This window comes from Dendrobates tinctorius, unplaced genomic scaffold (genome assembly GCF_039654945.1).
Source record: "Dendrobates tinctorius isolate UK_male_01 unplaced genomic scaffold, ASM3965494v1 ptg000151l, whole genome shotgun sequence".
NCBI lineage: Eukaryota > Metazoa > Chordata > Amphibia > Anura > Dendrobatidae > Dendrobates > Dendrobates tinctorius.
In genome coordinates this window covers 5,436,355-5,580,533 of record NW_027361818.1, presented here as the reverse complement: position 1 = coordinate 5,580,533, position 144,179 = coordinate 5,436,355, and the positions used below count along the sequence as shown (strand labels likewise).

The following is a 144,179-nucleotide window of genomic DNA, read 5'->3' as shown; positions in this document are numbered from 1 at the left end:
AACTGTGACCAACCACTTCCGGTAACCATCAATGAGTTTCTTACAATGCTCTGCTGGAATTTTAGACCATTCTTCTATGGCAAACTGCTCCAGGTCCCTGATATTTGAAGGGTGCCTTCTCCAAACTGCCATTTTTAGATCTCTCCACAGGTGTTCTATGGGATTCCGGTCTGGACTCATTTCTGGCCACCTTTGAAGTCTCCAGTGATTGCTCTCAAACCATTTTGTAGTGCTTTTTGAAGTGTGTTTTGGGTCATTGTCCTGCTGGAAGACCCATGACCTCTGAGGGAGACCCAGCTTTCTCACACTGGGCACTACATTATGCTGCAAAATTTGTTGGTAGTCTTCTGACTTCATAATGCCATGTACACGGTCAAGCAGTCCAGTGCCAGAGGCAGCAAAGCAACCCCAAAACATCAGGGAACCTCCGCCATGTTTGACTGTAGGGACCGTGTTCTTTTCTTTGAATGCCTCTTTTTTTCTCCTGTAAACTCTATGTTGATGCCTTTGCCCAAAAAGCTCTACTTTTGTCTCATCTGACCAGAGAACATTCTTCCAAAACGTTTTAGGCTTTTTCAGGTAAGTTTTGGGAAACTGCAGCCTGGCTTTTTTATGTCTCAGGGTAAGAAGTGGGGTCTTCCTGGGTCTCCTACCATACAGTCCTTTTTCATTCAGACGCCGACGGATAGTACGGGTTGACACTGTTGTACCCTCGGACTGCAGGGCAGCTTGAACTTGTTTGAATGTTAGTCGAGGTTCTTTATCCGACATCCGCACAATCTTACGTTGAAATCTCTTGTCAATTTTTCTTTTCCGTCCACATCTAGGGAGGTTAGCCACAGTGCCATGGGCTTTAAACTTCTTGATGACACTGCGCACGGTAGACTCAGGAACATTCAGGTCTTTGGAGATGGACTTGTAGCCTTGAGATTGCTCATGCTTCTTCACAATTTGGTTTCTCAAGTCCTCAGACAGTTCTTTGGTCTTCTTTCTTTTCTCCATGCTCAATGTGGTACACACAAGGACACAGGACAGAGGTTGAGTCAACTTTAAACCCTGTCAACTGGCTGCAAGTGTGATTTAGTAATTACCAACACCTGTTAGGTGCCACAGGTAAGTTACAGGTGCTGTTAATTACACAAATTAGAGAAGCATCACATGATTTTTCGAACAGTGCCAATACTTTTGTCCACCCTCTTTTTTTATGTTTGGTGTGGAATTATATCCAATTTGGCTTTAGGACAATTCTTTTTGTGTTTTTTCATTTAAGACAAATTAAATGAAGATAATAATACCAAAGAATTTGTGTTTGCAATCATTTTCAGGAAGAAACTGAGTATCATCTGACAGAATTGCAGGGGTGTCAATACTTTTGGCCACAACTGTAAATGATGGCTGGGTGAAGCACAGTGCCGAAAGTGCCAAGAAAGAAACAAGAAAAAGAAGCACAGGATGAAGCGCACTCACAGCTGAATATCACTGTGCAAAACGACTTTTATTGTTCCTACAGTGCCAAGAAAACCAAGTGCATAATAAAAACTGTTAAAAAACACCAATGAAAACAATGTGGGCAAGTAGATATGAGCATATATGTACATGCAAGGTATAGATGATATAGCAATCACAAATATTCAATAGCATAACTTAGCAGCATGGCTCTTTTTCTCCCAATGAATAATAAATAACAATTAATGTATATTCAATGTCTATATGTGATTTATTAGGTATCTCTTATCTCTTAAGAATATGAAAAAAAGAGGCTAAGACCTGACTAATCAATAGCTTGCTCTAAAAATAATGAATTTATATCAATTGTGCATGCATGTTCAAAAAAGGCTTGTGCCTCAAACAAATGAACAGGTGGAAAAAGCAATGCTAGTTCACATACTGGTCAAATACCCAGGGAAAGCCATGCAGGTCTCAGACACCATCCCATGCATATAAGAATATGAAAAAAGAAATAAGACCTAGCTAATAAATCTACTGAGTCTAATTAAAAACTAAATAAAAATCTAGAAAAAGAAGGCGGAGGTCCAAATGGAGGTGGAGTACATGGACATGTAGGTGAAAGAGGAGGAGAAGGAGATTGCCAACATTGTTGTTTTGCTTTTTATTGGAGCAGGACCCAAAATTAAATGAATGGCAAATAGAATTCAAAAATAGCTGGGTGCGGCTGGTATAGTTATCTAGTCAACCAAAGGTATGGACAAGTCCTGTGTGATCCACGTCCGATTCATTTTAATGAAAGTTAGCTTCTGCACGTTTGCTTTGGACAGGCGGATGTGTCACACCGCCTTTTGGAATGCAGGCCTAGTACCTCGGAGGGTGGTTCAGTCACGGTGACTCCGTTGTCTCTTACAATCCCTAGGTTAGGTGGCAATTTTAAAAGGTGGAGTTTACCGATATATGAGACTGAGGGTTATGTTGATGCCTGCTAGGTATGAGGCCGCGGAGGAAAGAAGCATACACCGAGGGTCCCATGCAAACTTGAAAGATGAATTTTACTGAAGGCTTGAAACAATTCTTATGTTTTTCCATAAAACAGTCATGGATAACAGATACAATTTTCCTTAAACATTGTGTTATTCAAAGCTTTTTCTCGGTCCCGGCCTTGGGAGGATGGCAGTGACTTTTCATATAACTCACTGTGCTGCGTACAGGGGGAGGATTAGCTGACCTTAATCAGATCGGAGTATCTGGATAATCTGCAGCTCCTTCACTTGTCTCAGCACTCTGTTGCTGTAAATGAGGGGCACTCCAAAAAAAAAGGTGCTTTGCATTACCTGCTTGTCCTAGACGAGGAGCCTCAATTTCCTGCCTCCTCACACCACCAAGACCGCACGTGACAAACGTTTTCAGTCTCCCACACCACCTCCAACTGCCACTTATTTTCCAATCAGAAAAACAAGTTGTAAAGGCAGAAGAGGGCAACATAGTACTACAAGTTGTAATACCAAAACAAGGCAGGAGAGGGCAGCATAATAAGTAATTTACCTCCTCCTAAGGCAAAACAGAAAACCGTTGACACAAATGCAATCATATATTAGTAATGGTTTTTCTGGTCACTACAGATGTACCTGTCTGCTATCACACCCCCTGCTGACAGTATACTTGCCGCTGGGAAAGCCAGAATCTCAAAGGCATACAAGTCAAACTCAGGCCATGTGTCCAATGTGGAGACTCAGATGTTAAATAGGGTAGACCCATCAGATAGTTCATGGAGACAGACATGTGGACATGTACACTTCAACAATTTTATTGTAATTCTACATCCTGCTAATACCGACCATATCAGATGGTGAAGCCGAATGTTGTGGCGTGCTGAGAAAGTGTTGCCACATTTCGGCCCTGCTAATCCTGCTTTCCGAAGTGGTGGTGGTGCCCCATCTGCATTTACAACTTCCTCCTCCTCTGCCTAGTTCATTCACTGAGCCCCTGCTGTCAGGTGGGAATGCGTCAGTAGTGCCTCTACCAGCGTGCACTTGTATTCCAACATTTTGTGATCTCTCTCCAGCAATGAAAGTAATGATGGTACATTGTCCTTGTAGCGGGGATCCAGCAGGGTGACTACCCAGTAATCAGCACCAGTATCAATACAGGCAACTCAGCGGTCATTGCGCAGGCACAGCAACATGTGCGACGCCCGCTAGGGCAGGGGGTACTCGGTACCGGGCAGGAAGGTTCTCCAAGGGGTTGTCACGGCAGCAATGACCCAGTCCATGGCCCTGGACATGCAATGAAATGAAGAAGGGAAAAGTTATAGGGGAAAGTTTGTGACGCCACCCGTGGTGTTCGGCAATAAGAAGATGGCCGAAGCTCTAATTCAGATCCACTGGGGCGGTTGGTGACGCAGCAGAGATTTAAAAGCTCTCCATGGATAGAGCTAGGCCCAAAGGCAGTGATAAGGTAGTTAATGATGGTCAGGGTTATAGTGCAGGGTAGATGATGCAGTAAAATAATTGGAGGACACAGCAGGGTGCAGTCTTCACACTTTTACTCACGGTCTTTCAGGTTACAGTCACCAGCTGGGGTGCTGTGTCCTCTGGGTTGGTGGTCCAGCCAGCTCTAATTTGAGGTACAATTTACCAGGACCCCCTTCTTATGTTCCATCCCTGGTCGTCTCTCAGTGCTGGCTCCCTCCTCTCCTGCCCAGCGCCTCACACACAGTTTCCCAAGCCAGCAGCCTCGGATCCTGTCAGGCGACGTACTCTTGGTCCCCTTGAACCTATATGGCTGCCTTTTCAGCAAATGTGTGTGGATTTGGCAGTCACACATACAGATACTACAGCCTCCGGTTAGCTAGCCGAGTCCTACAGTCTCTCCACTAGTCTGGGGCCAGTCCCCCACTGTGACCTGGTCCCTCCACCAGACTACGGTCGGCATGGATTTGGGTGCCACGGGTGGATTCTTCACTTTCCTGGCCCCTGGAGCTGCTCTCTGACTCCCACGTCACTCTTCTCTGCTCTCTAGTCCTGGGACCAACTCCTCACTCTTCCAGTCCCTTCCACCAACTGTCCTCTCTGTCCCAACTGTCACTGACTCTAACTCCTCCCCCTCTCCACCCACACCCTCTGCCCAGCTCCTCCCTGGGCTGGAGAGGTCTAGTGTTAGGTGCTAGTGTGTGGGTCCTAGGTAGTGCCCCCTCCTTACCCAAAAACGGAGTACCACACCTGTGGCTGAGGTGCAGTAATTCTGTGGTGACTGGACCACCAGGGGCACCACACATGTATTGGCTCATGTGTGCTGGGCTGCTCAGAGGCAATGACAATCTGTCTTTGGTGGGAGGTGTATCATCTTGGTCTTCTGTATCCTCACAGCTACGCTCCAGTGTTGCCCTTGAGCTGATTTGAGTGCCACCTTGCTGTGAACATGGTTCCACCTCCTCGTCATCCTCCAAAACTGTCCGTCCCATTTGGACAGTTGCGCACCTGGCCGCTGTTGGTACAGTTAGCCACCCTCCGAGCCATGTGTGGATGAAAGGCCTGATAATTTTGTGAGTGGCCACTGTTCCTCCTGCTCCATCAGAATTACTATACCACAGGAAGATCCTGTGCTAACACCTCATCCATCATCGCCAGAAGTGGTTTTTCATCAGGCATAGAAGTGGTATAGTAACGCTCATGATGGTGTCATCAGTGCTGGCCATGTTGGTGGAGTATTTGAAGCAATGGAATACAGCACATATGTCCCACATAGAGGTCCACTCATTAGTGGAGAAGTGGAGTTGTTCCGCAGAGAGACTCATCCAGGGGTGCTGCAGCTGAAACTCCACTATTGCTTGCTGCTGTCTGCACAGTCTCTCCAGCATATATCAGCTGGAGTTTCACCTTATTGGTATGTCACAAATGAGGCATTGAGCAGGAAGGCAGAAGTTTCACTGCAGCAGAGACAGGAGAGCACTGAGGTCAGAACGCCGAAAGCGCATACATACTGCCCGCACTTTCAGCAGCAGCTCTGAGATATGTGGGTAATTTTTAAGGAACTCTGCACCACCAAACTCAGCACATGAGCCAGGCAAGGAATGTGCTTCAAACTGGCTAGGCCCAAAGCTGCGACGAGATTTCGCCTGTTATTACACATCATTATGCTGGGCAGAAGGTTTACTGGCACCAATCACTCATCTGTCTGATGTTTCTTCCACTTAGACAGCTTCTGCGCATTGTCGGATTTGTCCCCCTAACAGACAAGTTCCAAAGCAGTCTACTCTCTTTTCCCCCTGGCTGTGCTGAAGTTGGTGGTGCAGGTCTTACTGTTACCAGATGAGGAGACGGTGGAGGCAGAGTAGGAGGAGTAGGCAAGCTGGACAGAAAAACAGTGCAATCCTCAGTGGTGGTAGGACAAGTGCTCGAATGCCTTTTGCCTCTGTCCCTGTTGCATTTGCACAGTAAGCAGTTAGGGAGGTGTAGCGTCCCTAGTCGTTCTTACTGGTCAACGTATGAACAGTTACCCCGAACTTAACACTTTGGGTTCACTCTTCCCTATTTAAATGTCCTTTCACCTATGAGTTCCACAAAGGTAATATAGAGTGCTTTTTAAGGCCCATACATAATTTACAATAATGTTAGCTGCACCTGCCAATGTGAACAAGTCAACCAACAACCGTCGCGTAGAGAACACAGGAGTGCTCAGCTAGACGAGTGTTCCTGTGTATGGGAGATACAGACGAGATGGCTGTTGGCTGAAAGATTGGCCAAAGCATCGTTCATCCGACAGCAATCTAATGTGTATGGGGAGCTTTAGGCTATGTGCACACGTATGCAGCAAATTTCTGCCTGAAAACTGGACTCCTTCCCAGAAAATGCGCGTTTTTTTCCACGCATTTTCTGCATGTTTTTTATACGTTTTTTTTCCCCGCGTCCCCAGTCACATAGAAAATAGCTAAAATTGCGGAATTTTCCTGGAAATTAATGAGCATGCTGCGTTTTTTTTGTGGAAAAAAACGCATCAATAGGCACAGAAAGAGCGGAATTCATTAAAATGAATGGGAAGCTTCTTTTAAATGTTTTTTAAGTGTTTTATTTGGTAAAAACACGAAAAATAACGCAATGTGTGAACACAGCCTTAGAGTACAAAATCCTAACAGCAGTAACCCTATGTGAACTATGTGATGACCTTTTCTGAATAACTCAGAACCAAGCTTACACACTGGCTGTAATTGCAGGAACACCAATTTTGCTTCAGATTTTAACGTATTTATTGTACATCCTGGTCAACAGCTGAAATTAGAGAAAATACCTGTGTGATTGGATATTTCTCCTTGTGGACAGGGAACACACTGAAAGCAGCAGACAGGTTGTCCGGTAATAGAGGCTTTCCAAAATCCTGGAGGACAACTTTCTGTACAAATAGACAAAGGTACCTGCAAAGATAGATATCCCAGTCATGATGGAATTGGATTACAAAATGTGTGCATGAATGTACAGTATATATATTATATATATATAGTATACTGTACATATATATATATATATACATACATGTGGTCTTTTCCACAGCTTTTCACGACATATTCACAGATTTAAATGTTTGTTTTTTTCATTGGGATTTTTTGTGATACCAATACCAAGTAGCACATAGTTGTGAAGTATAAAGGAAACAATACTTGGTTTTCTAAGTATTTTAAAAAATATAAGTCTGAAAATTGTGAAGTGCATTTTTAGTCAACCCTCCTCAGTAGAGTTGGGTGACTTTAGTCTGATCGGGTTTCATGAAACAAAATTTGTTCCAGATGAAACTGGTCCGACTAGGGCAAAAAAAGTTGGAGTTTCGTCCGAAACCCGACCCCAATGCAAGCCAATGGGAAATAAAAGTCGGCATTGAGCGGATGACATTCATTGATGACCTTCATCCACTCAATGCCGACTTTTATTCCCCATTGACTTGCATTGGGGTCGGGTTTCGGACGAAACTCCGACTTTTTTTTGCCCTAGTCGGACCAGTTTCATCTGAAACAAATTTTGTTTCATGAAACCTTATCCGACCAAAGTCGCTCAACTCTACTCCTGAGTGAATATTTTGTTTTTATGAAATTACTGCTGCAGTCTTTTGAAGTATGTCTCTACCAGCTTTGGGGGTCTGTCTCTACTAGCTTTGCACATCAAGAGGTGACATTTTTGCCCATTTTTCTTTGCACACTCGCTCTCGCTTAGTGAGATTGGATGGAGATGTCTGTGAACAGTAATTTTAAAGTCTTGCTGCAGATTCTCTATGGGATTTAGGTCTAGACTGGGTCTTTCCCACACATGAATGTAATTTGCTCTAAACCTTCCATTGTAGCTCTGGCAGGATGTTTAGTGTCAGTGTCCTGCTGGATGGTGAACTTTCGCACCCGTCTCCAGTCTTTTGCTGCCTCTAACAGGTTTTCCTACAGGATTGCCTTGTATTTAGCTCCATTCATCTTCAAATCAACTCTGAGCAGCTTGCCTGTCTTAGCTGAAGATAATTCTCCCCATAGCGTGATACTGCCACCATGTGTGACGGTGGGGATGGTGTTTTCACGGTAATGTGCAATGTTAGTTTTCCACCAGATGTAGCTTTTGCCCCAAAAATGCTACTTTGCTCTTATTTGACTACAGCATTTTCTTCCACATACTCTCTGTGATCCCTACATGACTTTTTGTGTACTGAAAAATGGACTTATGGTTTGCTTTCAAAAATGTCTTTATTTTTTCTGATCTTCCATAAAGGCCAGATTTGTGGAGTATATGACTATTAGTTGTGCTGTGGACAGACTTTCCCACCTGAGCTGTGGATCTCTGCAGCTCATTCAGTGACCATGGGCCTCTTGGCTGTTTCTCTAGTTAGTGCTCTCCTTGCTTGGAATTTAGGTCGACCACCATATCTTGATAGGTGTGCAGTTATTTCATACTCCTTTCACTTTTGTACAATAGATTGAACAGTGTTCCATGAGATATTCACAGCTTAGGCTATTTTTTTTATAACCTAACCCTGCTTTTCACTTCTCCGCAACTTTATCCCTGACCTGTCTGGTGGGCTCCTTGGTTTTCATGATGCTGTTTGATCCCTAATGTTCTCACACAAACCTCTGAGGTCTTCACAGAACAGCTGTACTTATACTGAGAATAAACTATACACAGATGGACTCAATTTGGTAATTATGAGACTTTTGGAGGCAATTGGTCACTCAGGATTTTATTTAGGGCTATCAGACTGCTGGAGACTGAATACAAATGTACCTTACAATTTTCAAATCAAAATTTAAAATAATTTTGAAAGCAATAAATCACTTCCTTTACATGTCACAAATGCTTGCTACTTTGTGCTGGTTTATTAAATAAAATACCAATAAAATACATTTAAGTTAGTGGGTGTTACTTGATAAAATGTGGAAAAGTTTGTATGAATACTTTTCTATACAGTATATATGTAACAGTAGGATTTTGTCAGAGCTTTGAGGCAACTCATTAATTCCATGAGCAGGCAAACATAACAAAACACTAAAAGAGATGTTGTAGGCTGTCACCATTTTCTGGACTATTTTTGGTGCATTGCAGGAAAAAAAAATCCATGATATCAATACAAAAAATGAAAAACCATCAAACTTCATTTGAAGTCAGCAAAAGATAAATGTTAAAGATATTGCACATCATACCTTACTGTCCTCAGTTGCCCAAAGCAGGAGACTTGAGTTAATGGCAAAAAGTTGCTCAACAAAAGGTGAGGTGTCATAACTGCCAACTTTGACATGACGTATGGCATTGCTTGAACTTAGTTGCCAATTAGCAATGTCGTAGGCTGCAGGCGGATCTCCATTTTCATCAAAAAATAGTTCTCTCTCATCACTTAAAGGGACTCTTACCTTTTTCATATAGTGCAAGATCTATAGTAAAGAAATAAAACATAATTCCAACTTGAACATTAAGTAGTATACTGTATTAAAATTATATAATCGCTTATTACTTTTTTTAAAAAAATCTTCCGTTATTCCTTTCCCATAAAAGCAGTAGAAAGAATTTTGGATTTTTAATGGTATTATGACATCTCTTTTATGCAGTGTCCTGTATTGTGGGAGATCGGCTCACTTGGCTGCACGCACAGGTAAACAAAAGAACACTATGTCTATAAGACTCTCACTGGTTTATTAGGGGGGCTGCATAAACCAGTGCAGAATTAGCAAAAATAAACAAGGCCTTTCTTGCCTAAGGAAAAGCAAAACATAAGATACAGCACACACAGGAAACATAACACACAATGGTTCAGTCTTCCTTATGAGGACACAAAGTCCTGGAGTCCCTATCTCCTGGCCTACCAAGCACTAAATGCCACAGAAGGATAACTACTTAAATCCCAGAACACACCCAGGGGTGGAGATAAGATGAACAACCTCCCAGCTGCTCTATGGCTGTCCACAAAAACCAAGCCCCTCACAATTCATAATGTGCTTGAGCAAACTTCTGGGTTTCAAATCACGGAAGCTAATAGCCTCAGTGAAAAATTTCTCCCCTCCAGCACCTGGCCAGGGAATTTGTCACATATTCCCCACCCTCTGCCCAAAGCCAAGGGGTTTGGCACCTTCACTCACTAAACAGGGAAGTCTGGACAGGGTATCTGCATTACCATGTAGTTTCTCAGGTCTGTGCTCCACATGAAAACTAAAGTCCTGGAGCGCTAGAAGCCACCTAGTCACCCTTTCATTCTTCCCCTCCTTTTCCCTCATCCATCTCAGGGGGACATGATCTCACACTAGCCTAAACTTCCAGCCTATCAGGTGGTAGATCAACATGTCAATTGACCATTTGATGGCTAAGCACTCTCTCTCTCTATGATGAAATAGTTCTTTTCACAGGAGGAGAGATTCCCACTTATAGGACTGGATGTTTGTCTCCATCTATTTCCTGGGACAACACAGCTCCCAAACAGAGGTCTCCATCTGGACCACAAACTAGGTGTGATCAAGATCGGCTATTTACACAGGGCAAGCTACAACTCCTAGAACACCATCTCCGCTTCATAGGACCATTTTGCCATCAACGACTTTGTGCCCTTAAAAAGATCAGTCAGTGGTGGCTATTAAGGCGAAATTCGGGATAAATCACTAATAGTATCCCACTATTTCCCGAAATGCCCAACTTTGGATTGCCTTCACCTTATTTACTTGCAGCTCTATTTGACATCTTGCAATAATGTAGCCCAAGTATTTTGCCTCTCTTGTTCCCTGCATGTACTTGATTGGATTTATGGTAAACCCTGCCTTCCTCAGTGCATCCAGTACCACCTGGACCTTCTGCAGACGACATCCCCAATCCGGACTGAACATCACGATGTTTTCCAGATAAGCTGCGGTGTACCTTTTGTGAGAGGCCAGGATCCATTTCATGGCCCTCTGGAAGGTAACTTTGTCTCCCTGCGGTGCGAACAGCATCCTCGTATACTGAAAGCACCTGTCAGGTGTGGAGAAGACCATCTTATCCTTGGCACTTTGGGAAAGGAGAATTTGCCAGTACCCTTTCTTTAGTTACAGGGTGGTAATATATCTGGCTGACCCTAGCCTCTCAATGAATTCATCAGTGAGGTGCATCGGGTATGCGTTGAATTTGGAAGCATCATTTAGCTTCCTGTAATTATTGCAAAATTGCCATTCCCCAAGGGGCTTTGGTAGCAGAATAATGGGGCTGGACCAGCTGCTCTTTGATTCCTTGATGATGCCTAGGGCTCAACATTCACCTAATCTCCTTGGAGATCACCGTGAAGCGGGCTTCAGTATCCGATATGGCTTTTAGTTCACCCACACATGCGGTTCCATCAGGATTTCATGCTCCACAACCTGTGTACATCCTGGGAACTCCAAAAACAGGTTCTATTCCGAAAACAGGCACTGTTGCTTCTGAGCCGGTAACAGTGTCTCTACCACTGTGACATCCTTGACTTTGCCTTCAGGATTGGCCTCCAGGCACGTATCTTCCACACGTTCCCTGTCTTGTCATGGTTTGAGTAGGTTAATGTGGTATACTTGGTATGGTTTTCTTCTCCCTGGCTGGTGGACCTTGTAGATTGCATCACTTTACTTTTCGTCCACCTTGTTTGGTCCTTGCAACTTGGTAACTTCCTTTCCACTATGGGGATCAACACCATCATGCAGTCTCCAGAGCTAAGCTGTATCAGTCTCGCCAACCAATAGTAGACTCTTGCCTGGGCCTCTTGTGCTTGAAGGAGGCATCACCTTCACCATCCTGTCCAGCATCTGGACCACATGTCTGATGATGCTTCGGTGAGGTGCTACCTCAGCTTCCCAGTTCTCCTTTGGAATGTCCAGAATTGCCAGAGGGTGCTGTTCATATAACAGCTTGAACATTGAGAACCATGTAGAGGCATGTGGGGGTTCCCTAATGGAAAACAGTAGGAACAGTAGTAGGCAATCCTAGTCTCGGCCATCCTTTCCCACAACCTTCTTTCTGCGAACCTGTCAGCAGGATTTTTCTCAGTAAACTACAGACACTGTCAGTTTGGCGCCATTATACTGATTAAAACAATACTTTTTTTGATGAAATCTTTCTATAATACTACAAATATGTACAAGAATATAACTACTACAATAGTGCTAATAATACTAGAATTCTAGATATTATGTAAAAGTTTATGACTCAAGATTGGAGAATCACATTGCTGCATTTCTCAAAACTCTGTATTTGCAAGATATCCACATTGTTTGTGATTGAATTTGCATGATTTATGCATTTCTCACCCGACTCACTATTTTGCTTCATTTTTATAGGGCTGAGATGGGGTTGAAAGATAAAGTAAAGCATCATAATCACCACTCCCCTCATCTGCCTAGGTACTAAAGATCCTCGCCTTGTGTCCTGTTTGGTAGACTTCATACAATATCCTAACATGCAACACATCTACTACAGTGTGAAGATAGAATAGTAGACAGCGCCAGAAGAGGGGTCGTTAGCCAATGGAGGAGTGGCCTGGAATGTGCGGCACAAGGGCGAGTGAGAGGCAAGGTGAGTAGAATTTTTATTTCACCCATACATTTCTTCTGCTTTGGCATCTGGAGAGACCTCAAATCATAATAAATGTCTTTTCCCAGCAATGTGATTTTCACCAAATACTGTAAAGTCTTATGTTATTTTGAGATAACCTGGCATATTTGAATAAAAGCACAGTACTTTATTCTTATGTTTATTTTTTTTACCTGCCATGGAGAGAAATTTTGAATTTGTGCACATTTCCCATAAATAAAAGGTCCTTCTCTCTCGCTGCATTTGTTAAGATCTTCCAAAGCTTTGGCGAGAACATGAACTGCAGTGTAGATATTGTATGCAACCCTTAAATTGGAGACATCGTTGTAAATATTCTGTATTCTGTCCAGCCTCTCTTCCCCTGTGCACGCCTTTCTTTGGGGACCCAAATACCCCACAGTTGAAAATGTACAATTGAAGGCTTCTTCCCAAAATGTAATCACTAAGTTGCCTGGTAAAGTCATGTTTGGATGGAGCTTGTTGAGGAATTCTTGAAATCCCGGTATTAACCCATTGTAGAAAGCGAAGCCAACTGTACCAAACAAGAGATGAGAAAAGCTGGCCATCTTTTGAAGATTAGTCACAGACCATCCTTCACTGGCCACAAACACTTTATCTCTGATATTCTCTCTCATCATTTCAGCCAAAATGGGGACTAACTCGGTGCCAGGAGTGAAGGCAATGATCACTCTTGCTGTCGAGCTTTTCATGACTTTAATTATTTGTGGAGCGTTCCGATCTTGTCTGCTTGTCAAAATATTCTCGATGAAGGCTACACAGGCCCCAGCCCTGACGATCTCTTGTTTGACCAACTGAATCCCCTGTTGCCCGTAGTCATTGTCCACTCCCAGTAGCCCAACCCATGTCCAATTAAAGTGTAGCACAAGCTGTGCAAGTCCTTTAGACTGGAAGGCATCACTGGGAACAGTCCTGACGAAGGAAGGAAACTTATTCCGGTCACTCAAGACAGAACTGGTGGAATAGTAGCCGACCTGATTTAAAAAAACAAAAATAAATGTAAACAAAAATTAGAAATGCATTTTCCAAATCATTCTAATAAAACATTATCGTTGTCAAATCAATTTTCCATTTTTCTTATGTACTATTTTACCGTTCAAAAAAATTTCTCAATTTGCTGTCAGTGGTAGTTTGCCAATATTTCATTGTTTCCTTTTTATTATTATAGAGCAGTTGCATTTATACCATATAAAATATTGAATTCTAAAATATCGATCCACTGAAATTATGTGCAAGTAATTCCCCCACTGATACTTATATACTGCCTGTACTATCTCCTCATGGTTGCATAGTTGCCCGACTGTTCTTTTTATAAAATGTGTTTACTGATATGCTAATACTTGAACTTGTTTTTTATTGCCCCAATTAAAGTTTTGCATTTTGTGATAATCAGGACATGTGATAATTTTCCTCAGTTCACTGAGTGTACTGTGGATTTTAAGCTCCTTATGCTCAACAAGCCCTTCCTTCTTTCCTCCTTCTTCCCTTTCTTCCTTTACTTGATTTCCTTTCTAACTTATTTCCTTTTAGAATTTCATTGCTTTTTTTCCTTCCTCCATGCCTTATCACCTTCCTTCCCTCCTTACCAACCTCTACCTTTCTTTACTTCCTTAGCTTATTGCTTCACTTTTCCTTTCATAGGTGTTTTATATCTCTTGACTTCTTTCTCCTTCCTTCCTGCCTGTTTTAATATTATTTTTTTCCTTCTTTACATCCATCACTTCCGTCTTTCAATTCTTGCTTATCTGTATTTCCTTCTTTTATTTGCTTTATTTGTTGCTTATTTTTTCTTCTTTCCTCTTAGTTCCTTTTATCCCTCCTCTTTTTTATTTTCTTCTTTTCCTGCCTCCTATTACTTCCTTTTTTCATTGCTTTCCTATCTGTTTTTCCTTCCTTTATTTGCTTTATTACTTTCATTTTTTTCTCTTCCTTCCTGTCTTGGTCCCTTATCTATTCCTGAGGAGTTTGCTACCCGCATTCGGCATGGGTTTAGAATGTATGCTTTGCAGGGCAGAGTCCTTTTAGCTAGAGGTGAATGAACCTTTCAATGTTCGGTTTGGTTCTGTTTAGCTAAGGTCCCAAAGTTCGTTCAAGAGTTTGGTTAACATACCCGAACCTTATTGAATTAAATAGGAGGCAAAACCAAATGCATAGATAACACCTTGGGGGGGGGTCAAAAAGCTGCCAAAACAGCTCAAATTATGAGCAGACACCTGGAAAAGTAGCTTCAATTGACTTAGAGTACAAATAGTATAAATGGATGCATGGGACGGGCCTGGGACAAGGCTTGGACCAGTATTTCTAGTTTAAACATTGATCATTAACAGGTGGATGAGTGACAGGTGTAGGCTTGATGCCCTGTGAGCCCTACAAAATTCAGATAATACACATGAAGGAGACCCAACTTGGAGAACAAACACTTACAAAAATTAGGGGCAGACACTAGGAAAATTGTCATCAATTGAAGCACAGTAGAAATTTGATAATGGCACAGAAGCAGTCAGCCATGGGCCATGCATGAGGTATCAGGGTCTGGGACAGCATTTGGAGCTAGATGAGGTGGGCGAGGGACCAATGTAAGCCTGCTTTGCTTTGAACCCTGATACCTCATGCAACAGCTCAAACTGTTTTTTTGTTCAACCACGCTCAGGTGGTGTAAATATCAGTTTGGTAGACAGCTATTGTTAGAAAAATTTAAGGATAATAACATGGGTAGTGAGTGAACAATTCACCCACAGTAGAAATTTGATAATGGCACAGCAGCAGTCAGCCATGGGCCATGCATGAGGCATCAGGGTCTGGGCCAACAATTAGAGCTTTGAATTTAAGATTAAATTAAGATAAGGTGAGTGAGGGACTGCTGTAAGTCTGCTGTGCAGTGAGCCCTGATACCTCATGCAACAGCTTTTCTGGTCAGCCACACTCAGGTAGCACAAACATTAGCTTTGTAGACTACTGATGTTAAAAAAAATTAAGGATAGCAATACAGGTAGTTGACTGAAAGTAACTGCAGGCCTTCCAGTCTGGGAGACCTACTGCTGTAGGCAACACACATGAAGGAGACCCAACTTGGAGTCTAAACATTTAAAAAAATACTGGCAGACATCAAGAAAGTGGCATCCAATCAGAAGTAGTATAATGGAGTTCTGACACCCTTTCCACTACAGGTAACCCATCAGATGGATGGTATGGATGATTGCATGAGCGCATGGACTGATGTTTTTGCAGACTCTTGATTAAGACATGTACAGATCTGGGAAATATTTTTGAGTTGTAGTCAGCAGGAAGTGGAAAGGGCATGGATATGTGTTTTGAAGGAGAGATCAGAGTCCAGGGTTACCCTGAGGCAGCAAGGGCCAGAAAGAGCATGTGCTCCAGTGGATTGCAAGTGCTGCATCAAGTGGCCCCCCCTCCACCTTAACATCACACACATTACAGTCCTCAGAGGTGGCACCCCAATTACCCTTGATTCCACCTGCATCAGAACACTCCAATTGACCAACTGACTGTTAGAAACAATAAATTGGGTGAGTCTGCTGTGCTGTTCACACATTCTATTCCATGAGCATCAGAGTTCTGCTCCAAAGATTTCCAGACTCAAGGTGGAGGAAAGCATCTATTCTGCACCAATGCCAAGAATTTTTTTTCAGCTGGATCTGGGGCTGGATGGAGTTGGGACCGAGCAGAATCCAGACCCTCATGACCAAATGTTAACCCCCGAGGTGGAGGTGATCCTGGTGAGACTTAGATACCTGAGGCGCACACGGACTGTATTGTGCTGTCAGGGCAGGAAGAGGAGGATGGTGACTCTCAGGGCAAGGAGTGGTAGAGCAGAGAGGATGAAGATGAGGTTGTAGATTCCACTTGATATGAACCCAGAGGCACACAGCTGAGCAGCTCAGCAAAGGAGATGGAGGAGGTTATGTTGCAGCTTGCCACACAGACAGAGGTCGTGGGTATGCAGTTCGCCGGGGCAGCAAAGGTTGCCTAGTCTGCACCTTTTTTTAGACTGAAAAGGATGACACAACTAACATCTTCCAACTTTGTAAAATAAGACTCACTCTAGAGGCAAAAAAGCGAATAATTTGACTACTACGTGTATGATCTGACAAATGGGCGATCGACATGCATTAGTATGGGAATCCCACTGCACTAAAATGTGGCCTAGTGGGCCTCGTTAACCACCATCAACCCGCATCTGCTTTTTCTTCCTTCTCCATCACAATGGCAAGTGTTCTCCAGCCTCAGAACCCCCACTTGGTTACCCGTTACAGTCGAGGTGAGTGAGAGCTTATCAGCTGGTACGGAAGTGGAAAAGTCTGCTGTTTTTGACCAATCTCAGACACCGAGCACATAACATCTTTCTCAATCCACAATAACATCTCCACCTGCATCTATTCACAGTCCAGCAGTTTGTCATCTTCACCCTTCTTCACCCTCTCTCAGTACAGCAGCCAGCCCTCGGTCCCAAAGTTGTGGTCAAGTTAAAGATTGTTTCCTCCCACACATGCAGAAGCTATGAACTTGAACTTCACCATCTCCAATCTGTTGGCCACCAAAATGCAGCCTTTCTACCTGGTGTGTGCAGATGCTTTCCAAAAGCTGGTCACCCATTACCAGTTGCGCAGTCACCATTACTTCTCTATAAAAGATGTGCCTGCGCTACACCAGCATGTCGCCGAAAACATCACCCGTTCTTTAAAAAAATCTATGTCTATGAAGGTGCTTTTCACTACTGTCAACTGGACAAGCAAGCATTGCCAGGGATGCTACATCTTGGTGACTGGGCACTGGGTGACTCTAGTGGCTGAGGAGCAGGTGGAGAAGGGTGTGCTCCAAAACTCTTGGAATCCCCAAGGCTTGCAGGGCACTTAGGGATGGAGAACTAAACAACTACACACCAGAGTATGGAGAACTAAACTACTAGACAACAGGGGTTGGAGAACTAAACCACTACACACAAAGGGTTAGTGAACTAAACCACTAGACACCAAATTTTTGAATCCCCAAGTCATGTGGGATTAACCTCTGTATCTATCACTTCCTTCACTGCTTCTGCCTCCTCCATCTCCTCTAGGGCCTCCACCTGCGCCCTCAACCTCTCCCTTAATGACACATTCCAACAGTGCAGAGACATTCTCCCCATCTCTGCACTGCGCAGCCAGGGCTCACCGCAATCAAGGAGTGTTTAAATGACTTTGCCTTGGAGATCACAGTCATAAAGCTCAAGAGTTGTGGACAGCTTTCCAGGCCAAGTTTGAGCAATGGCTGTATCCACTGAACCTAGAACCAGGGAAGGTCATGTGCGATAATGGTGCAAAGGTAGTGGTGGACCTACAGTAGGTCGAGGAAACCTCACACACGTGCTTTACATGACTCAGGTCCTCAACCTGGTGGTACAGTAAGTTCTACAACACTATGTTGGCCTGGATGTGCTGCTGCAGAAAGGATGGTTGCTGTGTGCTCACTTCCAGCATTCTTATTCTGCAGGTCATTGACTTGCATCGCCACAGAGGTCTTTTGGACTGCCGGTTAACCAGTTGATATGCGATGTGTTGACATGGTGGAATTCCTCTCCTTACATGTTGCAGCGACTGTGGCAGCAGGGACGAGCCCTAGTGCAGTATGTCATTTTGCAAAGCCTGGGCCAACGCAGTGCAGACATGGTGCTTGCGGAGTGGGCCCACATGAAGGACCTCTGCACCCCTATGCACAGTTTTACAATGGATATCATGATGGTTAGTGATGAGGATGCCATCATCAGCATCACAATTCTGGTCATCTTCATGCTGCAGCACACTTTGAATAATCTGCTGGAGGAGATGGTGGTCCCAGAAGAAAAGGAAGAAGCAGAGGAGCATGGGGAAGGGATAACAATATCTCTAAGTTCCATACTGCCACCGCAATGGCTCTTAGACAATCTAAGAGTGGTTTTCCCTAAGACAGCAGTGAGACACACAATGTGCATCCCAGTTATAGAAAATGGGAACGCCCAGTCGTCAATGCAAAAACATTAGCAGCAACAGTGTAAGTGGCAAAAGCAATTGCTGTGAGCAGTTTCATACATTTTTTACACCATCCAGAGCACCAGCAGAACAGAGTACAAGTTTGACACATAGTGAATGATTTCAGGAGAATCTCGCGCTCAGTATCAATGCTATCATGACAAAATGGCACCAAAGCAACTGTCCGCTTTTTATATGGTGAGGGACATGTGACTTTGGCAGCCAATGAGAGAAGCTCTTGTATCTGGATGTTATAAACACATAAATACAATGGAAAATAACTCTCTGTTAGAGGGAATGGTGCAGGAAAAGCCACCAAGAACCTGCTTGAGACTAGTCCTCCAAGACCCCAGCTAGCTTTTCAGAGTGTGTTTTCTCTTACATGGCTGTAGTAACAAAGCCGATGTCTAATTTAGGCTGGAATCACACAAGCATATAACATCTGATGTGAGAGCATAGGATGTGATATGCCAATGACACTGGACTCAAACTCTGCCATGAGCTTGATCCGAGTGTCAGTTCTTTGTGCTCCGATACTCTTGCGTTAGAGAATAATTGCTAATCTGTAATGCCCCATAGTAAACATTGGGCCGAGTGCTATGTGATAAAAGATTGAACATCACTCGGCCTTGTAATACATTCGTATGACCCCGGGCTTATGCTGCTTGTTGTTCAGGCCACATGAACTGTAACTTGGACATTAAGGGGTTTCTAATTATACAGAAATTGGAAAAATGTACCTTCCTTAAAATGATTTGTACTTACTTGTGGGAACTTGTAAATTCCAAAAATATGGGCAGCAGCTATAGAAAACGTGGATGAAGAAGAACCCACAAATCCATTTAGAGGAACAATGTGGAGACATTGATAATTGGGGATGACCGTCTTGTCTCCTGATAAGACTTGTAATACTGCAGCTATGTTTACAGACATCACCCCACAAGAATCGTACCAGTGTAATCCCACAGTTATGTTGGGGAAGATGTGTTCATTTTTGTTAATCTCTTCTATGGCAAATAAGAGAGCTTGGAGATGTTGAAGGTAACCAAAATGAAGCCTTGAGGAGAGATAAGATGTCTTACTCAATGATTACAGCAAACCTTATAGTTTTATTTCCTTTCTTAGCTAATCAATAACTTCAAGGTTGTGGGTAAGTCACACTGACCTTCAAAATCATGAAAGCCAAACAAATTGATCTTCACTTCAAGAAGGAAATGTCTCACTCAACCCAACAATGTCTAACTTAACAATCTCTACACTCAACCCTACTACATCTCTATGTGCCTAGCCGGTTCCTCTTTTCCAGGGCGTTAGGTACATGGAGGTGTCGCTCAAACAGGTATCACAAATGCTTAATCTATACTCCATCCTTTCCTTTCTCACTGTTTTCAGTAATCTGATATAAAAATCAAGAGAATCAAGATGTACGTAGACACAATACCTTGGAGACATCTTCACTTACATTGTACAAGTTGTTTGGGGGGGAATTTCAGTAAAAGACAGTTGCTGGAAACTATCTGCCAAACGGACTGGTATCACTGCCCCAATGATTATATCTGCAGGTTGTTGAATCCCCTCGAGACCTAAAACCTCAAGTTTACATTGCTTGTCTTCATTATAGGACATTGGTATTAGGGAGGTAAGGATGAAGATCCAGACCAGACTGTATAAAGGTAACATGATGGATGGATGCCTACACAAAAAAATAGGAGATAGCACATAAAACACATGGCAAACACCAACAATAAGGCCAAAAGCAAAAAAGAAACACAAAGCACACACAAGTTTAGGAAACTACAGGGGAATAATGGAATGTGTCAGAAGGCAAAGAAACTGTGAGAAAACAGACAGCTCTTTACAGAACAGGAAGTCTCGCTATCACACACTATTATGATACATGCTGACCAGAGTAAAAATTGCTAAATTTATGGATTTTTTTTTTATTGCATAGAGTGATATGAAAAGTTACATGCAAAATCATCCCAAAAAATTATTGAAGAGCTAAAACTTTTAAAGAAAAAAAGTAATTAAACATGATGCTAACTTTTTTGATGTTAACTTTTTTAAGGAATGTTCCCTTTATGGTGGCTGTGCACCTGCTCCTGCCTATATGAGAGTCTATAGTACTTTAAGCTCAACCACAGGGAATTGTCACCACAATATGAAGATTTCATTGTGTCTGCATGAGGTCTCGCTAGTTCTGGTGTATAGAGTTGAGCGACTTTTGGTTTTTTAGGGTCGCGTTTCGTTTCGTGAAACCCGACTTTTCCAAAAGTCGGGTCGAGCAAGATCGTCCGATTATAGGGAAAAGTCGGGGTCGTCCCGAAACACGAAACCCAATGTAAGTCAATGGGGAATAAAAGTCGGCAGTGAGAGGTTAACAAGCCACTCGTTGGCGACGGCCCTGGCACAGGGCCCCTGATAGTACGGTGGTGTGTCTGATGGCGGGTGGGCCGAACTTGCACTTTCATCTGCAGCTTCCTCTTTGTCACCGTGTAAGATGGAACTGTATATGGGAAAGGTAACCTGAGTTTCATCAGGGTCAGATTCAGGCCGTGTAGCGTGCGAGGGGAATGTAGTGGTCTGGGTCAATGTACCAGCAGATTCATCGAGCAGTGGCTGGGCATCAGTGCACTTGTGTCGCCCCCAGGAGTACGGTCGCCACAGTGGCATTACCTTCCTCCTAGGGAGTGTGATGTCATGCTTGGGAGCAACGAAGGATCTCTCTAGCAGGTTAACTGATTGGGCGGCGTTATTCCCATGAGTCATGACCCTCCAAACAGTGTTCATGAAGGCAAAGTGTTTGTTGACAGGAAACACACCAACAGTGCCCATTTGAATGCCAAAAGCATCAATTCTTCTTTCTTGAGCTTGTCAACCTTAATTAACTTCATAATACAAGTAACGCACTGAAAAATGGGGGTTATTTGGCTACAGTTGTGGGGGGGAGGGCTGGCTCCAGGTTTTCATGTGCCCTGGGCGAAAGAGTGCCCCTTTAACACATACCACAACTCATCATGCTCCGATACGGCAGAGAAATAGCGGTATAGTACAATGAAAAATACTTCACTTTTTACAGCTCATTACAAGGCCCATCTATTTCTCCATACAGAATCATTGGTCCCATATAATGTTTGAAACCGTATATGATGAGCTCCACATAATGCTACAGTATATGTTGGTCCCCATGGATGAAGCTCCACTGTCTTATGGGCCCAAATAATGCTCCAAACATAATGGGCCCCATTTCTAATGCTCTAGTGTATAATGGGCCCTGTAAATGCTGCTCCAGTGTCTGATGTTCACCTTTGGAATGTTCCAGTGTATGGTGGGCCCCATCTATCATTCTCCAGAGTATAGTGCTCCCCAAAAATTGCTGTCCCAACATTGAAAACAATGAAATAAGTCTCCTCGCTAGGAAATCCCTGTACTAGTCTGGACTCCTCGTCGTTCCCATCTTCCATCTCACTGCACAGTATTTCAACCTTGCAAGTGCTGTGATCCTGAGCAAGCAGGGGGGGCCCACTCGTTGGCGACGGCACTGGCACAGGGCCCCTGATAGTACGGTGGTGTGTCTGATGGCGGGTGGGCCGAACCTGCACTTTCATCTGCAGCTTCCTCTTTGTCACCGTGTAAGATGGAACTGTATATCGGAAGGGTAACCTGAGTTTCATCAGGGTCAGATTCAGGCCGTGTAGCGTGCGAGGGGAATGTAGTGGTCTGGGTCAATGTACCAGCAGATTCATCGAGCAGTGGCTGGGCATCAGTGCACTTGTGTCGCCCCCAGGAGTACGGTCGCCACAGTGGCATTACCTTCCTCCTAGGGAGTGTGATGTCATGCTTGGGAGCAACGAAGGATCTCTCTAGCAGGTTAACTGATTGGGCGGCATTATTCCCATGAGTCATGACCCTCCAAACAGCGTTCATGAAGGCAAAGTGTTTGTTTTACGTGGGCAGTATGGTTGCAAAGCTGAACCTTAAAGGAATGTCCAGAAGGGCACCACCAGGAGTGGAGCCTACAGTTTAATTCGACTCCACCTGGGAAACCTCAACCATGCCAGCTACAGAACAGATGCACACATTGCAAACTTAATTCCGTTAACGAACGAGACTCCGTCATGCCCCGCGGTCCGAGTCCGGCTTACTAGAGGGACACGTGAGGCTCTGGCACATGAGATTGGCCAATAACTGGTGTGTCATGCCCTTACATGTCCGTGGCTGCATGTGCGCTACACTGAAAAGGCCAGCGTTTGTCGCTTACAGGTGCAGATAACCCGCTGAACAACGTTAGTGATGGGGATCTGTGATTACAGTTATTACCCGCGAACGATGATTTCCCAGTAAGTGCAGGTCAACCGCAGTTCCGGAATTAGGCCTAACCGTCATTCCTGAAAAAATGAAAAACTTACGTGTGCAAACCACAGGTGCTGTAGCTTGCTTAACAGCTCGCCAGCCGTTCTCAGGCCCAGTATGGATTACACGTGATTGCACAAAGGTGAGAAAGGGTACCGTATCCCCGGATAACATGTATGGATAGCATAGTGTACACATTCAAAATATATGTCTATACATCAGGAGGCAGGCTCAGACGGTGTTAGGCCCAGTATGGATTGCACGTGATTGCACAAAGGTGAGAAAGGGTTCCGTATCCCCAGATAACATGTATGGATAGCGTACACATTCAAAATATATGTCTATACATCAGGAGGCAGGCTCAGACGGTGTTAGGCCCAGAATGGATTGCACGTGATTGCACAAAGGTGAGAAAGGGTTCCGTATCCCCAGATAACATGTATGGATAGCGTACACATTCAAAATATATGTCTATACATCAGGAGGCAGGCTCAGACGGTGTCAGGCCCAGTATGGATTGCACGTGATTGCACAAAGGTGAGAAAGGGTTCCGTATCCCCAGATAACATGTATGGATAGCGTACACATTCAAAATATATGTCTATACATCAGGAGGCAGGCTCAGATGGTGTCAGGCCCAGTATGGATTGCACGTGATTGCACAAAGGTGAGAAAGAGTTCCGTATCCCCAGATAACATGTATGGATAGCGTACACATTCAAAATATATGTCTATACATCAGGAGGCAGGCTCAGACGGTGTCAGGCCCAGTATGGATTGCACATGATTGCACAAAGGTGAGAAAGGGTTCCGTATCCCCAGATAACATGTATGGATAGCGCACACATTCAAAATATATGTCTATACATCAGGAGGCAGGCTCAGACGGTGTTAGGCCCAGTATGGATTGCACGTGATTGCACAAAGGTGAGAAAGGGTTCCATATCCCCAGATAACATGTATGGATAGCGTACACATTCAAAATATATGTCTATACATCAGGAGGCAGGCTCAGACGGTGTTAGGCCCAGTATGGATTGCACGTGATTGCATAAAGGTGAGAAAGGGTACCGTATCCCCAGATAACATGTATGGATAGCGTACACATTCAAAATATATGTCTATACATCAAGAGGCAGGCTCAGACGGTGTTAGGCCCAGTATGGATTTGACGGCCCAGACTACACAGCGGAGGATCAGGGAGAGGTAAAGATTGCAAATGCTGGGGCCCTGCCCAAGCAAGGGGGGCCCACTCGTGGGTGTCGGTACTGGCACTGGGCCCCTAAGAGTACGGCGGTGTGTCTGACGGCGGGTGTGCACCACCACCGTCAGAGACACTTGATTGCACTATGAGGGACCCTGTGCCAGTGCCCGCGCCCAAGAGTCGGCCTACCCACCTGTCCAGGGCAACGGCACTCGCACGGTATCGTGCGCTAGGTGGTGACGCCGGCCATGGGGGGGAGGCAGCACAGTTAGGGAGTTTTAGAAAGTGGCATATGTTGATGTTGGACATTCAGCTGATGCAAAAGGTGAAATAGGTCAAGTCCCAGGAAGAGGTGGACCAAAGCAAGCCATTTTTCTGTCACCCTATGTGTCATCAGGGGAAGGTGGGACAAAATCCTTGGAAACCCATGCGTGGTTCATTTTAATGAAGGTTAGATCATCCACTTTTTGGGTTGACAGACGGGTGCTTTTTTCTGTCAGGATTGATCCAGCTGCACTGAAGACTCTTTCCGATAGCACACTTGCAGCCCATATTGGGCCAATTCAGGCCAGGTGTCCAGCTTAGCGGCCCAATAGTCAAAGGGGAATGACCTGTGTGGGAGAACATCGATATCGGAGGAAAAGTAGTTTGTAACCATAGTTGACAACTGCTGTCTCCTGTCACTTTCCATCGATGCAGTATTACCAGTTGTGTGAGCGGTACTTGAAAAATCAGTCCACAACATTGTCATGAAACCCCTGTCTCCAACGCCACTTCTGCTGTGTGCACCACGAACACCTCTGCCAAGCTGACCCCGGCCCGTACGGCTCGTGTGAGAACCATCACCGCTGCTGTGTGCTGGGAATGCCTCAAGCAACCGATTTACCAGAGTTGATTGTTTATTAGCCAATATTAGGTCAAGGTTCTCCTGTGGCATGATGTTTTGTAATTTGGCTTTATAGCGTGGATCCAGGATGCTGGCCAACCAGTAGTCGTCATCGTTCATCATTTTGGCAATGCGGGGGTCCCTTTTTAGGATCTGCAAGGCATAATCTGACATGTGGGCCAATGTTCCCGGTGTCAATGATGCACTGCGAGTGCTGGGTGGAGGAGCACTTTCTGGCAAATCCACATCCCTCCAGTCACGCACAAACCCTGTACCAGACCTTGCCACGCCAACATTTTCACTTGCCCCACGAGATGCATCCTCCTCCCCTAAGTAATCATCCCCATCATCCTCCTCCTCCTCCTCCTCTTCTTCCTCCACCTCGTCCAGGAGAGGTCCCTGAGCAGACAATGGCTGAATGTCATCAAGGATTCCCTCCTCCTCTTCCTCCTCATCAACATTGGCTGCAGAGGCCTGCTCCTTAAGGTGCGTCAAAGTTTGCATGAGCAGACGCATAAGTGGGATGCTCATGCTTAGGATGGCGTCGTCTGCACTTACCAGCCGTGTGCATTCCTCAAAACACTGAAGGACTTTACAGAGGTCTTTCAGCTTCGACCACTGCACACCGGTCAACTCCATGTCTGCTCTCAAAGTGCCTGGCCGTGTATCCTCCCACAAATGCATTATGGCCTGCCTCTGCTCGCACAGCCGCTCCACCATGTGCAGGGTGGAGTTCCACCTTGTTGCAATGTCGATAATGAGGCGGTGGTTGGGAAGGTGGAGCAATCGCTGCAGCTTCTGCATACGAACGGAGTGTACAGGCGACCGGCGGATGTGCGCGCACAGTCTTCGCACCTTCTGGAGCAGGGCTGTTAACTCCGGATAATTTTTGAGGAAGCACTGCACCACCAGGTTCAAGGTGTGAGCCAAGCAAGGTATGTGGCTGAGTTTTGAAAGGGCTATGGCTGCCACAAAATTACACCCGCTATCACTAACAACCTTGCCTGCCTCAAGATGTACACTGCCCAGCCATGACTCAGTTTGTCGCTGAAAGTACTCGGCCAGGACCTCGGCGGTGTGTCTGTCGCCCAAACACATCATCTGCAACACAGCCTGCTGACGCTTTCCACTAGCTGCTCGATAGGGGGACATCTCGTGTGCAACAGTGGCAGCTGCAGAAGAGTGCTCGTACGACTGTGCTCTGTGGACGAGCTTTCGCTTCTGGAGGAGGAGGAGGGTCGAACGCCTACAGCCAACTGTTTCCTATACCGTGGGCTAGGCAGCACTGTCCCACCACCGCTGTCCCCTGTGGACCCTGCATCCACCACATTAACCCAGTGCGCAGTGATGGACACGTAACGGCCCAGGCCATGCGACTGGACCATGCATCAGTTGTGAGGTGCACCTTTCCGCTCACTGACTGCTTGAGTGCATGGAAAATGCGGTCTTTCACATGATGGTGGAGGGCTGGGATGGCTTTGTGAGAGAAGAAGTGGCGACTGCGTTGGTCATAGCGTGGTACTGCATAGGCCATGAGTTCGCGGAAAGCAGCGCTTTCCACCAACCGAAAGGGCATCATCTCAAACGAGATTAATATGGCAATGTGGGCGTTCCAACCCAGTGTACGCGGATGAGAGACTGAGTACTTTCTTGACCTACTCATAGTGTCTTGGAGGGTGAGCTGAACTTGAGAGCTGCATATGGTGGAAGTAGCGGTGGACAGGGCGGACTGAGAGAGGGTTGATGATGGTGATGGAGTTGGTGTTCTTTCTGATGGCCTAGAATCAGTCTTTCGTTGATATAACAGTGGGATTCCCTGACTGCTGTGGCCTTGCAACGACACCTCAACATTTGCTGCTGTGCTAACCGGTGGGCTTACAGTGGGGGAAACAATGTAGCATTACTGACTACCTTCGTTGTGATCAGTTGCACATATGGCACTTGAGGTTTGGTGTTGTGTCCACGCTTGCAAGTGCATGCTGGTTAAATGTCTAAGCATGCAACTGGTATTCAAATTTTTCAGATTTTTCCCTCGGCTAAAGGTCTTTGCGCACTTCTTACAGATAACCTTGGCCTGATCATGAGGATTTTGTTCAAAAAAGTGCCACACTGCACTCTTCCTACTTTGGCAGACATTTTGCGGCCTAGCACGCTGTGATTTTTTGACCCTCTGGACAAGCTGTCCAGCAACTCTTTTGATTTTTGGAACCTGTCTTTGGAGTGCTCCGGGCCTGCCGGATAACAGCTGTTGCGATGTCGATGTCTGCTGTGGATGCTCCTCATCTGAGCTATTGGAAGCAGCACCCTCTTCCCCCAATGGATGCCAATCTGGGTCAACAACTGGGTCATCCATCACCTCCTCTTCAATGTCATGTGCACCTTCCTCTGTGTCACCGTGTATGGTGGTATAGTGTGCGGGAAGGGGCACCTGAGTCTCATCAGGGTCAGAATCTGGCTCTGTACACTGCGAGGACAATGTAGTGCTCTGAGTGAATGTACCAGCAGAATCATCCATCAGCGGCTGTGCATCAGTGCACTCCATGTCAGATTCATCTTGGCCTGGGTAATTCACCATTTCACTTGATAATCCAGGCATGGAATGTGAAAACAGCTCCATGGAGTAATCAGTAGTATGGCCTGCGTCATCCTTCAATCTTGCTTGGGGTGAAGGACACAAGGAAAGGTGTGGTTCATGAACATGAGCCTCCAAAGACGACTCAGTGCTTTCACTTTTTACAACTGAAGAAGAGGAGGCGATAGAGCTGGAGGCTGAGTCAGCAATGTAAGACAAAACTTTTTCATGATGCTCTGGCTTTAAAAGCGGTTTGCCAACTCCTAGAAAACTAAGCCTTCGAAGCCTTATGGAGCCAGACGATGAAGCAGGCTCAACACCTCCTGCATTCGGTCCTATTTTGCTCTTGCCACTACCATCAGATCCACCACCAACACCATCATTACCAGCTGCCAACCCCCGCCCAATTCCACGGCCTCTTCCACCAGCCTTCCTCATTTTTGGTAAAAATGTAGACAAAATCCAACAAACTATATAGTAATGTAAAACAAGGTACAAGGTGTCTATAGGACAGGGGAGATTTTGAATTTCTGCTCACACTAGTGGACACTGGACACTTTTGGATTGTGTGAGGCCCAATGAATATCTGAGCGCTATGTGACAGGCTCGATGGCACAGCTGTGACCAAAGTGACTATAGGATAAGTGAGATTTTGAATTTCAGCAGACACTTGTGGACACTGGACACTTTTGGATTGTGTGAGGCCCACTGAATATCTGAGCGCTATGTGACAGGCTCGATGGCACAGCTGTGACCAAAGTGACTAGAGGATAAGTGAGATTTTGAATTTCAGCAGACACTTGTGGACATTGGACACTTTTGGATTGTGTGAGGCCCAATGAATATCTGAGCGCTATGTGACAGGCTCGATGGCACAGCTGTGACCAAAGTGACTAGAGGATAAGTGAGATTTTGAATTTCAGCAGACACTTGTGGACACTGGACACTTTTAGATTGTGTGAGGCCCAATGAATATCTGAGCGCTATGTGACAGGCTCAATGGCACAGCTGTGACCAAAGTGACTAGAGGATAAGTGAGATTTTGAATTTCAGCAGACACTTGTGGACACTGGACACTTTTGGATTGTGTGAGGCCCACTGAATATCTGAGCACTATGTGACAGGCTCGATGGCACAGCTGTGACCAAAGTGACTAGAGAATAAGTGAGATTTTGAATTTCAGCAGACACTTGTGGACACTGGACACTTTTGGATTGTGTGAGGCCCACTGAATATCTGAGCGCTATGTGACAGGCTCGATGGCACAGCTGTGACCAAAGTGACTAGAGGATAAGTGAGATTTTGAATTTCAGCAGACACTTGTGGACACTGGACACTTTTGGATTGTGTGAGGCCCTATGAATATCTGAGCGCTATGTGACAGGCTCGATGGCATAGCTGTGACCAAAGTGACTAGAGGATAAGTGAGATTTTGAATTTCAGCAGACACTTGTGGACACTGGACACTTTTGGATTGTGTGAGGCCCAATGAATATCTGAGCGCTATGTGACAGGCTCGATGGCACAGCTGTGACCAAAGTGACTAGAGGATAAGTGAGATTTTGAATTTCAGCAGACACTTGTGGACACTGGACACTTTTGGATTGTGTGAGGCCCAATGAATATCTGAGCGCTATGTGACAGGCTCGATGGCACAGCTGTAACCAAAGTGACTAGAGGATAAGTGAGATATTGAATTTCAGCAGACACTTGTGGACACTGGACACTTTTGGATTGTGTGAGGCCCACTGAATATCTGAGCGCTATGTGACAGGCTCGATGGCACAGCTGTGACCAAAGTGACTAGAGGATAAGTGAGATTTTGAATTTCAGCAGACACTTGTGGACACTGGATACTTTTGGATTGTGTGAGGCCCACTGAATATCTGAGCGTTATGTGACAGGCTCGATGGCACAGCTGTGACCAAAGTGATTAGAGGATAAGTGAGATTTTGAATTTCAGCAGACACTTGTGGACACTGGACTCTTTTGGATTGTGTGAGGCCCAATGAATATCTGAGCGCTATGTGACAGGCTCGATGGCACAGCTGTGACCAAAGTGACTAGAGGATAAGTGAGATTTTGAATTTCAGCAGACACTTGTGGACACTGGACACTTTTGGATTGTGTGAGGCCCAATGAATATCTGAGCGCTTTGTGACAGGCTCGATGGCACAGCTGTGACCAAAGTGACTAGAGGATAAGTGAGATTTTGAATTTCAGCAGACACTTGTGGACACTGGACACTTTTGGATTGTGTGAGGCCCAATGAATATCTGAGCGCTATGTGACAGGCTCGATGGCACAGCTGTGACCAAAGTGACTAGAGGATAAGTGAGATTTTGAATTTCAGCAGACACTTGTGGACACTGGACACTTTTGGATTGTGTGAGGCCCAATGGATATCTGAGCGCTATGTGACAGGCTCGATGGCACAGCTGTGACCAAAGTGACTAGAGGATAAGTGAGATTTTGAATTTCAGCAGACACTTGTGGACACTGGACACTTTTGGATTGTGTGAGGCCCAATGAATATCTGAGCGCTAAGTGACAGGCTCGATGGCACAGCTGTGACCAAAGTGACTAGAGGATAAGTGAGATTTTGAATTTCAGCAGACACTTGTGGACACTGGACACTTTTGGATTGTGTGAGGCCCAATGAATATCTGAGCGCTATGTGACAGGCTCGATGGCACAGCTGTGACCAAAGTGACTAGAGGATAAGTGAGATTTTGAATTTCAGCAGACACTTGTGGACACTGGACACTTTTGGATTGTGTGAGGCCCACTGAATATCTGAGCGCTATGTGACAGGCTCGATGGCACAGCTGTGACCAAAGTGACTAGAGGATAAGTGAGATTTTGAATTTCAGCAGACACTTGTGGACACTGGACACTTTTGGATTGTGTGAGGCCCAATGAATATCTGAGCACTAAGTGACAGGCTCGATGGCACAGCTGTGACCAAAGTGACTAGAGGATAAGTGAGATTTTGAATTTCAGCAGACACTTGTGGACACTGGACACTTTTGGATTGTGTGAGGCCCAATGAATATCTGAGCGCTATGTGACAGGCTTGATGGCACAGCTCTGACCAAAGTGACTAGAGGATAAGTGAGATTTTGAATTTCAGCAGACACTTGTGGACACTGGACACTTTTGGATTGTGTGAGGCCCAATGAATATCTGAGCGCTATGTGACAGGCTCGATGGCACAGCTGTGACCAAAGTGACTAGAGGATAAGTGAGATTTTGAATTTCAGCAGACACTTGTGGACACTGGACACTTTTGGATTGTGTGAGGCCCAATGAATATCTGAGCGCTATGTGACAGGCTCGATGGCACAGCTGTGACCAAAGTGACTAGAGGATAAGTGAGATTTTGAATTTCAGCAGACACTTGTGGACACTGGACACTTTTGGATTGTGTGAGGCCCAATAAATATCTGAGCGCTATGTGACAGGCTCAATGGCACAACTGTAACCAAAGTGACTAGAGGATAAGTGAGATTTTGAATTTCAGCAGACACTTGTGGACACTGGACACTTTTGGATTGTGTGAGGCCCAATGAATATCTGAGCGCTATGTGACAGGCTCGATGGCACAGCTGTGACCAAAGTGACTAGAGGATAAGTGAGATTTTGAATTTCAGCAGACACTTGTGGACACTGGACACTTTTGGATTGTGTGAGGCCCAATGACTATCTGAGCGCTATGTGACAGGCTCGATGGCACAGCTGTGACCAAAGTGACTAGAGGATAAGTGAGATTTTGAATTTCAGCAGACACTTGTGGACACTGGACACTTTTGGATTGTGTGAGGCCCAATGAATATCTGAGCGCTTTGTGACAGGCTCAATGGTACAGCTGTGACCAAAGTGACTAGAGGATAAGTGAGATTTTGAATTTCAGCAGACACTTGTGGACACTGGACACTTTTGGATTGTGTGAGGCCCAATGAATATCTGAGCGCTATGTGACAGGCTCGATGGCACAGCTGTGATCAAAGTGACTAGAGGATAAGTGAGATTTTGAATTTCAGCAGACACTTGTGGACACTGGACACTTTTGGATTGTGTTAGGCCCAATGAATATCTGAGGGCTATGTGACAGGCTGGACACTTTTGGATTGTGTGAGGCCCAATGAATATCTGAGCGCTATGTGACAGGCTCGATGGCACAGCTGTGACCAAAGTGACTAGAGGATAAGTGAGATTTTGAATTTCAGCAGACACCTGTTTACACTGGACATTTTTGGATTGTGTGAGGCCCAATGAATATCTGAGCGCTATGTGACAGGCTCGATGGCACAGCTGTGACCAAAGTGACTAGAGGATAAGTGAGATTTTGAATTTCAGCAGACACTTGTGGACACTGGACACTTTTGGATTGTGTGAGGCCCAATGAATATCTGAGCGCTATGTGACAGGCTCGATGCACAGCTGTGACCAAAGTGACTAGAGGATAAGTGAGATTTTGAATTTCAGCAGACACTTGTGGACACTGGACACTTTTGGATTGTGTTAGGCCCAATGAATATCTGAGCGCTATGTGACAGGCTGGACACTTTTGGATTGTGTGAGGCCCAATGAATATCTGAGCGCTATGTGGCAGGTTCGATGGCACAGCTGTGACCAAAGTGACTAGAGGATAAGTGAGATTTTGAATTTCAGCAGACACTTGTGGACACTGGACACTTTTGGATTGTGTGAGGCCCAATGAATATCTGAGCGCTATGTGACAGGCTCGATGGCATAGCTGTGACCAAAGTGACTAGAGGATAAGTGAGATTTTGAATTTCAGCAGACACTTGTGGACACTGGACACTTATGGATTGTGTGAGGCCCACTGAATATCTGAGCGCTATGTGACAGGCTCGATGGCACAGCTGTGACCAAAGTGACTAGAGGATAAGTGAGATTTTGAATTTCAGCAGACACTTGTGGACACTGGACACTTTTGGATTGTGTGAGGCCCAATGAATATCTGAGCGCTATGTGACAGGCTTGATGGCACAGCTGTGACCAAAGTGACTAGAGGATAAGTGAGATTTTGAATTTCAGCAGACACTTGTGGACACTGGACACTTTTGGATTGTGTGAGGCCCAATGAATATATGAGCGCTATGTGACAGGCTCGATGGCACAGCTGTGACCAAAGTGACTAGAGGATAAGTGAGATTTTGAATTTCAGCAGACACTTGTGGACACTGGACACTTTTGGATTTTGTGAGGCCCAGTGAATATCTGAGCGCTATGTGACAGGCTCGATGGCACAGCTGTGACCCAAGTGACTAGAGGATAAGTGAGATTTTGAATTTCAGCAGACACTTGTGGACACTGGACACTTTTGGATTGTGTGAGGCCCAATGAATATCTGAGCGCTATGTGACAGGCTCGATGGCACAGCTGTGACCAAAGTGACTAGAGGATAAGTGAGATTTTGAATTTCAGCAGACACTTGTGGACACTGGACACTTTTGGATTGTGTGAGGCCCACTGAATATCTGAGCGCTATGTGACAGGCTCGATGGCACAGCTGTGACCAAAGTGACTAGAGGATAAGTGAGATTTTGAATTTCAGCAGACACTTGTGGACACTGGACACTTTTGGATTGTGTGAGGCCCAATGAATATCTGAGCGCTATGTGACAGGCTCGATGGCACAGCTGTGACCAAAGTGACTAGAGGATAAGTGAGATTTTGAATTTCAGCAGACACTTGTGGACACTGGACACTTTTGGATTGTGTGAGGCCCAATGAATATATGAGCGCTATGTGACAGGCTCGATGGCACAGCTGTGACCAAAGTGACTAGAGGATAAGTGAGATTTTGAATTTCAGCAGACACTTGTGGACACTGGACACTTTTGGATTTTGTGAGGCCCAGTGAATATCTGAGCGCTATGTGACAGGCTCGATGGCACAGCTGTGACCAAAGTGACTAGAGGATAAGTGAGATTTTGAATTTCAGCAGACACTTGTGGACACTGGACACTTTTGGATTGTGTGAGGCCCAATGAATATCTGAGCGCTATGTGACAGGCTCGATGGCACAGCTGTGACCAAAGTGACTAGAGGATAAGTGAGATTTTGAATTTCAGCAGACACTTGTGGACACTGGACACTATTGGATTGTGTGAGGCCCACTGAATATCTGAGCGCTATGTGACAGGCTCGATGGCACAGCTGTGACCAAAGTGACTAGAGGATAAGTGAGATTTTGAATTTCAGCAGACACTTGTGGACACTGGACACTTTTGGATTGTGTGAGGCCCAATGAATATCTGAGCGCTATGTGACAGGCTCGATGACACAGCTGTGACCAAAGTGACTAGAGGATAAGTGAGATTTTGAATTTCAGCAGACACTTGTGGACACTGGACACTTTTGGATTGGGTGAGGCCCAATGAATATCTGAGCGCTAAGTGACAGGCTCGATGGCCCAGCTGTGACCAAAGTGACTAGAGGATAAGTGAGATTTTGAATTTCAGCAGACACTTGTGGACACTGGACACTTTTGGATTGTGTGAGGCCCAATGAATATCTGAGCGCTATGTGAAAGGCTCGATGGCACAGCTGTGACCAAAGTGACTAGAGGATAAGTGAGATTTTGAATTTCAGCAGACACTTGTGGACACTGGACACTTTTGGATTGTGTGAGGCCCAATGAATATCTGAGCACTATGTGACAGGCTCGATGGCACAGCTGTGACCAAAGTGACTAGAGGATAAGTGAGATTTTGAATTTCAGCAGACACTTGTGGACACTGGACACTTTTGGATTGTGTGAGGCCCAATGAATATCTGAGCGCTATGTGACAGGCTCGATGGCACAGCTCTGACCAAAGTGACTAGAGGATAAGTGAGATTTTGAATTTCTGCAGACACTTGTGGACACTGGACACTTTTGGATTGTGTGAGGCCCAATGAATATCTGAGCGCTATGTGACAGGCTCGATGGCACAGCTGTGACCAAAGTGACTAGAGGATAAGTGAGATTTTGAATTTCAGCAGACACTTGTGGACACTGGACACTTTTGGATTGTGTGAGGCCCAATGAATATCTGAGCGCTATGTGACAGGCTCGATGGCACAGCTGTGACCATAGTGACTAGAGGATAAGTCAGATTTTGAATTTCAGCAGACACTTGTGGACACTGGACACTTTTGGATTGTGTGAGGCCCAATGAATATCTGAGCGCTATGTGACAGGCTCAATGGCACAGTTGTGACCAAGGTGACTAGAGGATAAGTGAGATTTTGAATTTCAGCAGACACTTGTGGACACTGGACACTTTTGGATTGTGTGAGGCCCAATGAATATCTGAGCGCTATGTGACAGGCTCGATGGCACAGCTGTGACCAAAGTGACTAGAGGATAAGTGAGATTTTGAATTTCAGCAGACACTTGTGGACACTGGACACTTTTGGATTGTGTGAGGCCCAATGAATATCTGAGCGCTATGTGACAGGCTCGATGGCACAGCTGTGACCAAAGTGACTAGAGGATAAGTGAGATTTTGAATTTCAGCAGACACTTGTGGACACTGGACACTTTTGGATTGTGTGAGGCCCAATGAATATCTGAGCGCTATGTGACAGGCTCAATGATACAGCTGTGACCAAAGTGACTAGAGGATAAGTGAGATTTTGAATTTCAGCAGACACTTTTGGACACTGGACACTTTTGGATTGTGTGAGGCCCAATGAATATCTGAGCGCTATGTGACAGGCTCGATGGCACAGCTGTGACCAAAGTGACTAGAGGATAAGTGAGATTTTGAATTTCAGCAGACACTTGTGGACACTGGACACTTTTGGATTGTGTGAGGCCCAATGAATGTCTGAGCGCTATGTGACAGGCTCAATGGTACAGCTGTGTCCAAAGTGACTAGAGGATAAGTGAGATTTTGAATTTCAGCAGACACTTGTGGACACTGGACACTTTTGGATTGTGTTAGGCCCAATGAATATCTGAGCGCTATGTAACAGGCTGGACACTTTTGGATTGTGTGAGGCCCAATGAATATCTGAGCACTATGTGACAGGCTCGATGGCACAGCTGTGACCAAAGTGACTAGAGGATAAGTGAGATTTTGAATTTCAGCAGACACTTGTGGACACTGGACACTTTTGGATTGTGTGAGGCCCAATGAATATCTGAGCGCTATGTGACAGGCTCGATGGCATAGCTGTGACCAAAGTGACTAGAGGATAAGTGAGATTTTGAATTTCAGCAGACACTTGTGGACACTGGACACTTTTGGATTGTGTGAGGCCCACTGAATATCTGAGCGCTATGTGACAGGCTCGATGGCACAGCTGTGACCAAAGTGACTAGAGGATAAGTGAGATTTTGAATTTCAGCAGACACTTGTGGACACTGGACACTTTTGGATTGTGTGAGGCCCAATGAATATCTGAGCGCTATGTGACAGGCTCGATGGCACAGCTGTGACCAAAGTGACTAGAGGATAAGTGAGATTTTGAATTTCAGCAGACACTTGTGGACACTGGACACTTTTGGATTGTGTGAGGCCCAATGAATATATGAGCGCTATGTGACAGGCTCGATGGCACAGCTGTGACCAAAGTGACTAGAGGATAAGTGAGATTTTGAATTTCAGCAGACACTTGTGGACACTGGACACTTTTGGATTTTGTGAGGCCCAGTGAATATCTGAGCGCTATGTGACAGGCTCGATGGCACAGCTGTGACCAAAGTGACTAGAGGATAAGTGAGATTTTGAATTTCAGCAGACACTTGTGGACACTGGACACTTTTGGATTGTGTGAGGCCCAATGAATATCTGAGCGCTATGTGACAGGCTCGATGGCACAGCTGTGACCAAAGTGACTAGAGGATAAGTGAGATTTTGAATTTCAGCAGACACTTGTGGACACTTGACACTATTGGATTGTGTGAGGCCCAATGAATATCTGAGCGCTATGTGACAGGCTCGATGGCACAGCTGTGACCAAAGTGACTAGAGGATAAGTGAGATTTTGAATTTCAGCAGACACTTGTGGACACTGGACACTTTTGGATTGTGTGAGGCCCAATGAATATCTGAGCGCTATGTGACAGGCTCAATGATACAGCTGTGACCAAAGTGACTAGAGGATAAGTGAGATTTTGAATTTCAGCAGACACTTTTGGACACTGGACACTTTTGGATTGTGTGAGGCCCAATGAATATCTGAGCGCTATGTGACAGGCTCGATGGCACAGCTGTGACCAAAGTGACTAGAGGATAAGTGAGATTTTGAATTTCAGCAGACACTTGTGGACACTGGACACTTTTGGATTGTGTGAGGCCCAATGAATGTCTGAGCGCTATGTGACAGGCTCAATGGTACAGCTGTGACCAAAGTGACTAGAGGATAAGTGAGATTTTGAATTTCAGCAGACACTTGTGGACACTGGACACTTTTGGATTGTGTGAGGCCCAATGAATATCTGAGCGCTATGTGACAGGCTCGATGGCACAGCTGTGATCAAAGTGACTAGAGGATAAGTGAGATTTTGAATTTCAGCAGACACTTGTGGACACTGGACACTTTTGGATTGTGTTAGGCCCAATGAATATCTGAGCGCTATGTAACAGGCTGGACACTTTTGGATTGTGTGAGGCCCAATGAATATCTGAGCACTATGTGACAGGCTCGATGGCACAGCTGTGACCAAAGTGACTAGAGGATAAGTGAGATTTTGAATTTCAGCAGACACTTGTGGACACTGGACACTTTTGGATTGTGTGAGGCCCAATGAATATCTGAGCGCTATGTGACAGGCTCGATGGCATAGCTGTGACCAAAGTGACTAGAGGATAAGTGAGATTTTGAATTTCAGCAGACACTTGTGGACACTGGACACTTTTGGATTGTGTGAGGCCCACTGAATATCTGAGCGCTATGTGACAGGCTCGATGGCACAGCTGTGACCAAAGTGACTAGAGGATAAGTGAGATTTTGAATTTCAGAAGACACTTGTGGACACTGGACACTTTTGGATTGTGTGAGGCCCAATGAATATATGAGCGCTATATGACAGGCTCGATGGCACAGCTGTGACCAAAGTGACTAGAGGATAAGTGAGATTTTGAATTTCAGCAGACACTTGTGGACACTGGACACTTTTGGATTTTGTGAGGCCCATTGAATATCTGAGCGCTATGTGACAGGCTCGATGGCACAGCTGTGACCAAAGTGACTAGAGGATAAGTGAGATTTTGAATTTCAGCAGACACTTGTGGACACTGGACACTTTTGGATTGTGTGAGGCCCAATGAATATCTGAGCGCTATGTGACAGGCTCGATGGCACAGCTGTGACCAAAGTGACTAGAGGATAAGTGAGATTTTGAATTTCAGCAGACACTTGTGGACACTGGACACTATTGGATTGTGTGAGGCCCACTGAATATCTGAGCGCTATGTGACAGGCTCGATGGCACAGCTGTGACCAAAGTGACTAGAGGATAAGTGAGATTTTGAATTTCAGCAGACACTTGTGGACACTGGACACTTTTGGATTGTGTGAGGCCCAATGAATATCTGAGCGCTATGTGACAGGCTCGATGGCACAGCTGTGACCAAAGTGACTAGAGGATAAGTGAGATTTTGAATTTCAGCAGACACTTGTGGACACTGGACACTTTCGGATTGGGTGAGGCCCAATGAATATCTGAGCGCTAAGTGACAGGCTCGATGGCACAGCTGTGACCAAAGTGACTAGAGGATAAGTGAGATTTTGAATTTCAGCAGACACTTGTGTACACTGGACACTTTTGGATTGTGTGAGGCCCAATGAATATCTGAGCGCTATGTGACAGGCTCGATGGCACAGCTGTGATCAAAGTGACTAGAGGATAAGTGAGATTTTGAATTTCAGCAGACACTTGTGGACACTGGACACTTTTGGATTGGGTGAGGCCCAATGAATATCTGAGCGCTAAGTGACAGGCTCGATGGCCCAGCTGTGACCAAAGTGACTAGAGGATAAGTGAGATTTTGAATTTCAGCAGACACTTGTGGACACTGGACACTTTTGGATTGTGTGAGGCCCAATGAATATCTGAGCGCTATGTGACAGGCTCGATGGCACAGCTGTGACCAAAGTGACTAGAGGATAAGTGAGATTTTGAATTTCAGCAGACACTTGTGGACACTGGACACTTTTGGATTGTGTGAGGCCCAATGAATATCTGAGCACTATGTGACAGGCTCGATGGCACAGCTGTGACCAAAGTGACTAGAGGATAAGTGAGATTTTGAATTTTAGCAGACACTTGTGGACACTGGACACTTTTGGATTGTGTGAGGCCCAATGAATATCTGAGCGCTATGTGACAGGCTCGATGGCACAGCTCTGACCAAAGTGACTAGAGGATAAGTGAGATTTTGAATTTCTGCAGACACTTGTGGACACTGGACACTTTTGGATTGTGTGAGGCCCAATGAATATCTGAGCGCTATGTGACAGGCTCGATGGCACAGCTGTGACCAAAGTGACTAGAGGATAAGTGAGATTTTGAATTTCAGCAGACACTTGTGGACACTGGACACTTTTGGATTGTGTGAGGCCCAATGAATATCTGAGCGCTATGTGACAGGCTCGATGGCACAGCTGTGACCATAGTGACTAGAGGATAAGTGAGATTTTGAATTTCAGCAGACACTTGTGGACACTGGACACTTTTGGATTGTGTGAGGCCCAATGAATATCTGAGCGCTATGTGACAGGCTCAATGGCACAGTTGTGACCAAGGTGACTAGAGGATAAGTGAGATTTTGAATTTCAGCAGACACTTGTGGACACTGGACACTTTTGGATTGTGTGAGGCCCAATGAATATCTGAGCGCTATGTGACAGGCTCGATGGCACAGCTGTGACCAAAGTGACTAGAGGATAAGTGAGATTTTGAATTTCAGCAGACACTTGTGGACACTGGACACTTTTGGATTGTGTGAGGCCCAATGAATATCTGAGCGCTATGTGACAGGCTCGATGGCACAGCTGTGACCAAAGTGACTAGAGGATAAGTGAGATTTTGAATTTCAGCAGACACTTGTGGACACTGGACACTTTTGGATTGTGTGAGGCCCAATGAATATCTGAGCGCTATGTGACAGGCTCAATGATACAGCTGTGACCAAAGTGACTAGAGGATAAGTGAGATTTTGAATTTCAGCAGACACTTTTGGACACTGGACACTTTTGGATTGTGTGAGGCCCAATGAATATCTGAGCGCTATGTGACAGGCTCGATGGCACAGCTGTGACCAAAGTGACTAGAGGATAAGTGAGATTTTGAATTTCAGCAGACACTTGTGGACACTGGACACTTTTGGATTGTGTGAGGCCCAATGAATGTCTGAGCGCTATGTGACAGGCTCAATGGTACAGCTGTGACCAAAGTGACTAGAGGATAAGTGAGATTTTGAATTTCAGCAGACACTTGTGGACACTGGACACTTTTGGATTGTGTTAGGCCCAATGAATATCTGAGCGCTATGTAACAGGCTGGACACTTTTGGATTGTGTGAGGCCCAATGAATATCTGAGCACTATGTGACAGGCTCGATGGCACAGCTGTGACCAAAGTGACTAGAGGATAAGTGAGATTTTGAATTTCAGCAGACACTTGTGGACACTGGACACTTTTGGATTGTGTGAGGCCCAATGAATATCTGAGCGCTATGTGACAGGCTCGATGGCATAGCTGTGACCAAAGTGACTAGAGGATAAGTGAGATTTTGAATTTCAGCAGACACTTGTGGACACTGGACACTTTTGGATTGTGTGAGGCCCACTGAATATCTGAGCGCTATGTGACAGGCTCGATGGCACAGCTGTGACCAAAGTGACTAGAGGATAAGTGAGATTTTGAATTTCAGCAGACACTTGTGGACACTGGACACTTTTGGATTGTGTGAGGCCCAATGAATATCTGAGCGCTATGTGACAGGCTCGATGGCACAGCTGTGACCAAAGTGACTAGAGGATAAGTGAGATTTTGAATTTCAGCAGACACTTGTGGACACTGGACACTTTTGGATTGTGTGAGGCCCAATGAATATATGAGCGCTATGTGACAGGCTCGATGGCACAGCTGTGACCAAAGTGACTAGAGGATAAGTGAGATTTTGAATTTCAGCAGACACTTGTGGACACTGGACACTTTTGGATTTTGTGAGGCCCAGTGAATATCTGAGCGCTATGTGACAGGCTCGATGGCACAGCTGTGACCAAAGTGACTAGAGGATAAGTGAGATTTTGAATTTCAGCAGACACTTGTGGACACTGGACACTTTTGGATTGTGTGAGGCCCAATGAATATCTGAGCGCTATGTGACAGGCTCGATGACACAGCTGTGACCAAAGTGACTAGAGGATAAGTGAGATTTTGAATTTCAGCAGACACTTGTGGACACTGGACACTATTGGATTGTGTGAGGCCCAATGAATATCTGAGCGCTATGTGACAGGCTCGATGGCACAGCTGTGACCAAAGTGACTAGAGGATAAGTGAGATTTTGAATTTCAGCAGACACTTGTGGACACTGGACACTTTTGGATTGTGTGAGGCCCAATGAATATCTGAGCGCTATGTGACAGGCTCAATGATACAGCTGTGACCAAAGTGACTAGAGGATAAGTGAGATTTTGAATTTCAGCAGACACTTTTGGACACTGGACACTTTTGGATTGTGTGAGGCCCAATGAATATCTGAGCGCTATGTGACAGGCTCGATGGCACAGCTGTGACCAAAGTGACTAGAGGATAAGTGAGATTTTGAATTTCAGCAGACACTTGTGGACACTGGACACTTTTGGATTGTGTGAGGCCCAATGAATGTCTGAGCGCTATGTGACAGGCTCAATGGTACAGCTGTGACCAAAGTGACTAGAGGATAAGTGAGATTTTGAATTTCAGCAGACACTTGTGGACACTGGACACTTTTGGATTGTGTGAGGCCCAATGAATATCTGAGCGCTATGTGACAGGCTCGATGGCACAGCTGTGATCAAAGTGACTAGAGGATAAGTGAGATTTTGAATTTCAGCAGACACTTGTGGACACTGGACACTTTTGGATTGTGTTAGGCCCAATGAATATCTGAGCGCTATGTAACAGGCTGGACACTTTTGGATTGTGTGAGGCCCAATGAATATCTGAGCACTATGTGACAGGCTCGATGGCACAGCTGTGACCAAAGTGACTAGAGGATAAGTGAGATTTTGAATTTCAGCAGACACTTGTGGACACTGGACACTTTTGGATTGTGTGAGGCCCAATGAATATCTGAGCGCTATGTGACAGGCTCGATGGCATAGCTGTGACCAAAGTGACTAGAGGATAAGTGAGATTTTGAATTTCAGCAGACACTTGTGGACACTGGACACTTTTGGATTGTGTGAGGCCCACTGAATATCTGAGCGCTATGTGACAGGCTCGATGGCACAGCTGTGACCAAAGTGACTAGAGGATAAGTGAGATTTTGAATTTCAGCAGACACTTGTGGACACTGGACACTTTTGGATTGTGTGAGGCCCAATGAATATATGAGCGCTATGTGACAGGCTCGATGGCACAGCTGTGACCAAAGTGACTAGAGGATAAGTGAGATTTTGAATTTCAGCAGACACTTGTGGACACTGGACACTTTTGGATTTTGTGAGGCCCAGTGAATATCTGAGCACTATGTGACAGGCTCGATGGCACAGCTGTGACCAAAGTGACTAGAGGATAAGTGAGATTTTGAATTTCAGCAGACACTTGTGGACACTGGACACTTTTGGATTGTGTGAGGCCCAATGAATATCTGAGCGCTATGTGACAGGCTCGATGGCACAGCTGTGACCAAAGTGACTAGAGGATAAGTGAGATTTTGAATTTCAGCAGACACTTGTGGACACTGGACACTATTGGATTGTGTGAGGCCCACTGAATATCTGAGCGCTATGTGACAGGCTCGATGGCACAGCTGTGACCAAAGTGACTAGAGGATAAGTGAGATTTTGAATTTCAGCAGACACTTGTGGACACTGGACACTTTTGGATTGTGTGAGGCCCAATGAATATCTGAGCGCTATGTGACAGGCTCGATGGCACAGCTGTGACCAAAGTGACTAGAGGATAAGTGAGATTTTGAATTTCAGCAGACACTTGTGGACACTGGACACTTTCGGATTGGGTGAGGCCCAATGAATATCTGAGCGCTAAGTGACAGGCTCGATGGCACAGCTGTGACCAAAGTGACTAGAGGATAAGTGAGATTTTGAATTTCAGCAGACACTTGTGTACACTGGACACTTTTGGATTGTGTGAGGCCCAATGAATATCTGAGCGCTATGTGACAGGCTCGATGGCACAGCTGTGATCAAAGTGACTAGAGGATAAGTGAGATTTTGAATTTCAGCAGACACTTGTGGACACTGGACACTTTTGGATTGTGTGAGGCCCAATGAATATCTGAGCGCTATGTGACAGGCTCAATGGTACAGCTGTGACCAAAGTGACTAGAGGATAAGTGAGATTTTGAATTTCAGCAGACACTTGTGGACACTGGACACTTTTGGATTGTGTGAGGCCCAATGAATATCTGAGCTCTATGTGACAGGCTCGATGGCACAGCTGTGACCAAAGTGAATAGAGGATAAGTGAGATTTTGAATTTCAGCAGACACTTGTGGACACTGGACACTTTTGGATTGTGTGAGGCCCAATGAATATCTGAGCGCTATGTGACAGGCTCGATGGCACAGCTGTGACCAAAGTGACTAGAGGATAAGTGAGATTTTGAATTTCAGCAGACACTTGTGGACACTGGACACTTTTGGATTGTGTGAGGCCCAATGAATATCTGAGCGCTATGTGACAGGCTCGATGGCACAGCTGTGACCAAAGTAACAAGAGGATAAGTGAGATTTTGAATTTCAGCAGACACTTAAGTACACTGTACACTTTTGGATTGTGTTAGGCCCAATGAATATCTGAGCGCTATGTGACAGGCTGGACACTTTTGGATTGTGTGAGGCCCAATGAATATCTGAGCGCTATGTGACAGGCTCGATGGCACAGCTGTGACCAAAGTGACTAGAGGATAAGTGAGATTTTGAATTTCAGCAGACACTTGTGGACACTGGACACTTTTGGATTGTGTGAGGCACACTGAATATCTGAGCGCTATGTGACAGGCTCAATGGCACAGCTGTGACCAAAGTGACTAGAGGATAAGTGAGATTTTGAATTTCAGCAGACACTTGTGGACACTGGACACTTTTGGATTGTGTGAGGCCCAATGAATATCTGAGCGCTATGTGACAGGCTCGATGGCACAGCTGTGACCAAAGTGACTAGAGGATAAGTGAGATTTTGAATTTCAGCAGACACTTGTGGTCACTGGACACTTTTGGATTGTGTGAGGCCCAATGAATATCTGAGCGCTACGTGACAGGCTCGATGGCACAGCTGTGACCAAAGTGACTAGAGGATAAGTGAGATTTTGAATTTCAGCAGACACTTGTGGACACTGGACACTTTTGGATTTTGTGAGGCCCAATGAATATCTGAGCGCTATGTGACAGGCTCGATGGCACAGCTGTGACCAAAGTGACTAGAGGATAAGTGAGATTTTGAATTTCAGCAGACACTTGTGGAGACTGGACACTTTTGGATTGTGTGAGGCCCAATGAATATCTGAGCGCTATGTGACAGGCTCGATGGCACAGCTGTGACCAAAGTGACTAGAGGATAAGTGAGATTTTGAATTTCAGCAGACACTTGTGGACACTGGACACTATTGGATTGTGTGAGGCCCAATGAATATCTGAGCGCTATGTGACAGGCTTGATGGCACAGCTGTGACCAAAGTGACTTGAGGATAAGTGAGATTTTGAATTTCAGCAGACACTTGTGGACACTGGACACTTTTGGATTGTGTGAGGCCCAATGAATATCTGAGCGCTATGTGACAGGCTCGATGGCACAGCTGTGACCAAAGTGACTAGAGGATAAGTGAGATTTTGAATTTCAGCAGACACTTGTGGACACTGGACACTTTTGGATTGTGTGAGGCCCAATGAATATCTGAGCGCTATGTGACAGGCTCGATGGCACAGCTGTGACCAAAGTGACTAGAGGATAAGTGAGATTTTGAATTTCAGCAGACACTTGTGGACACTGGACACTTTTGGATTGTGTGAGGCCCAATGAATATCTGAGCGCTATGTGACAGGCTCAATGGCACAGCTGTGACCAAAGTGACTAGAGGATAAGTGAGATTTTGAATTTCAGCAGACACTTGTGGACACTGGACACTTTTGGATTGTGTGAGGCCCAATGAATATCTGAGCGCTATGTGACAGGCTCGATGGCACTGCTGTGACCAAAGTGACTAGAGGATAAGTGAGATTTTGAATTTCAGCAGACACTTGTGGACACTGGACACTTTTGGATTGTGTGAGGCCCAATGAATATCTGAGCGCTATGTGACAGGCTCGATGGCACAGCTGTGACCAAAGTGACTAGAGGATAAGTGAGATTTTGAATTTCAGCAGACACTTGTGGACACTGGACACTTTTGGATTGTGTGAGGCCCACTGATATCTGAGCGCTATGTCACAGGCTCGATGGCACAGCTGTGACAAAAGTGACTAGAGGGTAAGGGAGATTTTGAATTTCTGCAGACACTTGTGGACACTGGACACTTTTGGATTGTGTGAGGCCCACTGATATCTGAGCGCTATGTCACAGGCTCGATGGCACAGCTGTGACAAAAGTGACTAGAGGATAAGGGAGATTGGATTGCTTTTAAAAAAGCAGTTTGCGGAGCAGTGGGTAAACAGCAATGCAGGAATGTCAGGAAGCCTTAGAAGGCAGCCCAACAACCAACACCACTGATACACCACTATATAGCCTCCCCTTGCACTGCACACACAGTGACTGGTGTGTTGTACAGGCCAAATCGCTAGCAGCAGAAGCAGTTTTTTTGTCTTCTTCCCTGCCTAACGCTCTCCCTACAGAATCAGCAGCAACCTCTCCCTATACTGAGATCGGCAGAAGTAAGATGGCGGTCGGCGTGCACGCCCTTTTATACCCCCTGTGACGCCCACCAAAGCAAGCCAATCACTTGCATGCCCTTCTGAAAGATGGTGGTGACCCGTGCCTATGTCATCACGTTGCCCACAGTGTCCGTGGATCCTGATCGGCTGAAAAAGAGCACAAAACAAACTTTTGAAACGCGACTTTGGCGCGTAAGTCGCCGACCTCGTGGCCGACCTCATCCTAGGGTCGGGTTTCGTTTCATGAAACCCGACTTTGCCAAATGTCGGCGACTTTTGAAATTTTTTGACCCGTTTCGCTCATCCCTACTGGTCTATACTACATAAAAAATTAAAGTAAAAAAGATGCAGAAAATATATAAAAATCCCCATCTGCAGGTGACTCAAAAATATTCCGTACAGTCCTTAATTTTAATTCGTAATGTTTTTCAAAATGACATGAAATAAAGTACAATATGTAAAAAAAAAGCAGAAAAATGCAAAATTGTAAAAATTAAAAAAAAAAAATTTAAAATAAAATTCTCAAATATTCTCAAATGATTAAACATGTGCAGCAGTCAGCAATAAGAAAAAAAATAATAAAAAACAATTCTGCTGCATACTTGCCGTCTTACAGACTTTCTTCTCTGGATGATGTGGGATATTTCCTCTTTTTATAGAAGCTGTAGCATAATATATACCATGAGTTAACCCTCTGTGTCCTGAAATTCTGTACCGGAGGGAACTTGGTGGATGAGTCATTTATTTTTTATTTTTTTCGTTTCTTGACAGGGTTAATATGTGGAATCTCTGTAGGCTTATTTTATGTGATCTGTGAGATAAAATTGTGCAGATGCGAAGTCCCATGTGCGTTACTGACAATGATGACATAATATTCTATACATATATACAGATATAGAATTCTGGAAATCACATGACAATAGACATGATACTGATCTGCAAATGATGAAGAAATGGAACCACAATTTTCAAAACATCTCGATTCATTCAATTTGGATTATGAGACAGAAGCAGAAATCCTAGCATCTGGCACATAACAACCTAGGATACTGTCAATCAGAGGCATATGAAAGGGTGGTGGTGGTGGACAATTGCTGTCGCATTCCTACCCCTGAAGACACCAATGGCGCCTTGTGTATGGTGCAATGTGAATTATGTTAATATTATTATTTATTATTATAGAGCCATTTATTCCACGGCGCTTTACATGTGAAAAGGGGTATACATAATAAAAGCATGTATAGTATAAACAATACAAGTCAAAATTGGTCCAGGAGGAGAGAGGACCCTGCCCGCGAGGGCTCACAATCTACAAGGGATGTTGTGCGTCTTTGGTATATTTCTTGTTGTAATGTATCGTGATGTGGTGATGTATACTGTTATAAGAAATGTAAGGTAAGCAGTGTTATAAATGTTCAGTAGGGTGACCAGATCTCATATGGGGGGGAAAAATGTCAGAATCTTGTTCGTCTGGACCCCACAAAACGATTCCCCTTTCCAGATATTGAGAGAGCCAAAATTTGAGCTCGATCAAACGACGTTAACCCGTGCCGCTCGTCGCTCAAAGTTTGAAAAAATCCAAATTGAGGTATTTTAAGATTTAGGTATTTTGCATAGTCTGTTAGACTATAAAGAATGTGACAACAACATTGCAGAAATAGCCCTGACCAAATTTTCGAACCATTTGTGGTATTTGAATGCAGAGTTGGTGGGATTATCGTTTTTTGATCCCACCATTACAGACAATGAAAAGTTGTTAATGGCTAATAAATTGCTCAGTAGCACAGATGAACCATCAGAGCACGCTAACCTACATGAGTTGATAATTTTACATAGTTATCTAATCTATTCTAGAGCTTTTGTTACAGTAGTTTTTGAAACGTCAGAATATAATGCTCGGCATTTGCTTACAGCTTGCAGGACATATTGCTTTTGCTCTTCATCTTTTGTCAGAAGGTCGTTAAAGTCGGTTACTTCCTACCTCTTTTAATTTTTCTTTCCTAACTTTTGGATTTACAACCCTAGCGTGCTCTGATGGTTCATCTGTGCTACTGAGCAATTTATTAGCCATTAACAACTTTTCATTGTCTGTAATGGTGGGATCAAAAAACGATAATCCCACCAACTCTGCATTCAAATACCACAAATGGTTCGAAAATTTGGTCAGGGCTATTTCTGCAATGTTATGGTCACATTCTTTATAGTCTAACAGACTATGCAAAATACCTAAATCTTAAAATACCTCAATTTGGATTTTTTCAAACTTTGAGCGACGAGCGGCACGGGTTAACGTCGTTTGATCAAGCTCAAATTTTGGCTATCTCAATATCTGGAAAGGGGAATCGTTTTGTGGGGTCCAGATGAACAAGATTCCGACATCGATTTTTTTGCGGTCACCCTAATGTTCAGTGTAGGATAAGCATAGTGTATAAGATAGTGACATCATAGTAAGATAAAGTTAATGTTTCGGACTAGCCTATAGTGTGAGGGCTTTCAGTGTTAAGGGGAGAGAGACTGCTTCCTGGAGATAGATAGGGTTTGGAGAGTGAAAAGAGTAGTTCTGCTGTGATCCACAGAAGGAAAGGAGACTTAAGGACAAGAATAGCAAGATCCTGAAGTAACCAACGAGACAGAATGGCCTTTCGGAAAATGGCCCTTGGATAGGATGCAGAGTTACGACAAAGCTTGAACTAGCAAACGCCGAAGGTAAAGGGCCTAAACAGGACTGAGTTCATGGGACTAGTGGGGGTCCTGGGTGGTAGATCAAGGGTGCAAGTATTACAAGAAATAAGATGTGTAAGCGCTAAGCGAGTAGGGAAACTTGTTGATCAGGACTGTAGCATAGAAGCCGGGCAAAAGAATGTGCTTCCCGGGCTCTGGAGTAGACTACATTGGAAGGATATTGTGTAGTGAAAATTCTTTGTATTGCAAGGAAACGTCCATAAGACTTTGTACCTGCTACCCCTTGTACAAAACCCTTACCAAGTTACAGTTCAGTAAAGACTGTTTCTGTACGTAAGTCTCTTTTATTGAACTGTAGAACGTATGATCCAGGCCAGTCAACACCACTGGTTATCGGCAGCCTATAAGTGCGCAAAACCCTCACAACATGAATACAAACACCCAACCAGGACCCACACTGTCATGTAGTGTGCATGGGCCACAAAAAGAGGAGACAAGTGCTTCGCCCGCGGCTACAGACCCATGCCACACTTCTCACACATAGAAATAATGGAGCTCTATAGCAGAAGTCCTATGTGGTGACACTGCGTTTAATCTGAATTTTCCAGACATATTACTTCAGTAGGCCCAGGGACATGAGCTAGAGTTCCTGTGAAAATGACTGTTGACCCTTATTGTCACTAAATGATTGTTCACTGGCTGCCATTTGTTGACTGGCTCCTGATTAACCAATGTATCTGTCCTTGTATTGCAGTCCGAGTATTGTTCTACTATCTAGGGAAAACAAAGACACAATGATTGAATGTTTGTTAATATGTTGATCACCCATTGGTGCTCTGCAATATGAAGGACAATCTATGTGTGTTGTTTAAACACTCCAACAGTGAGGGATGGCCTCCTACCACCTTCCTCCAAGCCTGTGGTGGAATGACGGAATGAATGAGAAGTTGCGACCTATAAAAATCAAGATCCGATTATTTTCAGAGTGAGTCTACATTACAGAAGTCATGGTATTATCGCTCCAACTGGAGTAATACAGAGCTGCCACATTTGTTCATCGCTGAATCATGGATTCGTTTGGAGAAAGCCAGGATTGGGTCTGCTGGTCACCTGTCTCCACGGAGATGTTTGGAGAAGCCAGGTTATGACCCTCAGATCAATTGGCCTTGTGCCTTGTATGGAAAGGACGGTCATCTTCCTACGCTTGTCGTTACCGCCTCTCTGTGTGCATGCCACAGGTGGGGTAACGGCCCTGGAAGATCTGAAATCACAGTTGCTATTATCCATAGTGGAAGGGTGAGATTCTTTAATGTGCACCATCTTGGGTACTGTGCTGGGACTGTTCTATGTGTTATCTGCCTGTTTTATGGTTCAATAAAGCATTGCCACACTGTCTTACCTTAACTCTGTGTTGTCTGAGTAGCATTATGCCCACATTAAAGGGAGAGCATGTGTTTAGCGGGATGATCCCTGGCCCATGCAGTTCCGGCTAATGGACCTGGGTGCCCGTCAACCCCCCCGTGTTTCCACATCCTAATTTCCCCATCCCCACTTCAAAACAGCAAAGCATTAGGCATAGTCACATAAAGGATTCTGCGGCACTCACTAAGTATTTTTGCTTCTATTAAAGTCCACAAGTGTTTCTACTCAATACATAATGCCAACAAAATTGCCCTCCAAACACTGGGTGATATGATATCCCCACAGTGAATTTCTCCCCAGAACCTTCCACACACACCGCATGATGGCTACACAGTAGCCCCTTCAGCAAAGTATGATGTCCCCACAGTTTCCCCCTGCATAGGACCTCCTGAGTGACCCCAACACAGTATGATCACCCCTACAGTTCCACAAGCAGTATAATGGCCCTCCACACAGTGTAATGTCCCACACTGCCCTCCACTGGAGGGACACGGTATAATGGCCCCCACAAAGCCCACCATTCAGTACAATGACACCAAAAAGTACAAAAAGTAAAGTGGCCCCCGCACAACTTTTCAACACAGTATTATGACCGCCACACAACCCCACATGTACACACTATAAACAATACACACAGCCCTCCATGCAGTATAATGGGCCCCACATAACCCTTCACACAATATAATGGCTCTTCAAATATGACTACAGAGTGGAATGGCCCCCATTAGCCCTCAACGCAACAAAATGACCCAAAGCCAGCTCTTCAAATAATTTGATCACACCATCACATACATATGATAGCCCCCAAAACTCCCCACACCTATTGATGGCCCCACATCCCCATACACATGGCATGATGGCCCAACAGTGTATCTCCTATGTTTATCTCCAACACAATGTATATCCCCCACATATAGCATATCCCTGTACAATATACTCATTGAAAGAAAAGAAACCTACTCACCTCTCCTTGTTACCCCAATGCATTTGTCTAGTCAGAATGAGTTATGAAGATCCACGCAGAGGAAGAGACGTAGTGGCATCATCGTGCATGCTACGTTGAGATGTCCGAGTTCAGATACTCAGGAAAAACGATGGAACACAGATAGATCTTTGTTTTATGACCATCCAGGATGCAGATACAGTTGAATGTATGATACCCTAATCCCCCCTGACTCATGGGTTCTATCGGGGTGGTGTGGTCTGCCGCTATTGCCAGTACGCCATTGCAATCAATTTTAATGATTACCCGAGGAGTGTTCTACAGTGCTGAATATGCTTGGACATGCAAATAATGAAGCAGAGCATTCATTATGGCAGAATAATCCTCAGACAACTATTAACCCCTTACCGACGGTGGGCGTAATACTGTAAGGAGGTGACCGAGGCCGTCATATGCCTCCCCCACTTTGAACAGTATTCACATTAAATGTGTGCGGTTCCATAGTGTTATTGATTTATAATGTATTCTTGTAATGTTGCTGTAATGTGTATATGCTTGACATGTGTTGTGTATAGCATCAGGGATAGACTAGGGATAGAATAGGATAGAGGGTAGCGTTAGCATAGGACAGTAGCGGGTATAGGATAGTGGGGCACATTAGAGATAGAGAATGAGAGTGTTAGAAGCATAGTTAGCATAAGGGGTTTTCCAGGCTGACTGGGAGGAGTCACAGATGGGTGTAGTACAGGACAGTGGGATATAGTGATGGGACTTCCTGGTTAGTGAGCAAAGCCTGGGCTGCCATTCCCAGGGCAAGAAATAGTGATGCAGCAGTGAAAGCAGTTAGGGTGAAGTTTCTGAGGCAAGAAGGGACCCCAGGCTGAGGGTCACCATCTTAAACGGTAACCATTCCAAGGAGGATCCGGGGCCTATGGCCGGGATTAGGTGAAGCTGAGATGGCGAGCCTTCTACCTTTCTCTATTGAAACTGGATAAGGTGAATGGGAGGAAGCTGGTGGACCTAAAGGCATGGATGCCACAGATGGGACAGTTTTTCCAGCGAGGCAGAGATTGCTGGGAAAGACAGAGATTGTCAGATGGGACAGAGATTGTCCAGCGAGACAGAGATTTTCAGATGGGACAGGAGTTGTCCAGTAAGGCAGAGATTGCAGGAAAAATAGGGAGAATTCCAGGAATGTCATTGCATGAGAACTGTGCTGTATCTGTGTCAAGAAGCCTGTTATCAAGTAAAGTTGAACTATTAAGCATGGTCATAGATTCTGGAGTCATTTGTGAGGATATGAAATCTGGAGCCAGGATGGCTGAAGCAGAAGGAACCCTAGAATCTAAAGTGAGTATTCTACTCTGTGTTTCATTTGTGGGGTGCCAGGATGTGGGAATGCAACAGTACCTCACCCCGACTACCACCCTGGCCTCCTCACAATAGTACAGCCACATCGGATTCCCTTTGTTTGGTGCAGGCTCCGGTGCTGAGCCTGCACCTTTCCAGGCACATGACAGCTGAGAAATGTGCCTGCAACACATGGAATCATGATCTGTTAACTAGTTAAATGCCACTGTCAATCTCTGACAGCGACATTTAAGTGTCACTTACCGGAATCATGTCATAAATCCCGCCCACTGGTGAACCCATCACATGATCATGGGTCACCGATAGGTCAACATGACAACCCGAGGTCTCCAGCAGACTTCTATGGTTGTCATTGCCAGATTGCTATGAGCGCCACCCAGTGACCATTTCTACTACACACACAGGATCTGATTGTCGCCTGTGTGCTGCAGAGGAAATCAGAGTACTGCAGGTTCTAGTCTCCCTTGAAAACTATTGAAGCATTGAAAAAGTAAAAAAAAAATTAAAAATATTTAAAAAATAAAAAATATACTGCTAAAAAAATAAAGGGAACACTAAACAATACAATATATTGTTTAGTGTTCCCTTTATTTTTTTGAGCAGTAGATATAAAATCTCAAATCACCCCTTTTCGCCCCATTCAAAATAAAACAATAAAAATATTGAATATACTGTACACATATTTTGTATCAACACATTGAAAATCGCCCGATCTATCAATACAAAAAAATAATTAACCCGATCGCTAAACGGTGCAATGAGAAAAAAATTCAAAACAGCAATTATGTTTTCTTTAGTCGCCACTACATTGCAATAGAATCCAATATCGGGCGATCAAAAGATGATATCTACAGCAAAATGGTATCAATAAAAATGTAAGCTCGGTGAGCAAAAAATAAGCCCTCACCCATCCCCAGATGTTGTAATTTTTTTATCACTTATATTAAAAATAACCTATACATGTTTGGTGTCTCTGAACTTGTAATAACCTGGAAAATCATAATTGCAAGTCAGTTTTAGCATTTAGTGAACATGGCAAAAAAAATAAATACAAAAAAAAACTGTGGAATTTAATTTTTTTTACAATTTCACCATACTATGAATTTTCTTCAAATTTTCCTGCATATGATAGGTTAAAACCCCAACAGTGTATGAAGAACAGGTTGAGAGTGACAGACCCCGACAGTGCATGAAGGGCAAGTGGAGAGTGACAGACCCCAACAGTGCATGAAGGGCTGGTAGAGAGTGACAGACCTCAATAGTGCATGAAGGGCATTTAGAGAGTAACAGACCGCAACAGTGCATGAAGGGCAGGTAGAGAGTGACTGATCTCAACAGTGCATGAAGGGCAGGTAGAGAGTGACAGACCCCAACAGTGCATGAAGGGCAGGTAGAGAGTGACAGACCCCAACAGTGCATGAAGGGCAGGTAGAGAATGACCGATCCTGCACTATGTATAGACAGCAGGTAGAGTGTGACAGGCCCAAACAGTGCATGAAGGGCAAATAGAGAGTAACAGATCTCAACAGTACATCAAGGACAGGTGGAGAGTGACAGTCCTCAACAGTGTATGAAGGGCAGGTAGAGAGTGACAGACCTCAACAGTGTATGAAGGGCAGGTGGAGAATGATAGACCGCAACAGTGTATGAAGGGCAGGTGGAGAGTGACAGACCACAGCAGTGCATGAAGGGCAGGTAGAGGGTGACAGACCTCAACAGTGTATGAAGGGCAGGTGGAGAGTGACATACCGCAACAGTTTATGAAGGGCAGGTGGAGAGTGACAGACCGCAGCAGTGCATGAAGGGCAGGTAGAGAGTGACAGACCCCCAACAATGCATGAATGGCAGGTAGAAAGTGACAGACCCCAACAGTGCGTGAAGGGCAGGTAGAGAGTGACAGTCCCCAACAGTTCATAAAGGGCAGGTAGAGAGTGACATATCCCATCAGTGTACGAAGGGCAGGTGGAAAGTGACCCACCCCAACAATGCATAAAGGGCAGGTAGAAACTGAAAGACCTCAAAAGTGTATGAATGGCAGGTAGAGAGTGACAGAACCCAACATGCATGAAGGGCAGATGGAGAGTGATAGACTCCAACAGTGCATAAAGGGCAAATGGAGAATGACAGACCCTAACAGTGCATGAAGGACAGGTAGAGAGTGACAGACCCCAACAGTGTATGGAGGGCAGGTAGAGAGTGACAGACCCCAACAGTGCATGAAGGGCAGGTAGAGAGTGTCAGACTCCAACAGTTCATGAAGGGCAGGTAGAGAGTGACAGACCCCAACTGTGTATGAATGGCAGGTAGAGAGTGACAGACCCCTACAGTACATGAAGGGCAGGTAGAGAGTGACAGACCCCAACAGTGCATGAAAGGCACTTGAAGAGTGACAGCCCCTTCCCTATACAGTACATGGGTAGCAGGTAGAAAATAAAAGATCTAAACACCACATGAAGGGCAGGTAGAGAGTGACAGAATCCGCACTTCATATTGAGGTGTAACACAATAAACCTCAAATTACAGAGAGAGAACAAGTATAAAGTAATGGACCCCACATTACATAAGGACAGCAGTTAGAGAGCAGAAAATCCCAAACAATATGTGAGAAACAAGTAGAGAGTGACACACCTCACATGACAGATTGCATGTAGGTAGAGATTGACAGACTTTGCACTACACATGGAGGGCAGGTAGAGCGTGGTAAACCCCAAATTACAGAAAGATAGCAGGTAGAGTGGGATGTATGCTGCCTTCTATATGGGCAGCAGGTAGAAAGTAACAATCTGTATCCCCCACTACACAGTAAAGGCAGGTTGAGTGTGAGGGATCTCACATTACATTTTGAGTGAGAGTAGAGAGTGACAGACCCACCACTACAGATGGAGGACATGTAAACACCCATCATATGAAGGGCCTTCAATTCCATGTAGTAATTTAGTTTCTGACTCTGAATTGACTCTAATTTCTGAATATCCTTTTTAAAATGTGGAGCCCAAAATTGTATCCCGTATTCTAGATGTGGCCTCACCAGTGATTTATAAAGGGATAGCAATACTTAGGGATGGTGGGATTTTATCTCTCTTTTTACATCCTAAAATCTTGTTTGCTTTTCTCGGCTGCTGCCTGACATTGAGTACTGCTGCTCAGCTTACTTGTAAGCCCAATATCCAACACCAGCGGTGTGATGCCAAGAGCCCAGTGTCGGCGGTGAGGCAGTGCAGGGTGTATTTCCCGGTGGCCATTCTCCACAAGCCTTGGGCCGACGGAGGTGACTTATGCGTAGACTAGGATACGAAATATGGTGCATCTGCTTATTGTAGACCGATTTTTATATTAGATTGATTTTTTTGCTTGAATATATGATTTTGTTACAGACAAATGCAGTATTTAGGCTGGTTTCACACCTGCGTTGAGGAGGGCTGCGGATGGCAGCCTACTTCCTCCTTTCTTCTTCCATGAAGCTCCGCCCATGCTCCGCCTACTGCCGCGTGCGTCCTGCATTTCCCTGCGTACCTATCTTTAACATTGAAAAAAGAGAAGGGAAGCCAGCACTGCCTATGGTCAGAATGCAATACATAAAGTGCATATGCACATATTGATTTCTAACTGTACTTTAAAATGAGATATCCGGTGGTCGACGCTCATAGCAAGTGAGCAATTCTGCTACATACAGACGATCTGATCATCGCCTGCGTAGCAGAGCTGATCGGATTATCACAGCTTCTAATCTCCCATGGAGACTATTTAAGCATGCCAAAAGTAAAAAAAAAAATTTTTTATATGTATTTAAAAAATAAAAAAGAATTAAAGTTCAAATCACCCTCCTTTCGCCCCATTCAAAATAAAACAGTAAAAAAATAAAACAAACATATTTGGCATTGCCACGTTCAGAATTGCCCAATCTATCAATGTAAAAAATGAATTAACCCGATCGTTAAACAGCGTAATGAGGAAAAATGTCAAAACACCAGAATTACTTATTTTGGTCGCCAAAACATTGCATTAAAATGCAAAAACGGGCAATCAAAAGATCGTATCCACACCAACATGGTTAAAATGCCAGCTCGGCGTGCAAAATGTGAGCCCTCACCTGACCCGAGATCACGGAAAATGGAGACGCTATGGGTATCGGAAAATGACACCATTTTTTAAACAAACTTTGTTATTTAAGTGGTGAAAAAAAATTCCTAAGAACCTAGTCATGTTTGGTGTCTGTGAACATGTAATGACCTGGAGAATCATAATGGCGGGTCAGTTTTAGCATTTAGTGAACCTAGCTAAAAAAAATTGTGGAATTGCACTTTTTTGCAATTTCACCACACTTTTGAATTTTTTCCCATCTTCGAGTACACAACATGGTAAAACCACTGGTGTTTTTCAAAATTACAACTCGTCCCGCAAAAACAAGCCCTCACATGGCCATATTGACGAAAAAATAAAAAAGTTATGGCTCTGGGAAGAAGGGGAGTAAAAAATGAAAATGCAAAGCCAAAAATAACTCTGGTCGTTAAGGGTGTATCTGGGACTTTACAAAAAACAAAAAATGTACCTAAGCACTAACAGCCAAGTAATTGCAACTTACCGGCCTGTTGTGCCTGGCATTATACAGATGAATACATTTAAGAAATCACAGACCAAGAAAACCTGCAATATTAAAAAATGTGAATATTAAGACCAATATCGTAATGAATAGCTATGTATCAAAATCAGAATGATAATATGTCAAATACATACATGATACTTATGAATAAAGCACTTACAATCTACTTGCATTTTATTGATCTTTGCTAGTAATGAACTCATTACACGCCCGAGTATCACTGTACTCGGTGTACTCGGCGAGCACCGAGCATTTCTGGGATTACTCGGCGGGAACTCTGGTCTCCACCCAGCATTTTTGGTGGACTTTAGAGACCCAATCACGCTGCAGGGATTGTTTGCCAGGCACTGAAACACCGCAGCCATCTTTGTTGTGGTCGTGCAGTGATTAGCTGTGCACACAGCATCATCAAGGGTATAAGAGACCGGACGACGCCCTTCTCGGCGCATTCAGCTCCGGATAGAGGTAGTGTAGGGAGAGGAACTGCCGAGATAGTGTCAGAATTGGGGATTTATTAGTTAGTGTGGGGTCTACCATCCTAAACTACTCAAATCCAGCTAAACCAACAGTCCTTCTAAGGACTAATTCCGGACTATATAGGTTCCTGTGTTAGGTAGGCAGGGTAGTGTACATCGCTCTATACACATCAGTGCAAGGCCTGATAAAGATATAAAACCCCTGTTCTCAGCCATCTATATGAACAGAAAGAATTTTTTTATTTCTTTAAATGTTAATATAATTGCACTATGTAAAAATACAGAGTCAATTATTTATGAAAGACAAAAGAAAATAAATCAGATAGAAATAATTAATAGAAAAGCATCATAATGATTCATACAATTTATTAATGAAGTCATCAGGAATAGCAAAGAATGTGGTCTTACATACCTCCCAGAATTCATCTAGATTCTTTGGTTTTGTCTTCCAAGCTTCCTCTTTCATCCTACCCCAAACATGCTCAATGATGTTCATGCCTGGTGACTGGGCTGGCCAGTCCTTGAGCACCTTGATGTTTTTTGCCTGGAGGAACTTTGTTGTAGAGATGGATGTATGAGATGGAGCACCATCCTGCTGCAGAATTTGACCCCTTTTATGATTTGGAATATTATTATTATTATTTATTGTTATAGCGCGATTTATTCCATGGCACTTTACATGTGAAGAGGGGTATACATAATACATACAAGTACAGTAATCTTAAACAATACAAGTCACGACTGGTACAGGATGAGAGAGGTCCCTGCCCGCGAGGGCTCACAATCTACAACAGGATGGGTGAGGATACAGTAGGTGAGGGTAGAGCTGGTCATGCAGCGGTTTGGTGGATCGGTGGTTACTGCAAGTTGTAGGCTTGTTGGAAGAGGTAGGTCTTCAAGTTCTTTTTGAAGGTTTCCATGGTAGGCGAGAGTCTGATATGTTGTGGTAGAGAGTTCCAGAGTAGGGGGGATGCGCGGTAGAAATCTTGTATGCGATTGTGGGAAGAGGAGATAAGAGGGGAGTACAGAAGGAGATCTTGTGAGGATCAGAGGTTTCCTGCAGGTAAGTACCGGGTGACTAGGACACAGATGTATGGAGGACTCAGGTTGTGGATGGCTTTGTATGTCATGGTTAGGGTTTTGAACTGGAGTCTTTGGGTAATGGGGAGCCAGTACAGGGATTGACAGAGGGGAGAGGCCGGGGAATAGTGGGGGGACAGGTGGATTAGTCGGGCAGCAGAGTTAAGAATAGATTGAAGGGGTGCGAGAGTGTTAGAGGGGAGGCCACAGAGCAGGAGGTTGCAGTAGTCAAGGCGGTAGATGATGATGGCATGGACTAGGGTTTTTGCAGATTCTTGGTTGAGGAATGTACGGATCCGTGAAATATTTTTGAGTTGAAGTCGGCAGGAAGTGGAATATAAGAGGTAGCTAATACTTCTTGATATTTTAAGCTATTGATATTGCCTTCCACCTTGCAAATGTTTCACACACCCGCATACTGAATGTAACCCCAGACCATGATCTTTCCACCACCAAATTTAACTGTTTTCTGGGTGTATTTTGGATCCATATGGGCTCCAGTAGGATTCCTGCAGTATTTGCAGCGGCTATGGTGTAGTTCTACTGAAGATTCATCAGAGAAATCCACCTTCTGCAACTTTTCCAGCGTCCATCTGTTTAGCAGGCTGTGGGACTTTGCAAATACCACACGGTTTTTATTTGCCTAGTGTTTAGTGCTGGCTTCTGGGCACTGATTTGACCATTGAGGCCATTTTGAGACAGAATCCTACAAACTGTTCTAGTTGACACAGGGACTTGAGGTGACCAGGCCTTTTTGAGCTCTGCTGCAGTGGAAGAAAGGCTTGCTTTGGATTTTCTAACCAACAAATGTTTCTCCTGAGCAGATGTCTTGCGGGGTCTGCCAGACCTGGGCTTGTCAAACACATCTCCAGTCTCTTCAAATCTTTTTTTAATTCTTTGTACTTGACTCTGAGACACATTAAAGGTGCCAGCCACCTCTGCAGTGGATCTGGTCTTCAGCCTCTTGATAAACCAGGCTTTGGTCGCAGGGTAGATTTTCGGCATGTTGTCAGAGCTCAAGTTGCAGGTCAAGTGAAGGTCTGGGGTGCTAGGATTCTTTTTATACACACCCACAAATTAACTGATCATTTACTGAGCACAGGTGAGGATGTAAACTAGGATTGGGTGCATTATATAACCAGGCGACAAAACCTTTGTCTTGCCAAAATCAGACCATTCTGTGCCCATTAAATGATCAATATTTCTGCATCGATGCCATTTTATTTTCTTAACCTAAACCACTTTTCGGAGGGTTTCAGCTTTCAAAAGAATAATTTATACAACCAATGGATGAATTTAACGTCAGGTTATAAGCTTTTATTTACATAACATGGATTAGCGACATAATATCTGTCAGAGAGTGTATTTCTTAAGGTTGTCTCAGTATCCCCTCCTCGAGTGGGTTTAGATATTTTTTCTATACCATATATTCTCCATGATTCCAGATTACCCTGATGGCATTCTATAAAATGTTTAGAAACTTGTGATGTATTGCTGTTCAAAATAACATTTTACACATCATATATGTGCTCTCTAATTCTAGTTTTTAGTTGGGGTTTTGTACTTCCCACATATTTAAGATGACAAGAACTGCATTCCATGATATATACTACATTAAACATATTAGAGTTTAAGAAAGTTATTATTGGGGACACATTAAGTCCACTGGAATCAGTAGAATTATGGCATTTAGAAGAGTATTTACAAGATTTTCACACCGTGTTCCCACATTTGTAAAAAACTTTTGTATTTAACCAGTTTGTAAAATTGGTTTGGGAGAATTTTAAACAACTAGGTGAAAGAGTTTGTCCTAATGAGGGCGCTCTTCTTGATACAATTCTACAGCCTGTTTTTATAATCTCAGCAATATCAGGATCTTCCTCGAGAATAGACAAATAATTGAGAAAAATTTTTCTAATAAGGGGAAATTGATTGCTGTATTAGGCTAGTTTCACATTAGCGTTTTTTTGCGCAGCGCATCGTGCGCATAAAAAACGCAAAGAAAAACGCAAAACAAATGTGCGTTTTTTTTTCTTCATGCGCACGCTGATGCGTCAAAATAACGCAGTGTTACTTGCGTTTTACATGCGTTTTTGCATGCGGTTGCGTTTTTTATGCGCATGCGTTTTTAGGTGTGACATTTCACAATAGCAAAATCTTTGACCACCAATGGGTCACCAGTGGGCGTGTTTCATTGGAATGTTTTATAGACCCTGTACTGCTGAATTCATCAGATTTTGCTGCTGTTTCCGGTGTCAAGATGGACTTGCGTCTGGATAATTTCCGCTTCAAGCTGGATCTTGACATTGCGCTGTCTCAGGCGTATGTCTTTTGTTGCCAGCAAGAAAGGGAGAGGGAGAGACAGCAGAGACGGCAGCGGCGTAGGTTTTGGAGACATCCAATCATCGAACTCCGGCCAAGCCGTGGAGCATATCACACGCTGTACAGCGAGCTACAGGAAAACCCGGAGAAATTTGCTGACTATACACGGATGTCCCAGGAAAGCTTCCTTGACTTGCTGGGTATGGTTGAAGGAAACATCCGGAGAAGGGACACTCAGCTCCGGCGTGCCATTCCTCCCGAAGAAAGGCTCCTTGTCACCTTACGGTATGTATGTTGTTATGTTTGCATAATTTTTTTGGCTTTTTATTTTTTTTTTTTTTTGGTCCAAAAAATTAGGTTTTTTTTGGCTATTGATTTTTAACATTATTTTTGTGAAATTGCTTTTTTGCATAATGGTTTTTCTTCTGGCATGTACTAATCCCAAGCCTTTATAAAATGTTTTTTTGCTATGTTGTATTAAAAAAACATGCAAAATAGTTAGGCCATGTACTTTTTTATTTTCAGTGTTTTTAGTAATACCCAAGACAGAAATATAATTATTTTTTCTTTTTATGTTTGGCAGGTTCCTGGCAACTGGAGAGAGTCTTTCATCCCTGCATTTCCAGTACCGGCTGGGAATCTCAACTTTATCTGGGATTGTTGCCGACACCTGCAGGGCTCTGTGGGATGTTCTGTGTCCGGAGTTTCTGCCATTGCCCACTGCCGAAAAGTGGCTTCAAATATCGGAGAAATTCTGGGCAGTCTGCAATTTCCCGAACTGCCTAGGAGCGGTGGACGGGAAGCACATCCGCATCACAAAACCCGCAAGAAGTGGCTCCGAGTACTACAACTACAAGAAGTACTTTTCCACAGTCCTAATGGCCATTGCGGATGCAGACTGCCGGTTTGTGGCGGTGGACATAGGGGCATTCGGACGGGGCAACGATTCACAGACTTTTAAGAACTCTGATATGGGCTGGAGGTTGTACGGCAACCATTTCAATTTTCCACTGGCACGGCCTCTTCCCCAAACCCAAACTCCACCACTGCCATTTGTAGTGGTTGGGGATGAGGCATTTCAGATGTGCCCAAACCTGCTGAAGCCGTACTCCAGCCGTGACTTGGACCACCGCAAGAAAATTTTCAACTACAGGCTTACGAGGGCTCGCAGGACTGTAGAGTGCGCCTTTGGCATTCTAGTGGCCAGATGGCGAATTCTCAGCACCGCCATCAATCTCAAAATGGAAACAGTTGATGAGGTCGTGAAGGCATGCGTGGTTCTCCACAATTTTGTTATGGCAAAGGAGCGGCCGAACTTTGACATGGATGAGCCTGCTGCCAACCCTTTGCCAGATTTTACTCAGCACCCTCTTCGGTCCTCAGTCGAAGTTGCCCAAATGAGGGACCAATTTGCGGACTACTTTTTATCCGATGTTGGTCGTGTAGCATGGCAGGATCAAATGGTTTAATAGTTTTGTTGTTTGTTAAAAATAAAATACATGGTTTTTTATACCTGTACCCAGTGTACTGTGTCTTAATAAACTCCACTACTCATCTGCCCAGGTTAAATTGAAGAAAGGGAAACCACCATAAAAAAAAATATATATATATATATATATTATAATATATATATATATATATTATAATATATATATATATATATATATATATATATATATATTATTATATATATTATTATATATATTATTATATATATATATATATATATTATTATATATATATATATATATTATTATATATATATATATATATATTATTATATATATATATATATATTATTATATATATATATATATATATATATATATTATTATATATATATATATATATATATATATATATTATTATATATATATATATATATATATTATTATATATATATATATATATATATATTATTATATATATATATATATATATATATATTATTATATATATATATATATATATTATTATATATATATATATATATATATATTATTATATATATATATATATATATATATTATAATATATATATATATATATATATATTATAATATATATATATATATATATATTATAATATATATATATATATATTATAATATATATATATATATATATTATAATATATATATATATATATATTATAATATATATATATAATTATTTTATATTATAAAATATATATATAATTATTTTATATTATAAAATATATATATATATATTTTATAATATATATATATATATATATTATAATATATATATATATATATATATTATATATATATATATATATATATTATAATATATATATAAATATATATATATATATATATATATAAATATATATATATATATATATATATTTATATATAAATATATATATATATATATATATATTTATATATAAATATATATATATATATATATATATATATTTATATATTTATATATATATATTTATTTATATATTTATTTTTATATATATATATATATAAATTTTTTGTTTTTTTTGGTGGTTTCCCTTTCTTTACTTTCTACCGGATGGTCAGCCATCCAACTCTGAAAGGGATACTATATTTCATTTTTGTTTTATTTATATATATATATATATATATATATATATATATATATATATATATAAAAAAAAAAAAGAAATATAGTATCCCTTTCAGAGTTGGATGGCTGACCATCCGGTATAAAGTAAAGAAAAACAAACCATAGTGTAGGGCGCAGTGTGTGCAGGCGGCGAAAGACACAATAACCAAACATTATTTTGAAAAAAAAATATAACATTTATTTAAATTATTTTTTAGTTGCTGGAAACTGGGGGGTGTGGAGGGATGAGGAACGGCTTTGGGTGGAGTAAGGGGTTCTAGGGGAAGGAGGAACCAAAGAAGTGGGGGAAGGGAGCTGAGGCAAGGAAAGTTGTGAAGTGGGAGGTGAGGGAGGAGGGAGGGTAAGAGTCCTCCTCTTTGTTTTTTTAGGACGGTGGCCCGTCGTCTTCCTGCTGTCCTCGCTTGAGCCTGAGGACTGGCTAGACCCCGGGGACCGCCTTGAGCCTCTGGACCGCCTTGAGCCTCTGGACTGCCTTGAGCCTCTGGAACGCCTGGAGGCTGGGGACTGGCTGGAGCTGGGGGACCGCCTGGCACTTGTTGACCGCCTGCCAGGATCTTGTTCCAGCTGTGGCATGCTGGAGGTGGTGGATGTCCTGGCAGGGGCCGTAAATATTGAATGCGGGTCCCCCAGCTGATGCTGCTCCGAGGTGGTGGTGGTGGTGGTGGCGGTCCATGCAGGCGTGGTGGCTGTGGCGGTCCATACCGGGGTGGTCCTCCCGCTGGTGGTGGTGGTTGCGGCGCTCAAGGCAGGGGTGGTGACGACGGGCCATCCAGTGGTGGTGGCGGCAGCAGTGGTGGGCCAGGCAGGAGCAGCGCTTGGCATGGTGTTGGCGGGTAAGTGTCCAGCTGCACTCGGACTTGGGGCGGTATATTGGTGTCCGGCGAGGCTTGGAAGTGTGGTGGCTGTGCAGTGATATGCAGCAGAAGTAGGTAATGCTGTAAAACGAGTCAGTGGTGGCACCGGTGGAAATGCCACCACTGACTGCTGCATAATCCTACTCTGCTGCATAGCCTGCATAAAAGCATTGTTGCAGGCCTGCATGACAGTCAACTGGAGGTCAGGGGTAAGGTGTTCCGCCGTGTCCCGAGCTATTTGGGTATAAAAATGATGCGCTGGTCTGGCGAGGTCGACTTCCAGGCGCTCAAGGCGACCCTCGATAGACTTGTAGCGTTGGTCCAAAAGGAGGAAACCACTCTCAAGTCTATCGGAGAGTGCCTTGAGGCTACTCTGAAAGACCGAGCTCAATTCAACGAACTCGGGCATGAGAGGCCTGTCCAAGGTCCTCTGCCGCTGCTGGCGGGAAGTGCCCGCAAAACCAGTGGCAGAGACCTGGGACAGGGGAACACCTGAGCGACCAGCTTCCTGGTCTCCAGATGACTGTGGTGCAGACCTGCAAGGTGCTTCCTCGCTGATGGATGGCTGGGAGGGGTCCGGGGCAGCTTGATGAAGGACCGCTTCGGGACCAGGTTGCAGGGTGCTGCTCCAGGTGCTGTGAAAAGAAAAGAAAGAAATTACTACCATAAATTAACAATCGCCAACTCCTGTGGAATAGAAAAGCACAGAATAAAACACAATACAACTAGAAAATACTTACGTTCGGGAGGCAAGGACCGGTCTTAAAAATGCCAAGGCACGATGGTATCGGTACTTCGTGCCGGTCCTTGCCGCAGCACCACTGCGAACCTTATTCTCCTGACGGATATCCCTGTTGAAGCGGTCCTTCATCGAGCGCCAACGGGTTCTGACTTTGTTCACTGTGATGGAAAAAAAAAAAAAAAGAAAAAAAGTAAGACTATGCACTGGAGGCTGTGATCATCCAACTGTGTGTGATGATAGAAACTCCATGGAGTTAATAGCATCACACACAGTTGGGTGATCCCGGCCAAGATCACTGCTGCATCACACTGCATTTAAATACTTACGAAAATCCTTGCGGACCCGGGGAGAGGCATTGTCCCAGCCATCCATCAGCGATGCGGCCACCTCGTTCCAGAGCCGCCGGATCACCACGTTGTCCGAGTGCAGTTGGTGACGGGTGTCCCACAACGGGACTCGCTCCTGGACTAGACGGATGAGCTCGTCGTTGTCCAGGGCGAGGTCCTCCTCCCGCTGTGGAGCCTAGAAAAGAAAGACAAACATTAATCTTTGAAAGATTTAAAAAAAAAAAAATATCGATAACTAGCTGAAGAGCCCGGCGCTGCCCGGGCATAGTAACTAACTGTGGTTAGTTATATAAATTTAAAATTATCCTCCATCCCATAGTCCCGTGCCCATATTCCATCATACATATCCTCCATCCCATAGTCCAGTGCCCATATACCCATCACACATCCTCCATCCCATAGTCCCATGCTCATATACCCATCATACATATTCGCCATCCCATAGTCCCGTGCCCATATACCATCATACATATCCTCCATCCCATGCCCATATACCCATCATATATATCCTCCATCCCATAGTCCCGTGCCCATATTCCATCATACATATCCTCCATCCCATAGTCCTGTGCCCATATACCCATCATACATATTCGCCATCTCATATGCTTGTGCCCATATACACATGATACATGTTCGCCATCCCATAGTCCCGTGCCCATATACCATCATACATATCCTCTATCCCATGCCCATATACCCATCATATATATCCTCCATCCCATAGTCCCGTGCCCATATACCCAAACAAACAAACATACACACACACACACACAAACACACACACACACATACACACTTTGAGCCCTAGATATTGATAAACAATCCATGAAAAAATTATTTGTTTTAAATGGAAATAAATGGAAAAAAAACAACAAACATCGAAAAAAACAACCATGAAAATTTAAAAAAAATAAAATTAAAAAATACAAAAAAAAAAAAAAAAAAAAAAAAAAACCAGACTAGAAAATAAGTAAAAAAAAAAAAACAAACAGTCCGTCTGTACTTACATCACGTCTACCCGCCCGCACTTGGCCTTGCTGCTCCTGCCGTTCCTCCGGTGGTGGTGGCGTGATGGAGGATGAGCTCTGAAAATTAAACCAAAAAAATTAATCACATGTGTTTATTTTTTCAAATCCATACGGAAGCATAGTACTCACTTCTTCTGCCTCTTGCCCTGTCCCGGGGACATATTCTTCACCAGATGAAGACATGCTGCAATAAAAAAAAAAAGAGACATAAGTACATAGAAATGTATTGAAATTTCAGCCAGACATTAGGTTTTTCATACTTACATTGGTGCAGCTTGTGCTGTGTGTCCACTAGTGAGCAATCCTTAAAGTATTGTGGAATCCCAGTGCCCACACCATTTTATCACCTTGGTTCAATTTTGTTTTTTTACTGTCTAGACCAAATTTCAGTCATGTTTATGTAAAAAACGCATGCGCATAAAAACGCAAGACCATGCGCAAGTATTGCGCTCCCATAGGCTCCAATGTGGTGTTTTTGCGCATTCCGTGCGCATTCCGTGCGCATGCGTTGTTTTAACGAGACAGGGCGGAACCAAAAATGCAACATGTTGCGTCTGACGCGCCTGGCGCAAAAGACAAAAAAACGCATGCGCACGAAAGCGCAAATATGCGCAAGACCATGCGCACATCATGTAAAATATAGGTGCGCAGTGCGCATGCGCACTGGTGCGCCCGATGCGCTGCGCACAAAAGCGCTAATGTGAAACCAGCCTTATAGAACCAAAGTTACAGGATTGCTAATCTTATTTATTATATTTTGTTTTTAATTAAAGCGTGGTCTATTTTCCACTATTTTTTCGGCTCGATCCAGACTCCATTTAGTATCCCCCTCTTGTTCAATCTTTTTCTAATTTGGGTGACCTCCATTCTATAATCTGTTTCCTTACTACAATTACTCTTAGCCCTAATCATCTCACCAACAGGAACACTCCTGATTGTATGCTTGGGGTGATGGCTACTAGCATGTAAAATAGTATTACCCGCAGAGTTGTTTCGGAACGTGGAAGTAATGACTGGTTCACCTGGTATTCCTCTCAAAGTCAAATCAAGGAGCTCTATATTGGTGACATTATGACATGCCATAAATCTCAAATTAAAAGGTTTGCAATTTAGATAAGACATCATGTCTTGTGTGTCTGAAACATAAGAGCTCCACACCATGATGACATCATCAATATATCTTCCATACCACATAATGTGGTCTCTGAATGGGTTTTCAGCAATATATATATAGGATTCTTCCGACTAACTCATGATGAGATTGGCGAGGGAGGGGGATTATTTCGCCCCCATTGAAACGCCATTAATTTGCTTATAATAATTTTGATTAAAGCAAAAATAATTATTTGTAATGAGAAGAAAAACCAATTCCAAACTAAAATTCTGGAGATCCAGCGTGTAATCACTATATTTTCGTAAGTGGAATATTAATGCATGAACAGCTATTTTGTGGGGAATAGATGGATATAAAGATATCACATCTGAGGCAATCCATGAGAAATCAGAACTCCAAATAAAATTTTGCAAGATATTCAATACATCTGTGCTATCCCTACGATAGCCTGGTATCCTTTGGACGAGGGGCTGCAGGAGGGAATCAAGTCACTCATCCAACCTCTCACCCAGAGACCCAATACCCAAAATGCACAAGGACCTCCATTATCCTCCCATGAGACCCATAGATATGATTTCTCATGGATTACCTCAGATGGTCGACCCTATCACAGTGATCAAATTAAAAAAAGTAAATCAAACCCCCTTTATCACCCTCTTAGTTAGGTAAAAATACTAAAATAAAAAAAGTATTTTTTCCATTTTTCCATTAGGTCTAGGATTGGGGCAAGGGTTAGTGTTGTTGCTAGGGTTATGGGTGGGCTAGGGTTAAGGTTGGGCTATGGTAAGGGGTGGGCTAGGGTTAGGGTTAGGCTAAAGTTAGAGTTGGGCTAAAGTTAGGGTTGGGCTAAAGTTAGGGGTGGGCTAGGGTTAGGGTTGGAGCTAGGGTTGGGCTAAAGTTAGGGTTTGGCTAAAGTAAGGGATGGGCTAAAGTTTTGGTTGGGCTAAAGTTAGGGTCGGGCTAGGTTTAGGGTTGTGGTTAGGGTTATGGTTGTGGTTATGGTTGGGATTACAGTTAGGGTTGGGATTAGGGTTAAGGGTGTGTTAGGGTTAGCGTTGTGGTTAGGGTTATGGTTGGGATTAGGGTTAGGGGCGTGTTGGGATTAGGGTTAGGAATGTGTTGGGGTTAGGGCTGAAGTTAGAATTGTGGGTTCCACTGTTTAGGTACATCAGGGGGTCTCCAAACACGACATGACACTACCATTGATTCCAGCCAATTTTGCTTTCAAAAAGTCAAACGGTGCTCCCTCCTTTCTGAATCCTGACATGCACACAAACAGTGGTTTTCCCCCACATACAGGGTATCGGCATACTCAGAAGAAATTGCACAACAAATTTTGTGGTCCATTTTCTCCCAATACTCTTGTGAAAATAAAAAAAATAGTAAATTTTTTGTGAAAAAAGTAAAATGTTCATTTTTTCCTTCCACATTGGTTTAGTTCTTGTTATGCAACTGAAGGGTTAATATACTTCTTGAATGTGTTTTTGCATACCTAGAGAGGTGCAGATATTAGAATGGTGTTATTTTTGGGTATTTTCTGTTCTATTGACCCCATAAACTCACTTCAAATGTGATGTGGTCCCTAAAAAAAATGGTTTTGTAAATTTTGTTGTAAAAATGAGAAATCGTTGGTCAACTTTTAACCCTTATAACGTCCGTACAAAAAAAAGTTTCCAAAATTGTGCTGATGTAAAGTAGACATATGGGAAATGTTATCTATTAACTATTTTGTGCGATATAACTGTCTGATTTAAGGGTACAAAATAAAAAAATTTGAAAATTGCAAAAATTTTCAAAAATTTTGCCAAATTACCATTTTTTTCATAAAGGCAAGTTATATCGAAGAAATTTTACCACTAACCTGAAGTACAATATGTCTCGAAAAACAATCTCCGAATCAGTGGGATCAGTTGAAGCGTTCCAGAGCTATAACGTCATAAAATGACAGTGGTCAGAATTGTAAAAATTGGCCTGGTCATTAATACCAAATTGGCTCTGTCACTAAGGGGTTAAATTATGAGATTTCTATTTTTTTTTATTACAGATTGTGATATGAAGAAAAGAGAAAATATTGTCAGAAATTTTATAAAAGTCATTTGCCATAAATCCCTCATGTACAAAATGGTCGTTTTCTGACAGCACATTCCCTTTTAAAGGGGTTGCTAAATCATAGTAACTCCTGTACTTATCAAGTTGAGTCTATCCCACGAGACCACCCTCTTTGAACCAGAATAGACAGTCACAAACAACAATTCTACAGAGTGACTATCTGTTCTGCCTCATAGATGAGTTGGTCTATCCACTCTGTAGATTCTGATAGGGCACACGGTGTGTAGTAGTTCTCATGGGACAACCCATTTAAGCATTTATGAGTTATCAACAGTAAATCCTTTATCAATCTTTGTCTCTTCTCATTAGATATCCTTTCGAGTTCATATCAGGCCGGACCAGTATAATGAAGCATTTCGGAAAGAACATGCAGACCACTAAAGCCCAACTGGATATTAATATGGCAAAGATCTCCATGGCCACCTTATACTTGCCCTGAGCACTGAGGGAGGCTGGAATATATGAAATCCAGACACTGAGAAAGGCTAACATGCAGAATGTAATAAATTGGGCTTCATTGAAGCTGTCAGGAAGTTTTCGAGCCAGAAAGGCCACAATAAAACTGGTCATCGCCAGAAGGAAGAGGTAACCCAACATAGTCCAAAAGGCAATGGGTGAACCTTCATTGCATTCAATGATGATTAATGTGGGTTGGCTTTCTATGTTATATTGTTGAAATGGTGGAGCTAAGGACAACCATGAGATACATAAAATAAGTTGTAGCAAGGTACAACTAAAAATGATTGTGTAGGACACTCGAGGATAAGTCCATTTCCTCATAACACTGCCAGGTCTTGTTGCAATAAAGGCAAACATAACCATGATAGTTTTAGCCAAAATACATGAAACACAGAAAGTGAAGACCAGTCCAAAAGCAGCTTGACGTAGCAGACACTTCTCTGTCTGAGGAAAACCAATAAAAGCCAAAGAGCTGAGGAAGCAAAAAGACAAGGACAGGAGAAGAAAACAACTTAAGACATAGTTGTTGGCTTTTACTATTGGTGTTGATTTATGTCGGATAAAAAGCCTAAGTATGAGGTTAGGAATGAAAGAGGAAAAGATTGAGGTGCCAGCTAATGTTGCACCGAGTGGATCTTCATAGGAAAGGAAGTCTTTGTGTTTTTGAAGGCATCTGGTTTTCTGGAGATTTGGCCATTCATTCCATGGACATTTGAGACAATTGTTAGAATCTGAAATTGAAGAGAATGATAGAAATAGTTTACACGTAAGCTTAAGGGGCCATCCACTGTTGGGAAACAAGTTAATAATGAGCCTAGGCAGTTGAGAAGAGAAAAAAAAATGTACTACAAACCTCTTGGAATCATTTATGGTCCACACTGTGTCCTCCATCTGTCTGTTGGTATCAACATCCAGTAGGCAAGTCAAATGATTGCTGTTGCCAAACAGTGGCTGCTGAGTATGTCTGAATCACCAGGAAAACTGTGAACAAGGGATCTGATCAGTAGCCGCTGATCGTCTGCAGAGCTCATTTGACTTCTCTGCTAGATGTTGCTATGAGCAGACCAGCGGGGAAAGCAGCTCTGATTATGGGGGAAAGTCTTGAATTACTATTTGTATACAGATACATATAAAACAAACAATGCCCCAGAGAGTGATACAATTTTTTTAAAATTTATTAAATTTGCAGATCTCGATAGGAAAGAATCTGTATGTACAGTATGGTTTAAGCTTACTTTCTGTTGGAGTGCAAAAACCTCTATGAACATTATGATATCATTCTTTTGAATTTTTGTGACTCAAAAATTTGACCACCCAAACGAAAAAATATGAAATATACTCAGATAAAGAAGTCTGTGCCTCAGACCTGCTCATCTCAACCAATGGGGGAAGTGTACGATGTTAGACCGAAAACAGACTCCACAGCTCAACTAATGTGCTCAGTCCCATTGAGGCAACAAAAATAAATGCAGCATGGTGAAAAATATAAAACATTTTCAACTTTAATCATTAATATTAAAAATATGCTTGTAGTTGTCTGAGTTGTTTTTTTTTCCTACCGAGAGCTCTACAGTACACCATCCTCTTCCCTTCTTACTGTGGTGCTTTTTCCTAGCACATAAGCACTTTTTTCTTAAATAAAAACTCACCAGCTATGGTCTAGCATTTTAGCTGATTTCTCCCCAGCTCTACATTTTCCAAAACTTTATTCATGGGCAGCTCTGTCATGTGATTTCCAGTCTGACCACCAATCCCGTATATATTTTCTTCTGAGTAGTCAGGAAGTCAGTCTCTGACTTCATGTGAACTATAAGATGACATCATCACCTCTCAAATTCCTCCTGGCAGGTCTCAGACCTCTTAATTCTTAGTACCTGTGTGATTAGATATTTCTCCTTGAGGACAGGTGACACATTGGAAGCAGCAGGCAGGTTGTCCTCTAATAGAAGCCTTCCAAAATCCAGGAGGACAACTTTCAGAACAAGCTGAAGTAGGTACCTGCAATGAAAACATACTTCAGTCATGACAGAATCAGTATATAAAATGTGTATATGATTAAATATATGGAGAGCTTTATACCAAAGGTATTACAATCCCGTTAACACAATGTCATGTCATAGCCTTCATTACGAATCTCCACTTAGCATCTGCTATGTATTGAATTCAATTAGAAAATGGGGAGGGAAAGTTTAACATTTCCACCAAATTCCTTTCCCTTGACTTTTAAAGGGACTTAAATAGAATAGGATCAACTTTATTCTCATTTGCACAAGGAAAGACTAGAAGCAATGGGATGAAACTGAATGGGAGGAGACACAGATTAGATATTAGAAAAAACTTTTTGACAGTTAGAGTGATCAATGAGTGGAACAGGCTGCCACGAGAAGTGGTGAGTTCTCCTTCAATGGAAGTCTTCAAACAGAGGCTGGACAGACATCTGACTGGGATGATTTAGCGAATCCTGCTTTGAGCAGGGGGTTGGACCAGATGGCCCAGGAGGTCCCTTCCAACTCTACGATTCTATGATTCTATGATTCTATGAATAGTGGTCCTGAAAACACAGATGACCTTACATAAATAACTCATGACTAGTGTTGAGCATTCTGATACCGCAAGTATCGGGTATCGGCCGATATTCACTGTATCGGAATTCCGATACTGAGTTCCGATACTTTTAGCATATCGAATACCGGAATCGGAAGTTCCCCTAATGCTATGAGCCAGTTTGATTTGATTCAGCCAATGACAATCCTCAGAAGTGTGGGCACATCCTGTTAGGCATGTAGGCATGTTAACTAATGGCATGGCTGTGATTAGCTGCTGAAATGATGTCATGATGCACTATAAAAGCCGCCGCCCCCACCATTTCGGGTTCACTCTGCTGTGAATTCAGTTAGGGACAGGCTGCTGTTCAAGACTGTGAGGGACAGTTAGAGATAGTGATTTTCACAATCATAGTGTGCTTTACCCAGGGTACATAATCCACCACTGTAGCTTTCTTTTGCCTTGCAGCAGTGTTCACAGCTGTCTGCAAGGTCTGTGTGAATGCAGCTCAGGCTGAGTAGTGTGTCCTGCAGCCACGTCTGGTTGTAGGCCGCTCAGCGTGTGTCAATGCCTCATACATATTTTTCTTTTTTGCTGCTCATTTTTCATTCTCCTATTTGTGTGCATCCATCCGTATCCATATACGTTGGTTGCAAACACTATAGGAGTAGACAGCGGAGCCTTTCTGCAGCCTTTCAGTGCTAGTGCCCACTTATCTGCACTGTTCACGGCTGTCTGAGAGGTCTCTGTGTGTGAGTGCAGCTCACGCTGAGTAGTGTGTCCTGCAGCTACGTCTCGTTGTAGACCGCTCAGCGTGCATCACTGCCTCATACATATTTTTCTTTTATTGCAGCTCATTTTTTATTCTCCTATTAGTGTGCATCCATCCGTTTCCATCTACATTGGTTGGTTGCAAACACTATATAGGAGTAGATAGAGGAGCCTTTTTTTCTGGCTTGTGCCCTTCAGCTGCAGCCAGATTAGTATTACCCTATTTTTTGGAGCCTCATCTTTTGCATTGTAGATTACCTTCCTGCATTGTAATAGCTCCAAAAAGTTTGTGATACTATCGCTTTCAAATCTTTGGTCACATCCATTTACTTTTTTTGAAAAAAACAAACAAAATAAAGTTCACCAAACACTCCATTTGACAGTTGTGTAGGCCACATTAGCTCATATTAAAGTGTAGTCCACACAAACACTTCATAAAGTTAGTGTTTCTTATACCTGTTAGCAGCTGTTCAGGAATAAGCACACTAAGCCCCCCCTTTGTACATTTCTGCCTATCTTTATCAGTCTACCAAGATGAAGAAGGTAGGGAGTAAGCGCGTGGGCGTGGTGATTCAGCAGGGAGAGGACGTGGGGATTCTGCAGGGAGAGGACATGGGGATTCTGTGCCTGCTGCGCGCACCAGTGAGTCAGCATCCCCCAGTTTTAGCAGGCAACAGTCCTTTTTGTGCAGCTTTGTAGGACCTCACCGTACCCCACTGCTGCGGAAGGAACAAATTGAAGTCATTGTCGGATGGATGGCAGCTAACGCATCGACTTCAATGACTTCCACGTCCTCTCAGGGCCAGAGCACTGAAGAACAACCATCTGTCTCTTCACCACCTGACAAAGTGCCCAGGCAGTCAGAGAGCCCTGGACAGGAGCCAGCACAGTCTCTACTTCTGTTCTCGGAATCTGTTGGCTTTGAAAGAGGGGGCCATCAAGCAGCATTCAAGAATGTGAAGAAGAGGGAGTATGCAGTGATGCGCAACTGCTTTGTCCCTCTAAATCTGAAGAGGCGAGTGGGCCAGAGCCTATGGTCAGCACACCTCAGTACACATCAGATGATGACGAGACTCAGGTGCCACTTTCTGGTGCATACGGTGCTGGCGAGACTACCCAGGAGAAGCAGGTGTTTGAAGAGGGGAGTGTAGATGATGAGGTCCTTGACCCATTATGGCGTGAGGAACAGGGAGGTGGTGGGAGCAGCTCTGAGGAAGAGATTCCCCGAACGGCCAAAACAGGAGGGAGAGGGAGGGGGCAGACTTGGTTGCCTGTAGCCTCCACTTCAGCATCCGTTAGGAACATTCATCTTCCAAAAGCCAAAATGGGCGCTCCCAAGACTTGCAGTGCGTGGTCCTTTTTTGACACAGTTGCAGATGACATTTGCTTTGTCAAATGCAAGCTGTGTCATCAGATAGTCAAAAGAGGGAAAAATGTCAGCAACCTTAATACCACAAATATGTGGAAACATGTGCGGACCAAGCACGAGCTGGAGTTACACAGACACACTGAAGATGTAGGCCAACGTACAGCACCACCTACCACCTCTTCAGCTCGTGTTGGAGCCTCTTCCTCCAGCTCACACACAGCTGGTTCGGCTTCCTCACAGGATCGCCAAGGAAGAACCTCTGGCACTGTTGTCAGGAGACACAGTGACATTCCACCCACAGCACCACGTTCCCAGTCATCCTCACACTCCCAGGCCACTCTACAGCCATCGGTAGCACAGGCATGGGAAAAAAGGCGGCCATACTCGGCAAACTATCCCCGAGCACAGGCTCTGAATGCTGGCATTGCCAAACTACTGGCCCTTGAAATGCTCTCATTCAGGCTGGTGGAGGCTGACACCATCCGGAACTTCATGGCATTGGCAGTCCCACAATACACCGTGCATAGCCGCTTTTCTTTCAGCAGGCAAGCCATCCCTGCCCTGCAAAAGCATGTGGAGGGAAAAGTAAAACAAGCGCCACTAATCGCCATCAGTAGCAAGGTCCACCTGACCACCGATGCGTGGACCAGTAACCATGGACAGGGATGATATCTTTCCCTCACTGCCCATTGGGTCAATGTTGTGGAGCCGGGTACAGATCTGGAGAGTGGCGCTGTACGTGTTCTGCCAACTCCATGGATTGCAGGAATCCAGTCTGTACTCATTGACTCCTCCTCCTACTCAAGTTCCTCAGAAACAGCGCAGCAGGAGCCTGTTACGACCGATATGAGCACAGCCGTGGCCAAACGTCAACAGGCCATACTGAAATTAATTGCTTTGGGGAATCAAAGCCACACAGCACAGGAGCTCTGGAATACCATCAAGCATGAGAGCGACTTGTGGTTCCTGCCAGCGAATCTCCAGCCAGGCTTGGTAGTGTGTGACAATGGCCGAAATCTGGTGGCAGCTCTTGGCCTAGGCAACCTCACTCACATCCCATGTCTGGCACATGTGCTCAACTTGGTCGTGCAGAGCTTTCTGAGGGACTATCCGGATCTTGATGCACTGCTGCACAAGGTCCGCATAGAGTGCGCTCCCTTGCGGTGTTCCAGCACGGCAAGATCGCGCCTTGCAGCTCTGCAGCGCCGATTACGCCTTCCGGAACATCGCATCATATATGACCTACCCACCAGGTGGAATTCAATGTTACATATGTTGGAGCAGTTGTGTGAGCAGCAGGCAGCAGTAATGGAGTACCAGCTGCATCAGGCGCAAACAAGTCGCACTGTGCACCGGTCACACTTCAGCACCACTGAGTGGGCCTCTATGAAGGACATCTGCCTCGTTTTGCGTGCCTTTGATGATTCCACGCGGATGGCGAGTGCAGATGATGCACTAGTCAGCATGACTGTCCCTCTTATCTGTCTGCTTCAAAAAACACTGCAAGCACTAAGGGAGGAGGTTTTGGAAGAGGTGGAGGATGAGGAGTCACAAATGCCATCTGCTTCTGGACAGTCTGCGCTACGTGGTTCCTCACAAAGGCCTAGGCAGGGGACACTTTGTGAGGAGGATGAGGAGGAGTCAATGGAAGAGGAAGACATCTCTCCAGAGGAGGGAGGTACACAATGCTCTAGTCAGTATGTACAGCGAGGGTGGGGTGATGCAGAGCAGGCAGAGATGACGCCTCAAGCAGGAGACAACGCTTCTTTGGCAGTTGGGAGTCTGCAGCACATGGTTGATTTCATGCTGCAGTGCCTGAGAAACAACTGCCGCATTGCCCACATTCTCAACACGGCTGATTATTTGGTGTACACCCTCCTAGATCCTCGCTACCGGGACAACTTACAAAGCCTCATACTACCATTGAACCGGGAGCGTAAAATGCGGGAGTACCAAGACACACTGGTGCAGTCCATCATGTTCTCCATTCCACCCGAGAGTAGTGCTGCTAATGTTTTACAAAGCAGCTCTGTGCGTCGAGGCAGTGGAGGAAGCTCTGCACAAAGAGGGAGCAGAGGCAGCGCCTCAGCACAAGGCAAGACCAGTATGGCCCAAATGTGGCAACGTTTTGTGTGTCCGCAACAAATGTCTACACCATCACAGACGGCTCCAGTCAGCAGGAGGCAACGTTTCCATCAGATGGTGACAGACTACATGTCTTGCCCTGTCAGTGTACTCCCAGACGGCTCTTCCCCCTTCAAGTTTTGGGTTTCTAAGCTGGATACATGGCCAGAGCTTAGCCAGTATGCATTGGAGGTGCTAGCTTGCCCTGCTGCCAGTGTATTATCGGAACGCGTCTTTAGTGCCGCAGGTGGTGTACTAACAGACCGTCGCATGCGACTATCCTCCGATAACGTTGACCGGCTTACTTTTCTGAAAATGAACAAGGCTTGGATCTCGTCAGAATTTGCCAGTCCTCTCCCAGAATAAATAATTGGTTGGCAATAGTATCCAGGTCTCCTGTTGTGTTCATGCTTCTACCACCTGAACTGTAATCCCTGGGCTTCAACACAGCCAGTTGTCGCTCAGAAGTGCCGTCTGCACAGAGAACAACACTAGCTCCGGTGTTACTGGGGTTCAGTAACGCCAGCTGCTCCCCTGCTGTGTGGAATGCAAAGTCTCCTGCTCCCTCCACATTCAAACTACTACTGATTTATAACCATGCTCCACTTAGGCCTCTGGCTCCACTGTCTCTAGTATTTCCCCTGGCCTCCAACCCCGCCAGTTGCTGCTCTGAAGTGGCATCTGCACAATCCACACTTGTTCCCATGTTACTGGGGCTCAGTCACGTCAGTTGATCCCCTGATGTGTGACCGGCAATGTCTCCTGCTCTGTCCACATTCCCATTACTAGTAGCACTCTTATTTATCTGTATTTGCCAATTTGCTTTTTGTCCCTTACTAGTTTGGCTTCTTTTTGCTCTGTCTCAGAATATTTCAGAGTGCTGATATAGTGGGAGAAGTCTAGTGACTTCAGGGTTAATTTTGCTATCAGACGTGTTGGACATTATTTTGTAGGGTTTTTTGCAGATTGCATACAGTGTCTTTCCTTTCCTATCCAGCCGTGACGAGGCGTCTAGGATCATCGTAGGTATGCTCCACGACTGCTGCTAGTTATGTGGTAGGATCAGGGATCTGCAATCTGCATAGATATCAACCTCTCTGGTTTTCTGTGACTTAGCTTGTTGTGCTTTTTTCTCCTCGGTGGTGACCCATTCATAACAGAATCACGAGCCATACCGCAGATTCTAGGGTACTGAAAAGCAGGAAAAAGTTGTTAAAAAAAAAAAAGTGTCAGAATTTTTTTTTTTTTAATATTTTTTCCTCTTTTTCTCTGGGGCCATAGGAGAATTTTATTTTTATTTTTCCTAATGGAGATTCAGCAATTGTCTGATAGTGTGGAGCAGCTGGCTGCTGAAGTGCAGGGAATTTCCACCTACCTCATTCAGTCACATGCTGCTGAACCTAAGATCCCTACTCCTGATGTGTTTTCTGGGAATCGGTATAAATTTCTGAATTTTAAGAATAATGGTAAATTATTTCTGGCCTTGAAGCCTAACACATCGGGGAGCTCTGTGCAGCAAGCTAAAATTGTCATCTCCTTGCTGCGTGGCGATCCCCAGGATTGGGCTTTTTCTCTGACACCTGAAAATCCTATTCTGACTAATGTGGATGCATTTTTTCAAGCCTTGGGGTTGTTGTATGATGAACCTAATGCTGTTGATCAAGCTGAGAGAACCCTGTTGGCATTAAACCAGGGTCAGGATTCTGCAGAGTTATACTGTCAAACATTCCGAAAGTGGGCGGTCCTTACTACATGGAATGATAGTGCATTGGCAGCTCTCTTTTGGAAGGGTTTATCAGAGACTGTAAAAGATGTTATGGTGGGATTTCCTGTTCCCTCTGGTCTGGATGATTCTATGTAATTAGCCATTCAAGTTGATCGGCGTTTGCGTGAACGTAAAAATACACGGGAGGCGTTGCCACCTTTTGAACAAACGTCTGAACCTATGCAATGTGATGGGGTTTTGTCTGGGGCGCAACATCAGGAGTTTAGAAGGCGTAATAAGCTGTGTTTTTTCTATGGAGACGCCTCTCATATTATTTCTGTCTGCCCTAAGGGAGAGAAACGGTTTTGCACACACATTTGCTTTGGGCAGTGTACAATCTAAGTTTCTTTTGGCAATTACTCTGATCTGCCCCTTATCCACGTTTCCCACGAATGCTTTTGTGGATTCTGGAGCAGCGTTGAATCTGTTGGATTTGGACTTTGCTAAATATTGTGGTTTTTCCATGACGTCTCTGCAGACGCCTATTCCTTTGAGGGTATTGATGCTACTCCTTTGGCAGCTCTCTTTTGGAAGGGTTTATCAGAGAATGTAAAAGATGTTATGGTGTGATTTCCTGTTCCCTCTGGTCTTGATGATTCTATGTCATTAACCATTCAAGTTGATCGGCATTTACGTGAGCGTAAAACTACATGAGAGGCGCTGCCGCCTTTTGAACGAACGTCTGAACCCATGCAATGTGATGGGGTTTTGTCTAGGGCGCAATGTCAGGAGTTTAGAAGGCGTAATAAGCTGTGTTTTTTCTGTGGAGATGCCTCTCATACTATTTCTGTCTGCCCTAAACGAGAGAAATGTTTTGCACACACATTTGCTGTGGGCAGTGTACAACCTAAGTTTCTTTTGGCAATTACTCTGATCTGCTCCTTATCCACATTTTCCGCTAAGGTTTTTGTAGATTTAGGAGCAGCTTTGAATCTGATGGATTTGGACTTTGCTAAACATTGTGGTTTTCCCATGATACCTCTGCGGACGCCTATTCCTTTGAGGGGTATTGATGCTACTCCTTTGGCGGAGAATAAACCTCAGTTTTGGACCCAGGTGATAATGTGAGTTGCCCCAGACCACCAAGAAAATTGTAAATTTTTGGTGCTGCACAATTTGCATGATACTATTGTTCTGGGTTTTCCCTGGTTGCAAACTCATAATCCAGTTTTGGATTGGAAATCTGTGTCTGTGGTGAGTTGGGGTTGTCAGTGTGTTCTTAGGGACACTGCTGTTTTCTCCACCTCTCCTCAGTCTCATGATATTCCTGATTATTTGGCCGATTTTTCTGATGTATTTAGTGAGAGTGAGTCTGCGTCTTTGCCTCCTCATAGGAGTTATGACTGTGCAATTGAGTTGATGCCTGGGTGTAAATTTCCTAAGGGTTGGCTTTTCAACTTATCAGTACCCGAACATAATGCTATGCGATCTATATTAAGGAGTCATTGGAGAAGGGTCATATTAGACCATCCTCATCACCTTTAGGTGCTGGGTTTTTTTTGTGGCCAAGAAAGATGGTTCATTAAGACCGTGTATTGATTATCGTTCCCTTAAACAAGATGACGGTTAAATATCAGTACCCATTACCTCTGATGTCTGATTTATTCTCCAGAGTTAAGAGGGCCTGCTGGTTTACTAAGCTTGACCTCAGGGGGGCGTATAATCTTATTCGCATCAAGCACGGGGATGAATGGAAGATGGCGTTTAATACTCCGGAGGGACATTTTGAGTACCTGGTGATGCCTTTTGGGCTCACTAATGCCCCTTCTGTCTTCCAGTCGTTTATGAATGATATTTTCCGTGACTTTGTGGATAAGTTTTTGATCATCTATCTGGATGATATTTTGATCTTTTCTAGTGATTGGGATTCTCATGTGGAACACGTCCGGACTGTGTTCCGGATTTTGAGGGAGAAGGGATCAAAATGCCTTTTTGATGTACAGAGGATTTCATTTTTGGGATTTATCTTATCTCCATCGACTATTGAAATGGACCCGGCCAAGGTACAGGCCATTTATGATTGGGTTCAGCCTACTTCTTTGAAGGCCCTCCTGAAGTTTTTGGGTTTTGCTAATTTCTATCGTAAATTTTTAGGTAATTTTTCTGGTATTGTCAAACCACTGACTGATCTGACCAAGAAGGGCGCTGATGTGCTGAATTGGTCTCCTGAGGCTATCTCAGCATTTCAGGAGCTTAAGCAAAGATTTACTTCAGCTCCAGTTTTATGGCAACCTGAAGTCTCACTTCCATTTCAGGTGGAGGTAGATGCTTCTGAGATTGATGCAGGAGCTGTTTTGTCCCAAAAAGATCCTGTGACTTCTAAGATGAATCACTGTGCTTTCTTTTCTCGAAAGTTCTCCCCATCTGAACGCAACTATGACGTGGGGAATCGGGAATTGTTGGCCATGAAGTGAACATTTGAGGAGTGGAGACATAGGTTGGAGGGAGCTAGACATCAAGTTGTGGTCCTCAACGATCACAAGAATTTGATTTATCTGGAGTCGGCCAAATGCTTGAATCCTAGACAGGCTAGATGGGCCTTGTTTTTCACGCGTTTTAATTTTGTGGTCTCTTGTCTTCCGGGCACTAAAAATGTTAAGGCAGATGCCCTTTCTAGGAGTTTCTTTGCTGATTCTCTTAGTGTGACCGAGAATACCATCCTAGGTGAAGGGGTAGTTCTTTCCCATTTCGCCCGATTTTAGACGCGCCCTGGAGGAATTTCAGGAGGATAAACCTGAGCGTTGCCCTATGGGAAAATTGTATGTTCCTGACCAGTGGAGAAAGAGAGTGATGTCTGAAATTCATTGCTCAGCATTGGCTGGTCATCCAGGCATTTTTGGTACCAGAGATTTGGTGAGTCAGTCCTTTTGGTGGCCTGCCTTATCTCGTGACGTCAGGAATTTTGTACAGTCCTGTGTGACTTGTTCTCGGTCTAAACCCTGTTCTCATTCTAGTGGGTTGCTGATGCCCTTGCCGGTGCCCAAGAGGCCATGGACCCATATCTCAATGGATTTTATTTCTGATCTTCCTGTCTCTCAGAGAATGACTGTTATCTGGGTGATTTGTGATAGATTTTCGAAGATGGTCCATCTTGTTACACTCCCAAAGTTGCCATCTTCCGCTGAGTTGGTGCCCTTGTTTTTACAACAGGTGGTTCGGTTACATGGGATTCCTGAGAACATTGTGTCCGACAGAGGAGTCCAGTTTGTTTTCAGATTCTGGAAAGCCTTTTGTTCCAATCTGGGAATTCAGTTATCCTTCTCCTCCGTGTTTCATCCCCAGACCAATGGACAGACTAAGAGAACAAACCAGACAGTCTTATTTGAGATGCTTTATATCTGCTGATCAGGATGATTGGGTCTCATTTTTGCCCTTGGCCGAATTCGCACTGAACAATAGAGCTAGTTCTGCCACTTTGATGTCACCCTTTTTCTGTAATTTTGGGTTTCATCCTCGATTCTCTCCAGGGCAAGTGGAATCTTCGTCCTGCCCAGGTGTGGACACTGTGGTTAAGAGAATGCAGCAGATATGGGACCAAGTGATGGATAAGTTGTCACTCTCTCAGGAAAAGGCCCAGCAATTTTCCAACCGGCAAAGGACCATTGGTCCCCGGTTTAGAGTGGGTGATATGGTTTGGTTGTCGTCTAATAATATTCCTATGAAGGTTGCATCTCCTAAATTTAAGCCAAGATTTATTGGTCCTTATAAGATTTTGGAAATTCTTAATCTTGTTTCGTTTCGATTGGCTCTTCCAGTTACATTCAAGATCCATAACGTATTTCACAAATCTCTGTTGAAGAGGTTTGTTGAGCCAGTGGTTCCTATGGCAGCACCTCCTGACCCTGTGTTGGTTGAAGGCAATGTGGAATATGAGGTAGAGAAAATATTGGATTCTGGTTTGGTTAGACGGAGACTCCAGTATTTGGTCAAATGGAAGGATTATGGTCAGGAGGATAATTCTTGGGTCTCTGCCACTGATATTCATGCCAATAGATTGGTTCGTGCTTTTCACTGGGCCCATCCTGATCGGCCTGGTGGCGTAGATGAGGGTTTGGTGACACCTCCTCAAGGGGGGTACTGTTGTGAGTTCATTCTCTGGTTCACCAGTTGTGAGTTCTCCTTTCAGACTCCCTCTGGTGGTAACAGGAGGTGGTGAAGCTGATTTGATCGTTGGAGATCTGCAACGTGAGAATGAGGATGACGATTGGACCTCAGGAATCTCAGATTGGATTTAAAACAGCCGACGCCCTATTCAGGTGCTGGTGATTCCTTCTGGCTTGTCAGCTCTTGGTTTTCAGCTCTGTTCCAGTCATCTAAAGCTAAGTTTTTCTGCTAATGTTCACACTTGATTTTGTTGGTCTATTCAGTTTTTGTGTGGTCAGCCATCCCCGGCTGGGGGCTGTGCTGAATTTCCACTCTTATTTATCTGTACTTGCCAATTTGCTTTTTGTCCCTTACTAGTTTGGCCTCTTTTTGCTCTGTCTCAGAATATTTCAGAGTGCTGATATAGTGGGAGAAGTCTAGTGACTTCAGGGTTAATTTTGCTATCAGAAGTGTTGGACATTATTTTTGTAGGGTTTTTTCCAGGTTGCAGACAGTGTCTTTCCCTTTCCTTTCCTTTCCTTTCTAGTTAGTTTGGGCCCCATCGTTTGCTCAGCCTATTTTCCTGCCTGTGTTTGTGCTTTCATCTTGTTTCACCATCAATACATGTGTGGGGGCTGTCTTTCCTTTGGGGTCTGCTCTGGGGCAGTTAGTTTTCCCCTTTTCTTGCTTTAGGCTTATTTAGTCCTCCGGCCGTGATGAGGCGTCTAGGATGATCGTCTCCACGGCTGCTGCTAGTTGTGTGGTAGGATCAGGGATCTGCAATCTGCATAGATACCAACCTCTCTGGTTTTCTGTGACTTAGCTTGTTGTGCTTTTTTCTCCTCGGGGACCCATTCATAACAGTAGGCCTCAGCCTGCTGCATGATTGATCCTGGGCTTCAACACAGCCAGCTGTCGCTCGGAAGTGCTGTCCACACAGAGAAAAACACTAGCTCCAGTGTTAGTGGGGTTCAGTCACACCAGCTGCTCCCCTGCTGTGTGGACGGCAATATCTCCTGCTGCCTCCACATTCAAACTACATCACCTATAAAACTTGCTGTAATTAGGCCTCAGCCTGCTCCAAGACTGATCCTGGGCTTCATCACAGCCAGTTGTTGCTTGGAAGTGCCGTCTGCACAGAGAGAAACATACATTCCAGTGTTAGTGGGGTTCAGTAATGCCAGCTGCTCCCCTGCTGTGTGGACGGCAATATCTCCTGCTGCCTCCACATTCAAACTACATCACCTATAAAACTTGCTGCAATTAGGCCTCAGCCTGCTCCATGACTGATCCTGGGCTTCAACACAGCCAGTTGTTGCTTGGAAGTGCCGTCTGCACAGAGAGAAACACATGCTCCAGTGTTAGTGGGGTTCAGTAATGCCTGCTGCTCCCCTGCTGTGTGGACGGCAATATCTCCTGCTGCCTCCACATTCACACTACTACTGATTTCAAACGTGCTCCAACTAGGCCTCTGGCTCCACTCTGTCTCTATTATTTCCCCTGGCCTCCAACCCCTCCAGTTGCTGCTCAGAAGTGGCGTCTGCACAATCAACACTTGTTCCTGTGTTACTGGGGTTCAGTAACGTCAGCTGAACCCCAGATGTGTGTCCGGCAATGTCTCCTGCTCTGTCCACATTCCCACTACTAGTAGTAGTCTGCAACAGATATTAAACTTGATGAAATTAGGCCTCAGCCTACACCCTGATTGACCCTGGGCTCCAACATTGCCAGTTGCTGCTCAGAAGTGTCTTTGGCATGGGTACTCCCTCCTGCCCATCCTGGTTCCAGCACGCCTGCTGTTTCCGGGTAGTGTCAACGTCACTTTGCAACCAACTCGTTGTCCGGTCGTGCTGCGGTCGGGTTAGCCGAGTCTATGGTGCCTGGAGTTTAGGTGCTTCCTATGTGGGCTGCGGGTTCTGGTAATAAAGGCTGGTTCCATAGTGCCTATAGGACTAGCACCCCCTGTAGGACTGTGGGTTTCGGTAACTGCGGCCTGTTTGCGGCCTTGCAACTTTGTTTATTATGGGTACCTTCTGCTACGTATCCGGGTTCCAGCACCGTCAGCTGGTTCTTGGCAGTTCCTTTGGCCGAGGTGCCTCCTTCTTGATATCTGAGTTCCAGCAACGTCTGCTGGTCCTTGGTAGTGCTTTGTAGCACAAGTACCTCCTGCTTAGAAACCGTGTTCCAGCACCGTCAGCTGGTCCACGGTTGTGCCATTGGCTCTGGTTCCTTCTGCTGCCACTCTTGGTTCCAGCACTGCCAGCTGGTTCTTGGTAGTTCCATTGACTCTTGTAGCTTCTGCTACCCATCTGGGTTCCAGCACCGTCAGCTGGTTCTCAGCAGTGTCTTTGACACGGGTACTCCCTCCTGCCCAACCTGGTTCTAGCACGCCTGCTGTTTCCGGGTAGTGTCAACGTCACTTTGCCACCGACTCGTTGTCCGGTCGTGCTGCGGTCGGGTTAGCCAAGTCTATGGTGCCTGCAGTTTAGGTGCTTCCTATGTTGGCTGCGGGTTCTGGTAATAAAGGCTGGTTCCACAGTGCTAATAGGACAAGCACCCCCTGTAGGACTGTGGGTTTCGGTAACTGCGGCCTGCTCGCGGCCTTGCAACTTTGTTTATTATGGGTGCCTTCTGCTACCCTTCCGGGTTCCAGCACCGTCAGCTGGTTCCCGGCAGTGCCTTTGGCCGAGGTGCCTCCTTCTTGGTATTCGAGTTCCAGCAACATCTGCTGGTCCTTGGTAGTGCTTTGTAGCACAGGTACCTTCTGCTTAGTAACCGTGTTCCAGCACCCTCCGCTGGTCCACGGTTGTGCCATTGGCTCTTGTTCCTTCTGCTGCCCCTCCGGGTTCCAGCACCATCAGCTGGTCCTCGCTAGTTCCATTGGCTCTTGCAGCTTCTGCTACCCATCTGGGTTCCAGCACCGTCAGCTGGTTCTCGGCAGTGCCTTTGGCCTAGGTGCCTCCTTCTCGGTATCCGAGTTCCAGCAACGTCTGCTGGTCCTTGGTAGTGCTTTGTAGCACAGGTACCTCCTGTTTAGTAACCGTGTTCCAGCACCGTCAGCTGGTCGACGGTTGTGCCATTGGCTCTTGATCCTTCTCCTGCCCCTCCGGGTTCCAGCACCATCAGCTGGTCCTCGCTAGTTCCATTTGCTCTTGTTCCTTCTGCTAACCATCCGGGTTTCAGTACCGTCAGCTGGCTCTCAGCAGTTCCTCAGCCTTCTTGTACCTTCTGCTACTTTTCCAAGTTCGAGCTTGTGGAGATCGTTTTTGGTTCTCACTTTGGAACTCCATGACGACGACCCTGAAGACGACGACCCTGAAGACCACACCGAAGAAGACCAAGAAGATGACCCTGAAGAAGATGACCAAGAGGACAAAGAACAGGAAGACAACCACCAAGATACAGAACAACAAGAGACAGAAGACCAAGAAGCAGAAGAACAAAAAGCAGAAGAACATTAAGCATAAGACTAAAAATCAAAGCAAATGATATTATCTAAATTATAAGCAGAAGAAGACTAAGCAGTGTATGGGGATGAGTCCTTTCCTCCTCATGGTGCCCCTGGAAAATGCCTGCTGCTGCAGGCCAAACTGAATGCGGACAAATCCTGTTGTAAATCTTTTGTGACAGGCAGAACGGAAGGTGTAATCTTCAAACTTTTATAGATAACAACTACAGGAATTCCTGACACAAATAAGAATATGATGAAGAAGAAGAATAGGAATAAGATGAAGAAGTAGAATATGAAGAATAATAGTTGAATAAGAAGAATATGAAGAATGTAAAAAAAAGAATAATAGGAAGAAGGTGAAGAAGAAGAAGATGAATAAGGTGAGGAAGAAGTTGATGAAAAAGATGCTGCTGAGGATGATGAAGGAGAAAGTGTGGGAGAAGTAAAAAAGAAGGTGAAGAGCATGGAAGTAGTGAAACATACATATCTAACAAAATATAAAAGAGGTTAACATAGTCAATATCTTTGTAACTCCGAACGTCTTTAAAAAAAAAAAAATAATTCCTGCTATTCCATTTGATTGGGCTAAACCTCTATGGCTTTAATGTCTCCTCCACATCCCACAATACATTCTACATTATTATAAGTTGTTTTCCTTCATGTAGAATTAACCTACAAGGAAAGAAAGGGTTTTTTTTAATTCCGATATTTCTGTCCCATTGACTTGAACCAGACTTCCGGGATCGGTATCGGCGATACCCGATACTTTTTGGATATCGGCCGATCCAATCCAATCCGATATTTTTCAATATGGTGTGGTATTGCTCAACACTACTTATGACGTCTTCCAACAGACTCCAATGGACTCAGCAACACAATGTGTGTAAGGCTGGTTTCACATTTGCGCTTTATAGCCCCGCCCCCTGCCAGCTCCATGCCCGCCCCATCCGGTCATCGCCGCCTACTAGCGCACATGGACGGTTGCGATCTGCGCACCCTATCTTTAGCATAGGGTGCGCAGATCGTGCGCTGGCCGTGCGCTAGCAGGATTTTGCCATGCGCTGCGCACTTTTGAAGGTGGGCCGTGCGCGCCGAAATGCAACATGCTGCGTTCGGCGCACACGGGCGCACCTTCAAAAGTGCACAGCGCACAGGAAAATCCTGCTAGCGCTCGGCCAGCGCACGATCTGCGCACCCTATGCTAAAGATAGGGTGCGCAGATCGCAAGCGTCCATGTGCGCTAGTAGGCGGCGATAACCGGATATGGCGGGCATGGAGCTGGCAGGGGGCGGAGCTTAGCGGCGGCCGTGCGCAGGCCGTCGCTGCGCTATAAATCGCAAATGTGAAACCAGCCTAAGAAAAGATCCTCATCACCATCAGACTATTCAGAATACGGCAACAGAAAAAAAGCAAAAAATCCAACATACAGACATACAAACAATGGGAAACCATCCAAGAACGACACAACCGACTTGGTCACAACAGTTTCGCCAGAAGTCACAAAGCTGATGAGATGAATGATTTACTTGGAATTCTTTACCCCTTCGTAAATTTTGCATTGTTGTGCTACTCTGCATTGTTTGTAAAAAAAAAAATATTTGTTTCCGCCTACATTTTTTGGGGGGGAACGGATTTTAGGCACTATCTTAAAGCTTAATTTGTTATGGTATATCATAAGAAAAAAAATCCTTAAGGTTCTGAATTTTTTTTTTTGCCAAAGAGATTTACTATATAGTATATACAATGAATATTTAGTGGAGTCTTCCAATCTACGTCTAGGTGTTGAAGACCTAAAAAGTCACGGATTGATGTGAATTCTAATAGGACTTGATTATTAAATAATGGCGATTTTTAGGAGTACTCTCACACCCAGATATGAAGTTATCACACTTAGAATACATGGTTGTCACGTAAGGATGGTAGATCATACCCTCGGTCACTGGTCACACAATATATACTTCTTTTTTCCCCATGATCTACAAAAAAACATTAGCATAGTTGTATGAACTCTAGCTGTGAGAATAGTCTTGGGACATTGACATGAACTTTTCTTCACTATTCCTTGTGCTGTTCTGGTAAAGGATGATATTATAATTTGTTTTTAGGATCATACCTTGTTGTTTTCAGTAGCCCAAAGCAGTAGGCTTGAGTTGATGGTAAAAAGTTGCCCATCAGAAACTGTGGTATCGTAACTTCCAAATTTGACGTGATGTATAGTATTGTTCAAACTTAGTTGCCAATTAACAATGTCGTAGACTGCAGGCGGATCTCCATTTTCATCAAAGTATAGTTCTCTCTTGTCACTCACAGGGACCCTGACCTCCTTCATGTAGTGTAAGATCTGTGGTGAAGAGGTGATTAAAGCATGAAAATACAGGAAGATAATTTAGTTGTGTTGCAGCTCAGTGTTTTTCCTCAAATCTTACATTACTTCATTTCTCAAAAGGAAACAGATAGAAGGAATTAAGGTACGTGCTGGTCCTCATAGTGCCCTGCCCAACAAATCATTGCTCTCAATTACTTGGATAAGTCTAAAACTGATATTGTAAGTCAGCACCTAGAGATCACCATTCACAGTTACTGCCCCTATGTACAAGAATACAACTACTATAATACTGCCCCCATGTACAAGAATATAACTACTATAATACTGCTCCTATGCACAAGAATATAACTACTATAATACTGCCCCCTATGTACAAGAATATAACTACTATAATACTGCCCCCTATGTACAAGAATATAACTACTATAATACTGCCCCTATGTACAAGAATATAACTACTATAATACTGCTCCTATGTACAAGAATATAACTACTATAATACTGCCCCCTATGTACAAGAATACAACTACTATAATACTGCCCCTATGTACATGAATATAACTACTATAATACTGCCCCTATATACAAGAATATAACTACTATAATATTGCCCCTATGTACAAGAATATAACTACTATAATATTGCCCCTATGTACAAGAATATAACTACTATAATACTGCCCCCTATGTACAAGAATACAACTACTATAATACTGCCCCTATGTACATGAATATAACTACTATAATACTGCCCCTATATACAAGAATATAACTACTATAATATTGCCCCTATGTACAAGAATATAACTACTATAATACTGCCCCTATGTACAAGAATATAACTACTATAATACTGCCCCTATATACAAGAATATAACTACTATAATATTGCCCCTATATACAAGAATATAACTACAATAATAATGCCCCCTATGTACAAGAATATAACTACTATAATACTGCCCCCTATGTACAAGAATATAACTACTATAATACTGCCCCCTATGTACAAGAATACAACTACTATAATAATGCCCCCATGTACAAGAATATAACTACTATAATACTGCTCCTATGTACAAGAATATAACTACTATAATACTGCCCCCATGTACAAAAATATAACTACTGTAATACTGCTCCTATGTACAAGAATATAACTACTATAATACTGCTCCTATGTACAAAAATATAACTACTATAATACTGCTCCTATGTACAAGAATATAACTACTATAATACTGCCCCTATGTACAAGAATACAACTACTATAATACTGCCCCTATGTACAAGAATATAACTACTATAATACTGCCCCCATGTACAAGAATATAACTACTGTAATACTGCTCCTATGAACAAGAATATAACTACTATAATACTGCCCCTATATACAAGAATATAACTACTATAACACTGCCCATATGTACAAGAATATTTGCTACTATAATACTGCCCCTATGTGCAAGAATATAACTACTATAATACTGCTCCTATGTACAAGAATATAACTACTATAATACTGCCCCTATGTACAAGAATATAACTACTATAACACTGCCTCTATGTACAAGAATATAACTACTATAATACTGCCCCTATGTACAAGAATATAACCACTATAATACTGTCCCTATGTACAAGAATATAACTACTATAATACTGCCCCCTATGTACAAGAATATAACTACTATAGTACTGCCCCCTATATACAAGAATATAACTACTATAATACTGCTCCTATTTACAAGAATATAACTACTATAATACTGCTCCTATGTACAAGAATATAACTACTATATTACTGCCCGCTATGTACAAGAATATAACTACTATAATACTGCCCGCTATGTACAAGAATATAACTACTATAATACTGTCCCCTATGTACAAGAATATAAGTACTATAATACTGCCCCTATGTACAAGAATATAACTACTATAATACTGCCCCTATGTACAAGAATATAACTACTATATTACTGCCCGCTATGTACAAGAATATAACTACTATAATGCTGCGCCTATGTACAAGAATATAACTACTATAATACTGCCCCTATGTACAAGAATATAACTACTATAATACTGCCCCCATGTACAAGAATATAACTACTATAGTACTGCCCCCTATATACAAGAATATAACTACTATAATACTGCTCCTATATACAAGAATATAACTACTATAATACTGCTCCTATGTACAAGAATAGAGCTACTATAATACTGCTCCAATGTACAAGAATATAACTACTATAATACTGCCCCCATGTGCAAGAATATAACTACTATAATACTGCCCCTATGTGCAAGAATATAACTACTATAATACTGTTCCCTATGTACAAGAATATAACTACTTTTATACTGATCCCTATGTACAAGAATATAGCTACTATAATACTGCCCCCTATGTACAAGAATATAACTATTATAATACTGCTCCTATGTACAAGAATATAACTACTATAATACTGCTCTTATTTACAAGAATATAACCACTATAATACTGCCCCTATGTACAAGAATATAACTACTATAATAATGTCCATATGTACAAGAATATACAGTAACTACTATAATTCTTCCCCTATGTGCAAGAATATAACTACTATAATACTGCTCCTATATACAAGAATATAACTACTATAATACTGCCCTATGTACAAGAATATAGCTACTATAATACTGCTCCTATGTACAAAAATATAACTACTATAATATTGCCCCTATGTACAAGAATATAACTACTATAATACTGCTCCTATGTACAAGAATATAAGTAATATAATTCTGCCCTTATGTAAACGAATATAACTACTGTAATGCTGCTCCCTATGTACAAGAATATAACTGCTATAATACTGTCCCCTATGTACAAGAGTATAACTACCATAATGCTGTTCCTATGTACAAGAATATAACTACTATAATGCTGCTCCTATGTACAAGAATATAACTACTATAATACTGCTCCCTATGTACAAGAATATAACTAATATAATTCTGCCTCTATGTACAAGAATATAACTACTATAATACTTCCCCTATGTGCAAGAATATAACTACTATAATACTGCTCCCTATGTACAAGAATATAACTACTATAATACTGCTCCCTATGTACCATAATATAACTACTATAATACTTCCCCTATGTGCAAGAATATAACTACTATAATACTGCTCCCTATGTACAAGAATATAACTACTATAATACTGCTCCCTATGTACAAGAATATAACTACTATAATGCTGTTCCTATGTGCAAGAATATAACTACTATAATACTGCTCCCTATGTACAAGAATATAACTGCTATAATACTACCCCTATGTACAAGAATGTACTGTAACTACTATAATACTGCTCCTATGTACAAGAATATAACTACTATAATACTGCCCATATAAACAAGAATATAACCACTATAATACTGCCCCTATGTACAAGAATATAACTAATATAATTCTGCCCCTATGTACAAGAATATAACTACTATAATACTTCCCCTATGTGCAAGAATATAACTACTATAATACTGCTCCCTATGTACAAGAATATAACTACTATAATACTGCCCCTAAGTACAAGAATATAACTACTATAATACTTCCCCTATGTGCAAGAATATAACTACTATAATACCGCTCCCTATGTACAAGAATATAACTACTATAATACTGCTCCCTATGTACAAGAATATAACTACTATAATATTTCCCCTATGTGCAAGAATATAACTACTATAATTCTGCCCCTATGTACAAGAATATAACTACTATAATACTACCCCTATGTACAAGAATGTAACTACTATAATACTGCTCCTATGTACAAGAATATAACTACTATAATACTGCCCCTATAAACAAGAATATAACCACTATAATACTGCCCCATGTACAAGAATATAGCTACTATAATAATGCTCCTATGTTCAAGATTATATCTACTATAATACTGTTTTCTATGCACAAGAATATAACTACTATAATACTGCCCCCTATGTACAAGAATATAAATACTATAATACTGCCCCTATGCACATTAATTTAACTACTATAAGAGAGGAGAAGTGGGTTGGAAGAGGAACCCTACCAATAGGTTCTCAGCGCATGGCCGGGGCCCGGTCCCCGAGGTTGCATGGACACTTATGGTTCTGCAGCAAACACCGGTGGAGTAGTTGGCTGTAAATGCATTACTCTCATCCAAGACTTGAGGCACAACAGCAACACAGATAGAGAGCCGGGAGTGAGGCGTCCCCGAAGCAGGCTACAGCTGTCTGCCATGCAAGTAGAGTTCTAGGAACATCTCTTAGGAGGCATTCCAGTGTTACTTAGTACTGGAGTGCTTCACACCACAAGGCGCATTGGCGGAGTCGTTCAGGAAGGTACATGTTGGCGGAGTGTTGGAGAGGAGAGCCCTGACTTGCCCGGGAGGTTGGTTGAGTCTTTACCCCGGAGGACACGGTGCGGAGGCAGGCACCAGTGTGTACCACGAACTGTGAGTAAAGCTTTGAAACTGCAAGCTCTGGTGTCCTCCATTTATGTGTGCGCTAACACCTTCAGCACCGCTACATCTGGGTACCAGCATCCATACCATCCTGCGCCTCTCCTGATCCATAGCACCCACACTGCCCTGGGACTACAGCTCCACCTGTGGGGAGCTACACCATTTTTGCTGCACCACACCATCAGTCCCAGCGGATCTGCATGCAGCGTCGGCTTAACACCTCCCTTGCCGAACACCACAGGTGGCGTCACGAATAATTCCCATAAACTATATTAAAAACCACCATTGATTTGGGCGCCCAGGGCCATGGACCGGGTCACCGTCACTGTGACACCTCTCCCTGACACCTGCCCGGTACCGAGTACCCCACAGCCCTGGGAGGGTTACCCATCTGACACACTTCAGTTCACCCCAACTGACCGTGTTTTCTTCAACTGGGTTTTGTCCAGGCGCTTTGGCCAGTCATACCCAGTGATTGTGGATCCGAGGAGGAGACGCATGTGGGTCCATCCACTTTTGAGGCAACGACGCACAAGAGGTCATTTTCAGCCCCTCTGTACTTCTCTGCGGGATCATCCAGAAAAATTTTACAAATACTGTCGCATGAGCCTTGCAACATTTGATCTGCTCTTGGATACAGTGTGCACTGGGATCCTGGGATAACCTTTCAGGACACAAGGATGCGTAAAGCTATATCTGCAGAGGAGCGACTTCTACTCACATTACGGTATGTACTACACAACCACATTCTCTATGTTCATGATGTGTTGCCCAAAGTATGTTTTTTATTTTGTCCTAAGTTTAATGCCCTCATCTTATTCCTGATATATATAAACTTACAGACCAGAATGTTATGTGTAATATGTACTGAATATCACGTAGTGATTGTGGAGACCAAATATATGTGTGTTAGTAGATATGAATCATTAACAAATTTGGTATGTATGCACCTGGTGTTTTGTTAATTTGTGCATTCTAAAATGTTCCATTTCTGTTGTTCTTCAGCTTCCTGTCCACTGGCCTGTCTTATGCCGCCCTCCACCATGAGTTTCTCATTGGAAGATCTACCATTTCTGGCATAGTCAGGTCGACATGTAGTCAAATATGGTCAAGACTACATCAAGTCGTCATGCCCGAGCCCAGGATGGAAGACTGGTTGAGGATATCAAGGGACTTTGAGGAGGAATGCCAGTTTCCTAATTGTATTGGGGCCCTTGATGGCAAACATATCCGGGTGTGTAAGCCGCCGAACTCTGGCTCCCAATTCTTCAATTATAAACAATACTTTTCTGTTGTATTGTTGGCTCTGGCCGAACCTCAATACAAGTTTATAATCGTTGACATTGGGGCCTATGGAAGGATGGTAGGCTCTAGAGTCTTCAATACTTCCATTATGGGTCGGCGGCTACGCACCAACCAGTTGGATCTACCACCACCACGCCAGCTACCAGGCTCCACTCAAGAATCAGTCCCTTATGTCCTTGTGGCAGATGAGGCGTTTCAGTTAACACGCAATGTCATGAGGCCATATCCCCGGCGCACCTGGACCACGGGTGCTGAATTTGCTATCACTATCACGTGCTCGGCGACTGGTGGAGTGTTCCTTTGGCATTCTTTGTGCCAAATGGCGGGTACTCCAGTCTGCCATTCAGCTGAGTGAACAAAATGTAAATGAAGTAGTTAAAGCCTGTGTTCTGCATAACTTCACCAGTATACATGATTGTTCCTCCTCTGCTGGTATTGTGCGTGGGTCAGACAATGTAAGTAGGGCGAGACCACCTATCAACCCTCAACGTAGACCACTCTCTGGGCTAAAAGTGCATGATATTATCACAAATTACTTTATGTCACCTGAGGGGGAAATTTCTTGGCCAGAGCATGCTGTGTCTATGTTGTAAATTTTTATTTTTGGCCATTGGGAAATTATATATATTACAACCCCTTATGTCTTTTCTCTGTTTCTAAATCAATGTGTAAGCATATGGCAGCATGTCGTGATGTAAGTGCATCATTGATAAAGACAACAACAAATGAGAGTTAAGACTACTCCTATGTAAAAGAATATAACGATTATAATACTGCTCCCTATGTACAAGAATATAACTACTATAATACTGTCCCTATGTACAAGAATATATCTACTATAATACTGCTCCTATGTACAAGAATATAACTACTATAATACTGCTCCTATGTACAAGAATATAACTACTATAATACTGCTCCCTATGTACAAGAATATAACTACTATAATACTGTCCCTATGTACAAGAATATATCTACTATAATACTGCTCCTATGTACAAGAATATAACTACTATAATACTGCTCCTATGTACAAGAATATAACTACTATAATACTGCTCCTATGTACAAGAATATAACTACTATAATACTGCCCCTATGTACAAGAATATAACTACTATAATACTGCTCCTATTTACAAGAATATAACTACTATAATACTGCCCCTATATACAAGAATATAACTACTATAATACTGCTCCTATGTACAAGAATATAACTACTATAATACTGCTCCTATGTACAAGAATATAACTACTATAATACTGCTCTTATGTACAAGAATATAACTACTATAATACTGCTCCTATGTACAAGAATATAACTACTATAATACTGCTCCTATGTACAAGAATATAACTACTATAATACTGCTCCTATGTACAAGAATATAACTACTATAATACTGCTCTTATGTACAAGAATACAACTACTATAATACTGCCTCCTAGCTGTGAGGTTGTGTTTTGTGGATTTCCTTATGTCTGGAGCAAGCCTGGGGAGGGGCCACCCTGGGCGGGGAAGCTCCCCTGGCAAGGCCCAGGCTTCCAGGCCTACACTGGGACAAGCCTCCCAGGCTTCTACTAATGGGAATGTTAATCCCAAAGCCACTGTCAGACCAGTGAATGCAGCGAGACAAAGCTGCAGCAGTTTGGTGAAGGAGGAAAAAGCTGTGAGTGAAGTTTTGGGAGGAAAACCTTCTCCAGTTCCAGCAAAGAAGCAAGAAGGAAAAGTGTTGATGAGTGATGGAATCCAGCACAATGTGAAGTCATGTAGCTCCCCAGTCGGTAAGCAGCTCCTGCCTGGTGCATAGGTGAGATTGGCCCCAGCTGTGCAGATCACTTCTCCTGCTCCCAGGCAGAGACAGACATCTTTGGAAAGACAGACAATGCCGGAGAACCTACAGCAACATGGCAGTATGGCGCGGTCAGGACGCACACGGTCACAGTCAGGTGGCAGCGATAAACCTGCTGCGGACCCTGCATCCAGCCAAGGAGCCACAAAACCATCCTTGGTGGACCCGCACAAGACTGTGTTCAAAACCCTTGTACCCATGGTCAAGACTAAACCTGTGGGGCCGGCGCTTGCACCCGAGCTGCAGCTAGCGGATGAGATACTGGGACTTGTCAGAAAACTGGGTGAGTTACAGCAGCAAAAAAAAGCGCTGCAAATAGAGGTAGACTTCATCTATAGTCTAAAGACCACTAATCCTGCCAGTAATGATGCATAATACCTGAGACTGAACACACTGGGTGTACAGCTGGCAAGTGTTGTGCAGGACACTGAGTCTGTGCTGGAGAGCATGGGGCCCCTGGTAGAGACCTACAGGAACCGCGAGCGGTTTGCCTCCTATAAGCAGGACTGTGCTGTAGAGACCAGATGTTTATGACGGGACCCCCCAGCAGCGGACACGGCCAGTGTTACAGGCTGCCCGCTTCTGCTTCCAGGAGGGGAAACAAATGCAGCTGCGGGCAGCTCAGTGTGAACAGGAGCATACACTTCAGACTCCAGCAGAGGCACCACATGTCCCAGAGTGCCCCACACAGGAGCAGGACAGTATATGTGAGACTGTTTGTGCTGATGATGCTGGGGCACAGACTGTGGCTGGTGATGCTGTGCCCATGGAGTCGGGGGTTGGAGGGCTTTCACATTCTGTAATGGACGTCACACTGTCTGATGATGATGCTGCTCATGGTAATGTGAATGATATGTGTGACTATCCCCCTTTGCCACCTAGTCCACAAGGTGTGACAGCCCCCCCTGCTGCAGGCCCTCTTCCTGTCAGTCAGCCCAGTGTGACCCTGCAGGTGCCCCCCAGGAATGCCTGGAGCCGTGGCGCCCCATCCTTCACTTCCAGCGCCAGGTATACCGGCCAGACATTCAAACGTATTAATGTGGTGTGGTTTAAATACATAGGTGTCAAGGAGGATCTGCCATAACGTAGGTATGTGTTGAGAGAGCTGCTCTGCGGCCAGATGGGGTTTTTGTTAAATGAGATTCTGGGGGTGTCTAATCTTCAGGACAGGCAAGGCTACGAGGTCAGCTTCAAGCTCATGTCTGACCTGGATAAATTCTGGGCCAATTACCCCAAGTTCAGAGATGCTGAGGGCTGGAATAAGTTTGTGTTGGTTCCTATCTCCAGGCCGGACACAGTCACAGTAAATATCACCTTCTGGAATGATGCTGTTCTTCCACAGGACATCGAGGTGTGACTCCGGAGACACTGTGACCTCGTCCCTGGACTCAACAAAGTCGGAGATGAGGATGGTATCTGGACAATGGGGTGGAGGGTCTTGGTGAAACTGTGGCAATTTGATAACACCACTGCCCACTTACCCAAATCCTTCTTTATTGGGAGGGAGAAGGGAAGATGTTAATATCCTGGACAACCCAGAAAGTGCTTCAGATATGGTGGGAAAGGTCATCTGGCTAACGCCTGTACTGTGGTGAAGTGGAGTCTGTGTGGGGCAATCGGCCATGTTGCTGCAGACTGCTGGGACGTCAGGTGCAACCTCTGTGGTAGGATGGGCCACCCTCACAGGGACTATCCAGACGCCTGGCACAACATCTGCAGAGTCTTCCCTGTTGAGTTTGTGATGGCAGGGGCAGAGGCTCAGGAGGATGAGTATGTGGTGGCAGGGACACATGGGGAGGAGGATTTAATGTCAGGAGAGATGCTGACCAGCTCAGATGCCCACCAGGAGTCCACTCAGGCAGCACCAGAGAAACAGGGTGCAGAGGGGAACATGGAGGACGTCCCTCAGGTCCAGGAGCCTCAGATAGCCCCCCCTCCAGTATCACTGTCTGTATATGATGACTGGAGCATTAATCATAATAAAAGAAAGAAAAATAACACATCCTCCTGTAAACCTGAGGCAGAATATGACACTTCTAGTAAGAAGGTTCAGAATTCTGCAGGTGTGATGGTCGTGTCCAACAAGTATGGAGTTTTATCTGAGTCCAATGATGATGATTATGAGGAAGAGTGGAGGAAAGTTGATTCTGAGTGTGACAGGGACATAGAGGACCATCCCCCACCAAAGCAGAAGCCCTTATCTGTAGACCCTCAGGTAGAGTCTGACATGGACACCGGTGATGGACAGAACATCTCTGACTCATGATGATGGCTGTTATTCTGCTTCTTCTATATTGTGTTGTGATGGCGGGGTTCTCATTGACAGTGACCTTGAGTAATGTGAATAGCATTTGGGTCACCCTCGCTTCACCCAGGGCTGTGGGGTACTCGGTACCGGTCCGGTGTCAGGGGGATCATGTGTCACAGCAGCGGTGACCTGGTCCGTGGCCCTGGGCGCCCAATATCAATGGCGGTGGTGATTGGTTGTAATATAAAGTTTGTGACGCCACCCGTAGTATTTGGCAAGTGAGGTGTTAGCCAACGCTGCGTGCAGATCCTCTGGGGCTGATGGTGTGTCGCAGCTTAGATGGTGTAGCTCCCCAAAGGTGAAGCTGTAACCCCAGGGCAGTGTATAAGTGATGGGCACAGGGATGTAGCAGTGCCGACAGGTTAGGAAGCAGTCACAACACAGCGGGGAGCAATTTCTGTACCTTTACTTGGTAACTGCAGTCCAGGGTCCTGGTCACAGATGGTATTTGAGCAGGCTAGCCTGGAAGCAACTCAGGGATTCTCTCTCTCAGATGGGCTGTGCAGTCTTCCTAATAGCGCTGTGTGTGTGAAGCACTCCAGTCCTTAGTTACTCTGAAGTTCCTCCTGTCAAAAGTTCCTAGACTTCAACTTGCATGGCAGACAGCTGTAGCCTCTCTCTCTGGGACTCCTCTCACTCTCCGAATCCCCGGCTCTCTATCCGTTTTGCTGTTGTGCCTCAAGTCTTCTAGGGGAGCAGGGCATCTACAGCGTCCTACTCCTCGGGTATCTGTGGCAGGGCCGTTAGTACCCGTACCACCGTGGAGACCCGACTCCAGTTCTGTGCGCTCTCAAGCTGAGGGAGCTCGCCTGCTGCAGCTCCACCTCCAGCTTCCCATTCTCCGTCTGCACACTTCACCCTCCACAGACTAACTGGCCCTTCTTCCTCCTTGCCCTCAGGGATCACTCCTCCCCTCAATCCTAGGTCAGAATTCCCCCTGCAGGTCAGGAGGGGAACTGTGTTGTATGCATGGATTGACTGTGAGAGAGTCCCATCATTGCCTCCAAGCCTGGTATTACCCTCCCCTGGAGGAAGGCAAAGCCAGTGTGGCGACCACACTCCTGGGGGCGCCACATTCCCCCCTAGTGAAAGTCAGCAATCCTGGGCTGAACAAAGGAAAACATGGAAAACAACATATAAACATTTGAACAACAATATTTGTACAAGATTTGAAAAAGGAAAAATGTGCAAAAACTAAGTGTTTCCAAAAATGGTCCTATGATGGTAAGTCAAGCATCAATGTCCATGGTCCATTCCTGGGCAAATGGTAAATTATTTATAAATAAAGTTTATGACCACACACAAGTCCTGTGGTTCAGTGTCCATAAAAATCAAAGGGAACTCTTACAGGTTACCTCTAGACACAAAAGCTTGAAAACAGTTACATATTTACATTTCAACAGTTTCATCATTCACATTTACTTTAGATGCGGAACCTAACTGGTAGTACACCCTGTGTGGTACGAGTGGATCTACGTAACACTGGTGCTGTAATGTGTGAGGTACTGGGTACACTATTAGGGATTTTACATGGCACATGGATATGTGTTTGTCTAGTGACTCTTGGACTCTCCAGGGGTACAATAGGTTCACCACTGGCAGGGCGAGGGTTCTCTTGCTCCACTGCTGGTGCGGCTTCTGCTACCTGATTCTCCTGATCTTCTCGAGTCACGTCCTCCTGTGCTTCCACTTGAGGGAATAACAACACTGGTACCACTATTGCATCATTAATTCTAGTCCAATTCGCAGGGAACCTCCCAAAGCACTGTGCTCACCTTCTCTTCCGCCTCTATCGGTTGGAGGTTATCGGATTCTTCTTTTCTCTCTTTTAACTGGTCAGGGCACAACTTCAAATGGTCCCTGGATACCGCTGCTGAGGTCTCTTCTCCATCTCTACTAACCAGGCATACTTTAGCATTATCAAAGTTTGAGGGCAGAATGGTGTAAGGCTCCTCTTCCCATTGATCATCAAGCTTATGCAGTCTTCTTTTTCTCTTGAGAACTTGTTCTCCCGGCGAAAAAGGAACAGCTGGGGCATTTTGGTTATAAAGTCTCTCCTGCTTCTGCCTTGCCTGGGCCAGACTCTTCTCCACACACTCCTGTACCCTTCTGTACTGCTGCTGCCTCTCCTTGTCCCAGTCAGCATCTGGTGACGTTACTTCAGGCGTCAGGACTCCCATGTTCAAATCCACAGGCAGCCTACCCGGTCTTGCTCTCATCAGGTATGCTGGAGTACAGTTGGTAGAGTTCACTGGAATATGGTTGTAGAGATCTACCAGGTCCGGCAACTTCTCTGGCCACAGATTCCTCTCCTCCAAGGGAAGCATCTGCAGCAGGTCAATCACCACCTGGTTCATCTTCTCGCACATGCCATTGGTCTGTGGGTGATAAGGTGTTGTCTGGATCTTCTTACACCCATACAAGTTGCAGAACTCATGGAACACTTCAGCTTCGAAAGCTGGACCTTGATCTGTGAGTACTCTTTCAGGATACCCATGTGGCCTACAGAAGTGCTGTTGGAATGCTCTGGCTGCTGTCCTGGCAGTGAGATCTTTGACGGGTACAACTACCAGGAATCTTGAGTAGTGGTCCACAATGGTGAGAGCATAGCTGTTGCCCGACCGGCTTGGAACCAGCTTCACATGGTCCAGGGCTACCAACTCGAGGGGCTGTTTGGTGATGATTGGTTGCAGGGGAGCTCTCTGGCTGTCTCGATCCTTTCTGCGCAGGTTACATCGTCCACACTCTCGGCACCACCTCTCAATGGCTTTCCTCATACCAGCCCAGTAGAACCTCTCTCGGAGCAATGCTTCCCACTTCTTCCATCCGAAGTGTCCCGCTCCTTGGTGGTATGCTTCCAGGACCATTGATGCCTCTCTCTTCGGGACTATTACCTGCCAGACCAGCTCATGTGTGTGGGCATTGATACTCCTCCGACACAGCTTCCCTACATAGATAAACAGCCAGCCTCTCTCCTTCCACAGCTGCTGGATTTCTTCAGGAGCATCCGACTCTGGAAGTGAGTCAGCTCGTATCAACAACTCTTTCACCAGGCGGACTGCTGGGTCACTATCTTGCATTTCTGCCCAGTCATGATGGGGTAAAGGATTCAGGGTGGCCTCCTTCAAGCCAGACCGTCTGTCTCTCACTCCTTGAGCACGTTGGGCCACTAGTGGCCTGTGGAAGGGAGGCAGTTCGATCTCCTCCAGAGCCACAGGGTCTTCTCCTGCATCTGGTAGGTTCGGCATCCTGGATAGCGCATCAGCATTGGCATTCTTGTGCCCTGCCCGGTACTTGATAGTGAACTCGTAATTGGAGAGCCGAGCCTTCCATCGCTGCTCCAGGGCACCTAGCTTTGCAGTATCCAAGTGGGTCAACGGATTGTTATCCGTGAAGATTGTAAACTTGGCAGAGGCTAGGTAGTGCTTGAATCTTTCGGTGACAACCCAGGCTATAGCCAGGAACTCCAACTTGAAAGAACTGTAAATATCAGGGTTCCTCTCAGTGAGATGCAGCTTCCTGCTGGCGTAGGAGATCACTCTTTCTCTTCCATTCTGTACCTGAGACAGTACCGCACCTACTCCCACATTGCTGGCATCTGTGTACAGCACAAAGGGTTTCTCATAGTCTGAGTAGGCCAACACTTCGTCACCGGTGAGAGCCATTTTTAATTGGGTGAAGGACCTCTCTAACTCTTCAGTCCATTCAATGGTGGAACTCTTCTGCTTATTCTTCTTGGACTGCCCCACCAAAAGGTTTTGCATAGGGGTAGCTATTTCAGTAAAGCCCTTGATGAATCTTCGGTAGTAGCCTACCAGTCCAAGAAATTGGCGTACCTCATGGAGGTTGCTGGGCTTTGGCCAGTCCCGGATGACTGTGATCTTGTCCGGATCTGGTGCCACACCTTCTTCACTGACCACATGACCAAGGTATTGTACCTTGGGCTTCAGGAGGTGGCATTTGGAGGGCTTCACCTTCAAGCCAAAATTGGACAAAGCTTCAAACACTTCGGCCAAGTGTTCCAGATGCTCTTCATAGGCTTTGGAGAACACGATGACATCATCCAGGTACAGCAGGACTGTTTCAAAGTTTATGTGTCCCAGGCAGCACTCCATCAGCCGTTGAAATGTCCCTGGAGCAGTGCAGAGCCCGAATGGCATGTAATTGAACTCACAGAGACCCATTGGAGTGGTAAGTGCGGTTTTCTCTTTATCTGCCACTGCCACGGGAACCTGCCAATACCCACTGGTGAGATCCAAGGTGGAAAAGTAGTTAGCAGTTTTAAGTGCAGCTAATGACTCTTCAATTCTAGGCAATGGGTAGGCATCTTTATGTGTGATACTGTCAATTTTCCTGTAATCAACACACATTCTCATAGCACCATCCTTTTTCTTTACAAACACTATTGGAGCTGCCCATGGGCTACAACTGTCCCTAATGACCCCAGCTTCCTTCATCTCTTTCAACATACACTTAGCACATTGGTATTGTGTTGGGGGTATAGGTCTGTACCTCTCTTTTATGGGTGGATGGTCTCCGGTGAGGATATGATGTTGGACCCCTTTTGCCTGCCCAAAATCTAGTGGGTGTTTGCTGAATACCCGCTCATACTCTTGTGTCACTCTGTAAACCCCATTTCTCTGGTATGAAGGTGTAGAGTCAGTTCCCACCTGCAGTTGCTGGCACCACTCCTCTGGCTGTTTCACAGAACCATTGTCCTCCACCTGATCAGATGAGACCAAAGGCTCTGCTGCCTGCAAAGAGTTGCTAACAGTGAGCAGCTTAGCAACTGTGGCGTACCGAGGTATTGTGGCTTCCTATTCCCCGCAATTCAGAAGACGTACAGGTACTCTCCCTTTTTTTACATCAACCACCCCTCTGGCTGTCAGGACAGTGGGCCTACTTTCGGAGTATACTGGTTCTACCAATGCCTGGTAATCTCTCCCTCTAAGACCTCTGGCTGCCCGACACCATACCAACATTTCACATCTGGGGGGTATTGCAATGGGGAAGGCATCACTCACTCTGACGCTGCCAATCTCGCCACCAGCGAGTTCCACTTGTTGCCTTTGCATCAGGGCTCAGATCTACTTCTGCAGGACTCTTTGTTCTCCAGAACCAGCAGTTTCAGCCACCTGTTGCAACAAGACAATAACCTCGGACAGACAGTTTTCAATTACATTGGTACCAAGAGTCATCATAGTGTTACAGTCACGTCTATCAATATCAACAATTATCAGACCTTGAGACTTCAATTCCACCCTCCCCACTTTGACAGTAATCTCCTTACATCCAATCTGCGGTAAGGTCTGACCATTACTAGCAACTACTGTCAGTTCATCAGTGGGACCACGGTGAGTTCAGAATCAGCCCAATACCTCTTGTAAAGAGTATAGGGCATGGTGGTCACCTGGGAGCCAGTGTCCAGCAAAGCGTTCATGGGGATACCATCAATCACCACAGGAAGGATTGTTCTCCCTTCCACATACTTGGCTCTCCAGTTCCTTGGACCTGGGGATCCTACTCCTGGGGGTTGGCCCTCTGCCCCAGGGGTTGCTCGTTTAAATTACAGTACCTGGCAAGATGACCTGCCTTGTGACAGCGACGACAGATGGGATGTCCGTGCTGGTCATAGTGATCATTGGCCCTTCCTCGAAGTGGTGGGGCTCTCCTTCTCCGGAGCCACGGGACATCCTCTGGACTGGAAGCAAGCTGGATCTTGTCTTTGGAGGACATCTGTAAGGACTGCACGGTTTTAGTGAGTGCAGCCATTCCTTTGGTCAACTCCTGGACCTGTAGACGCAGCTCCTCAGTGGGGTCCTTGTCCAAAGTCTGTGCATCAGCCTCCACAGGGATGGAAAGAAAAGACGTCGCTTACTGATGATAGGTGATCGCCGGGAGTCTAGGGGGCGCTGGACGGCTGTCAGTGGATTCCTGCAGTACCCGGATAGCCCTGTCCTTGAATTCAGCAAAGTCCAGATCAGGGTTTTGCAGGGTTATTACACGCAACTGTCCTCGGTGGGTACTGGACAGGAGTCCTTCAATGAACTGCTCCTTCAACAGTTTATCTTGTTCCTTTACGCTGTCGGGATCCACTTGTTTAACTGCTCGCAGCACCTCCTGCAGGTTGAGAGCATAATCTCTGATACTGTCCTGTGCCCTCTGCTTGCAGCCAAAGAACCTCGTCTTGATCTCTGTGGCAGTGTGGGTGTCAAAAGTGCTCTTCAGCTTGGCCAGGACCTTTGCAACAGTCTCTTTATCTGTGTCCTGCCAGGCTTTCACTTCTCTCAGCGCTGCACCCGTGAGCTGTCCAATCAGGATATTTCCTTTCTGGCTTTCAGACAGGGGGTAAACTTTAAACAAGCTGCACAGTCTTTCTTTAAACTCACTCAGGGTGTGTGATTCACCCGAGTACTGCGGTAGCCAGGCCGCTCCCGGTATGTAGGGCATGGATAGCGGCATTATGGGGACAGCTGCGGCAGGCGCTCCTCCTTGCGGTGCTGCGGGATTGGCGGCGGCATCCGCCACTGCGTTGCCGCCCGGTGCGGACATTCTCTCTCCCCCCTAGTTAACGTTAGCCAGGGCCGGGGGTTGCGGGAGCTCACCGGCGGCCGCTTCGCAGGCCCGACGCTCCGGGCTGTAGGCCTCAGCTCCTCCTCCTCTCGCGCGCTCTTCTATCTTCCCACGCGGCACTTCACTGCTTCGCACTCTGTGGCAGGTGCCGCCCATGAAGGCCCGCCTCTTTCTTCCCACGCGCGCCAAGCAGTGCGGCAATGGCGGCAGCTGGCGCCAAATCTCACACAGTTCACAATCACAGTCTATGGCACACAGGACCCGGGGATACCGGGCTCCGTAATCCTGTTAGTGAAATTGGGTCGTCCTCGCTTCACCCAGGGCTGTGGGGTACTCGGTACCGGGCCGGTGTCAGGGGGATGATGTGTCACAGCAGCGGTGACCCGATCCGTGGCCCTGGGCGCCCAATATCAATGGCAGTGGTGTTTGGTTGTAATATAAAGTTCGTGATGCCATCCGTGGTATTTGGCAAGTGAGGCGTTAGCCAACGCTGCGTGCAGATCCTCTGGGGCTGATGGTGTGTCGCAGCTTAGATGGTGTAGCTCCCCAAAGGTGAAGCTGTAACCCCAGGGCAGTGTATAAGTGATGGGCACAGGGATGTAGCAGTGCCGACAGATTAGGAAGCAGACACAACAAAGCGGGGTGAAATTTCTGTACCTTTACTTGGTAACTGCAGTCCAGGGTCCTGGTCACAGATGGTATTGGAGCAGGCTAGCCTGGAAGCAACTCGGGGATTCTCTCTTTCAGATGGGCTGTGCAGTCTCCCTAATAGCGCTGTGTGTGTGAAGCACTCCAGTCCTTAGTTACTCTGAAGTTCCTCCTGTCAAATGTTCCTAGACTTCCACTTGCACGGCAGACAGCTGTATCCTCTCTCTCTGGGACTCCTCTCACTCTCCGAATCCCCGGCTCTCTATCCGTTTTGCTGTTGTGCCTCAAGTGTTCTAGGGGAGCAGGGCATCTACAGCCTCCTACTCCTCGAGTATCTGTGGCAGGGCTGTTAGTACCCGTACCACCGTGGAGACCCGACTCCAGTTCTGTGCGCTCTCAAGCTGAGGGAGCTCGCCTGCTGCAGCTCCACCTCCAGCTTCCCATTCTCCGTCTGCACACTTCACCCTCCGCAGACTAACTGACCCTTCTTCCTCCTTGCCCTCAGGGATCACTCCTCCCCTCAATCCTAGGTCAGAACTCCCCCTGCTGGTCAGGAGGGGAACTGTATAGTATGCATGGATTGACTGTGACAGAGTCCCATCATTGCCTCTATGCCTGGCATTACCCTCCCCTGGAGGAAGGCAAAGCCAGTGTGGCGACCGTACTCCTGGGTGCGCCACACATTAACCTGAGAAGGACGAGACACGAGGTGTATGAACATCTCACATATCTGGACACAGATGTCATCTTCCTGCAGGAGACACGACTGACATCTCAGGGACTTATGAGAGACGCTGAGAGGGAATGGAGGTCCGGTCCTTCTTTCTGGTCACTGACTGTGGAGCCTTACGCCGGGGTTGCTCTCCTGTTTAACACCAATGATGTAACTGTGCATAGGATGACGGAGGTGGTCATGGGAAGATGTCTGGTCCTGGAAGTCACTATCCATGGTAGGCGACTCCGGCTTATTAACATCTATGGGCCACAGACGGTGACTGACAGGATCCAGCTGTTTAATGATGTCAAGCCTTACCTCTTCACTTCTCTTCCAGTGAGGATGGTGGGGGACTTTAATGCCATACTGACATCAGGTGACAGCTCTTCATGCAGGACAGTGACCAGGGACGGTAAGGTCCAACATAGCGTCATAAGGCAGGCAGGACTGACGGACATTTTCACACAGGGAGGTCGACAACCAAAATTCATGTATTCATGTTCCAAGAGGAGTAGTAGGATAGATTTTGCTTTTGTGAGTCCTACTGAGGCTGTCGGCGCTCTGTGTGAGGAAGTCGTCCCTTACTCTGATCACCTCCCCTTGTGCTTCTCTCTGGGGACGTCTAACCATCCGGACATTGGTAAAGGGTTGTGGAAGCTCAATTACAGTCTCCTCGTTGATGTCTATGTTCAGAGTCGTGTTCACTCCCTTATCCAGCTTCATCTAGACAGGGTTGACTTCTTTGACAACATGACCGACTGGTGGGAGGACGTCAAGGAGGATATCAGATCCCTCTTAAAGAGACTGTCAGTTAATATAGGGAGCAATAAGTACAGCCAGTACCTAAAGCTGCGCAAAGAATTGGAGTCACTGTATTCGGCGGGCGGGGAAGACAAAGTGAAGATTGACCAGCTGAAAACTGAGATAAGGCAGTATCAGTATAGCAGGTATACCTCCCTGGTTCTTGAACGGGATTATGGGTCCTTAGGGGCCCCTGACCCCTTTGAGAATTGCAGGGAGAGGGTGGCCAAAAAAATGGTCACGGGTTTCACTGACTCCCAAGGTGTATTGCAGGATTCATGGGAGGGTATCCTGGAGTTGGTGAGATCTTACTATGCTGACTTGTTTCAGAGGAAAGTTTTGGATAAAGATAAGATGGCTCAATTCTTGGGGGCAACTGCAGTGCCTGATACTAATAATCTGGACTTTTTTTCCTTTGACAGCAGAATTAACGGTGGAGGAAGTTAAGGAGGCTATTTATAAATTATAGACCCGTTTCTGAGGTCACTGCAGGAGTGCGATTTTCAGGGGGTGCCAGTCCCCCACTGCCTGCCTCTGAATGTTGTTGCCTAGGCAGATGATGTGACATTGGTGAACTCTAATCCACGGGAGGTGCAGATGTTATCTGCGTCCATCAGAAGCTACTCAAAGGCCTCCGGGTCTCTGGTCAACCTTGAAAAGAGTCAAGCTCTGTGGACATCAGATACTGAGCCCAGATTTGATCTGCCTCAGTTTGCCAAAGTCTCCACCCATATTAAGATCCTAGGGGTTAAATTTGGGAGGGATGATAATGCCACACTAAATTGGGAGAAGAAATTGTAAACCAGAAATGCAAAGGTTCAGCGATGGAAGAACTGGAGGCTGACCCATAGAGAAAGGGTCAAAATGTTGAAGACTTACCTGGTCCCCATTTTCTTGTATGTCTCTGTCATTTTCCCTTTGTCAGAATCTTTCTCAGTGAGGCTCTTCAGCCTGTTCTTCCAGCTCTTGTGGGGGAATAGGTTGAACCTAATAAAGAGGGGAATAACGTACCTACGGCGGAGAGAGGGTGGGCTGGATATGTTGAATCCAAGGGTTTTCTTTGACTCCTTGTTTCTAAAGGTGAATTTTGGGAACATGGACTCAAACAGTAGCTCCCTGTGGGTAAATAGTATCAGGTATTGGATATTGCCTTTTGCAGAATCTTGGGTGCGAGGCGGCAGTCTCAAGAGGAGGAGATGGACAGGTGACCACCTCCCCCAGCATCTGGACTATGGTCTGAAGTGTGTTAGGAGGTGGGGACTGGAGAAGTCTTACATTGAGAGGAGTACGAGAATAGACCTGTATGCTCATGTATGTAGGACTTTGTTCTACTCTCCACTGGCCCTGAAAGATTGTGTCACCACCACCCTGCAGGAAAGCCTTAGGTTCCTAAACGGGAAATGACTTCCTCCTAAACTGTTTGATGTCACTTGGCTTTCACTGCATAGTCGGCTCTTTGTCAAGGGAAACCTGAATCATCTGTGTGTCTCTGATCGGAATTGTCCCCTTGGTTGTCAGCAGGAGGAGACTATGGAGCACTTTATATGTGATTGCTGGGGAGGGAGGAAGATCTGGGAGGAAGTGTCAGCTAATCTAAAAATCTCCAGACTGCGGACCCTAAAGTATCCTGACATAATCTATGGTGTCCTCTCCACTGTTAGTGACATCAACAGAGAGACGATGTACATTATAATCAGTGTCATCAAATACTATCACTGGCACATGAGAAACCGGGTGTCACTGCACAATGAGCAGTTCGCTCACACCGCTGCTGCCAATCAGGTTATGTCAGAACTGCGGTGGATAAAATCACTGGAAGTTGGAAGGAGTCCGAGAAACATTACGATATGGCGGAACGTAAAATTCAGTTAGGAAATATGATTTTATTTTTTTTTAATTTTCAGCTTTCCTCCCCAGGTGTGGACACTTTAATTTATTTATGAATATGATCTGATTATTTAGTGTTTGTGTATAAATAACCTAAGTGATTTGTGTTTTGTAATACTGGATGATTTTTGTTTTATTATAGCTGTATTTATGTTTGGTTTTATAATAAAAATTGCCCCTATGTACAAGAATATAACTACTATAGGGCAGCACGGTGGATAGCACTGCAGCCTTGCAGCGCTGGAGTCCTGGGTTCAAATCCCACCAAGGACAACATCTGCAAGGAATTTGTATGTTCTCCCCGTGTTTGCATGGGTTTCCTCCGTCACTCCAAAAACATACTGATAGGGAATCTAGATTGTGAGCCCCATTGAGGACAGTGATGATAATGTGTGCAAGCTGCAAAGCGCTGCAGAATATGTTAGCGCTATATAAAGATTATTATTATTACTACTATAATACTGCCCCTATGTACAGTACAAGAATATAACTACTATAATACTGCCCCTATATACAAGAATACTGTATAACTACTATAATACTGCCCCCTATGTACAAGAATATAATTACTATAATACTGTTCTTATGTACAAGAATATAACTACTATAATACTGCCCCTATGTACAAGAATATAACTACTATAATACTGCCCCTATGTACAAGAATATAACTACTATAATACTGCTCCTATGTACAGGACTATAACTACTATAATACTGCCCCTATGTACAAGAATATAACTACTATAATACTGCCCCCTATGTACAAGAATATAACTACTATAATACTGCCCCCTATGTACAAGAATATAACTACTATAATACTGCTCCTATGTACAAGAATATAACTACTATAATACTGCACCCTATGTACAAGAATATAACTACTATAATACTGCCCCTATGTACAAGAATATAACTACTATAATACTGCCCCCTATGTACAAGAATATAACTAAAATAATACTGCCTCCTATGTACAAGAATATAACTACTATAATACTGCTCCTATGTACAGGACTATAACTACTATAATACTGCCCCCTATGTACAAGAATATAAGTACTATAATACTGCTCCTATGTACAAGAATATGTCTACTATAATACTGCTCCTATGTACAAGAATATAACTACTATAATACTGCCGCTATGTACAAGAATATAACTACTATAATACTGCCCCCTATGTACAAGAATATAACTACTATAATACTGCCTCCTATGTACAAGAATATAGCTACTATAATACTGCTCCTATGTACAAGAATATAACTACTATAATACTGTCCCTATGTACAAGAATATAACTACTATAATACTGCTCCTATGTACAAGAATATCGCTACTATAATACTGCTCCTATGTACAAGAATATAACTACTATAATACTGTCTCTTATGTTCAAGAACATTCCCACGATCATCATGGGCGACTTCAACATCCCCATTGACACCCACCAGTCAGCAACCTCCAAACTCCTGTCCCTTACTTCATCTTTTGGACTTACTCAGTGGTCCTCCTCAGCCACCCACACAGACGGACACACATTAGACCTGGTCTTCACCCGTCTCTGCTCCCTATCTAACTTCACAACCTCCCCTCTCACTCTATATGACCACCATCTACTCACTTTCTCATCACTGTCCTCCTCACCTGTCACCCATGTCCAGCAACATCCACACCCCCATAGAAACCTCGCACATCTAGACACCCACACGCTCTCTGACTCTATTCTACCACTGACTTCCATAGCTTCACTGTTGTGTCATTTTCAGGTTTGCCCCTGGCTTCTGGTGAGGGTTATGGAGCTGGCTGTGCTGACAGAGGAGTAGTGAGTTCTCTATCTGGACTCCCTCTGTTGGTGAAGGGAGGTAATGAAGCTGATCTAAATGGCAGAGACCGGCCACCTGAGGAAGAGGACTGTGATTGGACATCAGGAGTTTCTGATTGTACTTAAGGCAGCCGACTCCCTAGTTTCTTGCTGGTGATTTTTCCTGACTGCGGCTTCTGGTTTCCAGTTTGGTTCCTGCCTTCTTAAAGCAAAGTTTTCTCTGCTATTGTTCATATGAGTTTTTGTCTGGTTTACTTGGTTTTTGTGTTCAGCCAGCCCTGTCTGGGACCGGGCTGAATCCCCATTTTGTCTCTGATCAGTTGATCTCTTTTGCTCTGTCTTCAGAATATACCTGAGTGCTGATATAGGGAATTGAAGTCAAGCGACTTCAGGGCTTTTTTCTATCAGACGTGTTGGACATTTTGGCAGGGTTTTTTGCATGATTGCAGACAGCAGCTTTTCTTTCCTGTCCTTTCTAGTTAGTGAGGGCCCCATCATTTGCTCAGCCTATCTTTCTATCTGTGTTTGTGTTTTCATCTTGTTTCACCGATAATACATGTTGGGGGCTGTCTATTGCTTTGGGGTCTGCTCTGGGGCAGTTTAGATTTTCCCTTTCTTTCTTTAGGCTTATGTAGTTCTCCGGCCATGACGAGGCATCTAGGACCACCGTAGGCACACTCCACGGCTACTGCTAGTTGTTGTGGATCGGATCAGGGGTCTGCAATATGCTAGTTACCAACCTCTCCAGTTTTCTGGGCTTAGCTTGCTTTTTGTTTTTTCCTCCTCGGTGACTCATTCATAACAGAATCACCAGCCATACCGCAGATTCTAGGGTACTCAAAAGTAGGAGAGAATTGTAAAAAAAAAAAGTGTCAGAATTTTTTTTTTTTTATGTATGTATATTTTCTTCTCTTTTTCTCTGGGGCCATAGGAGGATTCTTTTTTTTTTCTCCTTGATGGAGATTAAGCAATTGTCTGATCGTGTGGAACAGCTCGCTGCTGAAGTGCGGGGAATTTCCGCCTATCTCACTCATTCACATGCTGTTGAACCGAGGATCACTGCTCCAGATGTGTTTTTTGGGGATCGGTCTAAATTTTAGAATTTTAAGAATAATTGCAAATTATTTCTTGCCTTGAAGCCTAACTCATCGGGGAGCTCTGCGCAGCAGGTTAAGACTGTCATCTCCTTGCTGCACGGCGATCCCCAGGATTGGGCGTTTTCTTTGTCACCTGAAGATCCTGTTTTGACTAATGTGGATGCATTTTTTCAAGCCTTGGGGTTGTTATATGATGAACCTAATGCTATTGATCAAGCTGAGAGAGCCCTATTGGCAGTGAATCAGGATCCTGCAGAGTTATACTGTCAAAAATTCTGAAAGTGGGCGGTCCTTACTACATGGAAAGGTTTGTCTGAAACTTTAAAAGATACTATGGTGGGATTTCCTGTTCCCTCTGGTCTTGACGATTCGATGTCATTAGCCATTCAAGTTGATCGGCGTTTACGTGAACGCAAGACTACACAGGAGGCACTGCCACCTTTTGAACAAATGTCTGAACCTATGCAATGTGATAGAGTTTTGTCTAGGGTGCAACATCAGGAGTTTAGAAGGCGTAATAAGCTGTGTTTTTTCTGTGGAGATGCCTCTCATGTTATTTCTGTCTGCCCTAAACGAGAGAAACGTTTTGCACACACATTTGCTGTGGGTGGTGTACAACCTAAGTTTCTTTTGGCAATTACTCTGATCTGCTCCTTATCCACATTTTCCGCGAAGGCTTTTATGGATTCAGGAGCGGCCTTGAATCTGATGGACTTGGATTTTGCTAAACGTTGTGGTTTTCCTATGACTCCTCTGCGGACGCCTATTCCTTTGAGGGGTATTGATGCTACTCCTTTGGCAAAGAATAAACCTCAGTTTTGGACCCAGGTGATAATGCGGGTCGCCCCAGACCACCAAGAAAATTGCAGATTTTTGGTGTTGCATAATTTACATGATACCATTGTTCTGGGTTTTCCCTGGTTGCAAATCCATAATCCGGTTTTGGATTGGAAATCTGTGTCTGTGGTGAGTTGGGGTTGTCAGTGTGTTCTTAGGGACGCTCCTGTTTTCTCCACCTCTCAGTCGCATAATGTTCCTGACTATTTGGCTGATTTTTATGATGTATTTAGTGAGAGCAAGTCTGCGTCTTTGCCTCCTCATAGGAGTTATGACTGTGCAACTGAGTTGAGACCTGTGTGCAAATTTCCCAAGGGTCGACTTTTCAATTTATCTGTACCCGAACACGAGGCAATGCGATCTTATATTAAGGAGTCGTTGGAGAAGGATCATATTGGACCATCCTCTTCGCCCTTAGGTGCTGGGGTTTTTTTTCGTGGCCAAGGAAGATGATTCATTAAGGCCTTGTATTGACTATCGTTCCCTCAACAAAATTACGGTTAAATATCAGTATCCGTTACCCCTGATTTCTGATTTATTCTCGAGAGTTAAAGGTGCTTGCTGGTTTACTAAGCTTGACCTCAGGGGGGCGTATAATCTTATTCGCATCAAGCATGGGGATGAATGGAAGACGGCGTTTAATATTCCTGAGCGACAGTTTGAGTACCTGGTGATGCCTTTTGGGCTCACTAATGCCCCTTCTGTCTTCCAATTCTTCATGAATGATATTTTCCGGGACTTTGTGGATACGTTTTTGATCATCTATCCGGATGATATTTTGATCTTTTCCAGGGATTGGGATTCTCATGTGGAACATGTTCGGACTGTGTTCCGGATTTTGAGGGAGAATTCCTTGTATGTTAAGGGATCGAAGTGCCTTTTTGGTGTACAGAGGATTTCATTTTTGGGATTTATTTTGTCTCCGTCAACTATTGAAATGAACCCGGCCAATGTACAGGCCATTTATGATTGGGTTCAACCCACTTCTTTGAAGGCTCTCCAGAAGTTTTTGGGTTTTGCTAATTTTTATCGTAAATTTATAGCTAATTTTTCTGTTATTGCTAAACCACTGACTGATTTAACTAAGAAGGGTGCTGATGTGCTGATTTGGTCTTCAGAGGCTGTTTCAGCCTTTCTGGAGTTGAAGCGGAGGTTCACTTCTGCTCCGGTTTTGCGGCAACCTGATGTCTCACTTCCTTTTCAGGTGAAGGTAGACGCTTCAGAGATTGGTGCAGGAGCTGTTTTGTCCCAAAAAGATCCAGTGACGTCTAAAATGAATCCCTGTGCCTTCTTTTCCCGAAAGTTCTCCCCATCTGAACGCAACTATGATGTGGGGAATTGGGAATTGTTAGCCATGAAATGGGCATTTGAGGAGTGGAGACATTGGTTGGAGGGAGCTAGACATCAAGTTGTGGTCTTCACTGACCACAAGAATTTGATTTACCTTGAGTCGGCCAAACGCTTGAATCCTAGACAGGCTAGGTGGGCCTTGTTTTTTACGCGTTTTGATTTTGTGGTCTCCTTTCTTCCAGGCACGAAGAATGTTAAGGCAGAAGCCCTTTCTAGGAGTTTCTTTGCTGATTCTCCTATTGTGACCAAGCCTACTACCATCCTAGGTGAGGGGGTAGTTCTTACTGCCATCTCGCCCGATTTGAGACGTGCTCTGGAAGAATTCCAGGAGGACAAACCTGAGCGTTGTCCTAGAGGAAAATTGTATGTTCCTGACCAGTGGAGGAAGAGAGTGATGTCTGAAGTTTATTGCTCCGCATTGGCTGGTCATCCAGGTATTTGTGGTACCAGAGATTTGGTGAGTCGGTCTTTTTGGTGGCCTGCCTTATCTCGTGATGTCAGGAATTTTGTGCAGTCCTGTGGGACTTGTTCCTGGTCTAAACCCTGTTCTCGCTCTAGTGGGTTGTTGATGCCCTTGCCGGTGCCTATGAGGCCATGGACCCATATTTCAATGGATTTTATTTCTGATCTTCCTGTCTCTCAGAGAATGACTGTTATATGTGTGATTTGTGATAGATTCTCTAAGATGGTCCATCTTGTACCACTCCCAAAGTTGCCATCCTCCTCAGAGTTGGTACCCTTGTTTTTACAACAGGTGGTTCGGTTGCATGGGATTCCTAAGAACATTGTATCGGACAGAGGAGTTCAGTTTGTTTCCAGATTCTGGAAAGCCTTTTGTTGTTGCTAGTTGTTGTGGATAGGATCAGGGGTCTGCAATCCGCTAGTTACCAACCTCTCCGGTTTTCTGGGCTTAACTTGCTTTTTGTTTTTTCCTCCTCGGTGACTCATTCATAACACTTCACTCCATGACACTGACACTGCCACTAGTTTCTACAATGCCACTCTTGCATCAGCCATCGACTCGTTTGCCCCTGTCATGCATAGCACCGCTAAAAAGCTTTGACAAGCATCCAGAATTTGAGAATGGCGCTGGAAGAAAACACATTCGCAAGATGACTTCACTGCACTCAAACAAGCAACACTCACATTCAAATCTGCCCTCACCTCTGCTAAACAGGCCTACTTTACATCCCTTGTATTTTCCTTATCCCATAACCCCAAACAATTGTTCAATACTTTTAACTCCCTCCTCCACCCATCACTGCCCCCTCCGACTTCCCTTACCTCTGCCGAGGACTTTGCCGCATACTTCAAAAACAAGATAGACCAAACACGGCAAGTCATTATTGCTCAACCATCACAACCCCTTTGCATGCCAGAGCAATGCCCAAACCCCATAACCTCCCTACCTAACATCACTGAACGGGAGATTGCTCATCTTCTCTCCAAATCGCACCTCACCACTTGTGCACTTGACCCTATCCCATCCCACCTCCTCCCCAACATCACCACCACTCTTATCCAATCTCTAACCAACCTCTTCAACCTATCACTAACTTCCGGTACCTTCCCTTTTGCTTTCAAGCATGCGACAATCACGCCTATCCTTAAAAAGCCAACCCTCGACCCAACAGCCATGTCCAGCTATTGCCCAATATTGCTGCTCCCATTCTCTTCTAAACAGCATGTCCACGCTGAACTTTCCTCCCACCTCTCATCTAACTTGCTCTTTGACAATTTACAATCTGTTTTCCATCCCCATCATTCCACTGAGACTGCCCTGACCAAAATTACTAACGAACTACTTACAGCCAATGCTAATGGACAATACTCTATACTCCTCCTTCTAGACCTGTCCTCTGCTTTCGACAAAGTTGACCACTGCCTCCTACTACAGATCCTCTCCTCCTTTGGCATCCAAGACCTCGCCCTATCCTGGATCTCCTCATACCTTTCCAACCACACATTCAGCGTCTCCCACTCCAACACTACCTCCTCATCCCACCCTCTCTCTGTTGGAGTCCCCCAAGGCTCTGTTCTAGGACCCCTACTCCTCTCAATCTATACACTTGGCCGGGAGCAACTCATAAAGTCCCATGGATTCCAGTATCACCTCTATGCCGATGATACTCAGATCTACCTCTCTGGCCCAGATGTCACCTCTCTGCTGTCCAGAATCCCGGAGTGTCTATCAGCCATATCCTCCTTGTTCTCCTCTCGCTTCCTCAAACTCAATGTCAACAAATCTGAACTGATCATCTTTGCCCCATCTCACAGATCTTCCTTACCCGACCTATCTATAACAATTGACGACTGTGATGTATGCTGTGATAACAAAATAGGTTACGTCCGAGAGTGGACCCTCTGGATCGCGGCACTGGAGCTCCCAGGGGTGAGCGCGCCAGGTGGTGCCGACTAGTGTTGAGCATTCCGATACCGCAAGTATCGGGTATCGGCCGATACTTGCTGTATCGGAATTCCGATACCGACTTCCGATATTTTTTCAATATCGGAATTCGGCATCGGAATCGGAAGTTCAGTTGATTGACGGCCTGACGTCATCATGATGCGCGGTGTGTGCGCATCATGATGCGCCGTCATTTCGGGCCTTCCGGGGGTCTCTGCCGGCCTGCCGGGGGGCTGTGCCGGCCTGCCGGGGGGCTGTGTGGACTGCCCGGGGTCTGTACCGGCCTGCCGGGGGGCTGTGCACCCTGTGGGGGTCTGTACCGGCCTGCCGGGGGGCTGTGCCGGCCTGCCGGGGGGCTGTGCTGATGTCCGGGGGTCTGTGCAAGCATCGTCCGATGGGACTACAAGTCCCATCGGGCGATGCCTGCTACCATGACAGTGATTGACACATTAGCCAATGATGGGACAGTAGTAGTCCCATCATCCGGCTAATGTGTTAAATGTTAAAAAAAAAAAAAAAAAAAAAAAAATACTACATACATACTACATGCATGCTACATACATACTACATGCATGCTACATACATACTACATATATACTACATACATACTACATACATGCTACATACATACTGCATGCTACATACATACTACATACATACTACATGCATGCTACATACATACTACATATATACTACATACATACTACATACATGCTACATATATACTACATGCTACATACATACTACATATATACTACATACATGCTGCATGCTACATACATACTACATACATACTACATACATGCTACATACATACTACATGCTACATACATACTACATATATACTACATACATGCTGCATGCTACATACATACTACATACATACTACATGCATGCTACATACATACTACATGCATGCTACATACATACTACATGCATGCTACATGCATGCTACATACATACTACATGCTACATACATACCACATATATACTACATACATACAATACATTCATACAATACATACATAGACATACAGTACATATAACATAGAGTAACATACTTACCAATACTTGTCACATTGTTCCCCGAAGCCATTGTCTTTTCCGGGATAAATATTAACATAACAAACCACAAAAATACTCACCCACGATCCGAAGCAGTCCACGAGTGTGTCCCACGACGATCTTGGGTAGAGAACTGCAGCATCAGATGATGCTGCCGTTCTCTACGGGCTGCAGGAATCCAATGACGGAAGGTAGGTATCCTTCCGCACTGTATTCCTCCGCCACTTAAAAAAAAAAAAGTCCCTAGTCTCACTTTATGCCATTGCTGTGTGGGAATTTCCCACACAGCAATGGCATAAAGTGAGACTAGGGACTTTTTTTTTTTTAAGTGGCGGAGGAATACAGTGCGGAAGGATACCTACCTTCCGTCATTGGATTCCTGCAGCCCGTAGAGAACGGCAGCATCATCTGATGCTGCAGTTCTCTACCCAAGATCGTCGTGGGACACACTCGTGGACTGCTTCGGATCGTGGGTGAGTATTTTTGTGGTTTGTTATGTTAATATTTATCCCGGAAAAGACAATGGCTTCGGGGAACAATGTGACAAGTATTGGTAAGTATGTTACTCTATGTTATATGTACTGTATGTCTATGTATGTATTGTATGAATGTATTGTATGTATGTAGTATATATGTGGTATGTATGTAGCATGTAGTATGTATGTAGCATGCATGTAGTATGTATGTAGCATGCATGTAGTATATATGTAGTATGTATGTAGCATGTAGTATGTAGCATGCATGTAGTATATATGTAGTATGTATGTAGCATGTAGTATGTATGTAGCATGCATGTAGTATATATGTAGTATGTATGTAGCATGTAGTATGTATGTAGCATGCATGTAGTATATATGTAGTATGTATGTAGCATGTAGTATGTATGTAGCATGTAGTATGTATGTAGCATGCATGTAGTATATATGTGGTATGTATGTAGCATGCATGTAGGATGCATGTAGTATGTATGTAGTATGTATGTAGTATATATGTAGTATGTATGTAGCATGTATGTAGTATGTATGTAGTATGTATGTAGTATATATGTAGTATGTATGTAGCATGTATGTAGTATGTATGTAGCATGCATGTAGCATGCAGTATGTATGTAGCATGCATGTAGTATATATGTAGTATGTATGTAGCATTTAGTATGTAGCATGCATGTAGTATATATGTAGTATGTAGCATGTAGTATGTATGTAGCATGCATGTAGTATATATGTGTTATGTATGTAGCATGTAGCATGCATGTAGTATGTATGTAGTATATATGTGGTATGTATGTAGCATGCAGTATGTATGTAGCATGCATGTAGTATATACACTCACTGGCCACTTTATTAGGTACACCATGCTAGTAAGGGGTTGGACCCCCTTTTGCCTTCAGAACTGCCTCAATTCTTCGTGGCAGAGATTCAACAAGGTGCTGGAAGCATTCCTCAGAGATTTTGGACCATATTGACATGATGGCATCACACAGTTGGCGCAGATTTGTCGGCTGCACATCCCTGATGCGAATCTCCCGTTCCACCACATCCCAAAGATGCTCTATTGGATTGAGATCTGGTGACTGAGGAGGCCATTTGAGTACAGTAAACTCATTGTCATGTTCAAGAAACCAATCTGAGATGATTCGAGCTTTATGACATGGCGCATTATCCTGCTGAAAGTAGCCATCAGATGTTGGGTACATTGTGGTCATAAAGGGATGGACATGGTCAGCAACAATACTCAGGTAGGCTGTGGCGTTGCAACGATGCTCAATTGGTACCAAGGGGCCCAAAGAGTGCCCAGAAAAAATTCCCCACACCATGACACCACCACCACCAGCCTGAACCGTTGATACAAGGCAGGATGGATCCATGCTTTCATGTTGTTTACGCCAAATTCTGACCCTACCATCCGAATGTCGCAGCAGAAATCGAGACTCATCAGACCAGGCAACGTTTTTCCAATCTTCTACTGTCCAATTTCGATGAGCTTGTGCAAATTGTAGCCTCAGTTTCCTGTTCTTAGCTGAGAGGAGTGGTACCCAGTGTGGTATTCTGCTGCTGTAGCCCATCTGCCTCAAAGTTCGACGCACTGTGCGTTCAGAGATGCTCTTCTGCCTACCTTGGTTGTAACGGGTGGCAATTTGAGTCACTGTTGCCTTTCTATCAGCTCGAACCAGTCTGCCCATTCTCCTCTGACCTCTGGCATCAACATGGCATTTCCGGCCACAGAACTGCCGCTCACTGGATTTTTTTTCTTTTTCGGACCATTCTCTGTAAACCCTAGAGATGGTTGTGCGTGAAAATCCCAGTAGATCAGCAGTTTCTGAAATTCTCAGACCAGCCCTTCTGGCACCAACAATCATGCCACGTTCAAAGGCACTCAAATCACCTTTCTTCCCCATACTGATGCTCGGTTTGAACTGCAGGAGATTGTCTTGACCATGTCTACATGCCTAAATGCACTGAGTTGCCGCCATGTGATTGGCTGATTAGAAATTAAGTCTTAACACACAGTTGGACAGGTGTACCTAATAAAGTGGCCAGTGAGTGTATGTAGTATGTATGTTGCATGTAGTATTTATGTAGTATGAATGTAGCATGTATGTAGTATGTAGTATGAATGTAGCATGTATGTAGTATGCATGTTGTATGTATGTAGCATGTAATTTTTTTTTTTTTTTTTACATTTAACACATTAGCCGGATGATGGGACTACTACTGTCCCATCATTGGCTAATGTGTCAATCACTGTCATGGTAGCAGGCATCGCCCGATGGGACTTGTAGTCCCATCGGACGATGCCTGCACAGACCCCCGGAGCCTGCACAGACCACCGGCAGGCCGGCACAGCCCCCCGGCAGGCCGGCACAGCCCCCCGGCAGGCCGGCACAGCCCCCCGGCAGGCCGGCACAGCCCCCCGGAGCCTGCACAGACCACCGGCAGGCCGGCACAGACCACCGGAGCCTGCACAGACCCCCTGGCAGGCCGGCACAGCCCCCCGAAAGGCCCGTACAGACCCCAGAGAGGCTGTACAAGGGCAGGAAAGGGTTTTTCTTATTCCGATACCGGAAGTCCCATAGACTTGAATGGGACTTCCGGTATCGGAATCGGCGATACCGATACTTTTTTTAAAGATCGGCCGATACCATCCGATACGATACTTTGAAGTATCGGACGGTATCGCTCAACTCTAGTGCCGACCCCTATACAGGGGCCATTAGGGGCAGACCCTCAGAAGACAGATACCGCGACTGCTAGAACCAAGAGGGGCGGCTCGAAGGACTGAGTGGAGGGTGCCGGACTGAGAACTGGAGTATAGGACTGGGCACTGGAGTACAGGATGGAGACACGGAGTGCAGGACGGAGACACGAAGCACAGGACTGGGCAGTGGAGTGTAGGACTGGGCACTGGAGCACAGGATGGAGGCACGGAGTACAGGACGGAGGCACGGAGTACAGGACGGAGGCACGGAGTACAGGAGGGAGACACGGAGTACAGGACTGGGCAGAGGAGTGTAGGGAGTGAGAAGGGCGAAACCCCTAAACACCCAGGCCAGGATACCGCACGGAAGTCCACATGATAATCAGGCGTCTCCACCATGTTGGAGACGCCTGATATACCCTGCAGAAGTCGGCTGATTGGGCGCTCAGACCGCTGGGCGGCGCTGCAGGGTTAAAGGATCTGCAGAGCGCGCACCCGCGGCCTAAGGTGCCCGCAGGAAGCCGGCACACGCTGGACGGAGGAGAAGGAAGAGGAGGCGGGCACTGAGCGGCGCGGCGAGCGCAGGTAAGTAAAGGCGGCGGCGGGCCCCGCTGTTGCTGGGACGGCAGCGGCTACCGCCGCTGACGTGACAGTACCCCCCCTTTACGTCTCCCCTTCTTGAGGTTAGACAAAAACCTCTTTAAAAGACGAGGAGCATTAATATTCTCTTTAGGCTCCCAGGACCTCTCCTCGGGACCAAAACCCTTCCAATCTACGAGGTAGAGGGTACGTGTCATGTCGGACGCTGTTCACACCACAGCATCCGGCAGGCAGAGGTAGTTCCACCTCCAGCCACTATAGCCTCAGTGGCGCCGGCCTGATCTTCAGGCTCTCGGGGGTTAATCCTGCTGGAGACCAGGTTGGATGGTTAGTCACGCCCACGGTCTTTAAATAGTCATGCTGGCCTATGGGCGTCGCCGATTATAGCTTGTGTTTCATACCAAGTGGTTCCGGTCTGGAGTGGAGGTGTTCAAGAGAGAGAGATTCATATCTGGTGTCGTATGATCCATCGTTATCCTTTCTCCTTCCCATATTTGTGTTTAGTTGTGCCCTGTTCACATTACTGTTTATTCCTGTGTGTGTGCGGCGCAGTGCAGTTTAAGTTCTCCCTGTCTGTCATTATTTGTGTGGGAGCTTTGGTGGTGACTTCTCACTGGGTGGAGGGTGGAGGGTTAAGTGCAGGGCTGAGCAGGAGATAAGGAAAGGTCGGAGGCTCAGGCATTTGCACCTTCAGCAAAAACCCTGGGTTGAGGGTCAGACAGGGTTTCCCCTAGTAAAGGGACACCACAGGGGCCCCGGGTCTTTCAGCCTTAGTTGAACTTAGCCCCCGTGACATTATAATCGGCCCACATTTTTCAGGAGTCCATGGATCCATTAGATTCCATAACCCGCCAGTTGGCGGCGCTGTCCATACAGGTCTCCGAGTTGAATGGGGCAGTTCAGCAGCATGGCCTGGTAGTAGCAAAGGTGCAAACGGCATCTGCAGGTATCGGTGCAGAGCCGAAGTTTCCGCTGCCAGAACGATTTTCAGGCGATCGCAGCAAATTTGTCGTATTTCGGGAGGCCTGCAAATTATACTTCCGCATGCGGCCAATATCCTCAGGTAATGAGGCCCAGCGAGTAGGGCTGGTGTTGTCATTACTGAGTGGTGACCCCCAAGCATGGGCATTTTCCTTACCACCTGACTCTGCTACATTTCATTCGGTCGATAATGTTTTTTCTGCCCTCGGGCTCATTTACGATGACCCTGACCGACTGGCTCTAGCGGAATCTAAAATCCGCGCCCTCCGCCAGGGGGAGCGCTTGGCAGAAGACTATTGTTCGGAATTTCGCCGCTGGGCTGTAGACACACAGTGGAATGACCCAGCACTGCGGAGCCAGTTTATTCATGGGGTATCAGGGAGGGTGAAACAAGCCCTCCTGATGTATGAGACTCCGGCATCATTGGAGTCTGCCATGAGTTTGGTGATACGTATTGATCGCCGTTTTCGTCAGGGGGCACAGGAGACGCTACCTCTGGGGGAAAACAGAGGTGCAGGTGTGGTTGAAGTAGATGAGTCCCCTGAACCTATGCAGATTGCTGGCGTGGCACAGGTTCGGCCTCGCGCTCCGGGAGTCCGGAAGTCCGGAGCATGTTTCTACTGTGGTAAAGGTGGTCATTATGTTAACGTTTGCCCGGTACTACCTAAGAGGGTCACACCGGCGGAAAACTGTTAAGCTCAGAGGGTATGGAGGAGACCCAACTGAGCGTATGCATATCCTCCATGATGGTATCTCAATGTATGCTCCCTGCCAAGGTTATTGTCGCCGGCAGAGAGCTACCTATATCAGTGTTTGTGGATAGCGGTTCCGCCACCAATCTCATAGATGAGGAGTTTGCACACACCGCCGGGTTTAAGATTGAAAAACTTCCTCACCCCATACAGGTGGTGACCATTAATGCTGTTCCCCTCCCTCAAGGGGAGATTACTGAGTTTGTGGCAGAGGTGAAACTCCACATTGGGGTCCTACATTCTGAGTCGGTTACATGTAGGGTCCTCCGTAATCTCCCAGCTCAAATGGTCCTGGGTTTTCCATGGCTGTCCAGGCACAACCCGGTAATTGATTGGAAAACTCAGGACATAGTACAATGGAGTGGTTTCTGCCAAGACAATTGCTTGGCCACATGTGTGTCCGCCGTGACGCCCAGCCTGCCGGAGGCTTTGCAGGATTTCGCGGATGTTTTCTCTGAGAAGGGTTGCTCAGAACTGCCTCCACATAGAGCCTATGACTGTGCTATTAGGCTAAAACCCGGGGCCAAATTACCTAAGGCCAGGATGTTTAATATTTCTGGTCCTGAGAGACAAGCTCTGAAAGACTACATCGCGGAGAGTCTGAGCAAAGGTCACATCCGGCCTTCGTCCTCGCCTGTAGCCGCGGGGTTTTTCTTCATTAAGAAGAAAGATGGGGGGTTACGCCCGTGTCTGGATTTCCGAGAGTTAAACCAGATTACTATCCGTGATCCCTACCCAATGCCGTTGATCCCGGATTTGTTCAACCAGGTAGCGGGGGCAAAATGGTTTTCCAAGCTGGACCTCAGGGGGGCGTATAACCTCATAAGGGTCCGTCAGGGGGATGAGTGGAAGACGGCGTTTAACACTCCTGAGGGTCATTTTGAGAGTCTGGTTATGCCGTTTGGGTTGACCACCGCGCCTGCCGTTTTCCAACATTTTATTAATGATGTCTTTGCTCATGTCCTGGGGAGATTTGTGATTGTATACCTGGATGATATCCTCATTTATTCTAGCGATCGGGACACTCATTTGCAGCATGTTAGGCAGGTGTTACAGTTGCTCCGGGAGAACCAGCTCTATGCTAAGCTGGAAAAATGTTTATTTTTTGTCCAGGAGTTGCCCTTTTTGGGATATATTGTGTCCGCAGCTGGTTTTAAAATGGACACCGCTAAGGTGCAAGCGGTGTTGCAATGGGAGAGGCCGGAGAGTCTGAAAGCACTCCAGCGGTTCCTGGGGTTTGCGAATTATTATAGGAAATTTATAAAACACTTTTCGACTGTCGCCAAACCGCTCACGGACATGACAAAAAAGGGTGCCGATCTGGCGAACTGGCCTGAGGTGGCTATACGTGCATTTGAGCGTCTGAAGAATAGTTTTGCTTCAGCCCCCATTCTGGTGCAACCAGACGTGTCTAAACCTTTTGTGGTAGAGGTTGATGCGTCGGAGGTGGGAGTGGGGGCAGTACTGTCTCAAGGCTCGTCCTTGAGCGAGATGCATCCATGCGCCTACTTCTCCAAGAAGTTGTCGCCGGCCGAACGGAATTATGATATCGGCAACAGGGAGTTGTTGGCCATCAAACTGGCTTTTGAGGAATGGCGACACTTCTTGGAGGGGGCGGCTCACCAGGTCACAGTTATCACCGACCATAAGAATCTGCTCTACCTGGAGTCGGCCAAGCGTCTGTCTCCTAGGCAGGCTCGCTGGGCATTGTTTTTTACTCGTTTCAATTTTCTTGTGACGTACCGTCCCGGGGCTAAAAACACCAAGGCGGATGCTTTGTCTAGGTGTTTTCCGGGGGGAGAACCTCGGGAAGAGCCGGTACCCATCCTCCAGAAAGGGGTAGTGGTCTCGGCTCTCACGACTGAGGTAGAGGCGGAGATTGCCGAGGCCCAAGAGGAGGTACCACCAGGACTTCCCGCCAACAAATCATTTGTACCCCTGCATCTTCGGCCTAAGGTGTTGAAGGAACACCACGATTCGGTACTGGCTGGTCACCCAGGGGTGAAGGGCACCTTAGAGCTGGTATCGCGTCGTTTCTGGTGGCCCAAAATCCGGCAGGACGTGGTCTCGTACGTGGCAGCTTGCATCACGTGCGCTAGGGCTAAGTCACCCCGAACCCGTCCTGCTGGCACGCTACAGCCTCTGGGGGTACCCAATAGGCCATGGACAGAAATCTCCATGGATTTTATCACTGACTTGCCAGCCTCGGCAGGGAACACGGTCATCCTGGTGGTGGTTGACCGTTTTTCAAAGATGGCGCATTTTGTGGCGTTGTCCTCTTTGCCCAATGCTAAGACGTTGGCTCAGGTATTTGTGAAGGAGGTGGTCAGACTCCACGGAATACCGTCTGACATAGTATCTGATAGGGGTACGCAATTTGTGGCGAGGTTTTGGAAAGCTTTTTGCTCAAGGTTGGGGATCAAGTTGTCACATTCATCGGCGTTTCATCCACAGTCTAATGGACAAACTGAGCGCATGAACCAAAATCTTGAACAGTATTTACGATGCTTTGTGTCCGACAACCAGGAGGAGTGGTCTACTTTCCTTCCTCTGGCCGAATTCGCATTAAATAATCACCGCCAAGAGTCATCAGGAGAGTCTCCATTCTTTTGTGTGTACGGTCAACATCCTCAGTTTTGTACCTTACGTCAGGGTGACTCCGGGGGTGTCCCGGAGGAGGATCAGCTAGGAGCCCAATTGTCATCAGTCTGGAGGCGGGTGAAACAGCGTTTGTTGAGCATGAGTGCCAGGTACAAACGGGTGGCTGACAGTAGACGCGTGCCAGGTCCGGACCTGTGTGTGGGTGAATGGGTGTGGTTAGCTACGAAGAACATAAAACTCAAAATCCCTTCTTTAAAACTGGGTCCAAGGTTTATTGGGCCTTTTAGGATTTCTGCCATCATTAACCCAGTGGCTTATCGGTTGGAACTTCCCGCAGTGTACAAGATACACAACGTGTTTCACAGGGCTTTATTGAAAAAGGTGGTAGGCTCTGTGGACACAACGCCGATGCCACCTCCAGTCATGGTGGATGGCGAGTTAGAGTTCGAGGTCGCCAAGGTAGTGGACTCTCGAGTAGTACGCCGTACTCTTCAGTATTTGGTGCACTGGCGGGGGTATGGTCCAGAGGAGAGGTCTTGGGTTCCAGCCTCAGACATACATGCGGATCGGCTGGTCAGTTCTTTTCACCGTCGTCATCCGGACAAGCCGGGTCCTATGAGTCTTGAGGGCCCTGGGGTCCCTCGTAGAAGACGGGGTACTGTCATGTCGGACGCTGTTCACACCACAGCATCCGGCAGGCAGAGGTAGTTCCACCTCCAGCCACTATAGCCTCAGTGGCGCCGGCCTGATCTTCAGGCTCTCGGGGGTTAATCCTGCTGGAGACCAGGTTGGATGGTTAGTCACGCCCACGGTCTTTAAATAGTCATGCTGGCCTATGGGCGTCGCCGATTATAGCTTGTGTTTCATACCAAGTGGTTCCGGTCTGGAGTGGAGGTGTTCAAGAGAGAGAGATTCATATCTGGTGTCGTATGATCCGTCGTTATCCTTTCTCCTTCCCATATTTGTGTTTAGTTGTGCCCTGTTCACATTACTGTTTATTCCTGTGTGTGTGCGGCGCAGTGCAGTTTAAGTTCTCCCTGTCTGTCATTATTTGTGTGGGAGCTTTGGTGGTGACTTCTCACTGGGTGGAGGGTGGAGGGTTAAGTGCAGGGCTGAGCAGGAGATAAGGAAAGGTCGGAGGCTCAGGCATTTGCACCTTCAGCAAAAACCCTGGGTTGAGGGTCAGACAGGGTTTCCCCTAGTAAAGGGACACCACAGGGGCCCCGGGTCTTTCAGCCTTAGTTGAACTTAGCCCCCGTGACAGTACGCCCCCGAACTTTTTTCACAGCAAGAATCTCTTTCACCTCAAAGACATCATCAGCCCCTACTGGCTGAGGAGAAGAAGGGGGAACTGAGCAGTACCGATTCAGCACTACAGGTTTAAGGAGCGAGACATGGAAGGCGTCAGGGACCTGAAACGAAGCCGGCAACTTCAATTTATAAGCCACGTTATTAATGCGTCCCAAGACCTGGAACGGGCCGATGTACCGAGGACCCAGTTTGTAAGAAGGCAACTTCAAACGGATATACTTAGTTGACAGCCAAACTTTGTCGCCAGGTTGGTAAGGTGGAAGGTCCCTGCGCCTCTTATCTGCATGTCTTTTAATCCGGATACTGGATCTTTCAAGAGCTTCTCTGGTCTCCTTCCAGACTTGAGAAAATTCGGTGGCGAGGGCATCTGCTGCAGGAACACCAGAATTCGTAGGGAGAGGTAGTGGAACACCAGGTTTCTGGCCGGAAACCACGAAGAACGGCGTTTTGGTGGTGGACTCACTGGGGTGGTTGTTGTGGGCAAACTCTGCCCACGGCAGAAGAGACACCCAGTTGTCTTGATGGGCATTCTAGAAGTGACGCAGGTAGGCTGTTAATACCTGATTGATTCGCTCAACTTGCCCATTGGACTGAGGGTGATAAGCAGAGGAGAAGTCCAGAGATATACCCATGAGCTTGCTGAGTGCCCTCCAGAAACGGGAGGTAAATTGGACTCCGCGATCGGAGACAATTCGCTGAGGGAGTCCGTGAAGCCTAAAGATCTGGTGTATAAAGACCTTGGCCAGCTCAGATGCCGTGGGTAATCCGGGCAGAGGGATGAAATGGGCCATTTTGGAGAACCGATCGACCACTACTAAGATGGTAGTACATCCGGAAGAACGTGGAAGATCGGTGATGAAATCCATACCAATTTGTCGCCAAGGGGCTTCAGGAGGAGGCAAAGGGTGGAGCAGGCCGGACGGCAGACTTCTAGGTACCTTGTTCAGAGCACAAGCCGTACAGGAGGCTATAAAATCAGTTACATCTTGGCGAAGGGATGGCCACCAGTAGTAGCGCGAAAGTAGGCTGAGGGTTTTCTTGACCCCGACGTGACCCGCAACCTTGGAAGAATGCCCCCAACCCAGGACCTCAGACCTCTTATTCTGTGGAACGAAGGTCTTGCCTGGCGGAATGGGAGAAAGCGTCACGGGCGCCACGGTGACAATTTTGGCAGGCTCAATGATGTGAGATGAACCTTCCTCAACCTCAGGTGATTGTAGGGACCTGGACAGAGCATCTGCCTTGATGTTTCTGTCCCCGGTCGAAAATGGAGTTTGAAGTCAAACCGGGAGAAATATAGCGACCACCTGGCTTGCCTGGAGTTGAGCCTTTGCGCGGACTGAAGATATGCCAAATTCATGTGATCAGTGAAGATTATGAATGGATGAACTGCCCCTTCCAAAAGATACCGCCACTCCTCCAGGGCCATCTTAATGGCCAGTAATTCCCGGTCCCCAATGGCATAATTGTATTCTGCGGGAGAGAACGACCTAGAGAAGAATCCACACGGTACCATTTGACCAGAAGTCGTCCGCTGAGAAAGCACCGCTCCCGCACCAGTAGAAGAGGCATCCACTTCTAGGATGAAGGGCCTATTGACCAACGGTCGATGTAGAATCGGGGCGGTAGCAAAGGACTGCTTCAAAGCAAGAAAGGCCTCTTCAGCCTCTGGAGTCCAGGCATTTGGTTTGGTCCCCTTCCTGGTCAGAGCAGAGATGGGCTTGGTTACCGAGGAGACGAAGGGAACGAACTGTCTGTAATAGTTCGCAAAACCCAGGAACCGCTGGATCGCTTTTACTCCAACCGGACGTGGCCACTTGAGCACGTCAGCCAACTTTTCAGGATCCATCATTATTCCAGAGTCCGTGATGATATACCCTAGGAAAGGCAACGAGGACTGCTCGAACAGGCACTTTTCTAGTTTGGCGTAGAGTCTGTTCTCCCATAGACGTTGCAGAACCAGCCGAACACTTTTTCTGTGAGTGGATAAGTCGGGGGAAAAGATGAGTATGTCATCTAAGTATACCACGACAGAAGAGTAGAGTTGGTCTTGGAAGATCTCATTAACGAACTCCTGAAAAACCGCTGGGGCATTGCAGAGACCAAAGGGCATAACCAAATACTCTTAATGGCCGTCCCGAGTATTGAAGGCCATCTTCCATTCATCCCCGGAGCGGATTCGGATCAAGTTATAGGCTCCCCGTAGATCCAATTTGGTGAAGATCCGGGCCCCTCTCAAGCGGTCAAAGAGTTCTGGGATCAGCGGCAGGGGATACCTATTCTTGACTGTGATACTGTTCAGGCCCCGGTAGTCAATACATGGCCGAAGGGATCCGTCTTTCTTTCGGACGAAAAAGAATCCTGCTCCAGCAGGAGAAGATGGCTTCTGAATAAAACCCCGAGCCAAATTCTCTTGGACATATTCAGACATGGCCGCGGTTTCTGCCGGCGACAGGGGATAAATTCTTCCCCTGGGAGGGATTGCTCCTGGCAACAGCTCAATAGGGCAGTCATAGGCACGATGCGGCGGTAGAATCTCAGCCTCCTTCTTACTGAAGACGTCGGCAAACGAGTGGTAAGCCGTAGGAAGCCCAGGAAGATCGATAGGAGCTTGCTGCGGACTGGGGCGAGATACCGGCAACAGACAGCGTTTATGGCAGAAGTGTCCCCAATGGAGGATCTCCCCGGAATGCCAGTCTAGAACGGGCTCGTGAAGACGAAGCCACGGTAAGCCGAGGAGCACGGCATGAGACAAACTGGGCAAAACATAAAAGGCGATTTTTTTCTCGGTGAAGAGCTCCAACTTGTATCTCCACCTCAAGAGTGACCATGGTGATAGGTTCAGGTAGCGGTTTGCCATCCACGGAAGCGATGGAGCGCGGACTCTCTAACGTCACAACCGGAATTCGCAGCTGGTCCACTTCCTTGAGCCGGATGAAGTAACCAGCCGCACCCGAGTCCACATACATCTCCACAGATCTGCGCTCCCAACCTGAAACAATTAAAGCCGAAATAGTAAGGGGTAGAGAGGAATCGGTGTCACCTAGGGAGGCCTCTCTTACCTGGCCTAGGTGGAGGCGTTTCCCGGCCGCACTGGGCACGTGCGCACAAAATGGTTAGCCCCGCCACAATAAAGGCAAAGGCCCTGTGTCCTTCTCTCCCTGCGTTCCTGCTCTGACAACCTCACACAGTCTACTTGCATGGGCTCAGGAGTGGAATTACTGGAAGACGCTGGGGAGCGGGGAATGGGCGCCTGGTATAACCGAAAAGATCTCTTCTCCCTAACTGACTCCCGGGAACGTTCCTGGAACCGTAAATCAATACGGGTAGCTAGGGATATGAGATCCTCCAGAGTGGTAGGGGTGTCCCGGCCAGCCAGCTCATCCTTTATTTTACCCGAGAGTCCCCTTCAAAAGGCCCCAACCAAACCCTTGTTATTCCACCCCAGTTCAGAGGCCAGGGTTCCGGAAGCGGATAGCATATTGACCGACGGTGAGGGAGCCTTGGCGAAGATTGAAAAGAGCCTCCGTGGTGGAGGCCACACGACCAGGCTCATCAAATACCCTGCGGAAAGTATCCAGGAAGTTGTGGATGCTAGATACCACCGGGTCATCTCTCTCCCAGAGGGGATTTACCCAGGCTAAGGCCTCTCCCTCTAAATGGGACACAATGAAAGCTACCTTGGCCCAATCCGAGGGGTATTGCTGAGGCAGGAGCTCGAAGTGCAAACGGCACTGGTTCAAAAACCCCCGACACAACTTGGGGTCACCGCTAAACCTGGGAGGTTTCCCCAAGCGTGGTGGAGGATGGGATAGGGGATCCCGAGGTAGGGCAGAAGCGGCAGCAGAGGACTGTAGCGATTGGAGTCGGTCGTCCACGGACGCCATGTAGCTAAGAATGTGGGATTGGGCGTCACGCTGCTGCGCGAGCTCCTGCTGGAGTCCTGCTAGCAACGGGGCGTTCCCCGGGTCGGTGGTTTGTAAGGTGGAAAGGCGGGTGTCCATGGACTTCATAAGAGACATTATTCTAGTCTGATTTTCACACAAAAAGAGCAATTCTTTTTGGGTGGCCGCTGAGGCGCTAGCAGGGTCCATGGCCTGATTATGCTGTGACGTATGCTGTGATAACAAAATAGGTTACGTCCGAGAGTGGACCCTCTGGATCGCGGCACTGGAGCTCCCAGGGGTGAGCGCGCCAGGTGGTGCCGACCCTTATACAGGGGCCGTTAGGGGCAGACCCTCAGAAGACAGATACCGCGACTGCTAGAACCAAGATGGGCGGCTCGAAGGACTGAGTGGAGGGTGCCGGACTGAGAACTGGAGTATAGGACTGGGCACTGGAGTACAGGATGGAGACACGGAGTGCGTGACGGAGACACGAAGCACAGGACTGGGCAGTGGAGTGTAGGACTGGGCACTGGAGCACAGGACGGAGGCACGGAGTACAGGACGGAGGCACGGAGTACAGGAGGGAGACACGGAGTACAAGACTGGGCAGAGGAGCATATTTCTGTGAAGCACTCTAAGGGCGGATGCCCCATTCTCAACCTGTACCTTGTAGACCGGACTGTCAGCATACACTCGCTCGATGACTTTGTAAGGCTGTACTTCCTATCTCTCGCTTAGTTTACCCTTGGGGCATTTCTCTCTGACTAATACTCGGTCCCCAGGCCGGAGCGGTATATCTTGAATCGGTTTACGACTCGTATGCTTTTTGAAGCTGCTGACTCACCAACCACCATATTGTTTGCAGTCGTTTCCAATGTTCTTTTACCCATGAAGTGATGTTTCACTCCATCAGCTCCTCTGGCTGTTCCAACTTCAATTCAATGATCTCTCATCCAGCACTTTCAAACAGCAGCAGATAGGCGGTGTAACCCGTGGTGGAATGGACCCGATTGTTATAGGTCCAGACCAACTCTGGCACGAAATCTGGCCAGCATGCCTTCTTGTCCTCTTCGAATGTCCTCAGCATTTGAAGTAAGGTTCGGTTGAAGCGTTCCCATGCTCCATTGCCTTGAGGATGGTAAGGGGTGGTCCGTGACCGCTCGATGCCATACAAACGATACAGTTGTTCCATCACCTTGCCTAGGAAACATGCACCTTGGTCAGAGTGGATGCGCTTTGGGCACCCATACACTCAGATGAAGTCTTTACAGATGGCCCACGCTGCCAACTCGGCAGTCTGATCTCTAGCCGGGGTTACTACCGCGAACATGGAGAAATGGTCAGTCATCACCAAACAGTACTGTGACCCCTGGGCTGAGTGTCCCACAAGGAGATAGTCGATCATCAAGAGTCAAGACTTCTAGCGGTTCCTTAGTATGTGTGGTCTGGATGGGTGCCCTTTGTTCAGTACTCTATATGAGGTCGCATACCCGACATTGCCGGCAAACCTCTTCTACCATGGACTCCATCCGGGGGCAGTGCACGTGCCGCTGTAACCACTGGTAAGTCTTTGTGGACCTGAAGTGGGCTCCAAATTCGTGGGCATCTTTAGCCACTTCTTGGGCCATTCCTCCTGTGATGACCACCTGTCACCTTACTTCAGTATCTTTCGGCTGTTGCCTCTTGTGATATAGCACCAATTCTTGCACCTCCAGCCTATCCCACTGGTGTAAGACACTCTTCATCTCAGCGTCCAGACTATCTCTCTCCTGTCTGCCTGGCTTCTGCTTCTGCACTACCCAGCATTTCATCTGTCTCAGCCCTCCGTCTTCATCTTGAACATTTCCCCACTCTTCATTGGTTCTCCCCAGACATTGGGTAGTGCGCAGGCCTCCCGACTTGACTGGACAGCAACCACTGGGGTCTTGAACTTATGGAAGTCTGGGGTTTCTTCCCCTTCGACTTGTTCATCGAGATCCCCCACTGGAGTTTCCACTGTCACTCATGACAGGCCATCGACATTTGCATTTTCAGTAGCAGAGCGATATCGGATGGTAAAGTCAAACTGGGCCGGGCGAGCCACCCACTGTTGTTCTAGGGCCCCCAATTTAGCATTCTCAAGGTGGGCCAGGGGATTATTGTCCATTTGAACTTGAATCTTGGTCCCTGCCAGGAAGCCCGCAAACTTCTCTGTCATGGCCCACACGAGGGCCAGGAGCTCTAACCGGAAAGAGCTGTAATTATCGGGGTTTCTTTCACTGTCTCTCAGGGACCTACTGGCATACCCGATGACTCTCATGTCCATCCTGTATTTGGGAAAGTACTTCACCCAGTCCATGAAGGCTACCCTCTGTGTACAACAAGAACAGTTGATCGAAATCTGCATAGGCCAAAATCGAGGCTGAAGTAAGAGCATTCTTTATAACATGGAAGGTCTCATCTTGCCTCTGGTCCCAGGGGATGAACTCTCGTGGTCCCCCTCAGCAGTTCATTCAGAGAACCTGCCACCTTTGCGAAATCTTTGACAAATTGTCGGTAGTACCTGGCGAGTCCAAGGAAGGCCTGGAGTTCCTGCACTGTTCGAGGAACTGGCCACTTCTGAATAGCAGCTACTTTTTCTGGTGAAGGCAGAACTCCGTCTTGTGACACTATGTAGCCCAGGTACTCGATCGCTCTTTTGAAGAGGTGGCACTTCTTTGGCCTCACCTTCAGGTTATGAGCCCGCAGTCTTCTGAGTACCTGTCCAAGCCAGGCAAGATGGTCTTCGAATGAGGCAGCGAACACTATGATGTCATCCAGGTAAATCAGGGTAGCCTCAAAGTTTAAGTCTCCCAAACACTTTCCATCAGCTGTTGAAACATGCCCGGAGCATTGGAGAGCCTGAAGGGCATCCAGTTAAACTCGAACAATCCCATAGGGAAGATGAAGGCAGTTTTTTCCTTGTCTTTCTCTGCCACGGCCACTTGCCAGTATCCACTTCCTAGGTCCAAGGTGGAGAAGCACTTGACTTTCCCCAACGCAGTCAAGGATTCCTCAATGCGGGTAATGGATACGAGTCTCACACAGTGCAGGCTGTTATGAATGGGTCACCGAGGAGGAGAGCGCAATAGGATAGGCCACCAGAACACCAGAGAGGTTGGTCACTCAGCTGATTGCAGACCCCTGATCTTAGCAACACAACTAGCAATAGCCGTGGAGCATTCCTACACTGCCCTAGACGCTTCGTCACAGCCGGAGGACTAACTAAGCCTAAAGACAGAAAGGTGAAATCTAAACTGCCCTGGAGCAAAACCCCAAAGGAATAGACAGCCCACAAACATATATTGTCGGAGAGACAAGATGAAGCACAAACACAGACAGAAAATAGACTGAGCAAATGATGGGGCCCACACTGACTAGATAGGACAGGACAGAAAAGGCACTGTCTGCAATCACGCAAAAACCCTAAAAATTCCAACATGTCTGATGTACAAAAATACTGAGGTTTGCACAACTTCGCCCCCACAATATCAGCACTCAGGTGTGAACTGGCAGCTAGCAACAGGCTAATACAGCAGGGGACTGAGCAAACAAACACAAAATACAAAAATACAGGACACAAGCCAGCAGCCCCAGGGGGAGCAAGCTGACCCCTGACAGCAAGGCAAAATCAGATGCAAAGGATTTAGCAAATGACACTTAGCTGAGAAATGCAGGATCAGGCAGTAAACAGATATCCTCAATAAGCACAGAAAGGAGTATCACCGGCAGTCACTGAGAGAAGCCTGCTCGCTTATGTACTCCCAGTCACCACCTCCAATCCTCCAATCATCCTCTGCAGCCGTTGGATTAACATCATATTGACCAGCTCCACTAACAGCAGCATCCACCAGAGGGAGCCCTGCCTCAAAAGTCAGAATAAGAGAGTTCACAACAGTATCCCCCCTTGAGGAGGGTTCACCAAACCCTCATCCACACCACCAGGCCGATCAGGATGGGCCAGGTGAAAAGCACAAACCAATCTCTCGGCATGAATATCGGAAACAGAAACCCAAGAATTATCCTCCTGGCCATAACCGTTCCACTTGACCAAGTACTGGAGTCTCCGTCTAGCCAGACGAGAGTCCAATATTTTCTCTACCTCATATTCCAAATTACCCTCAACTAATACAGGGTCAGGGGGCTCCGCCATGGGTACTACTGGCTCCACAAACCTTTTCAACAAAGATTTGTGATAAACATTATGAATATTGAACGTACCTGGAAGAGCCAAACGGAAAGTAACAGGGATAAGGATTTCCAAAATCTTACAAGGTCCAATGAACCTTGGCTTGAATTTTGGAGACGCAACCTTCATCGGAATGTTTTTTGAGGACAACTAAACCATATCACGCACTTTGAACCGGGGACCAAAGGTCCTATGCCATTGGGCCTTTTCCTGAGAGTGGGACAACTTGTCCACTACTTGGTCCCAAATCTGCTGCATTCTGTCTACCACAGAATCCACACTTGGGCAAACAGAAGCCTCCACCTGCCCTGAACAAAATCGAGGATGAAAACCAAAATGACAGAAAAACGGAGACATCAAAGTGGCAGAACTAGCTCTATTGTTTAGAGCAAATTCGGCCAAGGGCAAAAATGAGTCCCAGTCATCCTGATCAGCAGATATGAAATATCTCAAATAGGATTCCAAAGTCTGGTTTGTTCTCTCAGTTTGTCCATTGGTCTGAGGATGAAACGCAGAGGAGAAAGATAACTGAATTCCCAGTTTAGAACAAAAGGCCCTCCAAAATCTGGAAACAAACTCGACTCCTCTGTCTGACACAATGTTCTCAGGAATCCTGTGCAAACGAACCACCTTTTGTAAAAACAGGGGCACCAACTCAGAAGAAGATAGCAACTTCGGGAGTGGTACAAGATGGACCATCTTGGAAAATCTATCACAAATCACCCAGATAACAGTCATTCTCTGAAAGACAGGGAGATCAGAAAAAAAATCCATTGCAATATGAGTCCATGGCCTGCTGGGCACCGGCAGGGGCATCAACAAACCACTAGAACAAGAACAGGACTTGGACCTGGAACAAGTCCCACAGGACAGCACAAAATTCCTGACATCACGAGTAGTGTTGAGCATTCCGATACCGCAAGTAGCGGGTATCGGCCGATATTAGCTGTATCGGAATTCCGATACTTAGTTCCGATACTTTTTTCATATCGAATACCGGAATCGGAAGTTCCCATAATGCTAGGAGCCCGCTCGATTTGATTCAGCCAATGGGGATCCTCAGAAGTGTGGGCACATCCTGTTAGGCATGTAGGCATGTTAACTACTGGCATGGCTGTGATTGGCTGCTGAAATGATGTCATGATGCACTATAAAAAGCGCTGCAGCCGCCATTTCTGGTCACTCTGCTGTGAATTTAGTTAGGGACAGGCTGCTGTTGCTGTTGAAGACTGTGAGGGACAGTTAGAAATAGCGATTCCACAAAACATATAGTGCTTAACCCAGGCTACATAAACCACCACTGTAGCTTGCTTTTCCCTAGCAGCGCTGTTTTCACAGCTGTCTGCAAGGGCTGTGTGAGTGCAGACCCACGCTGTGTAGTGTGTCCTGCAGGCACGTCTGCTTGTAGGCCGCCCAGCGTGTGTCTCTGCCTCATACACATTTTTCTTTTATTGCTGCTTTTTTTTTCTCCTGTATAGTGTGCTTCCATACGTATCCATATACGTTGGTTGCAAACACTAAAGGAGTGGACAGCGGAGCCTTTCAGCAGCCTTTCAGTGCTATAGCCCATTTCTCTGCACTGTTTTTGGCTGTCTGATAGGTCTCTCTGTGTGTGCAGCTCACGTTGCAGTGTGTTCTACAGCCACCGCTAGCTGTAGTCCGCTCAGCGTGCGTCACTGCCTCATACATAGTCCTTTTTTTGCAGCTAATTTAGCCAGATTTTTGCTCCTATATTAGTGTGCTTCCAACCGCATCCATTGTCATTGGTTGGTTGCAAACACTATATAGGATTAGATAGAGGAGCCTTTTTGCTGGCTTGGGCCCTTCAGGGCAAGCCAGGCTAGTATCACCCTATTTTTTGGAGCCTCATCAATTGCATTGTAGGTTAGCTTCCTGCATTGTAATCGCTCCAAAAAGTTTGTGATACTATAGCTTTCAAACTTTGGTCAGATCCTTTCCTTTCCCCCCCCCAAAAAAAGGAAATAAAGTTCACCAAACACTCCACTTTACAGTTGTCTAGGCCACATTAGATCATATTAAAGTGTAGTACACACACTCTTAGCCAAATTAGTGTTTCTTATACTGGCTAGCAGGTGTTCAGGAATAAGAACACTAAGCCACCCCTTTTTTACTTTTCTGCCTATCTTTATCAGTCTACCAAGATGAAGAAGGCAGGGAGTAAGGCACGTGGTCGTGGCAGTGGAGTTTCAGCAGGGAGAGGACGGGGGGATTCAGCAGGGATAGGACGTGGGGATTCGGTGTCTGCTGCGGTCACCAGTGACCCGGCATCCCCCACTTTTACCAGGCAACAGTCCTTCATGCGCAGCTTTGCAGGACCTCGCCGTACCCCACTGCTGCGTGACGAACAAATTGAAGCCGTTGTCGGATGGATGGCAACTAACGCATCCACTTCAATGACTTCCGCATCCTCCCAAGGCCAGAGCACTGAAGAGCAACCATCTGTCTCTTCACCACCTGCCAAATTGCCCAGGCAGTCTGAGTGCCCTGGACAGGAGCAATCTCAATCTTTACTTCTGTTCTCAGAATCTGTTGGCTTGGAAAGAGGTGGCCAGCCAAGCAGCATTCTAGAGCGTGAAGAAGAGGGAGTATGCAGTGATGCGCAACTGCTTTGTCCCTCTGAATCTGAAGAGGCGGGTGGGCCAGTGCCTATTGTCAGCACACCTCAGTGCTCATCTCATGATGATGAGACTAAGTTGCCAATTTCTGGTGCGTATGGTGCTGGCGAGACAACCCAGGACCAGCCGTTGCTTGAAGAGGGGAGAGGAGATGATGAGGTCCTTGACCCATCATGGCGTCAGCCACAGGAAGGTGGTGGGAGCAGCTCTGAGGAAGAGATTCCCCGAACGGCCAAAAGAGGAGGGAGAGGGCGGGGGCAGACTTGGTTGCCTGTAGCCTCCACTTTGGCACCCGTGAGGAGCAATCCTCTTCCAAAACACAAAACGGGCGCTCCCAGGACTTGCAGTGCGTGGTCTTTTTTTGACACAGTTGCAGATGACATTTGCTTTGTCAAATGCTAGCTGTGTCATCAGAAAGTGAAACGAGGGAAAAATGTGACCAACCTCAATACCACAAATATGTGGAAACATGTGCGTACCAAGCACGAGGTGGAGTTACACAGACACACTGAAGATGTAGGCCAACCTTCAGCAGCACCTACCACCTCTTCAGCTCGTGTTGGGGCCTCTTCCTCCAGCTCACACACAGCTGGTTCGGCTTCCTCACTGGAACGCCATGGAAGAACCACTGCCACTGTTGTCCAGAGACCCAGTGAAATTCCACCCACTGAACCACGTTCGCAGTCATCAGCACATTCCCAGGCCACTCACCAGCAATCGGTAGCACAGGCATGGGAGAAAAAGCGGCCATACTCGGCAAACCATCCCCGAGCACTGGCTCTGAATGCCGGCATTGCCAAACTACTGGCCTTTGAGATGCTGTCATTCAGGCTAGTGGAGACTGACACCTTCCGGAACTTTATGTCATTGGCAGTTCCACAATACAATGTGCCCAGCCGCAAGCTGTCCCTGCCCTGCAAAAGCATGTGGAGGGAAAAATTAAAAATGCGCTACTAAATGCCGTCAGTAGCAAGGTCCACCTGACCACCGATGCGTGGACCAGTAGCCATGGACAGGGACGATACCTTTCCCTCACTGCCCATTGGGTCAATGTTGTGGAGCCAGGTACAGATCTGGAGAGTGGCTCTGTACGTATTCTGCCAACTCCAAGGATTGCAGGAATGCAGTCTGTACATATTGAGTCCTCCTCCTACTCTAGTTCCTCGGAATCAGCACTGCGTGAGCCTGTTAGGCCAGATATGAGCACAGGTGTGGCCAAACGTCAACAGGCCGTCCTTAAATTAATTTCTTTGGGGAATCGGAGCCACACAGCACAGGAGCTCTGGAATGCCATCAAGCAGGAGAGCGATGTGTGGTTTGTGCCAGCGAATCTCCAGCCAGGTTTGGTAGTGAGTGACAATGGCTGAAATCTAGTGGCAGCTCTGGGCCTAGGCAACCTCACTCACATACCATGTCTGGCACACGTGCTCAATTTGGTCGTGCAGAGCTTTCTGAGGGACTATCCGGATCTTGATGCACTGCTGCACAAGGTTCGCCTAGAGTGTGCTCACTTGCGGCGTTCCAGCATGGCAAGATGCGCATTGCATCTCTGCAACGCCGATTCCGCCTGCCAGAACATCGCATCATATGTGACCTCCCCACCAGGTGGAATTCAACGTTACATATGTTGGAGCGGTTGTGTGAGCAGCAGGCAGCAGTAATGGAGTACCAGCTGCATCAGGCGCAAACAAGTCGCACTGTGCGCCGGACACACTTCACCACCACTGAGTGGGCCACTATGAGGGACATCTGCCAAGTTTTGCGTGCCTTCGATGACTCCACACGGATGGCCAGTGCAGATGATGCACTAATCAGCATGACTGTCCCCCTCATCTGTCTGCTTCAAAAAACCTTACAAGCACTAAGTGAGGAGGTTTTTGAAGAGGTCGAGGATGAGCAGTCAGAAATGACATCTGCTTCTGGCAAGTCTGCGCAACATGCTTCCACACAAAGGCCCAGGCAGGGGACACTTAGTGAGGAGGATGACGAGGAGTCAATGGAGGAGGAGGAACACATCTCTCCAGAGGAGGGAGGTACACAAGTAGTCAGTGTGTACAGCGAGGGTGGGGTGATGCTGAGCAGGCAGAGATGCTGCCTCAAGCTGGGGACAGCGTTTCCGGTCTAGTTGGCAGTCTGCAGCACATGGTTGATTTCATGCTGCAGTGCTTGTTAAATGACCGCTGCATCGCCAACATTCTCCACACGGCTGATTATTGGGTGTACACCCTCCTAGATCCTCGCTACCGGGAAAACTTACAAAGCCTCATACCACAGTTGAACCGGGAGCGAAAAATGCGGGAGTACCAAGAAACACTTGTGCAGGCCATCATGTTCTCCATTCCCCCCACAAGTGTTGCTGGTAGTGCTTTTCAAAGCAGCCATGTGGGTAGAGGCAGTGGAGGAAGCTCTGCACAAAGAGGTAGCAGAGGCAGTGCCGCAGGACAAGGCAAGGCCAGTATGGCCCAAATGTGGAAAAGTTTTGTGGGACCGCCACAAACGGCTACACCATCACAGATGGCTCCAGTCAGCAGGAGGCAACGTTTCCGTCAGTCAGATGGTGACAGACTACTTGTCGTGCCCTGTTAGTGTTCTCCCAGACGGCTCTTCCCCGTTCAAGTATTGGGTCTCTAAGCTGGATACATGGCCAGAGCTTAGCCAGTATGCATTGGAGGTGCTGGCTTGCCCTGCTGCCAGTGTATTATCGGAACGTGTCTTTAGCGCTGCAGGTGGTGTGGTAACAGACCGTCGCACGCGACTATCCGCCGATAATGTTGACCGGCTTACTTTTGTGAAAATGAACAAGGCCTGGATCTCACCTGAATTTGCCAGTCCTCTTCCAGAATGAATAATTGGCTGGCAACAGGATCCAGGTCTCCTGTTGTGTTCATGTTTCTATGACCTGAACTTTATTTCCTGGGCTACAGCAACGCACGGTGTTGCTCAGAAGTGCTGTCCACACAGACAAAACACTCGCTCATGTGTAAGTGGGGTTCGGTAATGTCAGCTGATCCCCTGCTGTGTGTATGGCAAACTCTCCTGCTGCCTACAACTTCTGACTACCTCTGATTTAATATGTTCTCTGATTTGCCCTCTGTCTCCACTCTGTTTTGAGTATTTCCTCCCGCCTACAACACCGCCTGTTTCTGCTCTCAAGTGCCGTCTGCACAATCCACACTTGTTCCTGTGGTACCTGGGTCCTGTAACATCTGCTCATCTCCAGAGTTGAGCACGGCAATGTCTCCTGCTTTGTCTACATTCCCACTACTTGTAGTGGAAATGTGGACAGAGCCGGAGACATTGCCTGACTCACCTCTAGGGAGAAGCTGCTGTTACAGAACCCCAGTAACACAGGAACAAGTGTGGGTTGTGCAGACGGCATTTCAGAGCAGCAACTGGCGTGGTTGGAAGCCAGAGGAAATACTCGAAACAGAGTAAAGACAGAGGCCTAATTGGAGTACGTTGACAGTTAGTAGTAGTCTAGAAACAATCGCAAACTGACACCAAGTAGGCCTCGGCCTACTACCTGATTTTCCCTGGGCTCCGACACCGCCAGTTGGTGCTCAGAAGTGCTGTCCGCACAGACAAAACACTCGCTCATGTGTAAGTGGGGTTCGGTAACGTCAGCTGATCCCCTGCTGTGTGTATGGTAAAGTGTCCTGCTCCCTCCACAGTCAAACAACCTCAGATTTACACCTGGCTCCAAGTAGGCCTCGGCCTACTACCTGATTTTCCCTGGGCTCCGACACCGCCAGTTGGTGCTCAGAAGTGCTGTCCGCACAGACAAAACACTCGCTCATGTGTAAGTGGGGTTCGGTAACGTCAGCTGATCCCCTGCTGTGTGTATGGCAAAGTGTCCTGCTCCCTCCACAGTCAAACAACCTCAGATTTACACCTGGCTCCAAGTAGGCCTCGGCCTACTACCTGATTTTCCCTGGGCTCCGACACCGCCAGTTGGTGCTCGGAAGTGCTGTCCACACAGAAAAACACACTTGTTCATGTGAAAGTGGGGTTCGGTAACGTCAGCTGATCCCCTGCTGTGTGGAGGGCAAACAGCTGCTGCCTCCAAATTGTAACTACTTCAGATTTAAACATTCTCTGATTTGGCCTCTGTCTCCACTCTGTCTCTAGTATTTCCCCTGACCTCCAACACCGCCAGTTTCTGCTCACAGTTGCCGTCCACTCATTCCACACTTGTTCCTGTGTTCCTGGTGTTCTGTAACGTGAGCTGATCCCCCAATGTGTGTCCGGCACTGTCTCCTGCGCTGTCCACCTTCCCACTGCAAGTGGTGGGAATGTGGACAGAGCAGGAGACAGTGGCAGACACACATTAGGGGATCTGCTGACATTATAGAATCCCAGTAACACAGGAACACGTGTGGATTGGGCAGACGGCTGCTGTACGCATAAACTGGCGGTGTTGGTGGTCACGTGAAATCCTGGAAACAGAGTGGAGACAGATGCCTAATTGGAGCACGTTGACAGTCTGTTGTAGCCTACAAACAATCTAAAACTGCCACCAAGTAGGCCTCGGCCTGCACCCTGGTTCTCCCTGGGCTCCAACAACGCTAGTTGGTGCTCGGAAGTGCTGTCCACACAGAAAAACACACTCGTTCATGTGAAAGTGGGGGTCAGTAATGTCAGCTGATCCCCTGCTGTGTGGAGGGCAAACTGCTGTTGCCTCCAAATTCAAACAATGTCTTATCTTAAACTGCCTCCAAGTAGGCCTCAGCCTACAAAATGACTATCCCTGGGCTCCAACATCGTCAGTTGTTGCTCGGAAGTGCTGTCCACACAGAAAAACACACTCGTTCATGTGAAAGTGGGGTTCGGTAACGTCAGCTGATCTCCTGCTGTGTGGAGGGCAAAGTGTCCTGCTCCCTCCAAAGTCAAAATACCTCAGCTTTACACCTGGCTCCAAGTAGGCCTCGGCCTGCACCATGATTGTCCCTGGGTTCCAACAACGCTAGTTGGTGCTCGGAAGTGCTGTCCACACAGGAAAACACACTCGTTCATGTGAAAGTGGGGTTCGGTAACGTCGGCTGATCCCCTACTGTGTGAAGGGCAAAGTGTCCTGCTCCCTCCAAAGTCAAAATACCTCAGCTTTACACCTGGCTCCTAGTAGGCCTCGGCCTGCACCATGATTGTCCCTGGGCTCCAACAATGCCAGTTGGTGCTCGGAAGTGCTGTCCACACAGAAAAACACACTCGTTCATGTGAAAGTGGGGTTCGGTAACGTCAGCTGATCCCCTGCTGTGTGGAGGGCAAACTGCTGCTGCCTCCAAATTGTAACTACTTCAGATTTAAACATTCTCTGATTTGGCCTCTGTCTCCACTCTGTCTCTAGTATTTCCCCTGACCTCCAACACCGCCAGTTCCTGCTCACAGTTGCCGTCCACGCATTCCACACTTGTTCCTGTGTTCCTTGTGTTCTGTAACGTGAGCTGATCCCCCAATGTGTGTCCGGCACTGTCTCCTGCGCTGTCCACCTTCCCACTGCAAGTGGTGGGAATGTGGACAGAGCAGGAGACATTGGCAGACAAACATCAGGGGATCTGCTGACATTACAGAACACCAGTAACACAGGAACACGTGTGGATTGGGCAGATGGCTACTGTACGCATAAACTGGCGGTGTTGGTTGTCACGTGAAATCCTGGAAACAGAGTGGAGACAGATGCCTAATTGGAGCACGTTGACAGTCTGTTGTAGCCTACAAACAATCTAAAACTGCCACCAAGTAGGCCTCGGCCTGCACCCTGGTTCTCCCTGGGCTCCAACAACGCTAGTTGGTGCTCGGAAGTGCTGTCCACACAGAAAAACACACTCGTTCATGTGAAAGTGGGGGTCAGTAATGTCAGCTGATCCCCTGCTGTGTGGAGGGCAAACTGCTGCTGCCTCCAAATTCAAACAACGTCTTATCTTAAACTGCCTCCAAGTAGGCCTCAGCCTACAAAATGACTATCCCTGGGCTCCAACATCATCAGTTGTTGCTCGGAAGTGTTGTCCACACAGAAAAACACACTCGTTCATGTGAAAGTGGGGTTTGGTAACGTCGGCTGATCCCCTGCTGTGTGGAGGGCAAAGTGTCCTGCTCCCTCCAAAGTCAAAATACCTCAGCTTTACACCTGGCTCTTAGTAGGCCTCGGCCTGCACCATGATTGTCCCTGGGCTCCAACAACACCAGTTGGTGCTCGGAAGTGCTGTCCACACAGAAAAACACACTCGTTCATGAGAAAGTGGGGTTCGGTAACGTCAGCTGATCCCCTGCTGTGTGGAGGGCAAACTGCTGCTGCCTCCAAATTGTAACTACTTCAGAATTAAACATTCTCTGATTTGGCCTCTGTCTCCACTCTGTCTCTAGTATTTCCCCTGACCTCCAACACCGCCAGTTCCTGCTCACAGTTGCCGTCCAAGCATTCCACACTTGTTCCTGTGTTCCTGGTGTTCTGTAACGTGAGCTGATCCCCCAATGTGTGTCCGGCACTATTTCCTGCCCTGTCCACCTTCCCACTGCAAGTGGTGGGAATGTGGACAGAGCAGGAGACATTGGCAGACAAACATCAGGGGATCTGCTGACATTACAGAACACCAGTAACACAGGAAC

The 144,179-nt window shown here is 45.7% G+C and overlaps 3 protein-coding genes across 3 annotated transcripts in view; all 3 read right to left on the bottom strand.

The window, feature by feature from the left end:
* LOC141049887 (vomeronasal type-2 receptor 26-like) overlaps positions 1-10,882 on the bottom strand; it is a 13,237-nt gene extending 2,355 nt beyond the window's left edge. Inside the window, exons 1-3 of the mRNA XM_073546727.1 lie at positions 10,616-10,882; positions 9,113-9,340; positions 6,736-6,859 (exon numbers count right to left, since the gene is read on the bottom strand). Of these exons, the coding sequence (XP_073402828.1) occupies positions 6,736-6,859; positions 9,113-9,340; positions 10,616-10,882 (619 nt within the window). The remainder of the gene's footprint in view (positions 1-6,735; positions 6,860-9,112; positions 9,341-10,615) is intronic.
* A 726-nt stretch (positions 10,883-11,608) lies between these two features.
* Positions 11,609-51,093, bottom strand: LOC141049886 (extracellular calcium-sensing receptor-like). The gene is made up of 5 exons (XM_073546726.1): positions 51,050-51,093; positions 19,971-20,201; positions 19,274-19,565; positions 12,659-13,477; positions 11,609-11,788 (listed from the first exon to the last, which is right to left on the bottom strand). Exons 1-5 carry the CDS (start codon positions 51,091-51,093, stop codon positions 11,609-11,611), a joined length of 1,566 nt encoding a protein of 521 aa, XP_073402827.1.
* Positions 51,094-69,597: 18,504 nt separating this feature from the next.
* LOC141049885 (vomeronasal type-2 receptor 26-like) lies at positions 69,598-132,361 on the bottom strand. The gene is made up of 3 exons (XM_073546725.1): positions 132,242-132,361; positions 71,646-71,769; positions 69,598-70,502 (listed from the first exon to the last, which is right to left on the bottom strand). The coding sequence occupies exons 1-3, from the start codon at positions 132,359-132,361 to the stop codon at positions 69,598-69,600; spliced, it is 1,149 nt and encodes a 382-aa protein (XP_073402826.1).
* Positions 132,362-144,179: the final 11,818 nt, after the last annotated feature.

Excerpts from the sequence above, each read along its gene's own strand:
- LOC141049885 (XM_073546725.1), bottom strand. The coding sequence starts at position 132,361 with ATGGCCCAAGAAGTGGCTAAAGATGCCCACGAATTTGGAGCCCACTTC. Across the intron at positions 71,770-132,241 it reads TGGAGTCCATGGTAGAAGAG|GTACCTACTTCAGCTTGTTC; the intron begins GTTTGCCGGCAA and ends TTTTCATTGCAG. Across the intron at positions 70,503-71,645 it reads AGAAATATCTAATCACACAG|ATTCTAACAATTGTCTCAAA; the intron begins GTACTAAGAATT and ends CTTCAATTTCAG.
- LOC141049886 (XM_073546726.1), bottom strand. The coding sequence starts at position 51,093 with ATGACGGCCTCGGTCACCTCCTTACAGTATTACGCCCACCGTCG. Across the intron at positions 20,202-51,049 it reads CAGTATTACGCCCACCGTCG|GCATCCATCCATCATGTTAC; the intron begins GTAAGGGGTTAA and ends TTTTTTGTGTAG. Across the intron at positions 19,566-19,970 it reads CCCCAAACAACTTGTACAAT|GCTTCATTTTGGTTACCTTC; the intron begins GTAAGTGAAGAT and ends TCTCTCCTCAAG.